General features: G+C 41.1%; 1 protein-coding gene across 6 annotated transcripts; it reads left to right on the forward strand.

The window, feature by feature from the left end:
* Window positions 1-56,182: 56,182 nt before the first annotated feature.
* On the forward strand, window positions 56,183-118,662 carry PCGF5 (polycomb group ring finger 5). 6 transcript variants are annotated; one of them, XM_075108300.1, is made up of 12 exons: window positions 56,263-56,401; window positions 57,226-57,354; window positions 68,838-68,955; window positions 90,247-90,555; window positions 101,399-101,495; window positions 105,940-105,995; window positions 106,118-106,177; window positions 110,022-110,170; window positions 111,575-111,673; window positions 113,262-113,351; window positions 115,280-115,339; window positions 117,640-118,662. In XM_075108300.1, exons 4-12 carry the CDS (start codon window positions 90,444-90,446, stop codon window positions 117,685-117,687), a joined length of 771 nt encoding a protein of 256 aa, XP_074964401.1. In that variant the 5' UTR covers window positions 56,263-56,401; window positions 57,226-57,354; window positions 68,838-68,955; window positions 90,247-90,443; the 3' UTR covers window positions 117,688-118,662. The 6 variants fall into 6 exon arrangements, with proteins under 6 accessions (XP_074964402.1, XP_074964400.1, XP_074964401.1 ...); XM_075108299.1 differs by lacking the exon at window positions 57,226-57,354 and having other exon boundaries at window positions 56,253-56,401; XM_075108303.1 differs by lacking the exon at window positions 115,280-115,339.
* Window positions 118,663-120,104: the final 1,442 nt, after the last annotated feature.

The following is a 120,104-nucleotide window of genomic DNA, read 5'->3' on the forward strand; positions in this document are numbered from 1 at the left end:
CCAACGTATGCCATGAAATGAAATGCTTTGGCAAGACCCAAGTAAACTGCATTAACATGAATGCTCCTCTCAAGCCGACCTTTCATCCTGTGGAAAAAGACTTGTTTAAAAAGATCTGCTTTTCATCCAGTCCCATGGATTGGCATTCACTGCATGTGAGGGGTTCGATTCTTTCTCGATAAAGCTTCGGTTAACCCTTCCCCCTGTTTTCCCAGAACCGAGTCGGGTCAGCCTGCCTGTTGTTCTCTTTCATCATTTTCAGCCAGTTGAACTATCTTGGGAGCTAAGGAAAAATAAAAAGGAGCTTCTCTGCTTTACTGGCACCGAGGCTGGTGTGTGAGATCTTTGGAGGGAACCCAAGTGGATGCTCTACCTCAGGGAGGTTCCTGCATCTTGTGAATAAAAGGGAGCTCAGGGAATCAAGGTGAGAAAGAATCGGATGGATTTTGCTTAAAAAATATGAGAATTTTTTTGAGAACATTGATTTTGTAATCTCTTAGCAAAACGATAGTATGTCACAACGCTAGCATAATACATGCACTCAGGCATAGCAGCCTCTCTCTTTCTCATTTATTGAAACCATATCCTCTGTAATGTTAGAAACAGGTTGAGGATATTTTGAAATACGCTATTACTTGCAAAAAACAACCTTTTATGGTTGGGTTTGTTTTAGTATGTTTTTTTCCTTTTAAAATATTGCAATTAAACTGTAAATACATAAATCTGCTTCACATTAAATTTGCTGAAAAGCTTTTTTCCCCCCCCTTTCGTGAGAGGAGGTTTCGTTGGCACTGAGATACTATTGGATTTGTATCCAAGCTATTTTTAGCAAATATCTCCTTTGATTGCCATAATGCCAGTGAGGGTGGGAAAGCATTGATGCAACTTTGGAATTACATTACATCATATTAGGTTGGTCACCCTCTCGGGGCTAGAGGGTAAGTATTTCCATGACTGCAAACACAGATGGAAAAAACCAATTTTATCTTTTTTTATCAATTTGTTACAGGTATAGGGCATATACTAAAAATGCATTTTGAGTTGAATTTTAGAGAAGAGAGTAATTAAAACAGAAAAAACCCCAACCAACCAACCAAGTAAAAAAAAACCCAAACCCACCTTTTTCTCTAAAGTATCATAATTAGAAGTAAATTTATGTCAGATGATGAACTTGGGCAAAACCTTGTGCTCTTCTGTAACACACAGAAGTTTTACAGGAGTTTGTTACAGCACTTTGGCATGAGATTTCTGTATTCTGTTTTATTTCAAAAGAAAATGTAGGGAATGCATGAAAAAGGAGGAAAGAGGAGTGAATGATCTAAATTGGTTTCTCTGGGCCTGCAAACTGCAATGTATTCATCTGCAGGCACTATTTTTAGTAAGTTGTTATTTCACAAGAGAAAATACCAAAATTCCCCCCCTAGCTATTTTCTCTCAGCAAAGGCATCTTCACACCAGAGCCAGTTGGATGAGGAGACCTTGGGGTAGGCCTTTCCCCCCAAAAAAATCTGTTGTTATCCAAATTCAGGTCACTGGGCTGTGACCAGCCAGTTCTCGCTGCGGCTGTACTAAGCCCATAGTCTGCCCATATCTAACTCCCATACCCTGGAAGGAGTTTTCTATGAGCTTTCCTTTTTCTGGTGGATACAAGAAAAAAATTAAGAAAGTGAGAGCACTGAAGGGCATTCTCATTTATAGATGCCCAACTTTTCAGATGGGCAAGGGTTCCATCAGGTGACCGCAGAAGTGAATACATTCGGTAACGTTCCCGTCTGAATGGAAAGGGGAGGCCACTGCCTTCTCTGGCACGGATTCAGACCACTGTGTTGTCTTTATTTCAAGTGAGTGGTCATTCAATTCTGTTGAGTGACCTTATATTTTTCTATCACGTTGCATGATGAGGAGGGGAAGGGGCTTTGCTTTCCTGCTTAGCATCACGAGTGGGAGAACTGGTCTGGGGGAAATAACAAACCACCCAGATTTTTGCCAAGAAACTGAGGCTTGTGAAACATAGCACACCTTCAGCCAGTTTTTTGGTTTTCTTCATAAAGTCTCTCTTCAATTCTTAGTTTTGGGAGAAATTGGAAGAGAAATATTAAAACATTGCATGTCCATCTAAATTCCACTGGGCTCCTGGCTTTCCTGAAGCGAGGAGGTATAGGACATCTCAGACCGACAACAACTTTGTCTGATTTCCAGCCCAAATAGGTTTAGAAGAACTTTTTTTTCCTTTCCTTTTCAATGTTCTTGAGCCTTGTTTGTCAGAGGTCAAACTCACAGTCACAGTCAAACTTCTACATTTGCACATGCTTGCTCGGCATGCCAGACTGCTGAGTTTGTAGCCAGGTACGGGCGAATTTGTGGTTATCCTTGAAATTTCCCATTGGGGAAATTTTAGTGTTTGATCATAGAAATCAAGATTTTTTTCCCCCTCTTTTCCCCTCTTTTGAGCGGAAAAAAAAGATTCACTTGAAAGTTAGATGATGTTTGTCACCTCCTATCAGCAATCCCTACTACGTAACCTAGAGATCTGCACAGATGGAAGATACAAGAATTGTTGCTTTGATCAAAAGTCAGTCAATCAATCAATCGGCAACAAGAGTAAAAATATATTCTGAAAAGAGCCAAAATAAAGCGCTACCACGTGCTTTGAACATCTACCCAGCAGTAAGAACACTGTTGGTGTATTCTATGGCCTGCAATGATAATTTATTTTTTGAGGGCTACTGCCATGTGCAGCATCTACCCCAGAAGCACAAACACAGGGACTTCAAACACTGAATTTGTGATACTGCCTCTAGTAAAATTTGAAGAAATTAAGCCCAAGAGTATGCATCCATGCTTCCCTCAGCTTAATGCCTCAGATTTCATGGAAAATTGTGTAAGTTAGTGCTGATGAGGTTGGAAATGATGCTGCTTTCACTCTTTCACTAGGGATTTTTAAGGGAGGAAGAGCAGCACATTCTATACCAACCATAAACTGTTGATGAGAGGATGAAAGCATCTTCTCATCGGAAATGAATATTTGGTAGAATGAGCTCTCAAGGCTTTACGATATCATTCACAGGAACACATGTAGCTATGAAGCAGACCTCCAGCCTCTTGAACCACATGAGTTAATTCCAAGGAAAACATTAGAATTGTCAGTGCCACTTGACTGAGAAAGTCAAGCCAACTACCACATGCACCTTGCAGGTGCAGAGGGCTTTCTACTTATGGTTTGCACAACCAGGAACTAGTGGGAGAAAATGGTAGGTTTTTACCTTCAGGTGAAAAAATGTATTGATGAGGCAGTTCCCAGGTATGAAATCGTAACACCATAGTGCCAGATTTGACTTTTACTGTCTGAACAATTTTTTTCAGACATGAGGAATAGTCATGTGAAGGTGATTTTTTTCCAAAGAAAGATTCTCTAGAGGACTGCAGCATTAAAATGCTCAGATTTGGAGAAGTGCTATCCTTTCTGCTCTGAAACAGCATCAAGCACCTACAAATCCTTCTGCAGTCCCAGAGCCACTGAAAATCATGTGTTAGGTTGCCCGCTTTTCCGATGCTGAAAGGGAACAGTCAGAATGCATCTTCCCACGCTAGCTGTAAGTTAACAAAAAAAAGAAGCAACCTTCACATTTCATATAAGATGATGGAAGGATATTCACACTTGTAGCAACTTATGACTTTACTGCCTAATTTTCCAATGACCTTTAAAAGAACTACTTTACCGAGCTGCACAAGCGGTGGCGTGCATGTGTTCGTTATGTTCTAGGGCAAAGAAATGGTTCTAGAAAATAGATGAAAGTAAACCCAATATTGCTTTTCTCTTCCTTATTACAATTTGGTAACTAGCAAGTCAAGGAAAGCCGAGCCTTGCTGCCTGATTATCTCTTTGCCATTTTGCTGCAGCGTGTCACCTAGTCTTTCTAACATTGACACCACCTTCCCACCACCAAGCCCATGTCCCATATCAGAACTCTTGGTGCGTGCATAAAAATAATGAGCACATATTTATTTGGTGGCTGGTTGCAACAGAATGAAGACATTGAAAAAGATGTCTTTATCCCTGGGTGTCAGAAGTTATTCGTAAATAAAACTAGAAAGCAAACATAATACCTTGAGGAAGGGATTAAAATGTAGGTTGTGGGGTTTTTTTAATTACAGCTGTACATTTGAGAATGGCACTTGTTAATCTCTTATCAAAGCATTCTATTTTTCTTTGATCTAACTATTTTTGATTGAAAGCAGTTGCCACAGGCATCTGAAATCCTGCTTTAAATCCCTCTATGCATTCCACTTTGTTCCAGGCTGGCCTTTTTCCACCCAGTGTGGTGAATGTATTCTCCCTTTTGTTTGTGTGTACATCTGCCATTTGTCTGTTGTAGTTACAGGCGTTCACATACAAATGAATAGTCCCTTCAAGTGTACACTTTCTTTCTATTTTGTTTCACATATTCATTAATTAATAGGATTATTTGCCACCGAGGAAGATCTCAGTTGTTTATATTAATGGAGCCTTCAGAATGTGGGGAAAAGATAAACATTTTAGCACTTGTCTAAGAAGAATGGCAGGGGCCTGTGGTAGCAGCTTTCACAAAGTGGTAGTATTTCATTGACATCTATATAACACTTTCATTAAAAAAGAAAAAAAAAGATTAAAAGGGGAAGTTTTGAGCCTCAGACTAAGAGCTGGAAAATGACGTAACCTCTGCCACCTGTAAATGCCAATGCAATCAGAAATCATGAGGGACTTAGGTGTCAGCTTGGAAACAGAATCAGGTCACTTGCAGGTTCTTGCCCTGAGCGCACCTCCGTGTTCATAACAAAGTTACATTTGGGTAGAGTCAGGCCGTGTGGTGTCTACAGATTTTTTTTTTAAAGCGTAAACCAGCAGATATAGGACCGAATAGATGAATATTCAAGCAATTTTATGACTGGGCTAAATTACTGCGCCATGTTAATCTAGTCACGACAGGCATAGCTATCCCTAGGACACTGGCATTAGGCAGACCGATGTGTTGTTTTGGACTGTGACCCCCTCCTTACTTCCCAGGTCCCCACCGTGAATCACCATACAAAGATGTGCACGTCGGCTTCGCTTAAAGCAGCATTGCTTTGCAGTTTTTCTTATTTCACCCTCTCTATGGTAACATAGATTCTTTCCAGAGATACAACATACAGGTGACTGACAAAGTACACACAGTAGGTTTTGAAATCCAGTGAAGTCTCCTCGCTACCCTAGCGACAAGTCAGTGTTTACCCTTCAGAAGTTGTTTAAAACTGTTATCACATCATTGCAAGTGAATTGATAAAAACTTCAAAAAATAGGCGGTGGTGTCCAGATGTTGTAAAAAAGTAGCGTTCAGACTTCTGTTTAATATTTGGCACTTTTATCTCACACGTTTGTTCCTGTTTCTTATTAGTGCTAGAGAGGCGGCTTAGTCTAGACTGGGATATGTGACAACAGGTGACCACCTTATTCGCCTGCTTTTCACTCAGGTGCCTCCTCCATAGAAGGCACTTACATGTGGCTTCCGACCACGTTGGCAGTTTAAGAGCCACAGGAACGGTGGTGTACTTCCAGTCTCGCAGAACGATCGCTGCCTCTTTGCTTTGTGTTGCAGACTGCCTTTTCGGGTTTAAAGGCCAAGTGCCGCTCCACATATTCTGGATTATCAACCTCATCCTGTTCTTTCAGCACAGGCACTTCTCTGAGGAAGAGATCATGACCAGTTGACTTTTCCATACGTATGAAAGGAGGCAATATGGGACATGCCTGACAAGAAAATAGGTTGAGGTAGTGGATATAAGATCTGACCTCAGCAAAATTAATATTTTCTTGAAAAAAAAAAACCAAACAAACACAAAAAAAAACCCCAACAAAACCAATGAATAGCTTAATGACTGCTTTCTCTTAGGCATGCATTTTCTTTAAAGCGCTTACTTCAGTGATCACAGCATTTCTTGACACCAGACTGGGGACTAACACAAGCTTAGAATCATAGAATCACTAAGGTTGGAAAAGACCCTTAAGATCATCGAGTGAAAATATGCACTATTCACCATCAAATAATCACATGTTTACTTCCAGGCTGAACTCAAATCTGGACTCATTTTCTTCAGAATATTGCTAAGGAATAACATCTGTTTTGAGAGATGCTTGGTTTTTTAACAATTCCTGCTGTGGGTTTGTTGTTCTGTCAGATGCCAGTTCCTAATTCTTTTGTAGTCTTCCTTTGCAAGCACGCTTTCAGACATACCGCCCTCTTAGGGTTTATTTACATGCGTTATTTATTGTGCCGGAGGGGTTCTTTTTGGCAAATTTCCCCTGCACCTACACGCGGAGTTCTGCAGTCCCTCCCTTGGTGGGATCAGAGCCGAGTCACGCCCCGGGGTGCCCTGGAGACAGGCTCACTGCCCGTGTGGGTGCAGGGTCCTCCAGCAGTCACCCCACTAGCCACGCACGCTGTGAGATTAAGTCAGGGAGCCTCATGACCGATAACGGCGTGACATGGTCATACAGCCCCGGAGCCATAACACGTTGCAGCAAGTTGTACCCCAGCTCTTCCCTGTGCTTGCTGCACCAGTGGGCAGTGTATCCGTACCCAGAGAGGCTCAAGACCATGTAAGGGAGGATATATGCTCTTGCCGCTAGCTGAGAGACGTAGGTAGGGGAAAACCCCCACTGCACGTAGAAATTGCTTTGTTTCTATGGTTATCATGAGTTTTGTGTTGCAAATCACAAGTCCGTCCTTGTGTAAGAGCCAGTAACAGAGGCAGACCGGTTCCTCTATGGGCTGATGGTTTTGTCCGCCTGCTGACAGACATTTGAAATACAGAACGCTAATCACAGCATAAGGAGCTGCCAATTTCGTCTTGACAGAAATAACCACGGCACCAATTACATAAATTCAATCTAGGTACGGAGTCTATAATATGTAAGTGAATTAATGGGATATAGGTTATTGAAACATAACAAGACCTAATGAACTATTCACTGCTGAGAGAACTGTTATCTCAGGCATAACCTGTGTTTTATTTTGCATTATTATGCGATAGATACTGAATGTCTAATGGCTTTAGACCTATTAGAAGGAGTTATAATTCTGTACTTGTCAGAGTAGTCAAAAACATATTGTTTAAAAGTTACTTCAAACCCAGAATTTACAAACACATTTGACTGGACTTTTCAACTCATTTTAAATGGTTGTACTTCCAGCATTTCATTCAAGCAAATAATTCACAGTTTTTGGAATGAGCTAGTATGTTTTACCCATGGATTTTCTGTATTTCAGGATATTCCCTTTATTTCTCTTTCCAGGTAGTAAGCTTTTCAGTTCATAATTTATATGAGCTGAAGGCTATGGCCTAAAAAGCCATAGTCTCCTAAGATGCCATAGATGAGTTTGAAACTTCCCCTGTAATCAGCTCTTACCTCAAACGGGCTAAAAAACAGCTGGCTGAAGCTAATATGTCCAAAACAGAGATGATGCTAACAGAAGAAGCCCTTGAGCTGTTCCATTGCTACTTAAGAGCACCATCAGTTAAAAGCAGAAATCCCAAAATCATAAATTAGTCTACAGTGCCTTTTGAAAACCCGCTAACCACAAAGTAGGTGCTACCTTCAGCATCCTCACCGAAGGTTGTGCCATAGTTATACTGGCCTTGACCTTGGATGCCCCAGTTCACTTAAGATGACAAACAACCGCTTTACCCTCTCTTTGACCGGCACACAGCAAATTGATCTCACTTATTTCCTGCTGGCTCTGTGTTATCAGCCAGCGAGATGGCTCACGAAGAGCTGTCACACGAATCAGCGCATCCCTATGGAAGGCATTGCTAGATGCAGTAAAATGAGCACAAACATCACCATGTTGCAGTGCACAGCTTGCCTCTGTGTCAAGGCTTTTCACCTCTCTTTCAGGACAATATTTGTCCAAAGTCAACTAAACACAAAATCTGAACCACAAGACTTCCCAGCTGACAGGAACAAGTTATTAATACCAGTTCTGCTCACAGGGGAGAAATGGAAACAGCTGCTCTGAAAAATTCATCAAGTGCTGCTCGTTCTAAGCATGGATGAGTTTCCACAATCATCTTTTCCCAGCTTGCAGGGACAGCTATCTGCGAGATTATCACTAGGCTGAGCTAGTGTAGTGAACTCTCCGAGCTTAGCATACCTCCTACCTCATTAAGATGGCTTGAGCATGAGGGATGAAAGGGAAGAGCTGCTAATAGCATCTTCTAAAAAATGACACGAGGTATTTATTAGTCGCAACAGTCCCAAGTGAGAAAGAGGAGTGAAGTAACTGTTAGAAGCATCAGTCAGAAGTGGACAAACTCAGCTACTGCAAGGAGCTGAACACACTTCCCTGTCAGAGCCGGGGCAACACCGCCTCTGCAGCCTCTGCAGCTGCGTGTTCATGGAGCCTCTAAGTCCAGGGAAAACATGTGGGGTCAAAAGCTTGCAGAGTTTTGGCTGAGGACTAATAACCTCGGCACCTGCTGACTCTCCCTTCTACTCTATACAGGGAATGCAAGCCCTTCACACTAGAAGCTATTCCCAGCCGCAGCTGCTAAGTATTCATAACAAACGGCTAACGGCTAAAATTGTGTGTTGTGGACAGCGTCGTCTTTCATGTCACATGGGGACAACTGTGTATTCCCCACTGCGGTGGGATACTGAGCTCTCGTCCTAGCATCATCTGGAGCTGTACTCCTAGACCAGCGGCTGCTGTTACCGAGCAGTAAGTTCTGACCCTGCTGGTGCCTGCTCTCTACCAAGCTACTGTTTTCTGATGTTGTAGATATACCAGAACTAGGGAGCTGCCACAGGTGTCTCACTGCAAGAGAGGGAGTGTAACTGTAATAGCCCAGTCTATGACTTGCACTTAAACCGGGTTTGATTCCAGGTTACAGCAGGGCAAAGGACAGGCATGTCCTGTTCCAGAGGCCCTGCAAGTCCCTGCTTCCTAAGGCAGCGTGCCTTTTGTGCTGATGTTTGGGATCCTCCAGAGAAAACACGAGGAGGATTTAGTCTGTCAGTGAATGAAGGGAGCTGAGGTGCTGCTGACCAAAGTGAAATTTCTGCCATATTGCACTGAAATGTCTTTCTTCAAGTAATCCTGAATCGGTCTTCTGGGAAGGACATGCCTTTCTACTGATTGACACCCTAGAACTGATCTGAAAAGTATTTCCAGGAACCGACCAATTTTCCAAATCCCAGAATTTGGAAATCTTACAAAAATCTGATTTTTGTTAGAAATAGTTTTGTTAAGATACAGCTAGATGCCACAAACAGCCTGATGAGCTGTAAAGCACACAGAGAAACTACTACCATGTGTAGGGATGCCAGTGCACGCCAGTGCACACCAGTGACCAGAAAGTGCAAGGTGTCCCACGCATCAGACCTCTTAGGGACAACACGCTGCACCAGGTCACTTCAGTCCAAACACGAGTGGGTGGCACAGTTGACCTGATCATGTTTCGTGTTCAGATGCATCCTGGATATGCTGGACTTAGTGAAAATATTTGGAACAACTATGTTATGTGCACAGCAACAACTTGGCTGGGATTTCCTGATGTTCAGCAGCCAAATAATTGGGAGGTTTCCACTTGAAGTGGTAGGCTGCATATCGCCATCCAAAATCAGTAGAATTGGTGCATCTGATAATCGTATATGGTTGTCTGGCTTTCCCCAGCCCTATATATAGATTTGACAGTCGAGTTTTGAACTCAGGGCCACAGGCTCGTACTGAAGAGAGGGAAACACCACTTGCTTTCTCTGCTTTGTAACAGAAAAAAATATTAGACCCCAGTTCTGCTCCTGTGAAAGGACAGGACGTGTTGCATTATAAGCTATAAACCTTTAAAAACTTCTGGGATTATTTTTAAAATGACAAGAACAACCACATGATTTCCTTTTTGTTTACAGGACAAACATTCTCACAAAATAAATCCAGCAACAAAAGGGAGCGGCAGGGAAAGCTGAATAGCATTTGGTTTCACTAACAGTCTAGTCGGGTGAAAATATCCTTCCTGTATCTATCTCAGGGTGTGTTGCTGGTCTAGTGAAGCCAAGTTGCATAATGCTCAGCCACGAGAGCACCGATTTTGGTCCGATGTGTTGATGATGAGATTACTGCGTGTATTTATGTGTATAGAAACAGTATAAAGAGGCACTGCAATGTGTTTTATCAAGTAGGGAAATGGCCTCGTCCTGAAATGCACGGAGATGACTTGCCTGGTGCTGAGCCACCAGACTCCTGTGGGATCTAATCGGACCTGAGAGCTTTTGGTACCTTAGGGTGCACCCCACATGGAGGGTCGTGTACAGGATCCTGCTTCTCCAATGCTGACAAACCCTCCTCCTTCCTTGCAGCTGAAGTCTAGAATCCGGCACTGACAAGTGTACTTTGTGTCCCCCGGTCGTCACACACATGAATTAAGGTGCAGTTGTTATCGACAGGTGAGAGGTAAAAGTCCTTTTTGAGTAATTTTGCCATGAGCTTTTTCTGATGCAAAGCAGAGACATAGTGTCTGTCCCAAGGGAAAACTAAAAGTTAGCACAACTTTGAGTCAGTAACACCTCTTCCCCTGTCTCAGATGCTCTTCTTAGATGTGCATTCTCGCCTCGTGTTCTGATTTAATCCTTCATTTCATAAAGAAGCAATAAATGCAAAGGGTAAGGTTTCTTAACATTTGCAAGAATTTTGTCTCCGAGTTTGACTTGGGTTTTGGTTTGGGTTTCTGTTGTTGAAGATATGATCTAAGAAAGCTACTGAAGCCAATCTATAACCTAATCGATCTGTATTTCTAAATTCCCTTATACATTTTACAGAAGAGTATTAAATTTTTTTATGGTGTGTTTTAGCTCAGACTGACCCTCTGAATTGGATGCCAACAAACAAGCTGTTTACATGAAACGATGCATCTGGGAAGGAAGAAATAGCCCCTATGGTGTAGCAAATTCAGGAACTTGTTCAGAGTTTAAATTTATAGAGCATCCGAGGTTTTGGCCTTTGTGTACATGAGAAGAATCCTTCCTAGTCCCTCTGACAGTGGCATTGTGTCTGCATTTATAAATGTCACAAACAGATCGTACAAAATCCATTCACAGTTACATTCCTTAAATTTACACTCCCGACATGATTCATCACGAATACCCTTATACTAAAAATAAAAGGAATAGTAATTAATTATAATAAAAGCAAACATATACATTGCTCTCTGCTATTCCTCTGCTGTTTCTCTTACACCCTTTCTAAAAGACAGTGAAAGTGAATCTCTAATCCATAACCTCTAATCTCTGATACCATATTCTACCATACTAAAATGTTCCTGAAATAAAACCCTTTAGTTTCTTATGTCATTTGTATTCTCCAGCTCCCACCCACCTATTTGGAAGATTTTGAGGCATAGTATGTGTGTTCATACCACAACACAAAAGACATCTATCCACAGGGCTGCAGAATTGTGTGGTATTAATTTACATAAGAGATGTACTTATAAATCACAAGGTACTTCTCTACGACAGCACAATTTAATGTAATTTATTCACATTCATACCATATCTTCTTAAAGCAATTAGAAACACTGCTCTTTCCATATTACTGTATTTTCATAAAACGGTGTAACAGTTTATTAGAATACTAGGATGGTATGGGTGAAGTCTGAATGCAGCTGTTTTTAACCAGAAAGATAACATTAAAACGCCCATTACAGCTCATGGAGAGCTAGAATTACAACAAACCTTATAAAGAATCATTAACTGTATCCTTTTGTTTTAAATCCCAGCCACCCCTGCACTCCAATAACAAGCTGTGCTGAGCTAGCAGGTGTTTCTACTAAGGACCGCTGGCGAGCTGGCCTCCTGGCAGGTATAATAAGGGAGGAGAGGAGTTCAGGCTAGCCCCATGTGGGAAGGCATGGTGGGGGGTTGGGGGGTAGCAGTCTCCTTTCTAGCCCTGACCTGAAGTAAGTGTTCCTTTTATTTTGGCCTATGGTTGAGGGAGATCTGCTTGCTTTGTTTACAGTAGTATGCTGTAGCCTGTTTACTGTGTTTGTGCTTAACTGTCATATATAACGGTGCCTTGAAGGAGTTGTGCTTTGCGATTGCTGTCTGTGTGATCTCAGCTATTGCGGGGATGTTCAGGTTTTGTTTGGGTGTTTGGTTCTGTTCTTCAACTAACTGCCTTCCCTTAGGGTGACTAACAAAAAAAAAAAAAAGTCAGGTAAAAACTTCACTAACTTCTGTGAGTCTGTAACTCTAAGCCACTTGCTATGCTTTTAAGAGTTCCCTGATGTCAAGGATAGAAGATAATTAAGAAGAGAGGAAGGGTATGACACTAATGTTTCTTGTAGAGCTGCAAGAAAGGGGATAAGATGCTAATAGAAACCTTTGGTTTGTGTGATGGACCGCTCGCTGATCTTTTGCAGCAGTTCTTTCAGTAGGGTGGAGGAAAAAATTAATCCTGTGTTTGCTTTTCTGGTGAACCTGCCTTTCTCTGCTACAACCTTCTAGTTCCTCACTTAAAAAAACCCAACCAAAAAAAAAAAATCAACCAACCCTCAGATGGCCACTTATTTGTCAAAAAAACTCTCACTCCTCTTAAACCTACTATAAATCTGAGTGCCTTATACCCCTAGTTCCTTCCCTGATCCCAGCTCCGTTCCCCCCACCTTGGCTGCAGGAGGGGTATAGGACACTGAACTAGGAAAGGGCCAACGCCTGGGAGCTACCCTGGGACATACTACTTACTGCAGTACCTCTATGAAAAGTACTCCAGGACAGGGTGAAAGAAATGTGTGGGGGGGTGTTCTTGTCTGCTCTAGAAGCTGAAACGTTCCTACAGACTCCTGCTCACGGAGAGGTGCTCGCGTCTGGCTGGGGTGGGCGTGGAGGAGCCCTGCAGCTGGCCGCACGTGGCCTCTCCTCGGAGGCCTTCATCTCCACGGATGGTAAAGGGTTGTTGAGTCCTGGAGGCAGCAGGCTCCTCTGTTGCTACTGGAAAGTCCCTCCTTGACATCAAGCTGTGTTTTGACCGAGAATGTTCCAATATCCACCTTAGTACTTACCTGTAGGTCTCAAGGAGGGTGAAAACACCGTGTTTAGAAGAGTTGCCAAACACAGCAGATGGAAAGAAGCTTGATATTTTTTTTTGTAGGTGTATTTTCCTTTTGCCCTTGTTGGATGGCTCTCCAGGCAGCTTTGTGGTCTCCTGCTCTTTGTAGCCAGCAGCAGGTCCTTGTCAAAAGCCTAATTTCATCATCGACCTCTCTGAATGGCTACAGGTCTACAGACGGAGCAGGATACTGTCCGCTCTGTATCCCTCTTGGGCCCTTGTGACTTACTTCCCCCTCAAATACTTAAAAAATGCTGTGAATGATGTTTTGTACCTCCTATGCCTGAATCCTGCCCCTTCTGTGGCACCTGGAGCAGGTGAGCTGGGTGACTAAATCATACTTGGCTGCAGTTCTCAGCCCGAGCCTCCCTGTGACTACCCAGTATCGCTGCTACCCTGCTACCTCCCTCCACAGCTCCCTGTTACAGGTGCTCTTCTTGCAGACACTAATTGTCCCTCCCCCGTCCCCCAGCAGCAGTGAGGCTGCAGGGGAATAATGCACAGCAAATAATTTGACTCATGCACACCTTTAGCCTCTGTACTTGGCAATAAGACCTGCATTTGCACATCGGCTTATGGAGGAATGATTTCCATAGCAACAGCAAGGATATGTGGGATAGTATGAATACTGCCTCAGAGAGCATATAAAGCACCTTCTTAAGAAATAACTGACTTACACAGGCTCTGAAACAATGCTCACAATTCACTATGCAGAGGAAGTGTTATGTAATGTTTGGTTTTGAGGCAAAAAATATAATATTCATGTTTTGTGTAGACAAGACTGGTTCTTTAATAAATTCCTGGGTGTAGAGAATGGAGGACTTCTGCTTTATGTAAACTGTTAGTGAATGCAGAGAGCATGGAAAGTTCTGCGGTGATTCTTCAGCAGCACTGTGAATTAATACTCTTAGAAGATCTAAAGGCAAGCATCAAGGGGGAGGGGAGGATGGCAGCTCAGGTGGTTGGGGTGGGGGAGAGAAGCAGGATCAGCTGATAGTTTCTTTAAATAACAGGTTTTATGGTTATTACTGGGGGGCAGGCTTTTGGCCATCAGAAGATGGGGAGGCAATGCTCTAGTACTTGGGGATGCAGAGAAACAAGACAGGAAATAAGCACGAAGAAATGAAAAACATTAATTCTTGGTTGCATGCATATGTCTCTCTTCCCTTTGCTGTTGTCCTCCTGTTTCTCCTTCTGTTCTGTTGCGGTGTTCTGCTTTACATAGCTCCACATAGACACAAAACAGTCCAGTATCAGGGCATGCTCGCCAGACCTCTCTGGGTGAGATGGGCAAACAAGTGCGTTGGCTTCTGTAGGCTCAGGTGCGTTACCGCTTCTTGAAGTGGGAGGGTTGGCCCCTTCCTTCTTGGTCCTTTCCTGAGCTCCTGGGATATGCGTCCCTGGGCACACATCCGCAGCGAGCTCTGCAGTGCCAGCAGTGGTTACCTGGATACACATGGCTGCGTCTTTCTGAATGGCATGAGAGTGGGAGGAATTGCTTCAACTCATTATAGGTGGAATGACTAAAAGTAACAATGCTGATTGCTTCACTTCCTTAGTAAGGTGATATCTAATCAACCCTGTGTGCTGCAGTGCAGCACAAGTATCTTAAAAATAAGCAGTTTTTGAAGTGGAAAACTTGATGTTTCAGACATTTGATTTAATCTGTTAAATTTATCCATGTTCAGGACAGCTAAAACCATTGGAAATCTTGAATCCCATATTTGAGCTGGATGCTGCAAAAGAGATCTCTTCACGTGCTATGGAATTCTTGCACCTTCCACACATAATTAAGTCTGAGTTCACACAGCCCATCTTCCTAGACCTTTTCCCCACCTTTTGCTAAATTATCACTGTTCCTGACCAGATTTATTTGTTGACTTGCACAACAGCCAATTTCTTTTTCTTCCTCCACACCCCAGCCTGAAGGTTGCATTCTGTGACTTCCAAGTGTGCATGCAAGCTAGCAGCAAGAGTGAGAGATTTGGAAACATCCAGCAGGGAGGAGTATAAGATGATATGCCCATTTTTGTCTGTTTGGTACCTCAATAGTGAGAAGGCCAGTGTGGGGACAGTGACAACTAGCTGCGGGCTCTGTGTGCAGAGGCCTGCCTGTAAAGCAGCAGCTGGAGGAGTAGCTGGGCCCTTATATTTGCAAATCCCCTCTGGAAATACATGTGCTCTGGCACTTGTACTGCACAGGGATCCTAGACCTGTGGTGTCGGATGGGAGCAAAGAGCTGGGCTGTGGGATTTCTCCAGGCAGTAAATGGGATGGCAAGCCCTGCCTGCAGAGATCAATAATGGTGGGTTATCCCGCAGCGTCTGCTGCTGTGGGGTTTAGATCTCGGGAACAAAGCAAGCCGTTTTCTTCTAACGAGTATCACATAATCCCAGTTTATTCTTTAATAGGATTAAGCAGTCTCAGCATGGCCTTGGCAGGGTTGCGCATACCCCAGGGCAGGAGAGTCTCGACTCACTGTCTGCCCCAGGCATCCTCACCCCCTTGATGCTGGCATGTGAGGAGCATGGCTCTGAGGACACCTTGGCAAGTGTGGTGTGTCTGAATCCAGCCCTAACACAGGCTGCCTTAGTCTGGGATCGGGTTATTGTCCTGTAAGCATGTATTTACCTGTTAACTTGAATTAAAAAAGGCAAAAGATGAGCTGGAATACTGCGTGCACCGATGCAAGCGTTGTACTGAGGGATGCATTACTTTGAAGAGAATTGGGCGGGAACCATTAGGAGTTCAATGCCATCTCCCTCTGTAGGAGTCTTTCCCTCCTTCTGCCATTTTCTGTCTTTCTTCTGTATATGACTCTGTCATATGCAGACATGTAATGTCTAACACAGCGTGACCATCTGAGGGTGTCTTTGCCTGGAGGGTTGCTTATTCCAGGCTGATCTGTTGCAGAGCAAAGGAGGTTGAGAGTTTGAACCAGGGTGGGATGACAGCCAGGGCTAGACTGGTGAAAGAGCAAGCTTCATGCTGGGAGAAGGGGGTCTCATGAAGTGAGATGCTAGTGCTTTCTCTTCGTGCCTCTTTCTCTGCAAAGTACAACTTTTCATTTACCCTGATGTCCCACCAGTTGCACCTGCTTTGCTCACATGCCAGCTCTCCTGGCAGGCCTGAGATATGGGGACGTGGACCCACATTTCAGTGCCTGCCCAGCAAACACTGGAGGAAGAGTGTGTGCAGTTGCAGGGATGGATATCTCCTCTCACTGGTGCCTCTGAAGGCAGCTCTGCAGAAGCAAGTTCCAATTAAAATCAATGACTTCAGAAGACCAGTGCTGGAAGCTGTTTTGTTTTATCCCACACATCCGTTTTCTTCATGGAAATGCAATGTATCTGTGTCAAGGCTATAGAATACCTCTTTTCCAGAAATTAATAAATTGTGAATATGTCAGCATATGTGGCAATGCCATCTGAACAGAGAACAAAAAGGCAACAACAGTTTGTAATAAAATTCCTTTTATTGAAGCAGTAAAGTTCCACATGATCTTCCACCTACCCTTTAAGATTGTAATAAAAGTGACTCAGCTTGGCAGCACTGGTAACAAGTGGTAGATGGCTTTAGAGTTTTTTTGCTAGAGGAAAAACACACAGTAAATACAGCCTTGGACGGATCATGTATTGGCCCCTGAAATAAGTGTGAGGAGGAAGATCTGCCTTTACTGCTCCAAGGCTCATGCTAAATGTGCACTGTGAAAAGAAATCCTCCCCTGCTGCTACCGCTACCTCTCTCTGGCATGTCCCTGGGGAAGCATGTGTAAAGCAGAGCTGAACAAGCAAACAAGAAGGTCAGAGCCTCACCAGGGGCTGAAGGGTGAGGCTGTGGCAGAAAGGGGAAGATGAGGCGCTCTTACTTAACTAAGTGTTCACCTCTCACTTGTTTCTAAGTCAAAATCACTGATTTGAGGTCTTGCAATGAAAAGCTCGGTAGCAGAGTGGGATGTTGAACTCTGTTACAATAAATTATGTCAGGAAATAGATGCGCGCACACACACACCCCCGCCCATTCCATTTTCATTCAGCTACTGCTCTATCACCTTCTCCAAACACTGTGTATCTGTAGAATCCCATGAGAATGATCTAGGGATGTGCTTACCTAAAACAAGCAGGCAAGAAGCCATTTACAGGGCACTGGAGTAGTTGGAGCAAAATGAGCAGCAGCTTGAACTGGAAGCACTTGTGAGATAGGCAAGAGAGTCCTGTGTTTCCATGATGGTGAGGGTGTGTGTCCCCTGAGAGTGCAGTGGGGGGGGAGAAATGAATGTGACAAGCTGCAGAAATAATAATGTAACTGGTTTAGGCCAGGATCCTTGTGAATGATGTAGAGGTAACAAATCTCTGCAGCAGTGTGCTTTCCCTGCCAAGAAGGACAACAAAGGCTTCTCTGGGGGTTCATTTTTTTGTGCAGGCTGGCAGAAATTCATGCCTCGATGTCCTGGGGGAGGGACCATCTATGGTGCAACCATTTGTACATCTTGGAGGCTTGTAGAGGGTGCATTGGTGATCTTACTTCTAAAAAGGGCCAGCTGAAGGCTTATGGGACTGATTCTTGGTGGTGTGTCTTATGTAGGCACTCACCTATCGAGTATGCCTACTGGGCACACACATTTCACAGCTGCATGGTGATGACATTCCTCTTTTTGTTGGCCTACTAGAAACTGAGTTTTTACTTTTTGAACAGTCTCTGAATCCATCCTTCTCTTTTGCCACCAAGTGCACAAGCTGCTGCTTTTGTCTTTGACAGGGCTACACAGCTTCAGGCCATGAAATCCTGCTGGTCCATGCTCAGACCCTTACAGTAGTGCTTGGTAGTTTAATAACCTGCTACTGTAGGTTGTGCCTCCAGATATCAGGAGTTCAGATTCAATCATCTGCGGGAAGATGCCTTAAAGGGTACCTTAGAAGAGCAGTGTTGAGCTGGTGCCCTGTGGTGCCGCTGTGTGAAGCAGAAAGATGGCACAGATGGCTTTGGGAGGGGGGAAACGGTTCAGTTTAACTTGCAAACACTTTGGTAAGTGAAAATTTTGTTATTAGCTCAATGTGAGGAAAAGATGCTGAAAGCTGAGTTGAGGAAAGGGGATTTCAGTGGCTGTGCTGAAAATCCTCTTGTTTCTCAGCATTGGGGAGCAGGTGAGGTCTGCTGGTGTTAGCTTCCCAGGGCAGAAAAAATTGAAGTTCTGCCCCTGCTGGGCTCTGCCGAGCTGCTCAGGAGAGAAGAGACCAGGCAGGAGGGCCCTGCGTCCCAATCAGCAGCGAAAGGGGGAGAGGAACTTCTGTTAACAGCCCACGGGAGAAAACAGTTCAGGTTTTCCCAGAGCAGCGCTAAACTGTAACAGAGCTCGGTTAGCAACCTCTGGGGATGAGAAGTTATTCAGCCTTGTTATCTGGTACAGCAACAACCCTATTAAATGGGCCACTCATTGTGAAAAAATATCTCAATGCGCTGCGTAGCGAGTGAGACCTCTCCAATGCCAGCTCTCTGAGGGTGGGAGCGATCCTCTTCCTGCACCCACACATTACATGGTGATGCTTCGGTAAGCTTCTGCAGACCCTCGTTTTAACATACAAAACTAGTAGTTCCTCCTCTGTGAGTGTTTTGGAAATTGGATGGGGGTTATGTTTTGTGATGGGAACAGATGCTGATACCTTTCATTTGTTCTCAAAGGGTCTGTCTGCTTCATGCAGAGTGGACAGCTAAACCGCCCCCCCCCATGCACGCTCGGCTGTCACGATGCCCTGGACTCACGTGGGGCAGCTCCGTGCAGCAGGACCGTTCCCCTGGACTCCAAAAGCAGCGGAGCTGTTAGGAGGGCGGTGAGCAGTTCACTGGCTGATCTGGGTGCTGCCCGGCATGGATGTTGCTTCTGTTGGGAAGCTCACCCGGCTCTGTGCGGCCGCGCCCTGTCCCACAGCGCTGGAGGCCCCAGCACAGAGGACCTGTGCCCGTAGCACCCTTAGCAGCAGTAATACTGAACAGGGATATCTGTCTTACTCTTTCAATTTACGTATTGCCCACACCTCTACACCGGCATCCTAGTGAGTTGTCGGCCAAGAATCCAGGTCTTCCCACGGTCAGTAAGTGCACTTTCACGTGCGGGTTGGCAAAGGAGATTAATCTTTCCTGGGACAGTCTCCAAGACAGTGAAACACATGCTTCTGCAAGCAACTTTCAACAAAACAAATCCGAAGAACAAGGCACACATCCTCCGACCTGTAACGCAAACATATGGCAGTATGCGTGTTCTCGGGAAAAACTATGAAAACAAGGCACGCTACTGCACATGCCTGGGGGGGAGATGGGAACAAACAGCATGTGACAGACTTTAGCTGTGTTTTCCAATGCCAGGCTGGAAGGTGCTCAGCTGATAAGCTGGATGTAGGAACCTAGACAGAACAGAGCTGAAAAGATTTCCATGGATCAATGTGCTTTTGTTGCCAGGGCATTAAGCAGTCTGCTTCAGTCCTCTTAGAAATTTAATAAAAAAAGAATATAACAGTTGATCCAGCTCTGGAACTGTTCTTGAAGGTTAAATGAGATCTCTCGGGGGTGTCTTGGTCTTGTTAGATGGACATGGAGAGGACCTGGGTCAAGGGTGTCAGCTGTACAAAGCACACCTCCAAGCACTAACTCAGGATGAGCAATGTGGTTTGCTATGTGGTGGTGTTTCCTGAAAGAAACCACTCACCCATGCTTTTCTGAATGAGGTCTGAGTGTGTAACAAAGGAAAAGGTGAACAGGAGAAAACTTACCTGTGAAAACTATGGTGAGCAGGTGTCTAAAATGGGGGTGCGTGGTGGTGGGGTGGAAGAAGGGAGGGGACACAGTAGCTATCAGAGAAGTCAGCTTGCTACTCGTCATGCAAAAATGGTTTTTTAGGTTCCCCCCAACCTGTTTGTAAGACCTACCAATTCATCTTATTAAGGATGAGACATTTGAAATGGTCAACAACAGACTGAAAATATTTACCTTAGTCTTCATCACAGATTTGGCCCGTCACTATTTCTTTAGTCAGAACAACTCATCACCTTGTTCCTTCCGTTCCTTAATCTCATGATATTACAGGGGGTTTGATAACCTGGCATAGACCAGGCGTGATGGGTAGCAGAAATGGGAATGGCGTAGAGGTACTATCTCTATGTGGATGGTAAAGATATGGTTGAACTTGTGCAACTGGCTCACAAAGGATTAGCGGGGAAATGGCAGTTAAAAGATACTTCTTATAGTTTTCTTGAAATTAATTTTAAGCAACTGCTCGGGCTGAAACTTTCCATGCTGGTATCTGTCTTGGGACAAACTCTCCTGGGAACTTTTCTTATTTTCAAGAGACAGACTTAGAGCTTAGAGGATACTGGGATTTGTAATGTGGAAAACATTCTGGTAACTTATTCTAGGAGAAAATGTTTCAAAATTATTTGTCTTGTGTCAGAGACATCCCATAATGAACCAAATTCGTGTTTTTATACTTGCCATATAGTGAGCATAGGAAAAGAGATGGTCATAGTATGATGGAAAATACAAGCATGATGCACAGCTACTCAGGGCTCAGAGCTCACGTCATGATGGTGCAATCCTCCTTGTGCATTGCTTTGGTCTGGATGCCTACGGTCTTTCTGTGGCTGACTGAGAACACAGTAACGGCTTAAGGTTACATATGTCCACGATCCCAGGTTATCTTTTCTCAGCTTAATAGACAATATCCACCCGGACCAATCTCATTGCTTTAGCTTCATCTTTTGCTTTTGCAGCAGGCTGTACTGATGTGACAGCCTGACTCCTTCAATTCAGTGAAGTTTAACCGTTGCTAAGTATATAGCAACCAACATCAGGCTTCAAATGTGCAGTGCTCTGTGGATTATGGACCCCCTTCTTTGACGCCAACAGTTATTGTTGGTGATCTTGTAATAAAGCTCTCTTTCTATTATCATGTGAATAAGCTGTAGTATTACAATTGTGACTCTCATCAGAGTGATGATAAAAACTTTTATACGCTTGTCCCAAGTTGTTGGCCCCTAAGATGGGATAAAACTTTTTGCTGCCAACCCTTGAGGCACTGCAAGACCAATCCCAGTGTTTCCTATTACAGTCAAAGCCAGTCCTGTTCATTTTCAGGTCAAGTGAAAAGTAATTTTTATGGTAATTACACAGAGCTATCAAAATGCCCGATTCAAGGCAGGCAGGAGCTTGGGAACCACCTTTAGTCCAAAGCAAAGAGAGAGAGATCATCTCAGGTGTTAAGATCTTCACAGAGAATGACCTGTAAGGCTGCTCTTATCCTGTTTTGATTATCTTTTTTCTTCAGGACAACTTTATCATTAATGTAAATGTATACATGTTACTCCTTGGCTCTTCCTACTTCCTTTTCTTGTTTATTTCTTTAATATAAAAGAGAAGGTGCTGCAACTTCTCTCCTTCTATTCCAAATAATTTCTCATTTTCTTCTGCTCATTTAAAAATCCTGAGGCTAAGCCTTCCCTGAAGTCTCTAGTTTTCCAATTTCCAATAACTCCAAGTTCACCCGACACAAGCTGATTCTCGTCCTTGTGCCTCTGTTGCTCATGCTTTAGCTTCTGCTGCTGCACATGTGGCAATGTTACTTTGATTGCTCTCCATTTCCCCCTCTGCCTACAGTAAATTCCATATAGCACCCGCCCAGCCATTCATCCATTTTTTGATCCTTGCTCTGCTACAATTCGGAGTCTTAATCTGATAATAGGGGTTATTTTTTCACCCGTTTCTCTCAAGCCTAAATTCAAATCACACAATCTCAAGTAACCTAGGTCTACTACCTAAATAAAAACTAGGTACTTCTACTTCCCTGCAGTCCTTCAGATCCTAAGTATCCACTGGGATGGGTTCTTATAACCTACCTTGTTTTCATGCCATTCTTCTGTTTAGATCTTCCTGAGAAGCTTGCTTTGGGCTTGCTCCTGCCACTGTCTCTAAGCTGGACCCTGAAGCCACTTGGCCACCCTCTCACAGGGGCTTTCTGCAAAGCAGAGACCTCCAGCAGGAGGGGGCTGCACTGGCAGCCTCGGCTGCTGCAGGGTGCCTGGAAAGCAGAGCCTCCCTCTGCACACCCTGGCTCTGAAATCCTTTAGTGTCACTGGGAGAAGAACTGATAAGGATTTCTGTCATATATCGCCTTTCCAGACAAAAATATTGATTCACTAAAACAGACTGATCTCATCTTTTCATGGAAACTTGCTCTTCCTTAAATTCTTGCCACTACCAGAATACAAAAGCAGAGCAGCAAACAGCTACTGGGTAGGGCGTTTCCATGGCCGAGGAAATGGGTTCAAAGCTCCCCTCAGAACTGCACGTGGTAAGGTTGTGAACACGGGTATGTGGTGTCTCGGGTGAGTTTTTGAGTCACCGAATTATTCCGGGATGGAAATTTTATGTCCGTTTATCAGGCAGCTTCCTCTGTTCCTTCACTCTTCGGTGATTTATGTAACAAAACAGAGGAAACTTTTTCCGTAAAACTCTATTAACCTTATACTGAGTCTCTATTTTTGTATTGTATATCTGATTTGTCATGTGTGGAGGTTTGCTTAGGGGGCTCTTGGTCAGCACTTGTTAAATCTGTTTGCAGGTTACTAAATCCAAAATCTAAGAGCACATTCATGTAGCCAGGGGCCACATGGATACTTAGATAAATGCTCACGTGGATAAATTGCTTCTAATAGTCTTGTGTTTCTGTGCAAACAACACTTGTTTTCCTGCCAAGGAAAAGTGTTGCAATAAATGTAAAATATAAAAAATAGGAACAGTTGGAAATACTTCTATCAATTAAAAGTACTTCTAAAGAGGCAAGAAATGTAAAGCATTTCATTTTACTTACATGGGATGTTTGGCGTTCATTCTTTGTTTAAATTTTGAGGTGAGATTAGCAAGTACAGCTGACTGAGGAAGGTAGTTTATTCCCCTGGTGCGTGCTTGGCTATCTGCTGAGGCGGTGCGCTCCAGAGCGATCCCTCCTTAGGGAAGGAACGGAGATGTTCCCAGCCGTGGGTATTCCTTCTAGAAACTAAAATGGCTTTTTTCTGTTTTGAGCCCTGCCTTCCATCAGAACCCTGAATAAATGAGCAGAAGGATAATGGGTGATAAGCAGATGCTCCGCTTAAGGTACTGTACAGACTTGCGGAGATGAACAGGGAAGAATTAAGATGATTACAGTGGAAAATGAAAAGAAAATGGAGGCAACCAGAAATGAAGAGTTTGACACAGTCCTGAAAATGAAATATTTTTCTACATATTCTCCTGCCACAACTGCGCTATGCATCTACCTCATTCTTTATTATAAGTTTTATCGGAAAAGAGGGACCATAAACTGAGAAACCACCTAAATTGCATGCTTTGCCAAAGTAATGAAATCCCATTTGAGTGCTGTGATGACTCCCTGGACGCTGTCCTTTGCTTCCCTGTAAACACTTTTTTCCTGTGTGATCTTGCCATCTTCTGCTGCACCAATCCATTAATGCATCTACAGCCACGTAAAGTCCCAGACTGTTGAATTTACTCTCACTTGAACCTGTTGCACATAATAACCAGTCCCTCAAATAAGGCCTTGGGCACTGCAATAGGAATTCTTGGCTGAAGCTTTCAGGTACTAAAGTAATACAAATAGCTAATTACATTTTATCATGGTGACTTGCATGTTGTTTTAGCAGTCAGCCCTCCCAGTAAAGTCAATATCAAATAAAGCATAAAACTGTAGATGTAAACTTGTTCTAATGGATTTGTGCTGATGATCTCTGTTGCCTACTGTTCTTATGGAGTTGTTTGGCAATGTGCAAAAGGATGAGAGGAAAGGGCTTACTCTTCGTCGAGGGAAGTAATTGTCTTCCAGTGCACAAAGGACAGTCATTGCAATGGTCTCACAATAAATAATCCAGTTGCCTGCAGGCAACAGGGGCTTCCAAGCAAGCAACAGGATTGTATTACCATTATATCCCTGGAATTCTAGTTACTGGGCTGCTGAGAAGGCAGAGTTTACTGTGCCTGCTCTCTGTGATGGTTGTAATATAAAGGCCGCCAGAAAAAACTCTGCTGGTTTGTGCCAAGCGTTCCATGATGGCATGATAAAGCAGCAAAGTGGAGCCATAGGAGTGCTAGCTCACCATGGAATGACCCTAGCTTTGCCTAGCTTCATCTGGACTGGCTGCTCTGGGACTAAGAGTACTTACATGTTTGCAGGATCATGGCTCAGGCTGGCAGTGGAGGTGCAGAGTTTCTCATCCAGTTTAATGTAAAACAAAACCTCCCACATGGCATCTGTAGCTGTTTGAAGGAGACAGTCCTTACGCTAGCAAAAAAAAATTGGTTGCTGCTTTCCCATGCTGTCCGTCCAAAAAAGCTTAGTGTCCTCCAACAGTATTTCCATGTCGCACTCTGTCTTTTCAATCTAAGGCTTTCCCCCTGCACCCGTTGTGACACGTATGCAAACTTCTTATCGAGCGGTGCAGAATAACCAAGTAGGTCTCAAACCTATAAAAAAGTTGCACAAAACGGAGCAGGGGTTTGGGTGCAAGTGGGACAGCACAGGCGGAGAACTGGAACTGAAGCTCACAGCAGTCCCGTACCTTAAATAAAGCAACCGGTACTGGCGGCAGTGGGGAACTTTACTTAATACCCAACAGTGATTCCCTAAAAATAACGTGGCTGTAAACTCTCTAAAGTACATCACAGCATTGCAGGCTTGTGTTGACACCCCCCAAAACTGAAGCGAGAGGGAAGATGCAAAGCAGGCTTCTGTGACCAGTCATTTAACTTCTAAAACTCACCACTATGTAAATTCAGGCCTGCGCTGTTCTTGTTTTTCTGCAGCTATTCTAGAGTCTACACTTAATGTCGGGAATATTTACCAAAACAGTGACTTCTAAAGACCTATTTAAGAATCTGGTTAGAAAACAAGTATTAAAAGTGTAACAATGACCAGATTCATTGGGAAAGATGATGCTTAGTGTTACTTGTTTGTGACAGCTGGGAGTTCATCTGTTGGTAATATACAAAATATAGCTTGTGTTGCCATGTGTCGTCTTTTTTTTTTAATCTCACGTTTGAACCTGAAACAAAAAGTGAAAGGGGAAGAAAAGAGTGATAGTTCAGGTAACTTCTAAAGTCCACTTGCAGCAGTCCAGCTGACATCCCCTTCCTCTTCCCCGCCCCCAAAAACCAAAGCCCAAGGTTGCAGAGGGAAGGGGAATGCATTCAAGCCCTGCCACCTTGAGCAGAAATTGGGAAGGCAGCCACCCCAGAACAGCAGGTTTGCTCTCCCAAGCACCAGCTGATATAGCTCAGGGTACAAGGAAAGAGCTACAGGGCATAAGTGTGCGTGCATTGAATTTCTGAGGTAGGAGGGGGAAGGTTTAGACAGGAAACTTCAGAAGTGGTCACTCTAGTTTCCTTTTAGATCTGAGATTTGCATTCAAAGACAAATTTCTTTCATTTTTCTGCACAGTCCAGCACTAGATGCACAAGTAAAAATATTTTGTAGGAGGTAGAAATAGAAACAGAAGAGTTGAACCATTCCAAGGGTTGGTTTTTATTTGTCTGAGAACTGTCATATAGTCACCGCACTTAGTCGCTGTTGGACCAACAGTCAAAGGTAAACTTCTCTTTATTGGTGCTACTTAGTGTATCTGTTTACTGCTGGCAACAAAAACGTGAAACAGAATTATGGTCAGAAGACACAAGCTGCAGTAAAATTATCAAGTCAACAGGTGTCTCACCTATGTAGGGTTATTGAGTTATTGTCAAATCTTTGCTAACCCTACAAGTTGGAAGGAGAACAGTAGCTGAGTCAGCTCTTAAAAGCATCTTTGTTTTCCAAAGTCAGAATAATTACCACTCACCCTAATTTAATTTGCAGTAAGTCTCAGTGACACGTAACAGTGCCACCACCGCTTCTTCTCAAGGTGGCTGATAAATTTTTCTTGGTCTCCAGACTTCTTTTTAATGTTAGGAAGCTTTTGCTACTCCAAAATTGTTCTTGTAATCTTACATTTGAACAAGTGCATGGTTTTTCCAGGTAGACTTCATTAAGGTAGCAAGGCAAAAAAATCAGACAAACCAATACATTTTGGTGTTATTAAATTAGCGTCTTGATTCTGAAAGGACAGACTTTCAAGGATATGGGACTTCATACAGTTCCGTGATAAGTATTGTTTCTGCCAATAAAATTCGGGTTGTGGAAACAATCAGTTATCCCCTTTTTCACCAATTATTAAAAAAAAAAAAAGGAAAAAATTGCGTGAGAAAGGTGTCAACCCTACTTCAAAAGTTCTTCTATTGTTGACAAATAATTATTCAAACATTTAACCTTCATTTAGCGCTACAAATGTCATTGGCAGTGGAGGAATACCTGGTCTCCTGAAGGCCTGTGCAGCTGAAACTGGTTCTACAACTAAGATAACCTAAAGGATAACTTAAATTTACATTCTTAAATTGCACATGGAGGTGTTTTTCCCTTTAACTGATGCAGTTTCTCCTATAATTAAGCCTATGAAACATCCCCCTTTGAGCATCAACAAACACCTCCTCAGAGCTCTGCTTCTAGAAATAAGAAGGGTGAGTGGGTTGCAATTAGAGCTGCCTAAATAAGCAGGAGCTTCTGGATCAGTGGCTAAGCTGGAATATCCAAGAAAAATGTGTTGACTCAAAGTGACATTCTCTTGGATTTGTTTTCTCAGTAAAATAAGGAGGAGATCTCCTAACCTGCGACTGTTTCACTTGACTTGAAATCAGAAAGTTTACTTGCCTATGTCAAAGTATTTTGATTTTCCCGCTTCTTCCTCTTTGGTCACCATTACATGCTAAATCTGAACTGAATTCACAAAAGCTTTCTCTACCAATTTCCTCTTCCTGAGGGAGGAATTTTTCAACAAAATATTTACTGAAACATATTTATAACTTCAACTTCAGTTGCAGAACTCTAGTCAGAAGTAGGTCTTGTGGCCTTTGAGCATGTTGGGCGTTGAAATCTTTGTCCAAAGGATGATGAATTCAAACAACCTCCAGTGACCTCACTTGGCTAAAGACTTGGATAGCTCTTTCTCTGCGTGTTAAGAGCCTGATCCGTGATAGGCTCTGATTTCCCTTGGATGGGGCTGGGATTACTGCTTCTGGGGCCTGGTTGCACCAGGTGCTGCCCAGGTGCAGAGGGTACGGCTGGTCCCTCTCACAGGGAGGTGGAGTTGCCTCTCCAGGTGTGCAGATGGGTGATGGTGAGGCAGACAAGCAGCCAGAGACCCCAGGATGGCGGGCAGCCACCGCTGCATGGGGGGCAACGGCAGTGACATCCAGGTGCCAAATATCTGTCAGCTTTGTGCTGCTGCTAAAGCAAAAGAGAGGCTTGAAGGAAAGATGCAAAAGGGGATGAGGAGCTCCCTGTAAACAGTGGCAAAACCATCTCTCCTCGAGCCTGGTGGGCAGAGTGGCAGGGGTAGAAATGGCTGTTTTGAAACTTCCAGTGGGTAACAAAGGCTGTCAGTGCTCCTCTGCTAAGGGCAGGACAGGACATCTCCCTGCACCCTTTATGGCCATCAAGCCACCCTGTAGTGTAGGAAAGCTGAACAAGTGCCGCAGGTTAGAGGACAAAAAATAAACACAGATAGTTGCATGCAGCACTGGTGCTGACTGTGGTCCAGAACCAGCTTTCCAGTGTCTGCGGGGCCCTGGAAGATGGGAGAGGTCAGAAATTCAAATCACCTCCCTTCTGCCAGTGTGTTAGGATGTCTGGCCAAAGAGATGATAGTCAAATAAACCAGATTCCTTTGTAGTTTGGAGGTGAATCCACTCTGGATCTGGGGGACAGCAGAATCAAGTATACTGAGCCTATTCTGGATAGTTTTTTCCTGGTTCTGGCTGGAGGTGTGGCCCAGGTACCGGGTTCAGATCAAATGTTGGTTCCCTGAAGGTTTCACGTGCAGGAATCCCAGTTGTCATTTCTGTCAGATTTTATACAGTGGGCAGTACTGTTTGGTATCTCATGGAAGGGGCACAGCCTCAGGCCCCAGCTTGCACGCCTGTGCAACCCTTAAAGCAGTCCTAGCTCACTTGCTATGTGCTTCCTAAAGCACTCTTCTCACAGTTCTAGGACAACAGAGAAGTGTGTGTGTGTGTGTGAGAGAGTTCACACGTGTAGTTTTTAGCGGTGAAAAGGGTTGTTTGCTTAAATAAAATCTAACTTATTTAACAACGAGGCTTTATGCATTTTTTTGGTGTGGCTGCCAAATTTGTAAACTGAGTGATTCAATAATTATTTTTTGTATTCTGATAATTACTGTGAAACCAGATAATGTGAGAAAACTGCAGAATATTTGACTTAATAGATTCCTAAAAATACTTCATTTTTAGCCTTGCCCATTCAGGAGGAAGGTTAAAATCACAACTTGGGCTGACACGGAATTTTAGTCATGAATACTATGAATTATATTATCACATCAGAATATTTTAGCACTTACAAGGAAAGGGTAAAGCAGAAAGGAAAGTTTTGAACAGATTTTCTGTTCTATAAAGCCCAAAAGGAAAATCTTTGCATGAGGGTTTCCTTTTTGTTTAGATTTATAATTTAAAGTTCTAAAATGCACTTGGTACTTTATGAACAGCCCCTCAGCAGAGACTTACCATTGATCTTAAAGGAAGGGTGAATGCTAAGCTGCCATATGGGACTGTTGCAAAGCAACATGGATGAAGTCAAAGAAAATAACTCTTAACTTCATTGTTCTGATAAGTTAAACTCTATGTCATCAGCTCTGTCCTTAGGTTACCTGCTCACAGCTTATCTGGTCGCCTGCCAAGCTGTGGTCTCCTCTGCCTGCTCTGGTCCGCCTGGGAATCTATCCTGCCCCCACAATGTTCCTGACCCACCAGACCCAAAACACAGCTTCTTCCTTCAGCTTCGCCTCTCTCTCCTTTGCTCATTCAGATTGAAAGCACCTGAAATGCAAGTTTATCCAAGCACTCTGCATGGTGCCAAACTGCATAATGTGTTTTAAAATTCAGGTCTCTAAGCCCACAGTTTAGAGTTGTAAACCCACAGTACAAATGTTATCTCTTGCTAGACCAGCCCTTATCTTTACAGTTCTCTAATTTTATGAAATAAGAGTCCCTGGGCTCCTCTTATTAGAGAGTTGCATTATAAATGACTGCCAACCAATCTATTTTCCTTTCTACTTAGCAGTAGGAAACAAAATTAAAGTTGCTTTCCACCTGGTGGGACACAAGGGAGTTCCAAGGCTGACACAAGGTGTGTTCTCTGCTGTAAGCAGCAGAAACAAGATGTATATTTTTAGACTGTTAATAAGTTATGACCTCAAAGAAAAATAAGAGATGCCATGGAAGTATTAACTGTAAGGACAAGGAGAGGGTGGGGTTTTTGTTCCACTGCATATTTAAGGGAAGAAAAACCTGGCAACCAACAACTATAGTGAACTACTTATCTCAGAAAAGGATGCAAGAACTATAGTCAAAGGTCAGTGAGATGTTTATCAACTTCTCTTTGTGACCACAATAGTGTCTGGTGTTATATATCCTTCTTCACAGGCAGGAAAGACAGATGACTCATGAAGATCAGCCTGATACGTCACCAGTGTTTTCCCTCTGGGGAACTACAGAAGAAAGGTCCTTTGGAGACACGTTTGTAACAACATCCTGTAAGTGCACAAGGTCTCCTGGATGCTTGCTGCCCTGCTCAGCAGGGAGGTACTTTGTTTCATGGCCCTGGCTGTGGAAGAAGAGGCAGAAATTGGGAAGCGGCATGCAGAACATGCTCCCCAAACTTAACCATTAATGTGCTTGCGTTAAATGGAAAGACCACGCCAACGTTGCCAACCAACTGCATCGGGTTTTACTTAATTTGTGGCCTGGTTTGGTAATACAATAATAATTAAAATGCACTATCCTTGTTAGAAGAAAGGAAAGGTTTGTTGTATAAAAGACTAATTAGATTACTTATACCCTCAATGTCAAGAGCTTTTGAAATCAAACCAGTAACTATGTATATTTCATGAGAGGCTTGCTTTTATTCCATATGTAATTACTAATCCAGAAAACCTCCATAAAATGAATTGTGATTTTTACCTTTGTGGATCCTGTAGCTCCTCGGCTGTAGGTTAAAGAAATAAATGAGGCCTTATCCGTTAAAAAAACCCAAACCAAAACAAAAAAACCCCTCTGAGGTAGAAAGGATCACAGGGAATCTAGACCATTCTTCCTCCACAAAGCAGGAGAAGACTACATTCTCAGACCCTACCAATGATATGTTTGTTGGTGCTTTCTCCCTCCTCCTGTCCTCTTGGAAACCCCTGGTGATGGATATCCTGTGTGGTGACTAGAGAACCTACTGCAGAGCTTTACTTAGAGCCCCATTGGGCTCTAAGTTGCCTGTTCCTCTGGTGCGTTTTGAGGTGCATAAACCCCTCTCTATCTAGTATGCTCCCAGCATAGCAACAGACACAGCCTTGATGATGTTACCAGCACTCTCTAAACAGTCCACACAGTATGGGTTTATTTGGCTAGAAGAAAAAAAAAAAACAACCACCAAACCTAAATAGAAGAACCATGTCTTTGAGGTACATCTTAAGAAAAAACACCAAAGCTATTACCTTAGCCTGTTTCCTGTTGAGGCTGTGAAAGGTTTTCCTCCTGATTTTAATCGCAAAATTATAAAATTTGACTCAGCTATTGAGTTTTATGGCAGCTCAGTCTGACAAAGTTAATAAAAAGACAGAGCTGGTACATGAGTGCTCAGTGATCACGAAGTAGTAAATCACATGGAGGATGCCTATTCAGTCATGTAGCTCCGTATTAGTTTTTGCCTCCTGGGAATGAAATGGAGTCCTACTGATGCCAAAACTAACTAGTGATACATTATCTGATGACCAAAAGAAGACTGAATAAGCTTTGGGCCAGATCTAATGCAGCTACGATGCTTTAAGGCAATTGATTGATGTCAGTCTACATTAGCAGAGGATTTAATCCTCCATGTTCAGGTGACATCACGTTGGAAAAGCACTTCCAGATGCAAGCGTTTCTCTTCTCCCTCTCCTCCCTACCCACCCTTAAACAGCAAAAAGAAGGAAATGGCAATGGTAGCTGGCTTTTTTTCCTCCCCAGAGTTCAAGGTGCATAAGAAAATGCCTTTTAACTGTCCCTGCGATGCAAAGCTCTGGCACTTGCCTGTGCTTTAGCCTGGCTAGAGAATATGCTCCTGTTGAAACGCTCTGGCCCTCCTGGCCAGCTGTGTAACAAATGCTCATTGGGATTGGGCTGATATGCAGTGTTGCAGCAGGGAGCTGGGGGTTTCAGGGCTCTCTAAGTCAGAGACAAAAATAAGACAATGAAATGTTAATCTTTTCAGATAGGTGCAATATGCTGTACAGCTTCCCAAATCCGACCATCTCTCTGAACACCGGGGGCAAGCCAAGCAGGCGCTGGGTCTATTGCACAGGGAGCATCCTGGAGGGTAACTAGTAGGGTCTTCTCAGGGCTAAGGGAAGAAAAGGGTAGGACAACGCAGATATGTAATCATGCTCATCGTTGCAGTGGAGAAAAGTGATGCCTGAGTGTTATTAGAGATGAAATTACTGAATGGTTAACTGTAAAGTGGCTCTGTTGTTGCCCTGAACTCTTAAAGAGGAAAAAAACTCTCTCCTGTTGATTTCCTCAGTTGTCTGTCCTAGTTATGCAGGCTGTGTGCTAGGGGGTCGGGATTTGAGCCAGTGTTTAGCAACTCCAGAAATCAAAGACTTTGCACTTCAACTCATTTGCAAGTACCATATAATGAGCTTTGAGAATTCCTCTTCAGTCTGTGTTCGCTCTCATAAGGAGTTCTGCAGTCCATGTATATTAGGGCAGCATAAATGACAGATGAGTCAAAGCCTTTTTCAGTCTCGTCTCTTTTGAACCTGAGGAAGAATTGTCTGATTTGACTGTCTATGCTCTCCTGAAATTAATTAGAGCTTTACTTCCACTGCTTCAAGTCTCAGTGAAAACTTGTTTCCTACTCATCACAACAACAGTGAAATGCTTCTTAAACAATATTTATCGGCAGGTTCAGCACTTTCTGGCTCCCAAAAAATATTCAAAGGCGAGCGTTTGGGTTCCTTCCCCCTCATTTCCAGATTCTAGGAAGGTAATGAAAATCCTGAAGCTAGCAGAAAATTCTGTACAGAACTTGGATTCAGCCTTGTTGAGTGAAGAGGGGATATATCCACTAAGCTAAAGACTACAAAACCAAGCCAGATTGTAACTGAAGCATGCTTCAAGGCTCTCTGTGAGAGCCTTCTAACTGCATGGGACAGACATTGGTATGGCTTTGTGCTCATTTGCCTTATTTTGAAAACTTTGGTCATTGCTTGAGTGGGGGTGTTTTATTGTGTGGTTTCTGTTTTGTTTTTAATTTGGAGGTGCATTTCAGACATCAGTTTTGAAAAGCATCTGATACTGGCCTAACTCCCACTGAAGTCAGTGGGAGCTTCAAGTCATGAAGTGACCGTAAACCAAATTCACCAGAGTGACCAGTTGTGATGGAAAAGAAAGGAGAATGGTGCTACCAGGGAATAAGGTGACTTGTTGGTACTCAGAAAGTTGCTTTGGTAGCAGACTTGTGTGGTATCAACACATCCCTTCTGCAGTGCTTCAGTTACCTTTCCTCCATAGAGAGGATATTTCCTTACCCAGTAGGAAATTATCTGAGATACTTGGGAAGTAAATGGCCTTATGAATGCTGACTCCTACAACGGCCTAAGACTACCCTTCTCGCTAGTATTACCGTGACTGCAGGTCTCTGGCATTACCTCGAAATCAGGGCCACGAGTGCCAGACTTGAAATCTTAGTAAGGAGCAGCGGCGTGACTGTGTCTGTGTACTTACAGAGGAGTTCTGGCACTGTAGCTGGATCACACCTCGATACTCCTGCAGATGGCAGTGGTACATGTTCTGGACATGGGACATCTCCAAAAATTATGCTGCTTGTCTTCTGAAAAGTGGTGAAGTTACAGCTCTTGCTGCGGTAAGAAATATTTTCTTGGAGTTCTGCTTTAGACTATGACTGCCTGCCTAACATCAGCCAAAAGAAGTCCTGTCCTGAAGTCCCCTCCAAAAGGAAAATGGGAATTCTGATATAGGCAAGGGCTGTCTGAAAGGTGAGGAGGAGCGAGAACCAAAACTGAGCAAGATATTTGGGTCAATAAAATCTAGCCTGCTTCTTGCTATGTCATTATTCAGGGTTATCTACCCCCGAACAGTGGGGTAAGTCATGCAAACAAGTGCCTCTTCGTGTCCAATTTCTTCAACAGTTGGAACGCTGAAGACAAACACAGGCTATCCGAAGTAATGCTGGTTGTAAAGCTAAATATCAAGAGCTTCCCAGGAGTACTTTGATAAGGACAACTAAATAAGGGCAGGGGGGAATTTGCAAGGCTGTTGTTACTATCTTTTATATGCATATGTTTATATATACACAGACTATTTTTATTTTAATTTTTATATACCCGTATGTAACTGTATATTTATAAGTTCTGGGGCAATGTTTGGGCTTTCAGTTGGATGTACATTTTTAGTTTTGAGGTTTTTAACTGGGTAGATCTTCCCAAACAGAGACAACCCCACTGATAATTTAAGAGCTCATCAGTCCTGCCTGACAGTCTCAGCTTTTCGTGACAGCAGTAGGAATTAATATTGTCATTTTACTTGCTGTGACTCTGGCTTAAAATAAAATAAATGATTGTCATATTAATTACTTACAATTAAAAATTAGGCACTGCTGTCCCAAAATATAGTTGCATACCTGGTCGGTTTTGATGACGTACCCCTGCTAATGATCGCTCAGAATGAAATAGAGGACCCAATGCTTAAATACTTATTATGAGATCTATTCCTGCAGAAATCTTGCTTTGCATGGTTCTGTCTCTCTTGCCTATTATCCTCTTAGCTCCATTACAATTAGCAGTATAAACTATACTTTCTTCCACATGTCTTAAAATGTCTCCTGTTATGAAGGCAGAATCAAGAGGAACACTTGATGTGGATTATACTGTGAGCTCTGCTGCTGTAGAAGGAAGGAGAAAAGTGGGGAAAGGAAGGATTTGAATCCTGATGTCTTATGGCTGAATGGAAACAGAAAGATGTTGTGGGAGAAAATCTTTCTAGAGTGGGATCTTGAGCTAGAAGTAAGCCCTTTGCACTACGACATGTTCAAACTATGAAGTATAAATGAAGAAGCCTCTCCTTTTTAAAAGGTGTGTGGACTTGTATCCTCCCATCTCAGAGGAGACCCAAGTGCCAAATCTGAATGTTCCATTGTAGAATAATGGTAGCAAACTTGAGATATGTGAACTTGAGATAAAATCACAAGAGAGGGCAGGGCCGTGCAGAATGTAGCAAGTCTCTCTAGAGAATATTATCTTCTAGAAAGAAAACAAGATGAGTCCTAGCAGAGATACTTAATATCTCATATTAAGAAAAAATGGGGTAAATTCCACTCCTTGATCATCTGAATCGCCAAAGCTGCACATGACTTAATTTAGATCTCATCAAAGTCTTTTCACTTCTCACCAGGAAAAATGTGATTCTGATCATCAGCAGCCTCTATTAAATTCTGGTTTTGTGCTATCATATTTGTCATTTTACGAGCTGGTGCTCAGTGCAAAAATAGAAATATTAATGTATGCTGCCTGTATTGGATCTAGCATACAAAGGAGCGGTTCAAGAGATAGAGGCATCTGGCAGGCTGCCATTTAGAGATGAGAAAATAATAATTCAAATGTGATAAGAAAGTTACAAATACCCTATGTATGGGAGCAGAAAATTCTTGTCTGCATTAATACCTTGCTATCAGGGAGTCAGAGGAGATTGACTGGCGGAATGGTACGCTACCATCCCTGAGACAGATGCACCGGCCAACCATGGCGCAACAAAGGACCTCTCACCACCAGGCAGAAGGAGGAGACCCAGGAGACGGGGGAGAATGGAAGCAGGTTATTGCTCGGGGCGGCAGGCAAATCACTCTCAGCCTGCCTCACCTTCCCCGGTGCCTGTACGCAACAGGTATGAGTCTAGGCAGCCTATCCCCCGCATCACAGCCACTCACGTTAAGAAAAAAAGAAGGGTAGCTGTCATAGGTAACTCCCTTCTGAGGGGAGCGGGGGGTCCAATATGCTGACCGGACCCGACCCACAGGGAAGTCTGCTGTCTCCCTGGGGCCAGGGTAGGAGATGTCACTAGGAAACTCCCTAGTCTGGCAAGGTCCTCAGACTATTACCCTTCATGTCTCTTCATGGCTCTTCATGTCGGCAGAGAAGAGGTAGCCAAGAGAAGTCCAAAGGCAATCAAAAGGGATTTCAGAGCTTTGGGGCAGTTGATTGAAGGATCAGGTGCTCAGACAGTTTTTTCTTCAATCCTTTCAGTAGCAGGGAAGAATATTGAATGGAACAGACAGACCCAGCTGATCAACACGTGGCTCTAAGGCTGGTGTCATTGGCAGAACCTTGGGGTTTTTTATCATGGGATGGTCTATTTGTCACCAGGTCTACCGACATCTGATGGGATGCACCTTCCTCAGAAGGGGAAACGGGTTTTTGCTCAGGAGCTACCAGGACCGACTGATAGAGCTTTAAACTAGATTGGAAAGGGAAAAGGGACAATACCAGGCTAGCCATTGATGAGCAACAGGATGGCATGCCAACGTGTGAGTACCTGCATGCTAGTGAGATTCCTCAGACTGTCCCACATGGTGACGGGCACAGTGAACCATGCTTCAAGTGTTTCTACACGAATGCACACATCATGAGGAACAAGCAAGAGGCGCTAGTAGCCTTGACCTGGTCCCAGAGATATGACATCATTTGCATAAGTGGAACCTGGTGGGATGAGTCCTGTGACTGGTGTGCCATGATGGGTGGTTACAGGCTTTTCAGGAGGGATAGGCAGGGCGGTGACGTTGTGTGTGGTGGAAGAGCTGGAATGCATGGAGCTTGCAGTTGGTGATAGCACAGTTGAGGGCCTCTGGGTAAGGATTAAGGGACAGACAAATAAAGCAGATGTTGTCATGGGAGTCTACTGTAGGCCAGACAGCCAGGATGATGACACTGATGAGTTATTCTTTAAGGAACTAAGGGATGCCTCTAAGTCATCCATCCTTGTGCTTATTGGGGGCTTCAACTTGCCAGATGTCAAGTGGGAATACCACACAGCTGTGACAAACAGGTCCAGAAGGTTCCTAAACCATCTGGATGACAACTTCTTGGTACAGGTACTAAGGGAACCGACCAGAAAGGGTGTCTTCTTTGATTTTTTGCTTATTAACAGAGAGGGTCTCGTGGCTGAAATGGTGATTGGTGGCTGCCTTGGCCACAGTGACCATGAAACAGTCAAGTTTAAAATCTATGGTAACAGGAGGAAAACTGCCAGCAAGATCTTGACTCTGGATATGAGGAGAGCAGGCTTCAGGTTGCTCAGGGAACTGCTTAGTAAGGTCCCCTGGGGAAAAGCTTTTGAAGGTGCTGGGGTCCATCAGTGCTGGTTGCTTTTTAAGTACCATTTCCTAAGAGCACAAGAACAGGTAATTCCAAAGTGTAGGAAGTCAAGCAGGTGAGGAAAAAGGCCAGCTTGGCTGAGCAGGGGTCTTCTAGAAATAAGGCAAAAAACCGAAAGTATATGGCCAGTGGAAGCAGGGTCAGGTGACATGGGAGGACTATAGGGATGCTGTTTGCCACTCTAGGGAGCAAATTCATGCAGCCAAAGCTCAATTGGAGTTGAAGTTGGCCAGTGCTGTGAGGGACAATAAAAAGGGCTTCTTAAAATATGAAATGGCAAAATGCAGGCCAGAAATAACATTGGCCTGTTACCTGATGAGTGTGGTCACCTCACAAACAGGGACATAGATAAAGAAGAGATGTTTAATGCTTTCTTCACCTCAGTTTTCAACACCGATGGTGGGCTCTGGGCTAGAGAACCATGACTGTGGGAATGATAAGCTCCCAATCAACACTGACCATGTGTGGGATTTGCTGCTCCAGCTGGATCCCTATAATTCGATGGGGCTGATGGGATTCATTCAGGGTACTTAAAGAGCTGGCTGATGTCACAGTGAGACCTCTCTCAATGATTTTTCAATGCTTTTGGGAATCTGGAGAGGCCCCAGTTGACTGGAAGCTGGCAAATGTTACCCCAGTCTTCAAGAAGTGCAACAGGGACGACCCCAGTAACTACAGACCTGTCAGTCTCTTGCAAAAGCCTGGCAAAATTATGGAGAAGATTTTGGGAGTTATTGAAAAACACCTGAAAGACAACAGTCATTGGTCCCAGACAACATGGGTTCATTAAGTCCTGCTTAACAAACCTAATTTTTTTATGACAAGGTCACCCACCTGGTTGACCAAGGGAAGCCAATCGATGTAACCTTTTTGGATTTCAGTAAAGCTTTCGATACTGTCTCTCACTGTCTCCTCCTGGACACAATGTCCAGCACACGGCTGGATAAACACGTAATGCATTGGGTGAGCAGTTGGCTGATGGGTCGGGCTCAAAGGGTGATAGTCAATGGGGTTACATCAGGCTGGTGGCCAGTCACTGGTGGGGCTCTGCAGGGATCTGTCCTGGGGCTGGTACTCTTTAATCTCTTTGTTAATGACTTGGATGCAGGACTGGAAGGAATACTAATTAAGTTTGCTGATGACACAAAGCTGGGAGGAGCTGTTGACACTCGAGGGCAGAGAGGCCCTGCAGAGGGATCTGGGCAGCCTGGAGATCTGGGCAATCACCGACCATATGAAGTTTAACAAAGGCAAGTGCTGGATTTTGCACCTGGGGCACGGCAGCCCTGGAGGTACATACGGAGTGGGGAGCGAGAGGCTGGAGAGCAGCTCTGCAGAGGGACCTGGGGGTTCTGGTTGATGGCAAGTTGAACATGAGCCAACAGTGAGCCCTGGCAGCTGAGAGGGCCAACCGTGCCCTGGGGGGCACCGAGCCCTGCATCGCAGCCGGGCGAGGGAGGGGATTGTCCCGCTCTGCTCTGTCCTGGTGCAGCCTCACCTTGAGCGCTGTGGGCAGTGCTGGGCTCCACAGTACATTAAGGATATAAAGCTACTAGGGAGTGGCCAGAGGAGGGCCACGAAGTTGGTGAAGGGTTTAGAGAATGAGGAGCAGCTGAAGTCACTTGGTTTGGTCAGGCTCGAGAAGAGGAGACTGAGGGGAGATCTCATCATGGTCTGCAGCCTCCTCCCAAGGGGAGGAGGAGAGGCAGGTGAGGATCTCTTCTCTCTGGTGACCAACGCCAGGACCCGAGGGAATGGCAGGGAGATGTGCCAGGGGAGGGTTAGGTTGGGTATTAGGGAAAGGCTCTTCCCCCAGAGGGTGGTGGAGCCCTGGCACAGGCCCCCCAGGGAGGCATCACGGCACCAGCCTGGCGATAATTCCAGAAGCACTTGGACAAGGCCCTCAGAGACACGGTGTGAATTTGGGGTGTGCTGTGCAGGGACAGGAGCTGGGCTCGATGGTCCTTGTGGGGCCCTTCCAGCTTAGGACATTCTAAGATTTCTGGATTACTCCAAGTCCAGTGCGTGTATTTTGAAAAATGTACATGTCCAGTGGAATGAAAATGTTTGGGTTTTAACCATAGTGTAATTGTCAGAGATGAATCAAGCTCCTTGGTGGTGGGGAGGGACTGAAATAATTTCAGCTGCTCAGATTTCAGAATTGTCTGGTTACTTCTAGGCTTCCGTGTAACTGCTGCAAAACATAGATAAATGGGCTGGGCTGGGGGCAAGGAGGGGAAAGGCTATTAGCAGATTGGTTCTGAATGTGCATTTATTTCCACTCTCAGCAATTATAGCAGTCATCGCTGCTTGCTTGGGATTTTGTTTCCCTGGGAAAGGAGGCCATCAGAAAAACAAGCGTACGGCAACTAGTACAGCTTGTCTGCTAAACAGACAAAGCATGATTGGTATGAGAGATTCTTTATAATGAGCGCTTATGTTACTCCTGGAGCTTGGCACTTCACTAGCTCTTCTCTGACCACACAAACTTCACAACCAACTATTTACACGTACTTGGACAGTTGGTGAGAAAAATTGTGCTGTTACCCCCCTGCCCAGGAAAAAACAAGACTCTGAATATGTTTGTCAGAGGAGGTCTGTATTGCTTGTAAGGTAAAGAGTGTTCCATTAGACAGAAAAAATACGGAAGTCTTCGCTTGAATTTAACCAGCGTATATTGCAAGGAGCGAACTTTAAGAGAATTAAAAATTAGTACTGAGACTGCAGCTAATTCAGAAGCAAGGAAAGAATAATGTAATTTGCTCCTTTGAGTGACAACATAAAGCACTTAACCTTTGCTTTTATAGACCCTTCTCCCAGTATCAAATCTAATCTACCTAACAACTTGAGTATTCACAAATGCACTACCTCCTGCTTATTAAGCTGTACTAGTGCTTAGCACAGCCTCCCTAAACTGAGCCCCTCAAGCAGTGCTGCACCCAGGTGAATGCTGCTTGTGCAGCGCAGGCAGTCATGTCAGCAGCTGCAGTGGAAAAAGCTGTAAAAGCTGGCAGGGATGGGTTCTGCAGCTGAAGACCTGTTTGCCTTGAGCATCACCCACCCAAGGTCACTTCAGTGGAAGCCACAGTGAGGTGTTTTCTTCAGTCTATGCAAAACCCTGGCACATATGCAAATGCCAAGGGTCACTCTTTCTGCAGATACACAGCAGCTGAGATCACAGCGCTGCTGTCCAGTGTGGGGATGACAGAGCATCTGCACCAGCTGCTGGGCAGCGTGAACGCCCTCCGCCAGCGTCCGAGCTGTCATTCCGCTCCATGGTGGTGGCTGAGAAGGAGGTGAAGAAAAGCAGGGGGTGGAACCGAGCAAGAACTACAGCTACAAGGAAAGACAAACAAAAGGATGGGAGGTCTGTGTAAAGCTGGGAGAGGACTACAAGCATTGCTGTTATGCCGTAATTAGCATTACAGATCTTAATTTAGGTCAACCGTGCCTTCCTAGTCCCATATAACCCTGTCCTCTATCACCTGTGTAAACGTTCCTAGACCAAGATAAAGTTCTGTTGTGGAAGAGATGCTCATTTAGAGTTTTGATCAGAAATATATATTTGTTTAAAAATACGATCAAACTGTTAGTTCAAAGTAAGCTGCGTCAGTATAATGAGGGTGCTGTCGTTCCTGTGTTGTTCATATGATGAAGCTATCAGGAGAGAACCTCATCTATGACTTGTTTCCGCTTCATTTCACAGCTAATACCCTCCAGGTTCGGTAACTTGTTATGACTAACAACTTGTCGGAAATACTGAAAATAGCTCATGGGGAGGGAAAAGGAAAGGAATCAAAGGAGACAATTTTCCATAGCAGAGCTTCTGCAGAACCAAGGAGGTGTTTTCTGAAAGGTTGCTTTGATCCTGTTTCTAGTGAAGAATATTGTGTAAAAAAAAAAAAAAACTGTGTGGCTTGTAAGATACAAAAAACCCCCCACCTTTAAAGAGTGAAACCTCATTTTCCTACTTATCTGAACAGAACTACCCGTACCTGACTTAGTCCTCTCTGAAAAAAAAAATAATAGGAATTAAGATGGACATTTATTGATGTCTTTTTGCTTCTACAATAAGACATGCCATTCACCAGGTAACATTTCTTTAATGCAATGTGTTGCCTTATTGATATTATGATGATGAAGCATGTCCTTTGGCAGCTCAGTGAAGCTCAGTTGTGTTTACTGTATGAAAAAGTGAAACTATTGTGGTAAATAAGAGCCATTAATATGTTCTTAATCTATGAACAATATTTGCCTCAAGAACTTACTTTCATGCCTGTAGATGTGCTGTGGATAGGAGTAGGAGGTACTTTTTAGCTGTTTTCAGTATATTGTTTAAACAGCTCTTTTCTTTCCCTGTAACTTTGTTTTTGTGGGTCTGGGAATTCTTGGCCTGATTTTATAAGGAAACAAGGCTTATGCAATTGTGTGGTTTGGATGTGGCCATGCATCTGCCTGTCCTGCTGTGGCAGCTTTTTAACCCAATAGCAAATTTTAACCAAATTAGAAAGCAGCAGCAGTCTCCAAGCAATTTATATTCTTATAAATTTATGCAAATCAAAAGCCTGTTACAGAGGGGAGCAGGGGGAAGAGACACTTTAAGAGTGCCCCCTAACAAGGGAAAGCCCCTCTACTGAGGACTCGGCTCTTACAAGACGCAAGAGATTCCACACAAGAGGAGCTATGCTAGGAGTATCCCAAATCCAGGAGAATGTTTACTTAAAATTCACACCTGCTGTGCTACCAGTGAACTCGGTTCCCAGATAAAATCCATAGCAAACCAGGCTCCGTTAGCTCCTCTGCTCACAGAACTATTTGGTTTTTGTGTGTGACCTTTGTCAAGGGGAAGATAGAGCCAAATGCTGCCTGTGCATTACTAATACCCTGTGTATTTAGAAATATCTGGATTAGGCACAAAGAAATAATCATAAAAATGCTACATTTTATGATTCATTAAGCTTTCAGTTGACACTTTGTGACATAACAAATAGAAGCGCACAGAAAGCATTTCTAGGGCCCTTTATTAATTGCTCTGTTTCTGGGAAATCTGTCTGGAAAGTGGCCTGTTAGTGCTTCCTTCCCCCCTCCTTTGCAATGGCATGGAGCTTTTTCACCTCTAATGAAGTTTAATCAGCTCAAAAAAAAGTGGTAGGCATGCCAGGTCACAGGCATTGTGGTGACTCGAACATTTTTAAGTGAGTGCTTTTGACAAACAAGAATGCACTTTGCAAACCTTCCCGTTCTTGGATGAACAAAGGTAGAAATATGGACTTCTTGCTGCACTCTGTGTGTCATTTTTTTCTTGATGGGGATAATTTGTTGCTTCATTTTTGCATAAACAAAAAGGACAAATCATCTTTTTGGCATATTATTGCTGTTTGAATTTTATTCTGTTGTTCAGCACTTCAGTAGTTCTGAAGAAAATTAACCACTGTGATCCACCAGTTATTTTACGTTGAGCTGCTGGATTTTATTTTCCTGAGATGTTAAATGTATTTTCATGACATAAATCAAGTCAATGAAAATATGATATTTCTTATAAAACATTGCCTAATGTCTTACGGTACTATAGAGCTGATAATAGTGAAGTTTTCCTATTATTTTCTACATGCAAAATTAGCGTTTCTCCTATTACTTCCTTGCTGAGGGAAAACTTAGAACATATTCAGTTTTACACTTATTTTATACCTGAAACGAAACTGCTGTTCTCGCCTACCGCGGTACGAAAGCTTGCACACAGAAAACATTTCCCTTTCGTGTTGCTCGCCTCCCAGTTACGGTACTGATGGAACGTTCGGCTAGCAGTCATTTGGGTTCTTCTGGTTTTCTTTAGCAGGCGGTGACTCTTTAAAGATCCATCACCCACCTCTCGCTTCGCTTCAGTCTCTGGGCATGGATGGAAGTTGAGCTGAGGCTGTTTTGTTCTGTGTATAGTTGCTTCGTGTTCGCTAAGGACTAGAGGTACCACAGCTTGGGTCCATCCAGCAACACTGCCGGTGCGCCAGAGGTAAATGGAGGTAAAGCACTGAAGCACGCCACTCTTCAGAGGTGCTGTTACCTTTGCTACCAGCTACAGGTGACAATCAGGACTCACTGACAGGTTACAGTCTGAAGGCATCCTGACTGCATTACAGTAGGATTACTTCAGCAGTCTTGTATTATTTCCACCCCACTTCAAGAGGACAGCTTGCTATTTTTTTTTGCTGTTAGGGAAACCATGCTGCCTGGGGAGATGTCTATATTAAGATGACATGTTATATGCTGTTGGGAAATAGATTTGCATCTGACTGGTTATTCTTAGAAGATTAGAGACTAACCATATACAAAATACAAAAGTATTTCTTCACATGTCATTTTTTGTTTAATGCACAACTTGAAAAGGAAGGCTCTGCTATGAGCTGCCTTCAAAGATGCTTAAAAACTTTCACAGCAATTGAATACAGGCAGGGAATGATGCCTAACCTCCAAATGCTCTTCTAAGTACTATGTGTAAAAGGATGCTCTTGGCTTCTGTAGCTCTTTACCTTCTCTTCTGAGTCTCCTGGCTGGCTCAGAAGAGCCGGCTGCCGATGGGAACACTCGTGCAATAGGAGGGAGAACAACTGGAAAGACCCAGTATGTTCTCCTGCAGTCCCAGGGGTGCTCTTTAAGCAGGGAGCGGGGCCTGCGTTCTGCAGCCTTCTGCATAGTCTGCTGGGAAAGCAGCCATCCTGTGATAGACAAAAAAAAGGCTATGAAGGCCTTTTAAGAGAAATAGATAGGAATGGGTTTGCACTGCCATCTTCAGCCCCAGGAAAAAATGGACCTCTTTGATGTAACAGGCAGAGCACGTGGCTGTATGGGGTATCCCATGGTCTGTTTACAGCAGCCAGGGCAGAAACTCAGGCACGGGGATGCCAAAGATCCTCAGAGGAAAGGTGCTTCTACTCTTCATACCATACCGAACCACATACCAGTCACACGGGAAGAGATGGAGGGATTTCCTCCATGCAGCCGCTATGGCTGCTATGGAAGGAAAATGTATAACCCCTTCAAGGTACCCCAGGACAACAGAAATATAGGAGGAAAGTAACCAACAGTGAAATAAGAGCTGTACTGGGGTGACAGAAACCTGAAAAAAAAAAAAAAGGGAGGGCTGCTTAGAGTCCTAAAAGGGAAAGTGAACAAAGAGCAGAGGGAGAGGCTGGGAAGACAGAAGGCGACTTGGGACAACAGATCTCCAAGTCTGCATTTGAAGTTTGAAAAATTGGTTGTGGTTTTCCCCTCTAATACAAACACCTCTTTCCTTCATGTAGCAACACAGCTTCACTAGTGGTCTGGTAATGAAGTGCTTAAACAGTATTTGAGATTTCTCCATTAGGTAGAAATACATATCCACCAGAGAAATGTATCATTATTACTGATTTAAACTGCTGTGGTTTTTTGCATCTTCAATCTCTTAGTGACTTCTTGGACAACATGGAGCATGAAGTACTCTGAGGCTAGTGGGATATTTGCATTATTAACCCCTCCTGTTGCAATATCTGGAACAAAGTTCGTTCTTAGGAGTTTACAAAGGACTCTACTGGAAATCCAAAAGGGTCTTAAAAATACAGTAATACTGCTTTACATGAAGCCACACATCTGTGGAAATCTAACTGCAGAATGAACCATCACATTACTGTAAAGCTGAATAGCTTTAAATACAAAATGCTGAATTTCCAAAAGCTGCTATCAGTAGCCTTTTTGTTTTATGCACTATTAAACTGGTGTGCAACAGGCTGTCACCGAACATTTGTTCCACGTTTTGCTGAATGAAGAATGAACGTAAGGCAGCTGAGGTACCTTCCCTGCAGAGAGTAAAGATGAACAAATCAGGAGCTGCTGCAGGGATTGAAAAGGAGAGGTGTGGGCTACCAGCAGTGTGTGCTGCAGTGATGCTTATTTGGGGACTGTGGGAGAAGGAAACAAGATGCTGAGACTTAATGAAATTGCCAGAGCTCTTATAGAAGCCATTTGAAAAACCAAAAACAACAACAAAAAACCCCGACTCTAAACTGTTAGCTATGCAGACTGTAGTGCTAATAGTGGGGGGCGGGGGGGAGGCCCTCATTTGGTGTCTGTCTTTCAGCTGGGAAAAGTCTGATAGTGGATGGATGGTCTCGGAGGGCAAATCAGCAGCAATGGCTACCAGGAGTTACTGTTATCCTCGAGAGTCTGGCTAAGCATAAAGCACGTATGAACTGCATCACCTGATCGCACTGGTCATGAAGCCACTCCTTCGGCTGAATATCATGTGGGACTTGCACTAAATCTGTCGGATAAAGGAACCTGACCTTTCTTGCTAACAATCCAGCACCCCCTAGGTCTGCTTACCTAGGAACTCTGTGGTAAAAGCTGTTGAGGAAAGATGGGTGAAATTTTCTAAAAAGAAAGATGGCATTAAAGTAGGCATGCTGTCAGGAGGGATTAAACTTGGGCTGATGAAATGTGCCTAAAATCTCTTCAGGAGACAGAAGTCGTCTATCTACCAGCCAGGCTTAGCATAGCTAATGCCAGTGTAAGCGTATCCCGTCCCATCAGCGTGCCTCTGTCTTCACCTCACTAAGGGAGGCAGCTATGATACCGCAGCAAGGACACACCTAGCTTCAGTTGTCACTTTTAAGTGTCCTTGCAGTCCAACCAACCTCCTGAGTCAAAACGATAAATAGAAGATCAGTACTTGTGTTTTATAAGAAACAGGGTGTATTTTGCATTCAAAGGTCTCCAGGTTATCCTAGTCCATCGGCGAGGTGCAGCAGGGGCCACAGCGGAGGTGTCTGTACGTCCCTGAGGTGCTCCATCTAATGGTTTAAGAACACATGTTCCAAGCGAAAAAATGAGAGATGGGCCTCAGGCCAGCCTCACTCAGGTTTCTGAGGCTTTGGAGATATTGAAACATCAAATTACAAGCGGTCAGATGTTACTAAATACTACTACTGGTCAGGGTGTGCTCAGATTTAGACAGCCATCCTATTTCATTATTTACTTCACCAGATACTGTGACTCATTTTTGAGCCTGGTATTTGAAAACTGGAAGAATTAATCTCAAACAGAAACTAAAATTTCATACAAGATGATCATTTTTGAGTGAGAGTCCAGTTAGGGATGTCTGAGCTTTGAAACCTGAAGTCCAAACTGCTGCAGTCTCAGCAAAATTAGATTTGCTTACCTCCATCTGTAAAAGCAAATCTTAAAATATTAGTGAAAGTATTTGAAACTGAAAATATCAAAATTTGTTTAAATATCAGTATTTGTTTAAAAAATCTGATTTTATTGTGAGTATTTCTGCCTATACATAGAGTTGATGAAGATTTACCTGGATGTCAGTAACTAAACCAGGTCTGACCAGCTTATTTTGTGTGGTGGCAATAACAGGATTATGACAATTATTTAGTTCCAAGTAGGAAATAAAATCAGTCAGGAATGCGATATTTCTGTTCTCATTTCTAATGTATGAGGGCTTTTTAATAGGTTTCAAAGGTTTCTGATAGCTTCCCTTCTATTTTAGGAAAATACATGGAACATAACAGTGTTTTAAAGGAAGAAAGCCTTTTCAAAACTTGGATTTATACTTAACTGGTACCCGTCTTGCCTTTCCAAAATGTCTCCTTGAATTAGAGCATCACAACAGGGGTATAAGACTGAAATGAGGATATCATCCCAGGTAGACAGAACGTGCCTACTTCTCACTGTGCAGTTCACCAGGTGGTTTGTGCATCCATGTTTGTATTTACTCTTCCACCAATGTCTGTATCTGAGCAATTATGAAGGCTTCTCTTTCCCTCTGGTTGGTCTACATGATTCTCTATAATGAACTTAATTAGTATGTTTAAAATTAGTGACTTCTCTCTGTAACTAAGGATATGTGGGGATGGGCAGAATGTAGCAGAGAAAACATAAACTAAACACGGGGAGGAAGAAGGAAATTGCAGTAATTACAGTCATCCAGCCTGGTGAGCTGCCTAGCATCATTGGCAGATTTCATTCACATGATCTTGTGGGCAACCAGACAGAACAAGTGGCATCGATGGGGTTTTTTTTTTATGGTTTTTTTTTGACTTCCCCTTCCAGAGTTTGTGAATGAAATCCTCTAATAGCATGAAAAAGCCTGCTGCTGACACTAACTTCAGCTAGCTCTCCGGTTCTGGTGGGCAGAGGAGCTGCCAGTGCAGCTCAGAACTTAAATTATACAGGCACCTGACATGCATCCTCTTTCTCTCTACTGCTCTTCTTTTTCCAGTCTTTGTTTCTTCACTCTCTGCTGCTCTTTCTCATTTCATCTTTCCAACTATGAATCTGTCTTTATCGAACATGCTGAATGCCAGTGAAGAAGTAACACCTTAAATTCACAATTCAAAGTTACTCCACAGCAGTGCATATGGATCCTGGATTTGGCAGGAATTTAGATGAGATCTTGAAATTTCCATTACATAAAATTTGGGGGTGTAAAGTTTTTCAGTTCCACCAATTCATCTTGTAGATTCTTCCTATTTACAGTTTTGGCTGTGTGAAGATAGATTCAATGTTAAGTTTAAATGTCCACCTGCTTCCACTGATTTGTCACTAAGGATGTCTGTAAATTTGGTTGCTTAAAGCTCTTCCTCAAATCTTTGAATTTCAATTTTAAAAATACATGTTTATCGTAAGGTTACTGAAAATGTAGTCTGAGCTTTTAGCCAGCATTACAGCAAGTGTTTGGTTAATATTAAGAGAGCTTCTGAAGACTGGATTTAACTGTTTAGTTGGGTGTTTGAAGGAAACAAGACCTACAGTCCCACAGTTTGTCCATCTGCTGCCTTCCCTTTTGTAATGATGTTTGAATTTACTGACAAGTTCCAGCTGTATTTGACAGAGAGATTTCGAGAACAGGAAGCACCTGGAAGCTTCATGGAAACCAGCAGCTGGTCAGAAGAGAACAATGCAGATTAATGCCACCTCAGCTAATGGCAGCTAGTCCAGCCAGTCCCTGACATGGGCTTAGCTCCAAGGTGGTGGAGAGCTGTAAGGGATGCAGAGGGGCAGTGGGTGATGTGGCTGGGAGGGGAAACGGGCATCCGGGAGGCTGCTCCACAAGACACCTTGCTGGCATCGAGCCCCAAAAAGCGTAACATTTCCCTGAATTAATTAAATATTTAATTACAGACTATGAGTTCAGCCTATATAGCAATGGCTGTTAAAGAAATGCCTGCTAGAAGGGTTTTCCAAGCTCTTTTCTCTGTAGCAGAGCAGAGCAGTTCTTGCCCTCTGGGATAATGTTTGTGCCTAACTGTGGGGTGGTGATGTTTCCTATGACTTTTTTCTCCCTGTCCCTCTCACCCATTTGGGAGACCACACCACTCCGGCTCCAAATATTAAAAGTAGTAGCATGTGGTTGGATGGTCTCTTTTTGTCTAATTTAACTGGGAAAAGCCAAGTCAAAGGGTGATAAGGGGTAAGTGTTTCTTACTGATAGATAGGCTGCCACAAGTGAGGATCATTCCAAGCACCACAGTCATAGCCACCACAGCTAGGAGGAGTGGGAGAGGAAGGTGTCCCTCTGGGATAGGACTCTGGGGCACTGGAAAAAGAAAAAATAGAGGTGCATTAATCAGAAAACAATCATCAAAACTGCTCTGAAGCATCCCTCTCAAGGTTGCTCCTATTTCAGAAAACAAGAGAGATCATGGATAGACATCTTATAAAAATTACAGCAAATCCCTCTACAGCCCTGGAGGTTGAAAAAATAACTTAAAATAGCTACCATTTAAAAAACATTGTGAAGATAGAAAAATGAAAGATAAATCACAGACTGCCTATCCATTCTTCACTTTTTTTATTAATGGGTAACATCACTGGTCCCAAGTTGGAACTCTTCAGTCTTGATGCTCTGGAGTTGCAAAAGGCTGTGCCAGGAAATTGCAGTGAATACCAGGCATCAGCTGAACAGGCACAGTGGGAAACTGCTGCGGAAGGAAGTAATTTGTGGCATCTGGGAAAAGGGGCAGCACTAGTCTACAGGACAAAAAAGGGTAGGGGAGAGGTGGCCACATTCCTCCTGCTCAGAAGACAACCTGTTGGCTTACAAAGAAAGTAATTTGTACGTAAAAACAGCAGGAAGGGGGGATGTGACAAGAGAAGTACTTCTGTGGCCTCCCTCCCCTGGTCTTTACAGACTAATTACCCAGAGGTGAGGGGTGGTTGTCTGGGCACGCTTCTCTGGCAAGAAACTTCTTTTCATTAATCTGATAGTGTTTTCTGCAATTCTGTGGTCTCTCTCAGACTACCTTACGGGCAGTTGCCTGTATGCAGTTTTCTGAGGAATGTCAGGGTGTCCCACGTTTCCCAGCAGCCATACTTATGCTGGCTTTTCATATGCAAAGTTGAAAATCAATTGGAAGGACAGGATATTTAAGGCTTTCTGTGAAGTATTTGGTATAGCAGTCCAAGGTGTTGACACGTCTGCCTTGAACAAATAAAAGCCACCCGAGCTACCTTTCAGTGCCTACCATGAGGCTGCAGCCCAGCTGCCAAGACAGAGCCAGCTCTGCCTGAGCAGAGTGAAGCCAGGAGAAATAACAATTGGACCTGTGTCTAAAACATTTTCAGTTTGTTATAAACTCATCTGTAAATAGCAGAACTCAAAAATAAAGAGTTCATGCACGTCATTAGATAACATGAGATAAAAATAAATAATGCTTAATATACCATTCTGGAACTATGCATATGGTTTGAATATGACAAATCAAATTATGAAAGCACTGTATTTTTTCTGCATGGGTTTGCAGCTATAGACACTTTGTGTTTTAACGAGTGAAAATTTTTGCATATTGGGAGAATTTTTATGCATTTGATAAACCAAAATATCCTGGTAACCATTCTGATTAGCAGGATAAAGAGCAGTCTGTCAAATCCTCCTTCCTTGTCTCTTGGTTGAAAATCTTTTCTACGTTTGCCAAGAAAATCTACTAGTACACTACAGCCTGATAAGTAAGACTTTCACTGATTCATTTCAATATATATATATTGCTGCTAATAATTTAAGCTCTCAATAGTAACTGGACTGCTCACATGTTTTTATTATAGTTCTAAAAATTCCAGGATTAAAAATTGCTGGATCCCTACTGTCTGATGCGGAGAGGATAAAAAAAATCTATAATATATATTCATGCTATGGGGCAGAAAAAATGCAGTTTTATACTGTGCATTTTAGTATGTCCTAAAAAATATATATATATTTTTAAATATATATACAATACTGTGTGTGCTGTGTCATCCTATGTCTTTGCTAGGGAACAGTTTGAGCCTTAATAATTAGAAAAGCTCCTTCTCGTACAGGAACTTTTCAGTCCATCTGTGCTCTATCCTGTGGGAAGAGTTCTTAGCGGCTGCTTCTTTTTAAAGACACTCAAGGAAGATCTCTGATCTGTGGAATGGATTTGCCACACAAATCTTTCTTTTTCCTTTTCTACTGTTGTATCCCATCATAAAGGAAATCTCCAGTATCCACAGCTTGAGTTATCTACGTGGAGACCTCAGCTGCCCCATCCTAAATATACAAACCCCTTACAACTTTCTTGTTTTCAACAAGGCCCACAGGCTAGACTGAAAATAAATCCTGTGTAAGCGGAACTTTTTTTCTCTCTCTACTTTTAAAAAAATCTTTATTCCTATGTTGTAGCTGACATAAAAATCAAACCTTAAAATATATTTGCCCTTTCAATATTAACATATTCAGATGCCCCAGTGAGGACCGTGCCAAAACATACCAGATGAAACACTTGTGACCTTAAGGATTTTGAATTCTAATTTAGAAATTGGTGTAATACAGGAACTTGACTGGTTGTAATTTACCTTCCTGCTCATGTTGCCAGCAAGACCCACTGCATGTGTTTCAGGAGAAACTCTACAAATTAAAAAAAATTATTTCTAGGGTTCTTTAAAAAAAAAGTCTAGTCCTACTTGCTTTCACTTCAACATTGGCTCAAATCAACATCATCAAAAGAAAAAGACTCAATGTAGGAAATATTTTTCTTTAGGATAATCCAACAAACGTTTACATGTTAGGGTATGCACATGATCCGAATTTAGATATCTAGCTTCTCCTCCTCCTCCTGAGCAGCAGCTTCTCTCAATTCACTTGTGAGCTGTTTTGCACACCACAGGCTACAGAAGGGAAGTGCAAGGAGATCAGTTATGTCCCCATCTGTAAACATACAGAAAAAGCATTCCTGGAGACTTTGCTCTGCCATCCTCCTTTCCTTCATTTATTCCATTCAGCAGCATAAAAGTTACCGTCTAGCACAGTCTCTGGGCTGCTGAAGGATTGACTCCATCGGTAATTATGCTCTGAATCTCTTCGTAAGGGATTGTCTCCTTGCTGACCGGAGGGAGACTTTCTCAGAAACAGCTGCTGTGATTACTGAGCACAGGTATCAGTCCTGTTCTGCCAACCCACTCCAACAGAATGTTAGTAGTTTAGACTACTAAAATCTACTTTCACAGGTCTCTGTGAGCAGAACCTCCCGGTGTGAAACAATACAGCTCATTACTAGGAGACAACCTGCCTATACCCTTCCCCGTTTTGGAGGGAGATTGCCCATAATCACTCACAGGTATTTTATCCCACCTACAAAATAACATATTGTAATAGTCTCACATATAATGTAATAATACCTTACTTCATTGCATAAAATTATTAAATTCAATACACTGCTGGGAAACACCTTTCTCTGACATTAGAACTAAAATGCTTTACAGTAATACTAAGCTATAGAGCATGGTTTAGTTAAAAAAAAAAAAAAAAAGGCAGTGAAATGGAAGGAAGTAGAGAAAGTTTCTGGAACAAGTGTGACTTGCCTCAAAGCACCAGAGCAGGTCCGTAGAGACTCTGCTGCCTTTGCAGGAGTGGGGAATGCCCAGCTGAGGGTCTAGCCCTGATGCTGCTGTAGCTGCGCATATGATCTGCTCCAGCGCTGGAGATGTTTGTCTTCAGTACCAGATGCTGGCTGGTAGTTAGATGATGTTTGTCATTTATTTAAATCTTTACAGTGAACCAATAAATTATATTAAACATACCGTTTACCTGCTGATCTCGACAGCTTTGTCCTGAGGAGAAAGCAAACTCTAGCATTGTGGTAGGCTCAGTACCAACTTTGTAATTAGGCAGCTATGCCAGCTGACAGAAGATAGAGAGATCATCTGGCAGCTCCTCCACCTGCTGGAGCTGAAGCCGGGCTGAGCAGGTTTGTTACACCTCTTCCTTACCCTCTGCAACTGAGTGAAAACTTTCTCAGTCTAGACCAAAGGCAAGAGAGCACTTGTTTTCTGCCGTGTAATTCCCATGTTAGTATGTTTCAGTATTCATACACTAGAGATAAAACAATGCTCATGTTGAAAATATCCAGCAAAAAGCAGAATTCACAATTTAGTCTCACTGTTGCTACGAGATCCTCTGGAATCAGAGTACCACTAAGCTGGGCTCAGTAAAACTAAAACCCAAGGATGCCTATAGCTGACAAGTAAACAACTGAGGACCTTCCTTGGAGAGCCTATTGCATGTGACGCAGCAGTGTACATAACGTATGAAATTGAAATGGCTTAACACAAATAGTTCTAAATAGGGAGTTAGGAGTGGTAACGCTCTCTTTTCAAACGGAGGTAGTCATGGAGTGCCCTAGTAGTCTGCTAAACAAGATAGATAAGTAGTCAAATTCTGGATGAAAAGGAGAGAGGGATTCATCACTCTGGCAAGGAGTCCTAGCTCGTAAGAATGCTGCATAATTAATGTTAGATATCTTAAAACCATGAATTGTAATTCCTATGTAAGCTTTGGAAATGGAAAAATGTACCCTGGCAATATTCCTGAGGATGTAGGGAGGGTACCTGCTGAGACTTACGTGTATTAAGTCAGAAATTGAGAGCCAGGGATCTGAAAGGTAAACGTATACCAAAAAGTTAGGGCTTGTCCTTCAGTGAAAATTGTGTGGGCTTATTTGACAGGCAGAATTTGCTAATGACTTGTAAGTTAACTTACAACCCTAAATGTAGCAACTGCTGAGAACCAAGTTAAACACCTTGATTTTGCTTTAGTTTTAAAAAATATCTCCCAACCACATATTTCACATTTGAGAACCACATTCATGCCAGTTCTCCAACGATGCACCATCGGAAGAGGAGATCCAGATGTGGCTGTTGCTCTAATCATAATTAACTGGCAGCTTATAAAATCCATCATCTTGAGGAAACACCTACATGTTAAAAACCTTGGGATCAAGAAGACAGCCCCAGCGAGTAGTTTAAGGCTCCTCACTCTACTAGAAATAAAACCAGCAGAGGAAGTGAAAGAAATATAATTAGAAAACTTAGCCTTGAACCAGACAAATGCCCTTCTGCTGTATGCAAAGTCTACTGCGAAGCTGTAAAAGCTATTTACACTAAAAATTCAGTATCATCTAAGATATAAAATAAAACTGGAATCTGTAGTTGAGGTTCTTACAGCCACTTAATGGATTTAGACCTTTATGTCTCACATTGCAACAGAGGGAGTGGTGCCAACTCTTGTGCTTTGATTATTAGTCTCCTGCTATTTGGTGTCTCCTAGAAGCCAAGCAAACATGTGAGAAGATAGGCTTTCATCTAAATTTACAATTATATATATATACTTATATTTAAGTTTGTGGCCCTCTTGGCTGTGAAGCAAACCTTGAAAGGGGAAACCCACATCCATCATTTAGGTAGACAGAGAACTTTTGGTGAGATAACTGTCTTAATCGTGTTTATTGGTTTTATCGTATGCCTTCCTTGCTGCCTTAGTAAAGCAAGCTAATCTGCTCTGAGCTCTGACCTGCCATGGCTAGACCGTCACTAGCAGCTACATTCTCTACCTGTAACAACACCTCGAATGTCTTTATCTTCTGGTATGCTTTCTTCCAGGGCTCCAGCGTAGGCATCAGCTGTTCCTCACTGACCGTCCCCTCTCTAGGTGTTACAATTTATGGCTATCATACCTCCCAGAAACAGTGGAGCTCTCAGGAGTTTTAATGCAGGATTCATTTTCCAACAAAATCACTGAGTGCTCAAGTACCTTCATGTACAGGAAGGACTGGGAAGGAGTTTATTTTTCTGCCCCAGTGAGAACCACTGTTTCTCTCTAGAACTGTTCTTTCATGATCCAGAATTTCTCTATTTTCTGCAAATGAAAGCTTATAGTCAGTTTTACTTACCAACCCCCTTCCAAACCTCCCAAAACAAAACCAAACAACCCCCCCACCCCCAAACCTCTAAGGGTAGGACCCAGGTAAAACAATTCAGAGATAATTGGGTTTTCAGTGAGCCTTATGCAATAGCTTAACGTATAGACAGCCTGGTTTATTTTCACTGAAGTTTCTTTTAATTTCTAAAAATATTCTGTGCATTGTGTGACCCCCATTGAGTATAAACTCCAAGGACTTGAATGTGCTACTGATACCACAAATCTGGATGATTATCACAAACCCAATTATAACCAACAGCTGACCTGACAGTCAAGACGAACACTAGTCTGACCAGCAAAGCCTCAGCATATCCACTTACTGACAGTACATGCTGATGTCTAAATAAATGTGATGCTGCGACCCGGTCAGATGATGCTAAAGCATCTTAAACTCACGTATCCTGGTAAGTGCTCCCAGGGAGGCTTGAAGCGGCTGAAACGGAATAAGATGTAACTAGGCAGAAGAGAACTCTTCCCTAGAAAATGTTTTGGGTTTTTTTTTTAATGCAGTGCTACTTTGAAAGCATCATGGAAAGATCAAAGTGAACCTTTCAGAACCACTCTCCTGCTTTCCATCTAAAAATAAAGTTGAACTTGTGAAAGGTGCTAACTTGCAGGTGAATTCTCAGCTGTTATTTAGCATCAGCAGTCCTGACTTCTGGCCAGCTGCTTTACTGACTTCTAGGGAAATGGTTCTAGCAAATGGCTTTATCCCAAACTTCATGCAAGAGGCAACATGAAGCAAGTTACAGGGAATATCGATCCTGTTATCAGCACGAGGAAGTTGAGGGCTTTACTCTTCAATCTCAGGAAAACTCGGATGACAAGCTTACTCATACAAAATTTAGTCAGGGAAATTCCCGTGGCACATACTGAGAGTGCAAATTGGGGATTCCTATGGCAAAGAGCTCTCGTGGCATATGGTTTGGTATCACATTTATTGCCATTGTTGACTGTAGGATGGGAGTAAAAGAAATGGTGGAGTTGCTTACTTAGAATTAATGAATATGCAAGTAATGCCATACAGTCGTGTCATGTTCTCATTAATTCCTTGGTTCAAATTATTTCTTCCACTGGAAATTACCAAGGATAAGATATGAGTCACAATCCGCAAAGCAGAAATAAACTAAGGAGAAAATACCCATCGCTGCAACGGCCTTTTGCCAACACAAGCGGGAATAACATGGTATTTCTGTGCCGCAGTTGTTCACAGAGCGGCAGACCTTGCTGCCTGGGAGATGCAAGCTCCGCAGCCGACACGCTGTGCCCGTGTACCACCCGAGCGCTGACGTTCTCCTGACCCGGTGCCCGAAGAGCGTGAGAAGAAAGGGTCATTTTCCTCATGGACCGGTAACGTTGTGCTCTGGTCACGAAGGGATCCCCCAGGGCGGGGAGGCACCTGCCAGGGGAAGGGCGGGAAAGGGGCAGCGGTGCTCCCCAGCCGCTCCCGCTACGCCCGGGTAGGAGCAGGAGCGAGCAAACCCATCTCCCCGGTGGGGAAAGGCGACCAGGTGAGCAGCGGGGAGAGGGCCCCGAGGCGAGGCCCGCCCTCACCGTTCGTTACCGCCGGCAGCGGCGGGGGCACTGGCGCCTTCTCCCCGCCGAGGCCGCGCACGGCCGCCGCGTCCCCTCAGCGCCGGCAGAAAACACCCGTTACGTAACGCCGCCGGGGGGGTAAGCGCGGGAGAGCGGAGCCGCGGCGGACAACTCCGCCACTCTCCGCTCGGCCACGTCCTTCCCTCCCTCTCCCACCCCGTCAGAGAGGGGGGAAGACAACACTCTTGCGGTCGCTGAGCCAAGCCTCTCGAAGCTAACCCGCCGCTCCCGCGGCGGCCCCGCTGCTAGCCTCCGGTAAGGGCAGAGAGCGGGGAGCGGCTCAGCGCCAGCCTCGTCGCCTCAATGCGCATGAGCGGCGGCGGGGGGGGGGGTGCACATGCTCCATTCGCCCGCCCCCCCCGCCGGAGCGTCGAGCATGCGCAGAGGCGGCGGCCGGGCGGTGTCTGAGGGAGGGCGGTTGGCGGCGGGCGCTGGCGGAGCCGGTGGGGCGGGCGATGTGGCCCGTTCGCCGCCGCGGCGCAGCCCGGGCGGGGGCTCTAGCGGTGGCCGAGCGACGCCGGTGACGGCCGCGGGGCCGGGCTGTCAGCGCCCGAGCCGGGCTGTGCCCCAGTTTGTGTCCAATCAGAGAGTGAAGTGCGTGCACCGAGCGGGGCGGCAATGCGTAAACAAGCCCTGGGAAACTCCTCCGCCCCCCCCCCCCCCCCCCCGCCCCGCTCTCCGCTCCCGCCCGCTCCCCGCGCCGCCCCGCAGCCTCCCCCGCCGCCCGCCAACAACTCCGGCGAGGCGCGCGCTCCCGCCGCCCAACCGCCTCAATCGCCCTCCCCTCCCCCCCGCCGCCCGCCCGCCCAGCCGGCGCCGCCCGCGCTGCCACACGCACCCCACTCCCGCACACGCCCGCGGATGCCCGCGGCCTCCGGAGGGGGAAGGTAAGGGGCCCGGCGGGCGGGGTGTGGGTGCGTGCGGGGTGTGTGCGTGTGTGTGTGCGGGGGGGGGATCATGTGTCATAACAAGTTGTTGAACGTGACATTGCTCTTGAGCCGCGCTGCGGCGGCGGCGGGGAGCGGGGCCGCCCGGGGCAGGGGCCGCCGAGTAACTTTCTCCTCAGAATTGCCGCTGAGGAGGGATCCGGCGGCGGCGCTGGCTGCCGGCGGGGACGTCGGAGCGGGCCCGGGGGGGCCGGTGCCGTTGGCGATGCCGGTGGCTTCCTGAGGGGGACGAGCGCTTCGCCTCGGCGGCTGCGGGAGCCGCTTCCACCCCTGCGAGGATTTTTCTAGCAAGGCGCCCGGGCGGCTAGTTAGCGAGGGGTGGGTTCTGGTCCAGAGCATCCGTTCCCGCGGGTAATTATCCCTGGCTAGTGCTCCGTGGCAGTTTGGCTCGCTCCCGTCGTGAGTGCCTTGGCGTATTATATAAGATGTCACGGGAGGAGGAGAGGCACAAGTCCCCGCGTGGCGGGGGGGACGCGGACGGGGACAGCGGCCCGCCCTGCCTCCCCGCAGCAGGCACGGGAGCGGCCCCGGCCCGCAGCGGCGGCCCGGGCACGGCGGGCAGCTCACCGCCGGCGAACGGCGGCGGCTCGCCGTGCACGTGGGTTGGGTGTGTTTGCCTGTGAGCAGGAACGTAACCTGTCCTGGTTCCTCTCTGCGTTCGATTTCTTCTTCTCTCTCTCTCTCAAAAAAACCCCAAACATTTGAGCATAACAAAGTTTAAGAACTTGATTTTTTTTTTTTGTTTCCTTTATGTGCATGTTTAGTATGTTAACGTGATCTGGAGACGATTGAATGAATCATCAGTTCCATGGAATAAAAGCAAGTGAATCATCTCCCATACGCACGCACACACAACTGCGAGGGAGCGTAGTTGTTACTGTAGATAGTGAAAGGTTAGTGTTGGTTTCTGATACGCAATGGGATGTAAGAATTATAGACAGTGCTCAAAAACCCACCAGGTTTCCTGGGGCGAGCTTGTGAACTGTGAAAGTTTTGCAACACTCAATTGCAGTTTTTCTGGCTCAGTGGTTGAATGGTAACCTCTTTCTGTATCAACTTGCCACCCTTTATTTTAGCCAGATTCTCAAAAGGGGCATGTTAGTGGTAAGATTTAAGTAACTATTATTCAAATTGTATTAATGTAAAATAAAATTTGAACACCAGCCCCACCCACCCCAAATGATATCACACTATGTCCATACCCTGAAGCTAGAAACGGATCCCAGATGCTTTTAATCTGGGATTTGTTTTGCTTAGTTTTGTTAAGCAAAAGTAGTTAGTCTCTGTAAGAGTAAAACTATATTAATACATATTTGGAAAACAAATTAAGCCAGTTTATTTAATAAACACGTTAGAGTTATACCTACATAGTCTTCTGTTCCTGATCCCTTGCCTGTTCCTCTTTTAAATGGGATTGAGGCTGGGTGCTGTATACCGGTCTTCTTTCAACTCCGACTTGGTTCCAAAGTGGAATTTCCATCCTCCATGTGTTCTTGACACATCTACCTCCCTGCACAGAGGCAGAACTATGCATGTTTCAAGATTAATTCCTCTTTTTTTCTCACTGTACCTGCCACTGTCAAGAAATGAAGTCACTGTTGACAGCAGGGGGGTTGTGCTTTACACATACAAGCACTTGGTTTTACAGTATAAAAGGAGGTGAAAATCTTTGCATGTCTTACTGGTAAACCATTCTGTCTCCTTTGGCATCAGGTATCCTTTATCTTGCTGCCTATGTTTTGTACCTCTAGTCATTCTCCAAACAGGAATGGAGGAATAAATCAGTCATAGAAATTTGTTGGGTATTTGTTGCTGTTGGGGAGAAAGGACATGTTACCATTTTTGTTTGTCTAGAACTGATTGCACTGGCACTTCAAAACCAGTTTTATAGCATTAATTACAAGATTGGAGCAGCTAAGTGTGGGAAAACTGTATTCAAGGTTCATTGTGGCTTTTAACACCTCGCTGTCAGAAGATTCTGAAGGTAACCAAGTTAAGACTGTAGGTGACTGAGATTCTCTTAGGTTCAGTATATTGGGTGGTCAAGTTCACAAACAGGAAAAAAAATACTATTTTATTTGTGCATTTAAATCAACAGTCAAATAGCATTCACCCTTTTTTATTTGATTTCCGTACAAAGAGGACAGAAACATGTGGTGTGCATGGCATTCTGTGCGCCCAGACCTCATCTGAAAGAAGTAAAGCAAATAATACTGAAAGTGGACTCGCCACTCTGCTACAGCCGTTTTCCCCTTCTCTAGATGTGCTCTAGACTTCAAAGTAGAAGTGAAAAATTCTAGGTTTTGCTTTTAAGTGTGCAGAATGTACAAAATAAAGTGAGATAAAATGGATTGGTTGAAGGTTGCCTCTGTGCAGCTGCATTTGTAGGATTGATAAGCAGATTACTGTAGGATGCACAGCAGAACTTTGAGAACAGCGGAGGGCAACACAGATAAAAGTGGAGTGTCTGAACTTAGTATCTTGGTTTTTGCTGTGTTGGCATACGTAGGCTTTGTTCTTAGCATGATAAATTCATGAATATCAATCTTACACTGCCTTTTATCAAAAAAAAAAAAGTGAAGTTATAATGTTTGTTTGAAATGAATAGTACTTTGCTGAAAAAATAATTCAAGCTATCAACTGCTTTGCAGATTCTGTGCTCGGAAAGACTGGTGCCAACAGCACCTTCATACGTCCTTCCAGCTGTCTCAACTGGAAATGAATGGTGAACATCCCAGTAGGAAAAAAAAAAAGTAGTCTTTCCTTTTCACAGTTTTTGCTTTAAAGACCTTTTCTAGACAGATGCAGCAGTCCCAAGCAAAGTTTTGAACTATTCCTGTAGGAACACGTACTGCTGGTGTTGAAAAAGAGAATCCTTTCTTCAACTGTTGAAAACTTTGCACCAAGTGCACATTGGCCTGGGAGTCATTTGCTCCCCAAATCCTCGGTTAAAAACATTTGTTGTTGTTGTCTGGGAATAAGTTTAATTTCTATGACTAGTTTCAATATTTAAAATATTAAGAAAATAGAAAAAGTTGCTATCAGGGCGTATCATTTTTTCTCGAGTTGTAGCTAAGAGTCTGTTCTTCAATGTTGGTGGAGAGTGCTTTAGACATTTCCTACTATGAAGCTTATTTCCCTCATTAGTGTGTTTTTCTCTTTATATTGTTCCAGTAAATATTGTGCCATGAAAAGTAACAGCTTGACAGACTGACAGACTGAAGCCATAACGAGCAGGGCAGGTGTAGCACTGGCAGCAAGCTCCACCATGCTATGGCAGGACTGTGTATATCTCGCTGCCTGTGTGCATGTGGGAAATACCAGTGTTGCTGTATCTTAATTATTGCTTATAAAATAAAATTTGTCCACTGCCAAATGTAGGGCACTTCTGGAATGAAAGCTGCGTAGTGTTGCTTGAGCACTATGGTCTCAGCAGCTGTCACTGTTAGTTCTTGTGAAACAAATAACTTTGACTGGTTACCTGAAGATGAAACCATTTATCCCATTATCAGTAGTTGAATTAATGCATCTCTCGGCAGTTTTCCTAACATCTAGCCAAACTGTTCATTTGCTACTGTGCCTTGGTCATTTCTTTCCTGTTATGGAATAATTTTCTTCCTTTGTTCTATATGCGTTTTGAGGTTTGGCTGAAATTAAAAAAATAGCCTGCTAATTTGCCATAATAATCCTACTTTCATAAAAGACCTACCTAGGAAAAGACGAGAAGGCTTACTTTCTCAGAATAGGTTAAAGATGAGTGTAAAAGTTATTGGGAGGATCTTCATTTCCCTAAGACACTGTTGTATTACTGACAGATGCATCACAAAGAGGGGGGCACCTTGAAGCTGTTGCAGTCTGTTTTGGGTCAAGAACTGCTTTCCCACATTGCATCTTCACTGGCAGTTGAGTTTGCGCTAGTTGTTTTAGTGTGTACCACATGGGCGTTGAGCAATGACTGCTGAAGGTATCCACGCTGCAAATGGGGTGCCTTTGGTGACCCCTTGTGCACAGCGTCAGTATTGGCTCTTCCACAAGGAGGAAAACCACTTTGTAATCATACCACTTCTACTCAAAGCAATTTCTTATCAAAAAGAACCCTTCCAACACACTAAATCACTAATGGAGATATACCAAGAAATAGTGTTGGGACCTAAATGGTGAAGCTGTGGTTCTTTCCTGATTCATGGCTATGATTCATTCTATGCATATTATTGATGGCAGCATTACAAAATTGTTTTCTGACAAAGATACATTGTTTCTGGCATCTTTCTGGCAGTTATCTGCTTCCTCAGAAAAATCTGTGGCTCTGTGCTTATGGATAGCCAACAGCTGAATCAGTGAGTACAATCTGATACCAGCAGGGAGGGTCGTAATTTGTAATTGCCACAGAATTGCTTTCATCCAGTCTGTTACTCTCATCTTACAAACTCCACCCTGCACGCTTGTGTAGTTCACCTGTTACAGCTTAGGTATTGTGCAATGAGCTCTTGGGGAACACTTGTCATTCACTCTGTATTTTGTAAAATTTGCAGCACTTTAGTATCCTGGCTGATCTGGCTTCCGGTCTCTATGGAAATAAGTAATAAATAGTAGCTTTCATTTCGGATGTTTTTGTCTGAATCCTTACTGTATTTCCATCCCAGTGCAAACTAAAACCCAAATAATTCTTCCGCAGTTTTAATAGAACATTTGTCCAAAGGCCAACACTATAAGTAAAATATGACTCCAAATAGACAACAGTATGAATGAAGAGGAATAACAAATCTAAATTCGCTTCTTTGTGACTCATGTGAAGCTCCAGTGAGGGAGACCATGAATACCACCAAGAGCAAAATTAAGACCTAAGAAAAATAAGACTTCAATTTTGTTTTAACATAGTTCAGCAGGAAAAAATCTCACAGGAATTCTCAAAGGTAATGAACTTCTGTAAGGGACAGATTGGTTGCCATTTTCATAGCACCTTCTGGTCCTTCTTTAAAAAAATAATTGTGATCATCTTGTGTAGCCAAAACACCCTGTGGTACCCTGAGCAGAGGTTTGTTCAGTTGTGGACTAGGAATCATGTGGGTCTTTTTGTGCCTGAGCTATCCTGGTTCCTTCACAGAGGCGAGGACTTAGAGACCACTTTAACGGATTATAGACAGATGAAATTGCTCCAGTTGGCTTCTTCCATGAGGAACCAAAGGCTGTAGTTGTAACTTAATGACAGAGAGGCAATTTATATTGACCTTGTAATTACAAGGGTGATTTCACATTGGCACTGTATCAGAGTATCGGAAATATATGGATTTTTAATGTAGTGTTACCTGGTACATTTATTAATTTCTCTTTGCAGTGGTCTCCAAAAGTACTAATGTTCGTCGATTACTTTTTCAGGACTAATGTAATTGTTCTGTAGCAGTTTCAGCCAGTACTAATTAATTCCATGTTACCAAAAAAACCCGAGAAAATACCCAACTTAGTTTATAACAACCGTGAACTCATAATTGTATGATCATATAGATGACTTTATGACTTTTTATGAGACAATAACATATATTTCCCAGTGGCTGCAGCTGACAGTCTAATTTATAGAAGTAGAATATCTGAGATTTCTCTTTAGAACATTTCCGTTCTTTCTGTTTTATAACAGAACATTTTAATATGCATTAATGTTTGCATTTTTTAAAAGAGATTCTACCATCATGTAAGAAATCAAAGTATTTTAACATGTATTCTTATAGATGGTGTGGATGTATGAGAACACACTGGTGAATTCATATGTTTTCATCTGCCCACAGACATTTCAATTTTGTTTTCAGTCATTTTTAAATGGGGATAATTTATATAAATAAACTTTAAAAAAAACCCTAATAAGACAAGAACATAGACTCTACATGTAGTCTGCCCTAGTTTTGTAGCTTTCACTCAGCATCCTAACCCATGAAAAAGTTCCTGTTAGAGAAGCGTCTCAATTTCTAGTCTTGGCATTCTCCTAATCGCTGCATTTTTCATAGTCTGTGAATTTGTGATGCAGAAAGGAAGTACCTGCAGGTTGAAATTACTTGTATGGTCATAATTCCTATTTTAGCTTTGTCAGTATAATGATAGCACTTACTGGCCTTGATCAATAGCAGGGCTTGATTCATAAAAGCCGCTCTCCAAGACCTAACACTGAGTCTCCTTAGCAGTTGCTGATGTAAAAATACAATGTAAAACTGATGGCATGACTTATAACAAGATGTTAATTTCTTGAATTGGAAGCTCTACATAGAAGAAAAAACCACTGGCGTTCCCTTCAACAGCAGAAGACTTTGCAGTGTGCCTGCTAGTTCTGCTTCTTCTTTTTAATGATACTGTTAAAATATTATTGCCTTACTAACTTAATTTGGATTGGAAAGTCTTTATTATAGTATTCCAATATGTGTTCAAAGTCCCCAAAAGAGAAATGATCACTTTTCTTCGGGATGTAAAATGTGCCAGGATTATCTGTTTACGTAGATTTCTTAAATAGTGTTTTTCAGATTACTTTTTGCATTGTGTTACATCTAATCTATGTGCACTAACAAAGCACATTAACATAATAGAATCCAAAAATTAAATATTCTGAAGATAGATTTCAGTGCTAGTTACTACTGATAAGATCTGACAGATTAAATTCTCTGCCACAAAAAAAGTAGCTGATCTTGAGATAAAAGTCTTGAGTGATCTTAGAGAAGCATCACCATTAATTAAAGCAAGTGCAATTATATTTATTTCCTCCCTCAAGAAGAAGAATGGAATATGTAAAAAACCAGGCTCTTTATTAACTTCATAATACAGTTCCTTTTTCAGATGGAAGATCAGCACTTAAATAGCCAATGTGTGGATTGAATGAAGTTAAAGATGTTTCTTTCTTTCATGGTTTTATAAAATTGTTATTTACTTTTTTGAGAGAATCATCAGTACTAGCTGCAGAGACAAAAGATCCTTTATATGATATAAATGATATTTTGACTAAGTACTTTTGGTTGATTCTGGCTGTAGAATTTCCCTGCATACAAAGTGATTTTGAAGAGCTGCTTAATCAAACCGATATTTTTCAGCTTTCTGTCTTAACTCTTTTGGTACATAAAGTTTCATGCTTTCATCCCAAGTACGTATTTACTAAAATTTGCAAGCATTTTGTGTGGACAGTGATCACAGAATGCAAGTGGATTTATTTGAAATAATGTACTCAGTGACGGTGCCTCACACAGGCAAGTGTTTAAAATCTACTATCGATGTGTAACGTTTGTGTATTCCTTGCTGAAAATTTAGAACGTAAATTTACCTGGGATTAGCCTACAATTCAAAATCTCCATGAATTGCAGAGGAGCTTTTCCAGTGATTTCAATGTGAAGCTGGATGAAACCAGTGACAAACTTGTAACAGAGGAGCTTTTCTATAACACCTGGCTTCTTGAGGTATAATAGCTCTTATTACATCAGCTAATACAACAGGGAAAGCCACATAAAATCTTGGGCATACAAGCCGTCTTCAGGTCTCAAACAATAGCAGCAGGATGCTGTTTCAGAAGACATTCATAGGCACTGCTATTGAACAAGGGAAGTGCTGGTACTATCCCTTACGCTGGCTGAGCCCTGGCAGTCATTGAACCCCCAAATAAATTAGGTTTAACTAACTTAGCAAGAAATCAAGAACAACAAGTTTTCTGCTGGGGTAGTGCATTAAATGGACTTGCAGATGGATCAACAAGCTCCAGAGTGATGCTTCCCTTTTTTGGTACAACTGGTCCATTAGATCAGCTCTGCTGTTCAGTTAATTGTAGATTTAGGGCAAGCCGAGAGTAGTTGCTTTGAGTTACTTTAATTGTGGCAGATAGTTTATTTGAGGGAAAACTGTAGTTATCACCTGTAAAATGAAGGGGATGTTGTGAGGTAGTGCTCCATCATGGCCAGAAAGAAAAATGGGTCATCAACACCAGAACACTGAAGGATTTAGCTGGAGTGTCATCATGTGCTAGAGGCAGTATTTCCAGTAAGTCTGTCATTTTTCATACCTAGAAGATGTATTAATCCTCATTTCCAGGTTTGACTTGCTGATCAGGACTGAGAAATGAGAGGTGGAACTTCCTGATGAAAAATGTTCATATGGAATTCATTCTGGCACCTAGAGGTCTTGCTAATATGTGTGTAATTACTTTGACAGAAGAATGGTATGAATAGAACAGTATATGTTAAGAAAGCAGTTCTTCAATGTTTATTTAAGGTAATCTCTGGTCTTCTTTTGTTGGATACTTACTAGGCTTCTGGACATCAGTTGCTGGAGCAAGTTTGATGTTCTCTGGTTCTGGACTACTAGGTACAGACTTGTCACCTGACTTCTTTCTTGGCAGTGGAGAACAAGCCCTAATTCCCCCATCTAGCTGTCCTATACCTAGTTTTCTCAAGCACGTCTGATATATAAAGAATATTTGTAAATATCTGCCAAACATTGGGCCTTTGGATTTACAATTTCCATCTTTTGTGGGGGTGGATAATATGATAACATTGACAGGTAGTGTGCTGACTGTAAATAAATTTCCTATATTTCCTACCAGTTATGATAGTTACTTACCGTATCATTTTTACTGTATGTTTCAAAGGAAGTGTCTTGGGTCTCACGAATCCAAGGTAAAATCCATAAAAATACAAATATTTTAGAACTTTAGCCTTAGCTGATGAAAACTGCTGTAACTTAAACTTTGGTTCATCCATTTGACTTCATGCCAATATTGAATATGCCCTTAGATAGAGGAAAGCCTAACCACAAGTACTGCTTGCACTTAACATAGTTATCATAGAACTTGCCTTGAATTGCTTATAAAATTGTAAATTATTAAATAAGTCCGAGAACAAGATTAGGGAAAAGTAATTTTGTCCAGTTAAACAAATTTTTGTAACCTTTTCATTAAGCCAGGCCTTCAAATTTGGCTTAATTGTTGTCCTTGTATTAATGTATTTTTTCCTGTTTTTGGCAAAATAGAACAGTGTTTGATCTAAGTATAAGCTTTTGAAAAAAAAAAATCTAAGTTTATATATGTTCTTAGAAGAGGTTGGTGAGAGTTTGGCAGTGAGATTTTCCAAAGACAGCATCTGCAGCCAAGTAGTTGAGTAGAACTTTCCCTGTTACTGTTCCTCCTTGACTCCCAATGTGCACTCCAACACAAGTATTAAAAAGGAGGAGATTAGCTCTGCTTTCTGTTAGAGGCACAGACATCATAATGGAGAAAGAAGAAGTGACCACTCTGCAGAGGAGCGAGAATTGCAAGCAGCTTTTGTTTGCAAGTATGAGAGGGTAGAATTAGTTAGAAAACCGTTAGGAGGGTCTAGGCACAGGGAAATGTGCAGATGGATGTTGAGTGATCTGGAAGGGTCCCCTGCTCAGGGGAGGGTAGAGGGCCCAAAACCACTAGAGAGCATACTTCCTAAGCCTCTTCTTTCCTCTGCTGTCAGCAAATAGCAGAGAGAGAGAACAAAGGCAAAGAACATCTCATCTCTTCCCTTCAGTGCTTGCTGGTTTGGTATTGATTCTGTTTATTCGTACGCAAGGTCTGTTTGACGGGTGCAGAAGTCAAGCTGCTGACAACTCACACTGCACAGAGTCATACTGACTCTGCAGTAGAATCCCTGTATTTTGGCATGGTTAAGTATAAAAATTACACTGTTCTAATACAGCTATTTTAAGGCTAAAGGAATAAAATGTTAGGATATTTCTTATTTTAGGCTGTTGGTGTGAACATCATTTATACATTGTAGTGCTCTTCAATACTGTTCTTAAAAGGTTTTCTCGCCAGCACCCCCTTATCCACTGCACAGTTGTAAAGTGTTTGGGGGTTTATCAGTAGGATTTGTCTGCAGTACGGTGTAGAATGGGTGCAGAGAAATGCAGGAAGACAAAGAATGGTCTCAGCTTAGGGAAGTTGAATGCTGCCTTAGAGGACTAGTTTCTGCCCATCTTGGATGCTAAATGACTATTTTATGCTGGGTGGGTAATATAGGTCAGGGATTCACAGGTGTCCATTCATGTTTTAACATTTGTGAGATACATGTAGCCAAATTTGCTGATGTTCTGACATCACCAGTACAGCTAAAATCGTGTGAGATTGAGCTGTTTACTGTTAAGAGTCCCAAGCGTCCTGAAAAATTGAACCTTAAAACTTACATCAGGTGTATGGAACTAAAGAGTGCTTGGGACGGTTTGGACCTAGACTTCTATGTCTCCTGTTTCTGTATCTAAATTACAGCTAGCAGTGTTGTTTTGTTGAATAGGTTGTGGAGAAGATTTCTTTTTTTACTATTTGGGGAACACTGAAATACTAGAGGAATGAGTGGGTATGCATGTGTGTGATATCAAACACCTGGGAGTAAAACAATAAAAAAAAAGCATAACTACCTTTTGTACTAGGTTGTTCGGTAGGAAATACACATTCATACTATTAAAACTGATGTTACAGTTTATGTGTGCAAAGGCACAGATTTTTTTTCTTCAACTCTTTTGGAGTCTAATTTTTCCTGAAGTTATACTAATCTCATAAGGCTCCATCTAGATCTGGAGTTCTGTTGAGTTTGGTTTCGTGGAGATGTATGAGGCATTGGTTTTGCCTAAAAGTTGTGTACTTAGACAAAGGAATGTAATAGACAAATTGGGTTCAGGGAGACACACCCCTCATACAGGTATATTTTTCTGTAACGTACTCGGGTGTGCTGCTTGGAGGTACAAAGGTGCTATTTTATTCCTTAAACTAAATATGCATTGGGGCACATCTGTGTGATTTTAAGCAGATGTAAGCACCTGCTGCCTGGGCTTGAAGAAACTGGGAAAATATCTGCCTATGGTTAGTGTAGTATCAAGACAGAGTATATTAGCTGTGGCTCAGTGCCATGGTAACACCAGAATATGGTTTCTAGTCAGCTTACAACACAGTCATATCTGAGTGCTAGTAGACCCAGCTTGCAGCTTTTCTTGTCATTAAAACAAACAAGATTCATTAAAAATACTTTATTAAAACAAACAAACTGGTTTTTAGGAAGCTGTGACAGTGATCTTATGGATGAGTTTTGAATATGGTATTTGCAGGAGACAGGCAGAGTTTAGGAAAGTACTAGTGTGACTGTAGATTAATAGAGAGAAGCCCACAGTACTTAAACCTGGACAATGCAGAACCTTCTCTTCTTTTATACCTCAGTGTGTGCAATGTTACTGATCTTGCTTATTGGCGTGGGTGAGATTTACCTTGTTCACAGCAATAAACCTACGCATTCATTGAAAGTGCCAGTTGACAGTTAAATGCTGATTCCTGTGCTTTTCTACCAGTAAGAAAAGCACAAACGTTGCTGAGCATCCTGTATTGATAGATATCTCAGGAGCTTGTGCTGCAGGAGATCTTTGTAGGTCAGAGTAGATCAGGCAGCTTAGTGTGGTATTGCTCTAAAAGTGAGTGGTAAAACATTGGCATTAATGATTGTGACTATTCAGTCAAATATCTGACAGGAGTGTTACATGAAGTGTTACATTGCATCCCATATGTTCATTTAGCTGCTAAACTATAGTAACTTCTATTTTTAATTGCTCATTTCTATGTATCTTGTGGGCTGTATAGGTTTTTAAATAGTGGCTAAAACCCTGATACTCCATCGTTGCTCATTTTGTCATGTTATCATGAGCAACACTCACTTGGAAATCACCAGCTCTGTATGCATCAGTCCCTGGACCTATACCAAATACAGGGAAGCAGTGATTCCCATATAAGCTATATAGCTAAACAGGGCAGGGAAGTCCAACTGCTGACTGTGCAGTTGCTGCTCTTGTCTCTCCATGTACCAAAATTAATCAGTGTGGTATACCCAGAAACACAGTATAGAGCAGGAGCTTCAGAACTTTTTTGAGTGCTACTGACATAGAAAGAAAACTGTGATAAAACATTTGCTGTAGCAGCTTGTACTTTTTTTTTTTTTTTTTTGGCCATGCACTGATGCAGGAGGTGTTTAGTCTGTATTCCTTCTATAGAGGAAAGGCAGTAGATCAGATCTTTGCAGGATACCAGTTTGAAGTACCTTCATAGTTAGGAGGTCCCTGCAGGAGTGAACTGCATTGCAATTACCTGCACAAGAGACTACTGGGTTTAACAACTAAGTGTCTTCTTCAAAGCTGTTTTCCAGTGAGCAAGTAGGTGCTAAATATTTTCAGTTTGGGGGAGCTGGCGTTGCTGTCTATGTAAACATATGGTTGCAGTCCTCTGGTTTTTAGGTCTTATTCTCGTGCTTTTTTCTGCAACACTTCTGTTTCTGAGTTATCAAGGTTTCATATTCAGGGATTCATTTTTTCATTATCTCTCTTTTTTTTTTTATTTGCATGTTCCTGCTTATCTCACAAGCACAAGGAACTGATCGAAACTCCAAGTACAAGATACATTTCAGACTGAGAAGAAACTTGTGTACACTGAAAAGAAATCACAGAAGGATTGTGGAGGAGAATCTACAGTACAAATTCTGGTATGAAATTCTAAATATTTTCCTTGGAATTAAGGTCACTGTCTGCTCTGGAGGACAAACCTCACGTAGTATAAAGTATAGCAAGTAAAACAGTTCCACTGAACCTGTGCTGGCCGGGCAAAGATTAATTCTTACTAGAAAAACTGTTCAAATGGGTTCAGACTTGCATAGTTCCTACTCTGTTGAACATAGTATCCACTAAGATATTTTTCATGCTTTATCAAAACATTGGAGTGTCTTATATGTAAGAAAACGTGTTTGTATGAAAACTAACCACAAAGTCAGGACACCTTTCTATTGCTAGATTTTTTTGCTAATATTAAAAATGCTTTGAGTATGATTTTTTCCTCCTTAAGCTATCAGAAGGAAAACCATATGTAAATACTCCTGAGATGCATTCTTCCATCTCCACAACATGAAGTCAAAAGGCAGTTAATTTTCTTAATACTGAAGATGGTGAAATCTTCCATGCATTTAAATAACGCTGTATCAGTATTCACATAGAGAATACCTTGGTCTGTTTCTGACTCCATATTTCCATTGAAGGCACTGGCAAGCATTCCTGCTAATTTAAGAGGCCACAATTTGAATCCTTTATACTTACTGTGGAAATTCTGAATTTAGACCCATGAATTTGCGTGAAGCAGGAAAAAAAGAGGTCTTTCCCTTGAAATCAGATTATGTTTAAAACCCAAGAAAACTTATTTAAATTTAGAAAACCTTAATTGCTCTTTTCTTTTCACTTCCATAGCATTACATCTGTATTTTTTGACTAGCAGTTATTTCCAGAGTTTGGCTATGTAAAAGCTCATCAGGCCAAAACCAGGTATACTTGCATTGCAAGTTGGCTGGCTGGAATCAGTAACTTAATCCTAGAGAAATGGCTTGGTGATTTTTAGTCTTATGTAGATGGACTTACTGGTACAATTTCAAAAGCTTTCTCTTTGTAAGCGCAAGACGCAAGACTGGAAGGTTGCCATGTATGTTTTCTAGGCCCATATCCTAGGTGCTGTTGTATAAAAACACCCATTTAGTGCCCACTGAACTGAAATTCAAGTTATGATCTCACTGTTGCCAGGTACCGACTTCAGCTGGTATAAAACGCTGCAGCTAGAAGTTTGTTAGTTCTATGTTCAGGGCACCCAGAAGAAAGGACAGGGAGCAGAGAGACGAGAAACTCTTACAAAAGTAGTTTAACTAGATGACACAAAACCTTGAATAAGGACCAGTGCATCAGCAGAAATGAAATGGACATGTAATCTGGCAATATTCCGAAGGTAATATAATAATGATTTCCCTACAATAGGCATTTGATTCAAATGTTAGACTAGAGTACAGCTTAACTGTGAATCAAAAAAAGCATCACAAAGGAGATGGAAGCCAAGGATGCATATAGAGGGGCTAGGCATTCACATCCTACCCACTCTTTCCTTGCTTGGAACTGCAAGGAAGTATGCATGCAGTATTTAGGTGTTCATAAGGGAAACAGCAGGAAAAAAAACCATGGGAGTAATTCTAAAATGATGTATTCCATAAAAATGTAATTAAGCTCCCTGGCATTAAGATGAGTTCAAATACAAGTCTTATACACTTCCATAGGCATATTCCAGATCTCTCAAAGGTCTGAGATAATGAAGTAGAAGAATAGGATAAATAGCAAAAGAGAAATCACTGTGTAGATACTATTTGTAGGTTCTATTTACAGAGTGCCTTATTCTTCCCTCACAAAGCACAGACTTCTAAAAGAGTTTTGAAGGGTCATGGTATAATCAGCTGCCAGTGTCAAGGGGAGACAAAAGAATGAGGGTAGTCTTGGATGAATGGGCATGGGGAATATCAAGCAGTTGTCAAATTACATTGCTTCTGTGGTTGTTAATGCTGTGATCACTACTCAAATACTGAACTTGCTTCTGGCAATTGCACTTCAAGGAGGATGCAGAAAAATTGAAAAGGGTATATAGAAGAACTAAAAGAATGATACAGGACTTGGGACACATGCTTTATCATGAAAGACTGGAGGCACAGCTTAGCAAAAGTAAAGCTAAGGTGGCACTTCCAGCCAGTAATCGAGTCATCCCTTAATATTATCTTTGGTAAACTACATGGAAACATCTGAGATAAAGTAACTGATATTCAAAACCAGATTGTTCAGTCTTGCAGATTAAAAGAAAATCAAGTGACTGTAGCTTAGCAAATGAGGTAATAAAAACCAGACTAATTCAGATTACAATTAAGGTGTGGGGTTTTTTTGTTTGTTTGTTTGTATTTGTTTTTTGGTTTGGTTTGTGTTTTTTTTTCTAATTGGAACTGCTAATGATTGTGGTAGATGCCTCAGTACTGGTAATCTTGAAAATAAAGGATGATGATTTAGTCAAAGTAGTCTGTTGAACTTCAGGTAGAAATTAATACAAGTAAGTCCTATGGTTTGTGGGTTTTTTAATGCATCTCAGACTAGACGATCACAGTGGTCTTTTTTGACTTAATATATATTACAGTAAAGGTTGTGCAGTGAGTCTTTACTGCAACATTGGGTGTTTAATTATACACAGCCCTGGCAGAGTATGTTCTTCGTGCCATTACCTGAAGTCCTCCAGAATTCAGATTGCTAATTCAATAAAAGCAGAACAGGGGGACATGTGTATCGGAAAGGCAGTAGGATGCTATTAGACAGATGAGATGATTTCAAGAAAAGCATATCTAGTGTGGTTTGTCAGCACCTTATAAAGGCATGACAGGCTCCCTTCTAAAATACCTGGCTATTGAAATTTTAAATGACTGTTTAACTTCCTTTGTGGTGGGCAGCATTCAAAAAGTATATGGAAAGTAAATATACAGCTAACCCTGCAGCTTTGCAAAAGATAGCCCTTGGATACAAGGGAAAGCTATGTACTGTATTTGCATAACATGTTGGACTCAAAGTAAGCTAGATATCTGCTTGGCCATTTGGTTTTCTGTAAAAATATTGCTCCCATACTGGTCTCTATTTGTTCTGTATTAAACCCTTCTCTATTTATATTTTTATGTTCTTTAAAAATAAACGTAGAAAAGATTTGTTGTTTTAACAACTGATAAAAGCAAACTAGCTAAGGTGCAGAATGGTCCAAGATCAGCGTTCCAGAAGAGTTCTTTCTGAAAGAAGAAAGCCAGACTTGAGTGAATGTCTCATATTTATTTTGCAAATAATAAGGTTAGAGAAAATAAATATTGTGTGGAAGAGTATGCCCTAGCTTCCCTAAGGTAACAGAAGGATGTATGTTGTATAAGTAGAACTGACAGATGCTTAGGAATCCTAAGAAGTCAGGATTCCTGTCTTTCAGGCTTCTTCTCATTTTGGGAGGTTTTTGAATACCACTGCTAGAAAATAAATATTTTTTATAATTAATAAACATCCTTGTTAATAAGCGCATTTTTAAAGTCATCTTTGTGCTATATTCCAGTGGTGCGCAAGAAAGAGCTTTGCCTCAGATGCACAGTAATCTTTAAGTCCCTGTAAGAGATACTCAGTTTGCTATAATAAGTAGATTACACTAGCTCTGCAGTACACCTCAGTGTTCATATGTGTGACAGTGATGCAGTCCGAGTCAAAAGCCAGAGGTTCAAATCCCCCTAAAGTCAACAGGGAAAATTGCTTGCGACGACTTCTAACTTACAGCCGGTACATGTTGATTTCTATTTTACCCATAAAATGTCTGTATGAAAATCTACTGCTAAGAGGGTTTTTTTTTTCAAACTAATACAGCGTTTTTGTGCTCAGTGAGAGGACATTAAGAATACAATACAAATAGTGTTTGTATTGTACAATACAAATCGGTAATACAAATGGTGCTTTACTATGAATGCAGTGAAAGTAACAAGTGTCATGGAGATGGCACCCAAAAATGCTATCATTTGTATCTAGTATATTCACATTCTAAAAAAAAAAAAAATCAATATATTGATATAAATATCTAAGATTATGTCATTATTCTGTATGGCATATAAAAGAAACATCTTCCAGCAGTGTATTAAACAAAGTGTCTAACATCTGTCACATGCTTTTAAGACATCCTCGCCCCAAGGAGAGAAGCAAGTGCAGTAAATGGCCATGTTGTGGTAGAGTTTTTGTGTTTCTTTTGGGGCAAGTATGCTGAAAGTGTTTATGTTGACAACACATAATCAGTGTATAGTGTTACACAAAATTATTCTGGTCGAGCTGATCGACCTACAGGCAAACTGCAGGCTGAGCTGGATACTGCCTGGGTAAGTAGTTCATCTGGCACCCAGCCTGCTCCCACATTCTTTCCATCGCTCAGAGGCCTTGATCATGTCATACAATGCACATCTGTATCTGACCATGGAGAAATAGGACAGCATACATCTGGTTTTAACACAAATACAGGCTTAGTCATATCACAAGTGTGCATAAACCCTCAATACCTACTCACACATCACCGGACAACACAACAGAAAGGTTGGATGTTACTAATTTTGTCAATTATGTTATTTTTGTGGGTTAACCCTGGTAGGCAGCTAAGCACCGCAAGCTACTCACTCACTCACTCACTCACTCACTCACTCACTCACTCACTCACTCACTCACTCACCCCCCGATCCCCCGAGGGACAGGGGAAGAGTAAAGGAGGAGTAAAAGCAAGAAAACTTGGGGGTCAAGATAAAAAAAAATATTGTTTAATAAGTAAAGGATAAGTGGAAGATGAGAAAAAGAAAACAAGTGAGGCAAAGGCGATCATGCTCCATCTCTCACAGGCAGACTAATCTCCAGCCAGCTCCCAAGCAAAAGACATCTAACCTCCCTAAACCCCTCTCTTTTCCCTTTTTATGGCAGGGCATGACATTACATGGCATGGAATATGTCTTTGGATAGTTCAGGTCATCTGCATGTCCTTTCCCAACCTGTTGCAAACCCCACAGTCTTCATTGCGGTAGGTAGTGAGAAAGAGAGAAGGCCTTGGTGCTGTGCAAACACTGTTCAGCAGTAGCTAGAACATTAGCATGTTATCAGCATTGTTTTGGTCACAAATCTAAAACACAGCACCTGTGAAGAAAGTTAACTCTATCCTAGCCAGGCAGGCTAGGATATAGGATACAGGCTACAGTTATTTAGCAGAATGACCTAGGAAGTGTTTGAGGCTTAAACTATAAAAAGGTAATAGATAGCATCTGATTAACGTAATATTTATCAGGAAGGAAGAAGACAGTCTTTTATAGGCATCCTTTTATAGGCAAAAGCATTAGTGCTGTTGAACATATCTTGTAGTTCTCGTGGTGGGGGAGATGATGAATATTTCTGACTCAGACTGAGAAGGGAATCCACGCATCAAAGATATTCAAGGTACATATCTAAGCAGTGTGTCCCACTGAAGTTGCTCAAGACTTGAATAAATTGAAAAATAAGAATTTAGGTTTGTCTTGGACACAGATTTGTACTTAGGTCAGTACATGTTCTGTTTCATTCCTTTTACTGCAGAAAACAGACTACTTATACAGTCGTGTGCATTGCGTAATGCTCAACTTTTTCAAACGAGAGTGTTTATTTTCTCGTGGAGGAGTCTTTTGGATGTTTTGCCTAAATGTCTTATGTTTCCACCTACTCCTGTCTAACATAATGCGTTCCTTTTATAGAGAAATGAGATCTGAAAGATCATATTTGACATTAGTCTCTAGTGAAACTGAAATTTTTGCTGGAATCTACTGAGAGTTTTGCAGGTTTACTAGCAGTGCTGTTTTGGGAGTAGAGCAAAAAGGTTGCTGTTATTTTTGTTGACATGGAGTCTGTAGGGATGTAATCAGTCTAGCATTCCTCAGGTGAGCAGTTTTCTTTCCATAACAATGTTTGACTATTGTGTGAAAACCTTATTCTCTCCTCATCTCTGCTCACATGTCATTAGTGAAATGAGTTACTGATTCCACTGTGAAGTAAAGAGGTTGCTCGAATGCTTATAAAGTATGGAAGTACTTTAGGCAGAGTAGAAGGTACTTACAGTGTCCAACCTTCCTGGGTTTGGGAGGTGTGAGGAAGGGACTAGAAAAAAAAAAGAAATTTGGCATTTTCATACAAGCAGTTTCTGCCTGTGCAGTGGTCATCACAACCTAAACCAAAGATAATGAAACATCCGTGGGATTATAATGCAATCTTTGTGGCTTCAAGACTAAGAGGTGTAATAGAGTAGTGGACCAGAGGGCTGTGTCAGTCCCCAGTAGTGCCCACATGCTTCCAGAGCATTTTTTTATTAGATAATGTAGTGCTGGAATTTTCTTACATAGGAATGCTTACAGGAGTTAGAAGGAGTGACACTTTGTTCTCCCAGAGTTATCAATGCACTGTGGACACCAGTGATATCCTTTATTTGACATCCTCCCTTCTAGTTATTGGGAGATTGTGGTACTTGCGCATGTGTGGAATAAGAGTATAAGAGTAGTACACTTCTAACCGTGCTGCAAAGAGTGCACTGATGGAGATCTTTAAACCTTGCTGCAGAGCATAATACATGTGTGCGCTTGAATCTGTAATAACATTCTTTTATTTGCAAACAAAAATACTTTCAGTTAATTACAAATATAAAGTGAGACAGTATTTCTGTTTCGGTGGCTGTTAATATTAACTGCTGCTTTGGAAATGAGCATAACTGTGCATTTTTATTTCCTTTTTAATAATGAATGTGTAGCTGTAAAACACTATCAGTACTAGATGTGTATTAACTAGCAACCTCTTCATCACAGCAGAGGTAAAAGTACATTTAATTACATCATAGAGACATAAAAATAACTTGTTTCAGGAAGTCATGGAGGTATTGTTTGGGATTAGGTTGTGCAAACAGCGATATTCGCATTCATGAGATGTTAGTTAATATGAAAAAGAAAGATGACTTGATGGGTCAGATTCTTTGTCATCTTAAGTGGTCATTTACTCTTGCTTAAAACTGAAGGCAAAAATGCAATTAAAACAGTGTTCTGTTTCACTCCCATTTTGAAAGTCTATCAAATTATGTATCTAAATACACAGACACATAGTATATAAGGTATGAAATTCTGAAGAATCCAGCCTTTTATCTTCAAATATTTTAGCTTGCAAAATATTATACTTGCCTGCATACGCTGAAAATTTGAGATTTACCTTTTAATTCCTTACTAATCCTGTTCTGAAACTAGCTGCAGGTATCTTGATTATTTTCAGGAGCTAGTATCAATAGCAACATGAGGCAGTATGTGGGTTAAGTGTACAATATGGCTATTTTTTTCAAAATAAAATCTCTTACCTCAGAGTTCAGGTGTCTGGTTTAAATGCATGTCAAATATTCAGATGAAGAATAATGGTGTGATTAACACATTGTATTGGAATTTGAGAGTTGGAAGTTTAATTCCTAGGCAGTCATGTCTCTCTCTGTGGCTGACATCAGAAATTTAATAGGAAGCCAGTTAGACATATTTGACTCTGTGTAAAACAGGTTCAGAAATGCATCCTTTTCTTCACGCAGTTTAGATTGGAGACTCTTTAGACCAGATGGACTCTCAAAGGGTATGTTTCCACTGCAGCTGAAGGTGTATTAGCTGAATGGATATATTTGCACTAAGTGTAATCTAGCCAGCTTTGTTTAATAGCAACAAAAATAGTGTCAGGTGTTTCAGTAAATGGGACCCAGCTTGCCCTGGACCATTGTGCAGCTAGGTTATGCTGATATACATTTTATATGTTCGCTTCCATAATTGCTGGATTAAAGAGTAGATCTGCTTTTCCCTTTCAAAAAAAAATGTTTTATTTTGATCAGCTTTTGTTTTACTTCTCTACTAAATTCTGCAGTCAACCTTTAGTTTTTCTTCTGATTCATTCTCCTGTAGAAGCAAGCTTTTTCCATCCTCTGTCTTCCCTTGGCCCTCCCTGCCCAGTAATACACAGATTCTTCCTTTACCCACAGAAGACCAGAAGGCATACTTCTGTGGCTGCTTTGCTCAACAAAGCTGTTTTGCTGGGGAATACTAGTTGACAGTTGCCCCAGAATTCCCAAGAAGTATGGTTTCCTTGGTGCTTTAAGAAAAGCAAGAAATAAACATAATTAAAGCTTGAGTCAATACAGATTTGCACAGATTTCCCTAGGGCTGGACAGGGGTAATACACAGCCCAGACCCTAAATGTAGTTACCTTCATTCTTATCCTGAACCACCTCTAACAGAGAGCCCATTTCCTGCATGAATTACCCACTTCTGAAATTACCTTCTCCTCTATGACAATTGGGCTGTAGGTGTTCAAAAGCCAAGTAGTTCACTGAATATAAAACTTAGTTGATTGAGTAAAGTTCTGTACTATGGAAGAACTTATTCTGCTGTTTGAGAATGTTGAGTTTTCCTCTTCAAGAAGAATTTAGACTCCTCTCACATAAGTAACATGGAGTAACACCTCTACCCCAAAGCTATGATATTTTGAAAACACAGTAATTTTTCTGGAAGCTAACAGGTAAATTTGTTCATCAGATTTTGAGTTAAAATTTGGTGCCTCCACGAAATGTAGCAACCTGTAGAAGGGACAAGAGAAAGGGAAAAACCTGAATGAACGGCAAGAAGAGGGAAGTTGGGGCATGCAAAGCAGCTGCTGTTAACCCAGTTTACCAGGACTCTGTATTTTGCTGTTACGCACTGTTCCAGGAAGCTTACTATAATGGTAAGTCTGTCCTTAAATTTTTTAGCATGCACAGTAGCTTCTTCATAATTTAATGTTTTTAGGCATGTCATGGAGCAAATGGGAATGGACACAGAGCTGCCGTGTAATATAATGGTACTGAAAAATTGCTGAGTATTCTGTCCCATCACCAGGTCATTAATGATGGCGTTAAGCAGTACTGGCCCCACTATCAACCCTTGGGGTACTCCAGTAGTGACTGAAGTCCAGCTGGACTTCATGTTGCTGATCATAACCTTTTGAGACTGACAGTTCAGCCAGTTTTCAGTCCACCTCATTGTCCGTTTGTCTAGTCCAGCTCCTCTGTTCAGAGCAGGGTCAACTAGACAAACGGCCAAGGATGGAGACTCCACAGCCTCGCCAAGCAAACAATTCCAGTGTTTGTCCACCCTTAGAGTAGATTTTTGTTCCTTATGTTTAAATGGGATTTCCCATGTTTCAATTTGTGTCTGCTGCCTCTTGTCCTGTCACTGGACAATATTGCACAGTCTCTTGCTCTGTCTTATTTACTTCCTCCATGAGGTATTTATACACACTGATGAGAACCCCCCTGGGCAATGCTAAACAACCTCGGTTCTCTCAGCCTCTTCTCATATAACTGATGCTCCAATCCCTTAATCATCTTAGTGGCTCTTCAAGCACTTTGTATGATAAAATCGTAAACAGAGGGAGAAAATTATGTGGTAGAGTAGCAGTTACTTTTCATTTTTTATTGTCAATATTTGCATCTTGTCTGATTATTGTTACTGTATTCTGTGCCTTTGAAGAAGAGGCACCAAAGAAGTAGGGATCTTCACCATCTTTTGCCTATGCTAAATAACTAACTTACAGTATTCTTGTAAGTGGTTACAAGTTTATTATTCTTTGGCTACTAAGTATCATTTAAATTGGCTCCTGTTTACATCACTTCCAGTGGTTTGGACAGTAACATCACTGAGAGGTCATGTTCATAATGAGGGTGTTTGCTCTAAAATTAATAATATTGACCTTGTTACTAAGTAAAAATTATGTTTCTAGAGATTTGGACAGGTGGCCCTAGACTCCAGACAAACTACAGAGCTACTTTTTCCTTCAAAAAAGTGACTGTCTGTAATCTTTCTACAGCAAAATAGTATACTTCCATTTCTCTTCTTTATAACAATCCTTGTTATGTGGGTTTGTTAGCACCACATTAACTGTACCAAAAAATTGTAGTTTTCAGGAATATTATTGAGTCTCTCTGTATTAAAATCCATTAGTTTGTCCTTAGTGAATGAGGGACCCTAACATAAAACAGGGTTATTAGGAAGCAGTTTCAATACCTCACCTTAGGGGTTTCCAACTGTTCTTGCATTTTTTCACTATTCACAGATCTTTTTTTAAAAAAACAACAACAAAAAAACCCACGAAAAACCCAAACAGGGCTTGCTTCACTGGTACAAATGTGGAGACCAACACATGCAATGAAGAAATTTGTACAATAGATGTAAAATATATCGTATAAAAGTGTAAATGATTTTGCTAAGTTGCTAATTAGTGGAAGACATAGCCTCGAAATACATATTTTAGTTCCTGACTGATGGAGGACTGATGATGGCACCAATGTTTCTGATAAGTTTAAAAGACACAAGGATAAAACACTAGACAGCATTCCAGATTTCTCAGCAGGAAAATGTAAATCTCCTTAATCTTATTCCTACTGAGCTGTGGCAACTAAGGTCTTGTATTTAAATGTGAATTATTAAAGACAGTGTGATGATGATAGGAGCAGACTGTGTGTTATATGTATCGACAAGTTCTCATAAGCCAAATACCTTGCAAAAATTAACATTCCCATCTATGCATTTGTGATAAAGGGAGATCATTTTAAGAGTATTATGCCTTTTATTCTTAAAAGCCTACCAAGGATATTAGGTTAGGATGTGGGGTGAGATTTGCTATGTAAACTGATAGGTGAAACCTTCTAGCTTTAAGCGTATAGAATCTAAACTTATCACAGTACCGAAGAAAACAGTCACGTCTAAAAAACCTCAGCAAAGTGTATACAGGTTGTAATAATGTAGAAAGGTCAGATATTGTATGGTATCTTTAGCACAGTTTATCATTTACTTTAGAAAAATATTCTTGATATGTATTTAACAGGCAGCTCAGTTCATTACCAGTTGTGAAAAATTTTTAAAGTGAAGAGGTTTTGGGTTTGGTTTGGTTTTGGTTTGTTTTTTTTTTTTTTTTTTAATGTGTTGATACTGTAAAAAAAAAAAAGGCAGCTGGCAACCTAAGGTTGAGGTATTGTATCTGAGATAAATCTCATGCCTTATAATGTCATAGCGTTTGACTGTGACTGTAGGATTTGGAACCCTTGCAATACAGATTAGAAATAGCAGCAAGGTGTGAGACAATAGTAAAGAATGATACATTCTCTCTCTGATTTTATACACCTTTATAAAATCTGAGGAGGTGACACATACACATGTACACTGCTGCACGGACTTGCATACTAAGCCTGACGCAAGTGAATAGTCACCCAATTGAATGAGCTAGACTGTAGACTTGCATGGACTATGGACATGCATAGTGAAGCATGAATGGTAGTATTGATAGAATCAGGACCTAAATATGAAACATAAACATACTTCACTTGCTATTTAAGTACAGATACCCCTGCAGGAGAATCTAGTCAATTTAGCAAGAATGTGATTCTTGCTAAATGACAGCTTTTTGAAGAGGAAATAAAGATCTGTTTTTCTAAATATAAAGCAAGAATCTTAATGGGATGATCCAATTTGTGCATTTGTCAGACCTTTTCAGTAAGTGCCATTAGATATTTAAGGACCAAAACAGACATTACTTTGTTTTATTCAAAAAAGCTGCATCTCTAGGAGGGCTTTGCCTCTACTAGTATGCTTAAGAACAGATTCTTGGACTCAAAAGCATGTAATCTCCTGAATAATTGCCTGCATTTCATACCATCGTTTTCTTCCTACAGAATTTTCTAGCAAAGTAGTCCATGATCCTGTCTAGTTGATGAGACTGGACAAGTTAGTAATGTGAGAATGAACTTCTGCAGACAGTACAGCTTTTTAAAAGCAGGACTCTGTATTCTTTGTATTCTGGGAAGAACTCAGCCCTACTCTGTTCACAGCCTAAAAAAAGAGAGTCCCAACTACCATAGCCTGCTCAGCTAAAAGCCATGTGATCACATTAGCACCGTGCTGAAGCCAGACTTCCAAGCATTACAAAAAGGAAGCTCAAGATGCAAGGAGGGTAAACATAGTCTCACAGGTTTTGGCTGATTTTGTGCTCAATCTGATTAAATGCACATCAACCTCTAGAATATGCTGTTTACATGCAGGCAGAGTCTGGGGGCCATGATTTTGTAATTGAAAAAAAAAAAGTTCAAATTTTTTTTGCATACTTGAGAATCGTTTTATACATCTTTTCTTTAGAAAACTCAGTGATGATAATGTCAGGCACCATTTATGCAAACTTTTCTGATTTACTGCAGTCATGGGATTAAAGTTGGGGAACCAGCACTGTGAACTTCCTAGGCTAATGTGACTGCAGAGCTGGGATATGATGCCAAGTTACGGGCTGAAGAGTGATTGTTCACTTGAGAATAGCTTCTGGCTAGAATCCTGAGCTTGTCTCTCCCTAAAAATGGTGTATTATTCAAATGAAGAATCAATTAAAAGTGTCAGTTTTGCTTAATCTTTTTCCATTTGTATATTGGATAAAAATTATTAATATTTCACGATAATGCTTTCAGTAAAATGTTATTTGGAGTGACTCTCATTCATTAATGTGAACTGTTACAAATGTCCAAAATACATAAAGCACTTCTAATTTTTGCTTATTCTTAGGGAAAGGCAGAGATAATGTCTTTTATCTAACTCAGTAGGCCAAATTCAGCTGTGACTATGATCGTATGATTGAATGGACTGGATCACATGGAACATGCTGCTGCACAGAGTTTGACTCTATGTATATGCTAACTTGCTGTCATAAAAGATCATGTAAGGATGTGAAGTTAAGGTTGGAGTATCTTAATCTGCTCTTATTTTCTCTTAATTCATCCAGGAAAAAAAAATTCTCTATTTATTTTGCAATTTAAAAATGACATTCACAAGTCTCTGTATTAGGTTTCCTCCAGTGAAGCCTACCATTTTAACTGGCAGTCAAAGGGACGGTTCCCATGAACGAGAGCCTTCCCATGCAGTTCAAATGAAATGGAGTCCACCCAACATTGTGTTATTGAGTTAAAGGTTTTATTCTGGAGAGAGCTAGAAACAGAACTCCTGTTGAAAATCAACTGAAGTAGGGTAGTTAACTCCCTAAGACATTGTGAACATCATTAATTTGTCTTGTAAAAGATGAGGCAATTTGATTGCTACTTTTCTATTTCCTTTCAAGCCTCTTTCTTTGCTGGTTCTGCCATCATAAGGAGCATGAGTAGATTTCATGAGGATTGCTTTTGCTGAGCTTATTGGAGTTTTAAATTTGTTTTGACTTAAGATCTAGTAGCAAGTCTTGTTTTTAATTTGCAGTGCAAGTTGATTGCATAATTGTGAAGCTGTTTGACATGTGTGATACGATTTGATTTGCATTCCTGCCAGTTTTCTACTGTAAGAAACAAAATCTGTTAGTAACAATTTTAGCGGGATTCAGTGGCGGGTTCTTAGAGTTTGTTTTCCATTTCCCAGAGATTGAAAGATGACACTCTTATAAAGCTACTTGAACACTTCACATTATTGCTTAGCTGAGCTATATATGTTGATGTAAGTGGCTTTGATATTTTCAGGGGGAAAAAGTGGAAAAAATAATACATAATATATATTTTTATATATTTTATATATATAAAATGCAGTATAGAATGGAAGAAGCAATATAATGCTAACAGAAACAAGGATTAAAAAAAAACAGGTTACTGAGTTATAGCAAATAGCCATTAGGATGTCTTGTGGAAAAGCACAGACATCATTGAGACATGATCAGAAAACTTGAAACCTATGATTATGCTGGTACAGAGGTACTTTTCCCCTGGAAGAATACATACATAGAGTTGGCAAAGCATTTGCCCCATAACCAAGAGATCCTGGAAATCTACGGAGGTCATAGTCTTGCCGATGCAGACAACAGCTATATTCAGGCTGAGCTGTGCATGTTACAGCCCTGGAGTGTTTCTGATAATGTAGCTCTGATTGTCACTGATTGATTTATTTTTTTCTATTGTGCAGTAGCAGGGAGACTTGAAATAGCATTAGTTCCCGAATAGATTTTCTCTGGAAAAGCCACAGAATAACCAGGTGATACTATTGTAGAGAGCAGAGTGAAAGGAAGCGGAACTGGCAGAAGCATATAATCAGATAGCAATACAGGTGAAGTAGTTACGAAGTATTAGAGATTATAGAATAACAGAAATGGCAACACAGGTATGATTTCCATGAGGTCAGAGAAAGCCTAACAAACTGTTCAGTGGAAGTGAAATAACAGGCCAGAGACCAAAAAAGTAATTCTGAAGATGCAGGATCTTTGTGCTGCATGGAGAGCAGCTGATTTAGGACAAGGTGGGTTGTTTCAAATTACACATCTTCTTTAGGCTGTTACCAAAATGTGTGACCGTTACTTGCTCTCTTATACAGAATTGCTATAAATTTATATAAAACATTGGACCGTAAAAGACTACTTCGGACATTCTCTGTGGTTCCCCACAATTGTAGTTGTAGGCAACTGTGAAATAATGCCTACTCCATTTCAGCGTACAGAACATACCACGAACCACAAAACATTTTTTTCAATACCCTGTAAAAACTAAAGGCAATGTAGTACAGGAGACCAAAGTGCATGGAAACTACGGCATGCCATAAGACAAAACCAGGAGAGGCTGAGGATACCACCAGTATTTTAGTTACCTACAGATCCTAACTCCACCACAGGTCATTGTTTTGAAACCAAGCATGCAGGCAAATGGAGGCACAGAAGCCTCTTGATTGCACACCTTGTATACTTCCTGCTGTTATCTCACTACCTGAGAGCACTCTCTGATGGTTCAAAGGCAAACCCCTCTTCACCATGTCCCCAAAAATCAACTGCTTACGAAGAAAGAAAAAAATTGTTGTGGCACAGTGCAAGGCTCTATACCATAGTGAAGAATTTTTGCCTTGAAGCCAATATGATGTCAATTAGGTCATTCTCACATGAAGAATCAGCTTGGGTACATGGCAGCTTATACTGTACCTTTACTGTGCTTAAGAAAAAAAAAAACCAGACCAGAAAGCAGCAGCTGAGCAGCACAAGGAAAAGGCTTTTTAAAAATATGCCCATCGCACTTAAATCCACAGCTGCTTTCAGCTGAATAGTTTGAATTCTGCTGGGATAGATTGGTATTTTTAAATTTGCAATGCCCCTGAAGACTGTAACCAGTTCTTAAATCTGTTATTCACAGGGAGGTACGTCAAGCTGGTCACAAGATCTTCCCTCAGTATGTTTAATGGTCAGCTAGTAATATGTTCAAAACCAGGTACTTTTTCACCTCAACCTCTGTATACAAGTGGCTAAACTTAAATTGTCTCCTTCATGGTAGTGGCAATTTCTAGTCAATTTTATTTCACAGTTATGATTTTTTTTTCCTTGCAGTTCCTCTCCCACTGCTATGGCCATGTTCCATACTTGTTTTCTGTGTTTCTCTGACTGTAAAGAGACAGTGTGTGCTGTAGCTGATCAGTATTTTAGTGTGCCAAGGAAATGTTTAACAATACAGATCTGCTCATCTTTCCCTAGGTATAGAATCATTAAGGTTGGAAGAGACCTCTAAGATCATCAAGTCCAACCATCAACCCAACACCCCCAGGCCTCCTAAACCATGTCCCCAAGTGCCACGTCTACATGTTTTTTGAACACCTCCAGGAATGGTGACTCCCCCACCTCTTTGGGCAGCCTCTTCCAATGTCTGTCGCTCTTCCAGTAAAGACATTTTTCCTATATATCCAGTTTAAACCTCCCCTGATGCAGCTTGAAGCCATTTCCTCTCGTCCTATCACTAGCAACTTGGGAGAAGAGACCAACCCCCACCTCACTACAACCTCCTTTCAAGTAGTTGTAGACAGCGATAAGGTCTCCCCTCAGCCTCCTCTTCTCCAGGCTAAGCCCCCCCAGCTCCCTCAGCTGCTCCTCATCAGACCTGCTCTCCAGACCCTTCCCCAGCTCCGTTGCCCTTCTCTGGACATGCTCCAGCACCTCAAGGTCCTTCTTGTACTGAGGGGCTCAAAACTGAACACAGTACTCGAGGTGGGGCCTCCCTAGGGCCGAGCACAGGGGCCCCATCCCTGCCCGGCTCCTGCTGGCCACACCAGGGCTGACACAAGCCCGGGGGCTGGTGGCTTCCTTGGCCACCTGGGCACTGCTGGCTCATGCCCAGCCAGCTGTCAGCCAGCACCCCCAGGGCCTTCTCTGCCGGGCACTTCCCAGCCCCTCTGCCCCAGGCCTGTAGCGTTGCCTGGGGTTGTTCATGGAGTAGAGTCACTAATTTGATTCCCTCTCCTTTACTAGCAGACAATTATTATAAAACCTGTGGGAACTTACTTTATGATTTCTCTTACTTTTTAAAATTTGCTTGAAATTAGTTCAACAAAGTTTGAACACTTTGTGACACAATTTTACCTTACTCTTGAAATGTATCTTGAATGCATTTGTCTTGTTTACTTATTTGTCAATGGCACAATAATACAGATGTTAGCATTTTGCAACCTCTTTGCTAGTTTACTTTAGATTATAAAAGAAGGGTAAGCATAAAGAAAGAAATGCTATATATATCCCAGAAGTGCTATTATGTGCGAATATACAGCATCTTATATAGAGCTCAGCAGGGATGAAGAAAAGCCCTTACAGTAGAAATGCAAAACTTCATCACTGATCATCTTCACGAATAGGAGATGGGGATAAGAATAGCCTAATTCCTGTCGTTTCCTGTCAAATCAAAGACTCTCTTCACACTGAGCGTAGTAATACTGTTTATATGATAAACAATGTTACTACTCTCCGCTTAAAAAGCAAAAAAATATGATGCATGATCCCAAGATAATTGCAAAGAGAGTGATACTGATGGTAAGAGTTAAGTTTACTTGTTGCTAGTAAATTATTCATGCATATGGGAAGGTACACAAGATGCAGTAAGGAAAATTTGAACTGGACCTAAGGAAAAAATCCACAATGAGGATTGCCAAGGGCTGAGACAGGTTACCCAGGGAGGCTGTAGAATGGCCATCCTTGGGTATATTCAAACTTTGTTTGGATAAAGCCCTGAGCAATCTGATTTAACTTTAACATTAGACCTGCTTTGAGCAGGGGCGTTGCACCAGCTGGTGTCCAAAGGTCCATCCAACCGGATTAGTGTATGGTGCTATTCTAGATATGGTGCTAGCAGATAGGGAGTTTAACACTGGAAATAGAAGATCCAAATTTGGTTATATTTAGTCTATTTTTCATACCAGAGTAAATATGCAGTAATTTCAAGTAAGTTGCCAGGAGTTTGAAGGAGGTGATTGTCCTCTCTATTCAGCACTGATGAGGCAAGATCTGGAGTGCTGTGTCCAGTTCTGAGCTTCTCAGTACAAGAAAGATATGAAGCAAGTCCAGCACAGGGCCACAAAGATGCTTAAGGGACTGGAGCATCATTCATATGAGGAGAGGCTGAGAGAACGGGGACTGCGTAGCCTGGAGAAAAGACGGCTTGGGGGGATCTTATCAGCATGTATAAATACCTGATGGGAGGGAATGAAGATGAAGTAGTCAAGCTATTCTCAGCAGTGCTCACTGGCAGGACAAGAGGTTATGGGCACAAACTGAAACACACAAAATCCTACCTGATCACAAGAAAACACTTTTTTTACTGTGAGGGTGGTCAAACTGAACAGATTGCCCAGAGAGGTGGTGCAGTCCCTGTCTGTGTAGATATTCAAAGCCCAACTGGATGCAGTCCTGGACAACCTGCTGTAGCTGACCCTGCTTGAGCAGAGGGGTTGGACTAGATGATCTCGGGTCTCTTCTAACCTAAGCAATTCTGTAAAGTTCTCCAGATTTTAAAAGTCAAAATGGCATTTCCATCAGATGTCTAGAGACTTGGTATTCAGTAAAGGTGAATGCTGTGGCTTCCCTCTAAATAACATTCAGATTGCTCCACAATGCCTATTCAGGAAAGGAGGGATTTTTTTTTCATTATTTTCCCAGTGCAGATGTGGCCCAGTCATTCTTTCATCTACAAATACAAGTAACTCTTGGGATAACTGGAGGGTAATTGGAGACTTGCCTAGAAACAGACTCCAGTGTAGCTCTACAGGGATGCAAGGTTGTACTTGTGTGGATCCACTTGCAGAATTAGAATTATTCACCCATTTCAAACATTACTGAGAAACTGGCTGTATTGACCAATGTTCATTTTCTCTCTGGAATTTACTTGAGAACTGACATCAAAAATGGTATTTTTCAAAAATGTTGGAGCTGCATTAATGAGTAAAATTAATGAAATTCTTGGAGCTCACAAGTTCTTATGTGTCCTGGCTGTTCCTTTAAAAAGATGCATTTTATTCATATTAAATGTAAATAATTGCTCTGATTCACATTAGGATGATCCAGTAGTTCTTCAAGAATTTCAGCAAACTACTCCTCTACTTTGATAATGCTTAAAAAGCAGTCTTTATTTTCTATGTATTAGATGAGCTCATGTATGTAAAAAAGGACTTAGATTAAAAAAAATGTAAGTACTGTGTTAGAGGACGCTCTGAGAACTGCTGAGTACAGCTTAGTCGATAAGGCAGAAGTTTAAGAAACACAGAAAAACAAGTATTTTCATCACTGAGCTAAGGGCAATGATCACCCTCTCTGTGATACCGTGTTTGCTGTCGCTAACACATGACATGTATTTACTCTGACTAGCTCAGTTTATTTTGTTAATTGTTTCTCTGGTAACATGAAAATGACCACCTTATTTGATTCAAACGCTATTCCTTTGCTACCTTTTAACTGCTATAAGTAGATCAAAATGCTCACATCACTTATATGGCCCTATATTTTTAAATAAACCTGTCATATGCAATGCTAGAAGTTAACTACCTTTGAAATTATAATGAATTCATAAGCACTTATTAACATAATTTGCTTCCTCATGATATAAAGTAGGAGTAAGTATTTAAGGATCTTTGCTACACTAGTTTCCTCTGATAATGAAATGAGAGCCGCTTCTGCACGGCTTCTCATTCATTCTTTCACCGTGTTCAGTGAGAGTTAAGGACACCCAGCGTCTCATAAATACAGCTTGGTACAGCAGGACCGAGCTCCTGCACTGTGGAGAGATGGGGCAAGAATTTTTCATGTACGCTGCCGCTTACCTGGCGTGGGACCCGTAGTCCTTAAAAGAGGGACCCCTGGATGGCTGTGGGAATCCATACCGGTTGTGTGTTCACAAGTATCACAACTGCTGTGCAATTATTCCGGTATTATTTATCATAATAATTATGTAACTCTGTGTTTTTAACGTGCTTGAATAGAACATTGTGTACCCATTATTGTGTAAACATGTGCCTAGCTGATAAATTTGTTTAGAAAAATGTTTGGTTTTTTTTTTTCCCCAGTAGAGACACTTGATAAACCATGCTCTGAAATCTCACTTAGAATCCAGTTTATTTTTAAAACAAATCTTACCAGACACAGTCATTTTGAAACAGCCAGGAGAGCATCAGCAGTTGCTTGATTTAAATGCATGTATCTAAGTTTAATAACGCTGTATCACGCTTAGTCTGCATTCAGGCAGGGCCACTCATGCTCATTCTGAAAAATGTCAGCTTCTGCTTAACTGACAGAACGTGACCACTAATTAAAATATTCCCATGAGATATATATAGCCTGTGTTGTCTACTTTCTCTTCTAGAGCGTAGCGTTCTCTAACTGTTGACTAGGCGGTGTGTGCTTTATGGGTTAATAACGCAAACAACGGTTAACAATAGGCAGCCAAACCCGTCAAAACACAACTTTTTGTTAAGCGTTACCACATGCTGCTTTGAAAGAGTTTTAGCTTTATAAACTTCTGTTCATGTTGTGGAGAAATAGTCCTGTACAAGATGAGCATTTTATCAGGAAAAATTACGCACATTCTGGTGAATTGCTCTATGTCAGGTTTATCATGCAGTCACTGTAACTTGAACTGTAACAGTATTTAGTGCACCTGACTCAGCCTGGCAACTGAGTTGGTGTAAACGGAGGTGTACGGGAGGGTAAATGCGCCAGGAGGTAGGATGGATGGCAGGAGCAGGCCGACGCTATGGAAGCCTTCTGCTCTGGCAGAACATGCCTGAGGGCGAAAGGGAGACTGGGCTGGAGGGCCAATGCAAGATTAGTATCTATTTCAAACGCAGAATGGAAAAGCAAAGACGGTCACAGGTAACGCGGTGGTATTGCAGCTAATCTAGGGAGAGCCTCCTTATATTTCTGTTGTTCTTGTTGAAAGGAGTGTGGAAGAAATTGTCTAGAAATAGTGCAGTTTTAAAATTCCGTTAAGGCAGCTTTTGTTTTATGGATTATTTCCTGGTAATATGGTGTGTTTCTGTGACTAGGGGAGAAAAAAGCAGGTGCGTTGAACCACGGAGACACCTTTCGCTTGTGCTTAATCATTCTCTGGCTAGTTGGAACGAGTTAGAGAGGACATGTGTAACTCTTTATAGGATTTGGGCCTAACTTAGCCCAGTGGTTCGGTGTTTCCTCTTGAGGGGTGTAAAAACGGGTTTGAGCTCTACCTTTCCGCGAGCAGAAGCCGAAGTTATTTTTAAGAACCGGTGCAAGAGCGGAAGCCGGGAGAGCGACGGTGCCGCTGGGAGCGGGCCGGGGGCGCGGGCTGGGCTGGGGCCGCTCCCGCGCTTACCTGCGGCCGGCAGCGCCGCCGCGCCGCCCGCCCTCCACCTCCGCGCCCGGGGCTCCCGCCGCCGCCTCCCGCCCCGGAGCGGCGCTGCGGGCCGCGACGCAGCAGGGCTCGGCCGGGGAGCAGCGCCTGCGCGCCCGTCCCGCCCGCGCGACCCGCCCCGGGACCGGCCCCGCCGCGGCGGCCTGCGGGGAGGGCAGGAGGGAGGGCTCGGAGCGGGGGGAGGCGCACGCCCTTTCCCTTTCTCTTTCGCAGGGCGGGCGCCCGCCCGAGGCCGCCGGGCTGCGCCGGGTACGGCGGGGGGCCGAGGCGGGGCGGGAGGCGCCGCAGGTGCGCCGGGGGAGGGACGGGGGCCGGGAGCGGCGGGCAGAGCCCGGCCGCCGCCGAGCGACCCCGCCCGCCGCCCTCTCCTGCCGGCGGGCCGGGGGGTGGGGGGGGCTCGGCCCGCGGGGGCCCTCCGAGGCCTGCGGGCCGCGGCGGGGCTGTGCGGGGCGCCGGGGACCCCCCAGGGCTGGGCAGCGGCCCCTGCACCTGTCACCGCCGGCGGCCGGAGCTCGGCGGGGGCGGGGGCGCTGGCTCGGACCCGGGCGGCGGCCGAGCGCCGGGCAGGCAGCGGCTGCTGTGTAAACAACAGCCCGGGTACCCCGCCAAGTTCATGGCGATACTTGTCCTCCGGGGCGTGATCGCCGGTGTTGAGCCGCCAGGCTCACGCACCTTTCTCTTTCCACGTGTGTTACAGGTAGGAAAATGACTCGCCTGGCACGGGAGCAGGAGTTACCAGCCATGTCCCTGTGAGACCTCCAGAATTAAGAGCCAATGCCTGGGGAAGTCCAGTTGCACAGAGCAGCGCCGCAGCTCTTGTGAACCGTCGGCACTGACGCCTCTCAGACTTGCTCCTCTGGCCCGAGTACTCTGCCAGCATTTCCTACCCCACGAATGGCTACTCAGAGGAAGCACTTGGTGAAAGATTTCAATCCTCATATCACCTGCTATATCTGCAAAGGCTATCTCATCAAGCCGACTACAGTAACTGAGTGCCTCCATACCTGTAAGTAGTGCTTTGCAAAATATCCCTCCTTCATAAGTGATACTTCCTTAAAGTGTTACGTGTTTATTATGATCCCTGTGCTGGTTTCTGATTGCATCTAAAGTGTTGCATGAAATGCTATGCAGTTTCTTCTAGGGTTTCCTAGACACTGGTCTGCCGTTTGGGTCATCTTGAGGGCATGTTGGCTCTGCTGAACACCTTACAGAATAAAGATACCCCTTTTCTTTCCCCCAAGCTAGTGGTGATTGTGCTGGCTCTAGCACCAAACATGTATCATTGTGGCCTGGCTGATCTCAAGTGAGATCTTCGGGTCGGGTGTGGTATTTTGATGACATAACTAGGCTTTTGAAACTTTAGCCAATGTGTCTGTTGGCAGCATGCACGATAGATACACCAGTTTGGTCAGTACTGGCTCACATCTCTCTGTAATGTGTTCAATGGCACAATGCATAGAAATACTTGAAAGTTGGCAAAGTATTTATTTAGGGAGTAGATCTCTGAATGAAACAGACTCAGGAAAATTTATTCAGGTTGTTTTATGCTCCTTATAAAACATTTGTGTGTATGAATTATATTAAACGTGTGAACAGTCCTGTCAGACTCCGTCGGCTTACTTCCACGAGCGAAGTTACACGCTTCAATTTTTTACATTTATTCCTGAATAGAAGATAGTTTGCTTGGACCTTCGTGAGAATTTGGCATCTTTCCAAATGAAATTTGAATTCTTCTAAAAGAAGAGTAAGGGGAACGCTATGTTTTCTGGTGGATTTCCCATTTTTAAATCTTTAATATATACCATTTAAAAGCCTTGTCTTGGCATTTCCTGTCATTTCTGCGTGGTGTTGTTCTTGCAGCTGTTATTGTCTTCACTGTTAATTTTTACATTATGGTGTTATGTCCCTCGTATGTCGAGCACACAGAGAATTAAAACATATCATTCCTCTATGGTGTTCATAGTATAAGGATAATATTGTTTATCATTATAATACTATTTTTACTTCAGTTTCTGAGAAAAAAATGGTGTTGAACTGACTTCTTCCGAGTCTATTATCAGCTAAGGATTATATTGTGTTTTGTGGTATTATTCTTCAGTTTTGGGTTACTTGGTAAAGGAATTTAAGTTCAGGAGGAGAGAAGTTAAGCAAAGTGACCTTATAAGAACTTGAAATAAAACAGGGAGAGAGGTATATTGGGTATTATTAAGTGATCTTTCCCTTTTAAAGAAATCGGAAAAATTCCAGCATTAGTTAGTTTTTTTATGGTTGAAGTGTAGTGAACAGTAGTAACTTCTAAAAGGTTGGGATGAGGGGAAAAAAGTTGCATCAGAAATCAGCTCAGACTTAGAAAAAAACCTGGTTTTATTATGGCATCTTTCTGTTCAGAAAATTTGTTTATTTACTTTCGCTCCCATCACAAAACAATAATGGCAGAGGAACTTTTTTCTCAGCAGCATCTGTCTCTTCTTCACTTGTGGATTGTGAGCTCTTCACTAAGACAGCTCTCTTACTGCCTAGTCCCAGACCAGTGCACGTGAATTTTACTGAGCTGCTATATAGTTGCACGGGTCTCCTCCTCACAGAAAAGCTGCCACGTGTTTGGGTCATTAAGTAGAATTGCAGGAAAGAAGCAAAGCAAAGTTTAGTTGCCAAAATATGAAGCTTACAGTGATGGAAAGGAAAATGAAAAACTTGAAGTGGTGATATGGAAGTCTCATGTCTGTAGAGGAAAAGGTGATCTGTGTGTGGCAGAACTCAGGAAGATAACTCTGATAAATTATTTTACACTTTGGCTTTTAAAAAATATTTTCTCTTTTTTTTTTTGGTGGGTTTTTTGGTGGGGTTTTTGGGGGGAAGTACAGGTATGGTTCTTTGGTTATATCCAAATAGTTACCAGGAATTACAACAATTTTAACTGTCCTTTGGTATTTGTCTGGTACTACTAATTGCTGTAATTCAAAACAGTGTTGGGCAAATGATCAAAATCTGCAGATATTAGTGGTTTAAGAAGCAGCATAAATTCATTGGATACTGGGAGTACGACATATTACTCTGGACAAGATGAAAACATGTATCGACATAGATGGTCTCCAGTGATCACAGAGGAGCTAATGCGATCAGTAGTAACCAAATCAGTTAGCAGTTAATTCGTGTCTCTGTGTTGCTGAAAAAATGTTAAGTAGTAAAGTTCTGCTCTGAGAAATCTGTGCCTTTTTAATAAGAGACGTTTCTGATGGGGTTTTTGGAAATGTTGGGCAGACAACCCCACCATTTACTGGGAAGAATAAGTGCAACTTGGGCATTAGTGGTACAAACCTAACTGTTGCTGTTGGGAAGGAAGCTCTTCTATTACTGCAAAATATTTAATTATTCTGCAAATTCAGTACTTTGTTTCTTTTTTGCTATTTGCTACAGAATGGTTTTGTGTTATGGACTGAGACCTTTTTTCCTAGTCTGTTACACAATTGTCAAGGATGTCTAGGAACTATTGGTTGAAGCAGGCTAGATGTGAGCTAAAGGGTATGTCCCAACATCTGTGTCTTGAGTCACTCCGTTGTTCAGTACAGTGCACGCTTACAAAACTTGGAAAATAAATTTACCTCAGGAACATTCTTTAGTATCCTAAAAGACACCAGACTATTTACACAATCATAGAAATGTTGGTTGGAAGGGACATCTGGAGGTTGTCTAGGCCAACTTTATGCATGAGGCAGCTTAGTTGCCAACACTATACCAGGTCAAGCCATGGCTCTGTGTAGTTGAGTTGTGAATTTCCAAGCATGGAGTCTCCACACTCTCTCTCAATAAGCTTTTCCAGTGCTACACTATTTACTTAGTGAAGATGTTTTTCTGAATGTCCTACCAAACAGCAGCTTGTGCCCATTGCTCCTTGTGATACTATTTGCCACTACCAAGAGAGCTGGGTTCCATCACGCCTGTAACTGCTCTTCAAATGGTATAGACTGTTACTAAATCACCTACTAGCCTCAGCCATGATTCATTTTTGGTAAATTGATATCACCTATTCCTGATTACATTTTTGTCCCTCACGTAATTGGAAATCGATTCCAAGGGACACGACATGATCTGCCATCTTTCCAAGGAGCTAGGGGAGCCTGTTTAGTCATAGTTACCTGGGTCATCCTTCCCATCCATTTCTCAGCAGGCCCTAACCTGCTGCTCCCTGGCTGCTGGTCATCTTGTCCTTCCCAGATCAGGCTGGTATGCATGGAGTTCTGGGATCAGGTTCTACCTGTGAAGACCAAGGCAAAAAAGCTATTGAGGACTTTTCATATGGACTTTCTATATGATCTATTCCTAAGTTGTTTCCTTCATCCATTAACAGCTGTGTTTTCTCTGAACTTCAGCTACCAGCCTACTTGCAGAATCCCCTTATGTCCCTCGTCGGTTTTACCTATGGCTGAGCTTTGGCCTTCCTAATTTTGTCCCTAAGTGCCAGAGCAATATATCCTTTTGTTTCCCATCTTGTTTCTGCTTCTAATATACCCTGTTTTTGCATATTAGGAATCTTGTGCACCAAGCAGTTATCATGCAGTAAGCAGTTCTGACAAAGTTCCCTGTACAGTGGGCTAGTTCGCTCTTGAGGTCTGAATAAATTTTCTTTAAAAAAACCCAGCCAGCCCTCCTAAGTGCCTTTCTTTCTAATGATAGTCTCCTTGGGAAATCTGACTAGCAGTTGCTTAAACAAGCTGAAGTCCCATCTCCTGAAGTTCTGAATCGTAACTCTGCTGTTTAACTCTGTATCCTTCCTTGAGATCCTGAACTCCATCTTCCTGTGGTCGCTGCAAGGCAAGCTGCCATCTGCGGCTGCACTCATCACCTGGTTTTCCCTGTTTACAAACAGCAGATCAAGTGGTGCATTACTCCTAGTTGGTGTCTCTAACATTTGCCTTAAGAAATTGTCAACCAGTGCAGTCTAGGAACTTTCAGAAATGTACTTCCATGCAGGAAAATGACCAGAGATGTAATTTTCAATATCAAACCAATAATCTTGCAACCAGAGTGGTTTTCAGATTTTGCTAAGAGCTTATGCTCTCACCAGGAGATCCTTAAAGAACTTTACTGCAGCAAAATTTCCCACCCTTGGACAAGCAAGCTGAGCTGCTTTCATACCTCTTCTCCTGCAGAAGCTTCAGTCAATGGCATGTAGCAGGTCATAAAGGTTAGCAGATCTGTCTTATTTTGAAATAGAAGATTTCAACCCAAAAAGTCTTTCTTGCTCACCACATATTGAAATTATCTGTCCCTTTTAACAGGAGGGAATCCAATCTGACTGTCTGGTAACTGTAATTAACAGTGGAGTAGTCTCACATGTATAGTTTCTGAGAAAGGTCCTTAAGTATATTGAAGTTTTCTGTCCTGTTTTTATGCAGACACTTTCCCTAAAAGTAAGTGCTTTTAAAACAGGTTTAAGATAGCTAATTAAATACTTCTTTAAACATACCAAATGACTTGTTACATCTCAGTGCTATCACTGAGATGGGTTTGATGTTCCACTAGCTGTGTGTATCCTGTGCCCCTCCTTTTCTCATTGGATCAAAGAGTGATTAATTTTGAGACAGGAGATCCTTGGAAGCATTCAAAGGATGAGTTCTGACAAAGACTTTGTCCTACAATTAACTAATTAAACTTCCTCGTCGAGAATATTTTGTTTAAAAAATGCTATGTGAATTTTTATTTAGGTATGTGGTTAATCAGCATTTAAAAAATAACCTAGGAAGAGTCTTCTCATTGAACAATATGTGTGTAGATATGCATAAGATATGTACTTTTTTTGTTTGCGTAAGATGACATAGAGCACAGTCCTGACATTTTTCAGCTGATTACAAAGATCTGAAAGAATATGCGAACCAGATATCTCTGTATTGGGAAATGTAGCATTGTGTAGTATGTTATGGTTGCCAGCCAATTAGCATATGTCACACGAGTACTTTTATCAGCTCTAGTAAATCATCTTATGTGAATTTAACTCTTGTTGTGGCTCATCTGAAGTGTCATAGTACAACCATGAAATTCAGGTCCTCGTTTCACTGGCATGTCTAGCACATACCTCAAAATTCTGCAAACTGTGTACATTTTGGTTAAGCTGTTTTCTTTTGCCTGTTTGCTGCCACACCGTGACCTACAGTAAAGCAAGTGAAACCATGTCATTTTGTTAATCTGTACCGGAAACATTGAAGGTTTTTGGTTTGGGTTTGGGTTTTTTTTCTTCTCCTCTAAAGTGGTAGATTAAATATATCTGTAATTTAATTGTGTGTAAAGATTCCCTTTTCCCCTACCCTTTTCACCCAATACTTAGACTTCATCCTGTTCTCTGAAACTTCAAAGTGATAGGCTTTGAAAAATGTTCGGTGTTTTATATTGAGAATAAGAGAGGATGATTATACCTATCATATCTGAAAATACTGGTTGATGATCCTACTCCTACTAGAAGTATCATGTAACAGTTCATTATTCTTGAGTGTAGAGTTTATGTGTATTTTTTTACTTTTACATTGCTATCGGTAAATCACATTTAGTTTTGGCTGGCAAATCCTCATAGCACCATAGTTTTACATGAGGAAAAGCAAAAGTTGTTTTAGATGACCACAGTATTGATTTAGAGTTGCAAGGGGGGGTTCATGGTATAAGATCAGCTCATTATTTGAGCTGGCTGCACAAAGCCTTGATCCAGATCTGTATGTTTATTGGGATAGGGAATGCATCCATATAGGACTGGCTTAAGATTCTTGGTTCCTTATGATGTTTTGTCTGTATATATTCTACTCAAAGAGCTCTCTTACACTGGAGATTAAGCTCTTCCTTAATCATTCCCTTTTTTGAACCATGCATGGCTTCCAAGGGTGCCATCTTTTACCAAAAAAAGTTATAAAAAGAGCACAAAAATATATTCAGACCAATTGGTTTATATTATAAATATTTCTTTAAGCTACATCATTGTGGATTTTAGCAGACTTTATGTTTAGCAGTGTTTAGTGTTTGGGAGGTTTTGTGGAGTCAATCATCTGACTTTAAATAGTGTGTTACTTATCTATCCTGTGGCATAGAGTTCTTCCGAACAGTAATAATTTCAGATTTCTTCTAGGTGTAAATGAAAGTATAGCTCAGATAGGTCCTATTTGTCTTCAGTTTGGGAAATAAGCAAAAAGCCTAGCAAAGCCAAGTTTAAAGTACCTTTACAAGATAAATCAGTGAGTCCTTTTCAAAGCAGTCAGATCAGTGTAATCTCATCACAGACTTCAGGAACTTCTCTGATGTGAATGAAGCAGAGATCCCAAGAGCAAGTGAAGGGAATTAAATTATCTTCGAAGAATATCAGACATAGCTTTCTTAAAACACAAGGAAATGCTTTCTGAAGGAGGCTAGTACTAATTGCTTACCGAAAAAAGAAACGGTTCTGGTATTGATATGAAGCCACTGGTAATCCTCTTAGAGTCTCCATTGCTAAAAATTTCCCAAATAAGAGAAGGTTAGGGGTTAGGCTTACCAGTTCCAAAATTAATATTGATCATTACCTGTTACATTTATAATGTTTTTCCAATTTTTTTTTTTAAATTCTTCATCAATCATTTGAAATTGGCGTCTGGTTAGAAAGACTGACTCCATAGAGACGCTACTGTTTCTCCTGGGCAGGAGGCTTACAAAAAATCCATTCCTTTATTATAGGAGTTAGCAGAAGAGGAACTCCATCTCACTTTCAGCTTTCTACTGAAAGAGTTATCCCTAAGCTCAGTCTCTGTGAAGGCAAGTTAGAAAAGGTCTAGAGTAAACCAAACCCATATGTTACGTACCTCAGTGACTTTCAGCTGAATTTCCATATCACCATTGACAACTGTGTTAGACTTTACAATTTCACATCATACGAGCTTCTCAGCCTTCCCCCACCCCCCTCTTTACACTGAGGTTCTCCAGCTAATGGAATTTCTCAGATAGCAGATGATTCTTAACCTTGCTGTTCTCATCAGTATTGTCATCACCCGCCACTAACCTGTACACTTTCTCCTGACAGTAATAGTGTATCATCTCCACCTTCAGCACAGTGTAGGTACCAGGATTATGATATATCAGGAGCTGCAGTTGGAAGAGCTCAAGTGGCAGCAGTATATTTCACAGAGTCCTTGAGAAGTTTAGGCAGAATATGGTTATTTTCATTCTCATTGAAGTAATCCAAGAAGTGCTTATTCTAGAACTCGCTTCAGACTTTTACTACCTCTGACATGAGTTAATCCTACTTAGTCCTTTGGTTTACTTCACACAGACCTACTATCTCTACATTTAATTGCTCTTGTGCTCTCTACTTCAATAATATAGAAGACTCGTGCCTCAAAAATGTCCTGATTTTTTTTTTTTTTTTAATAAATGGGAAGAAGACATCTCCTCCATTAATGAATGGGGAAATAACATTTTCAACAATGGTAGCTACTTCCATTCATGGCAATATTTCCTTTTCTACACTGTCTTCTTTCTAAAAATCTCTGAGTTGCTTAAATTTAGACACCAGTTAGCCACTATGTCTGCATATGGTCTTCTGTTTGAAATATATTTATTTTACAGTGATTATGTATTACTATCAATTAAAGAGCCTTCTCCATCATGGTTTTGTGCCATATTGTCTTCTGTTTTGATTTTCCCGTCGTGTGTTTAGAGTAGGACCTTTTAATTATTGGCTCATTTTTCACTTCTCAAGAAGAGCAAGATAAATGAATGACATGATACCAGGATGGCCTATTTCAGAAAGAAAAGCACACTTCATCCTAGCTTCCTCATGAACACTGTAACAGAATTTCATATTAATTAGTGTTACTGATTGTTGGTTTCTTTGAATTCAAACGACATGGCACGCTTGTGATTTAGATGGAGGCATTTTTGGGGGGCCATCTTCAGGACTACTGGTAGTATCAAAAAATACAGGTACAGTAATTAGAGTTGGAAGGTAAGCGAGAACATTTTTGGAGAGTATTACATTATATTCTTTGGCCAGCTAATCAAATTCTGTCTGTGCCCTTGAATGGTGTTGGCTGCTGGCAGGTAATTGAGGTCTGGACACCTGTAGGGTTTCTGTTTGTTCCTTAGTACATGTTTTTACAGAGCATTATGTCTTATAGCAATGCCTGTATAACTTTGGGAAAGTGATGCTGCTTATCAAAATTAATTGATGTCTAAAGCAAACAATGCAGTTAAAAATGTCTATAGTAGATGTAGGTGGAGAAATTTTAAAAACCCCGCATCTATTTCATCTTGGCATAGCTAGTTGAAATCAGAAAGCCATAACCCAAATCCAGCTAGTACATTAATTTAAGAAAAGAGAACGGTGATTGATATTCTTGGAGAGGTTATTTTTGTATATATTTTATTGTCTGTGCCTCTTCCCTTTTATATCATAGTGTATATGTGGCTGGGTTTTGATTAGTGTGAAGGAACTGGACTGTGCCTTCAGTTGTTCCCTGTGCTGCTTTGTATTTCAGGTGGGTGACAGAAGGAAAGATAGTTCAGGTAGTTACAGGAGCTGGGGTGGCTAAGGTGCTGGAGCGTGTCCAGAGAAGGGCAACGGAGCTGGGGCAGGATCTGGAGAGCAGGTCTGATGGGGAGCGGCTGCGGGAGCTGGGGGAGTTTAGCCTGGAGAAGAGGAGGCTGAGGGGAGACCACCTCGCTCTCTGCAACTACCTGAAAGGAGGTTGTAGCAAGGCAGGGGTCGGACTCTTCTCCCTAGGAACAAGCGATGGGACGAGAGGAAATGGCCTCAAGCTGTGCTAGGGGAAGTTTAGGTTGGATATTAGGAAAAAATTCTTCACGAAAAGGGCTGTCAGGCATTGGCACAGGCTGCCCAGGGAGGTGGTGGTGTCTCCATCCCTGGAGGGATTTAAAAGAAGGGTAGACGTGGTGCTTGAGGATATGGTTTAGTGGTGGACTTGGCAGTGATAGGTTAGTGGTTGGACTTGATGATCTTAAAGGTCTTTTCCAACCTTAACGATTCTATGATTCTATATTTTAAAAGTTATTTGGACTTGTGCTTTATTTTAAGCATGTTCTTAAATGCTCCGTTGGGCTGGCATGAGGGCTTCTGTTCTGTAAGCGTAGCAGCAAAATGTTTAGTTTTAGGAGTATTAGTTATAAAAAGTGTATAGAAAAGTGAAGAAATGTGGTAGGTACAACATGACCTTTGCTGCTGTGTACTAGGCTTCGTACCTGTGGAAGTGTTAGGGAATGCAAGTGCAAAAATCAATTAAGTCTAGTAATTTAACAAATTATAAAAGATATGTGATATAAGAGGAGTTCTGTGATTACAGGTTCTTGCATCTGTATGCCAGCGCTAAATACCTCACAGCTGGAGAAAAAATTAACTCGTATCCTGAGGGCTGAACAGTGCTCTCATAGCGTCAGTGTTCTTGGCTGTTTTGGAGTCCCCATGCGCAGGGGACAGCACTGCGCCCTGCTTGCTGGCCTTGTTTGGCAGGACTCATGGGCTTTCTGAGCTGATTTTACCAGTTCATCTGAAACCTGCCCCGCATCCAGCACTGCTAGAGCCGTTTGGCTGGGGGAGAGCGCCAAGAGCCAGCCGGAGAGCTCTGAGGTCTGCCCATCAGATTTAAAGGGGAAAGTTCATTGTCGTTTCAGCCAAAGCTATGAAGTTGATGTCCTTAAGTTAGTGTTTTAAAGCAGTTGAAAAAAACACCTGCACAGAGGTTTAATGTATGTATATTACCAGCATCAGCTGATTTGTAGTAACTCTTCTGAGCATACTAAGGCAAAGATAAATGCAGGCTTTGCTTGTTAGGTGACATTTGTTAAAGGAATTTCAAGATTCCTTAAAGATTGTCGTACAGTTAGGATTTACTAGCTCGTTTTAGAAGTACTCCTAATTCTTTAGGTAATTGATGAAAGAAATTACAGTACTTTAGCAGAAAGCATTTGCAATTGCAGCAGTCCATTTATTTTTTCAGTCCATTTACTGATGAATTTGCAGTTCTCATTTCAGTTTAGGTGAAGTAATAATAAACAGAGGATAGAGTTTATCTCTATCCAGAATGTTGTAATGCAGTAATGATAGCAGGCATATTTGTTCTCATCAGGTTAGCTTCCATTTTCTTATTAATGGCAGTAAAACCTGCAGTCTGCAATTAGTCATTTGGAAGCAATAGTAGTGTAGCACCTTATTAATTTAATTTCAGTTTATTGGATTTTAAATTAACACTGTTGTTGTTTTGGGTTTGTTTATACTTTCCATGGTCATGATCCTGATTTTTCATTATAAGCTTCAAGTATTAACTGTCTGCTCTAAGTTCTGTCATTGCTTTTGAAGGTGCTATGTCAAAAGGGAAACATAGCCACTTTGAACCTGTGTACAACTTCTGTGAACTTTTCTCTTACAAGAAGAATTTACAACTGTATCTTCAGTTGCCAGCAGCTCTGTTGGAAAGAAAATAATGTGCATAAGCCATTTTCAAATCATCTGAAGTGATGACTGGCTCTGCTGGGCTAGAGCTCCCCAGCATGCAGTTTCTCAGAACCTGTTCTTTACGTGTGCTACATGGGATGGCTTTTGCATTTTACAATGCTCGGAGAATTATAAGTGGTAAAAATACTGCATACTTTAGAGCAGGACTTGTGTAACCTGTTCTGCTGAACTCAGTGTCAGGGCAGAGCGGAACTAGCTGTGGCTTTGAGGAACAAGAAATGGATAGGGTACCTTGTAATTACTTGCTTAAAATAATACTGTCTTATCTTTGATGTACCAGGTAGTTAGCTGGTATCATTAGGTCATGTTCAAAAAATATTATTTAGATCTTAGTCTAAGATTTTTAAATTTTTTTTCTTTTGTCCCTCAGTTTGTAAGACTTGTATTGTTCAACACTTCGAAGACAGCAATGACTGTCCCAGGTGTGGCAACCAAGTGCATGAGACCAATCCACTAGAAATGTTAAGGTAAGATGACATTGCACAATGTTTGCTGAAATGGAAAAACAAGAAATAAAATCTTAATATCTTTATCCTGAAAAGGAATTAAATTTTTTGCTTATTTGTAAAATACATATACCAGCAGTTGTTGGCCATAGATTCTGTCAATAAAAGGAGGAAAGATAAGGGAAAGGCACAGAAAGGCTGGGTGTATTGTACAAATTAAAATAAATATTTCAGTACCTCTATCTTCACATGAAATTAAAGTCTAGAGTTTCTTTTTTTCAACTGATTTAGGGCATTCCAAACTGCATGCAACTTTTTTCTTCTTAGTGCAATGTAGAAAATGAATGACAGAAATAACAGTGTTTTCCAAGGTGTAGATTTACCAATATGAATTGAAATCTGCTGTCAGATTAATGAAAAGACAATCATGAAAGAAAGTTCTGACACTGAAAGTGCCCTTTCTTGAGAGCTTGCATTTTTTATATCACAATAATACATCTTTGTTTAAACAATTATTTTTCTTGAAATTCTGGATTCTCTTTTAGTGATGTTATGTTGAAACAAAGGTGATAGTTACCTTACAAGTACAGTACAGAGAAATCAAGATACGTCATCATAAGTGGAAGAACTTCATGTTTTCTTGAAATGATGAAGCCACTCTGTGCCCTCTCTCCCAACTCTCCCTCTACCCCACCTTACCTCCCCCGGTATTATTGGTTTGTAATACTGTTGTGAACTTAGGAAGAAATATACTTACATCAGTGTTAAAATAAGTATTTACATCTGGAATCTATTGCTATTACTTCATAACATCATTATGTTTGCTGCAATTCATCATATTTTGCTTCGATTTTTGACTGATATGTATGTGCAGAGCAATTCCCATGCTTCAATTATATACCAAGAGGATAGGTGAGAGAGATTAAATTCAGCAACTCTAAAGGGTGTTGCTAGCTTAAGTCTTTATCATCTGAATGCTTTTTGGAAAGGTAGGGCTAGGAGAGTTTCTGTAGATGTTTACCGTAAGTATTTTTCTGATCTCCTGTCAGTGCCTGAGATGCTGTGTCAGCCATAACAGAAGGTGCTGTACAGGGTGTGTAAAGCTTCTAATAAGCTGAAAACAAAAGCATTTCAGAAATATTTCTTTTATTCTGACAGGACTATCTCATAGGAGCTGAAAAATGCATTTTCTGAAGCATCTAGTAGATGTTTAGTAAAATAATAACATGTTTTAAGCAGGAAATGGTAGAAGGGTGAGAAAAGTTGAGACCACAAGACAGAAATGTGGGAAGAGCTGTTTTCTCTGCAGTTATTTTCTGAAGCTCCTTTTAGAGGCACTGGGTTTATTTGCCAATGAACGGCACATAGCTAGTAGTTTGCTAGTTGTAATTCATGAAACAGTTTTAAACATTTGCTAGACTAATAATCCGAAGAGCACATGAGCAGCGTAATGGAATTCGGATGCCACCTGCATGTCTTATACTCTGACCAGCCTACGCGTTGCTCAAGAGTGCAGTAATTTTCTGAGAAAAGGCATTGAACACTCTATGTAGTATTTTTAAGTGAGATCTTTGAGATAAACTACTTTATAAACTCAATTCTGAATAACTTCATAACTTTGTGAGTTTTTTAGAAGTATCTTTTAGTTGGCAGCACTTAGGCTTATAGTTTCAACAGACCCTAAGTCTGAAATTCAACGTTGAGCTCTAAAATGAAAACCTAGGAAGAGTGTTAAATTCTAGAATTTAATTTCCTGATGTAGCAGAATTCTGCATCCTCAGTATTCAGTAGGGTCTGGGTTGGTTATACCATGAAGGCATGTTGGTAGCATGCTTCTTTGGATGGAAGTTTTCATGAGCGATAGTCTTCGTTTGCTTCAATTCAGATAATTAGCATTTTCAGACAGCTGCTTTGCTCTTAAAAGTCACACAAAGATATAGAATAGATGAAAAAAGAAACTGTATGAAGCTGACATAAATGCTTCATTCTTCTTTCTATGCATTCTGGTTTGGAGGCTGGAAGATGTGGGGTAGAAAGAGGCGTGTCTAAAATATTAATGTTCATGTTTCAGCGTTAACAGGAAGCATCATATTAAATGACTGAGACCAACTTTGGACTTCAGTAGTTTCATTTTGGAATGGGTTTGATGCGAGCCACAGAAATACAAATCTTTTCTTAGACTGCTCACAGGCGTGGATAATAGGAACATTGTAAGATGCATCTGAAATTGAGAATATTTTCTTACTTTCCTATTTTTTTAACCTATAGTTTAAGTTTAGTTCCCTGTACATAAAGATGGGTGTTACTTTTTCCTGCATTTTTTAAAGTATTGATTAGTATTTACAATTCATAAGAATGAAATAATTCTTTTTGTTTAGTTTTTGAAAAAAAAAAAAAAGTAATTGACTAGAGTATGAAGCCAGTTCTTGCTGCTAGCATCGTAAATTTGCTGAGTATACCGGTTTTCTCGCTACATTAGCACTACCAGTGACTTTTGTTTTGGGCCATTGAAGACGATTAGAAAGTGCTAAGTGGGATTTTTCAAAAATAAATGTAGGAAAACCAGCAGGTATTATACCATCCCTAGGAATGGTTAGCGGGATTTTGAATGAAGGTAGTGATGTTCTCTTTTGAGGTCCTTATTTCTTTTCTCTTAATGGGTAAGTTACAAAGATTTGAGCTTCCTTACAAAGTGAAATTAATTCCATTTCCAAGACAGGTTTCCAGTGCTTTGCTGTGGGAACTTCCTAGAAAGCAGTTCCATCTAGTTGCATTAAATGTTGAGAGGAGAGGCTAGAAGAGATAACATACCGTTTGGAAAGGTAGACCTATATTGTCATCTACCAGAAGCTAAGTGCTCAGGCATCGTGTGATTTTGGTTTCCTTCTTATCTGTGAGAAAGTGCTATCTGTGCTGCTTTGTTGGGGGGGGGGGGGGGGGGGGGGGGGTCGGTCTGCTTCACTTGTTGAAGGGTTTGGGTTTTTTTTTTTGTCTTGTAAGAAGCAGCAATTAAAAAAAATGGATCCTGGTTGCAGCTTAAACATGAATATTCTTATGGTATGACTGTCTTCATGGACTGATGGATAGCACAGGGAACCAGTCTCAGAACAAGGTGCATGGGTGATAGGTCTAATTATAAACTTTCAATTACAAATACAAATTCTGTAAAGAGAAGAACCTGGAATGCTTGTATATTTATTATAAGAAGGTAATTGTTATCTGTTAACATGGCTTTTAGGCATTCCTCAACAATAAAATCATACAGCATTCTTCCTACTTTGCTGCTGCCAGTGAACAGAAGATAGAGTCAAATGTTTTATAACAGGCCTATAGTGTATTATTAATAACATGTACGCATACATGTATGTATATATGCAAATGTATATGTATATAGATATACATCATTACTGAGATTAAGAACTAAGGCAATTAAAAATATACTAAAGGCAGTTACTGTGTTGCAGCTTCTGACTGAATGCTAAGGTACTTAATTTCTCTGGCTGTATTGCTTGGTTCTTTGTTTTGTCATAGGTTTTTGTTTAGGCTGTGGACAGTGGGAGTTCCTGTTCACAAGAGAAGATGTAGAAGACAGAGGAGAGAGACGAAAAGGAAACAGAATGAGAGACAGAGGAAACTGGAGAAGTGAGACTGGGAGAGGAAGAGGAGCTAGAAAGCAGATGATAAATTAAATTAATAGGAGAATAGGTTAAATTCAGAGAAAAGGGAAGAAAAATATTTTAGCTTCAGCCACAAAGGTAAATGTCCTGTGTCCTCTGGAAGAGGAAGGTGCCGGCTATTTCTGGCACGAGTATCAGGATGTCAGAGGAGATGCCTGTGCTGCGTACTGTCATCTAGTAGACAAACTCAAGGCAGATCTAAATACTTCAAATTAGTAATGTTGGGTACTGAGAAGTGACTAGGCAGAGCAGCGTGGATGGTCTGCGCTCTTCTTTATCCTGCCAAGAGTGGTTTGTCTGTGTTGTAATGAGTAGGGAATAGTCTGTTCAGTTTTTCATAACAGCCTTATTACCAAAGCACTTGAACACCTAATATGATAATGGATTTTGTCATTTTCATGCTTACTACTCATGACCTGGACCTTAAAATTGGATACCACTTTTCCAGTTTGTCACTTTTAGTAACACAATTGTTTGCATGTAACACAAATAAAACAATGAAAATTTTTGACCATAATATTTTTTCTCTTTTGCTTCATATTTGGTTTTATACATTAAAAAAATAAATACCTTGGTTATTTCTAAACGAAATCCATTCAAGAGGTGGTGGAGATAAGCTTTAATCATGTTGTCTCTCAAGCTACAATCAGTTGGCTTTTGCAGGATGTATCATTTACCAGAAATATGCAATTTATTTTATTATTCAAAAGGTTTTGTTATTTAAGGGCTAAAAATAATTAAAATGCTCGTTTCTGCTTAATATGAAATGTATTTTTTCCCTTTGAAAGGCTGGATAACACCTTAGAGGAAATTATATTTAAGCTGGTGCCTGGACTTCGAGAACGTAAGTTTTTCATTTGGTTTTGGACACCTCTTTGGGTTGATGGAGGGAAAATTGCTCTTTCTAATAATATATCTGTAGGATTGATTTAAAAGCTCACGTTACTGTTCTTTGATGTTAACTAGAGGAACTGCAGCGAGAGATCGAATTCTGGAAGAAAAACAAACCTCAAGAAAATGGACAAGGTGATGATTCCCCCCTCCCCCCCCCATATCTGTGTATTAAGTAACATGGCTCATTAAGCTGTGTTTCTTCAAACGCTTTTGCATGTAGATTGTTTTTACTAATTCAGAGATACTATGGAAACTCATAACAAATCTGTGTAAATGTAATTTGGGCCTTCGTGTAGTGCTGCTTATCTATTAACCAGTTGTTTTAAAAACACTAGCTGTTATACTGTGATTTTTATTTGCATTTCCTTAAACTCCCACTTTCAACACTCATGCAATTTTCCAGTTGGATTCCGAATTTTCTTAATACAGCAAGATCCAGAACCACTTGAGTTTTTTACAGATTATTTTCTGTTACTGAATTTGACCAGCTCTTCAGTAGGAGGTTGTCAAGAATTAGTTATGACAAGTAGTAAAACAGTTTTCCACACATGCTAAATAATTGTTTTATATAGATTCCAAAAACGCCTTTTTCTTTTTTCTTTGTGTTTTTTGGTTTTTTTTAGTTGACTCATGAACTTCAAGAGCTTAGCATTGAGGTCCTAAGTGAGGACTACATCCGTCTGGTTTTATGGCCCTTTAATTTGACTCAAAGTTTTGATACCATAGCCTATTTGATTTGGGCATTTTAAAGAATTTTTGAAAGTCTCTTCTAAGCTAAAGAAATAGCTATTTTTAGTAAAGGCTTACTGTCAAGTAAATGTCTTGCAATGCTCTTCTGCACTCAATTGCTTATAATATCTTCTTTTCAACTTTGTAACATTTCATTTTCTTTCTCACTAGTTTTGTTGATTTGCATTTGACATCCATGATAAGGGATAAGGTTCTTTTCTCTGTTAAATAAATGAAGAACTGCAGGACAGTTTAGATGAATTTATATTAGCTTACTACAACATACTCTGTAGTGTATACCTATTCAGTTTTAAAAATACTTAGAAAATATTTTATGAAATATAGACTGTTTAGAAAACTATTTTCTGCTACGTATATCAAAAAAACCCAACCATATAATTTGCAAATTTGTAGAATGTGACTGACTTTTAACAAATTTATTCTTCTGGTTCTTAACCTTCCTCCCATAATTTAATGGTAAAGCTAATGGAGATCAGTCACTAAGTGTAATGAGTGGTTGGATTGTTTTGTGAATCCAAGGAAGGCTCTAACTCTCAAAATATACTTTTAAGTCAGTACAGATATATGCAGCTCTGTTAGTGCCTGGGTCCTTGGGCTATGGAAATTTGACTCTATAAATCATTTGAAAGTTGTGATAACTCATTGAGGCGAATTACGAGCATTTAAACTATTTTCTGCCACAAACAATCATTAAGAGTCTTGTCTGAGAATAAAATATTTGATGAGAATAATTTCAGTAAGAAGGGACTGTTTCAGTTTTCAGTACTGTCCCCTGCAATCCCATAGTCAGTGTGGTTTAAAAGAGCCCATCGTTACGTATTTGCCACAGGTCACAACACCGTTCCCAACCTTAGTGTCTAAGATCTGTGGAAGAAAAAAAAATCCCAGGACTTAAAATTTTCACATATCAGAAGAAAAAAAACCCAAAGAACAACGCATATCTCAGGCATTGGTAACTCTGCCAGGAGAGTGGTTACCAGAGAGAATTGATGGGTGATTATAGGAAACAAAATCTTTATTGGTCCTTTCCAGTCTGAACTGGAGAAGGCAGAGGGCAAACAGCTTTACATTGACTCATTATCCGGCAATCGGTTTTACACTGAATATCTGAGAAAAGCACAGAAAGTAGACAATTTTCAAGGTTTGCAAGAAAGATGAGAAAAAAAATGAGACACCAAATTGTGCCATAAAGAAAGAGGTGTGGGGGTGGCTGGGAAGTTGGTTTGTTTTTCCTGTCTTCTGTTCTTGGCTTGAGGCTTTTGACTTGGAGAATACTGAGTCCATTTTGGTGAGATTAAAATTTCTTTTTTTCTTTTTTTTTGACCTTTTTTTTTTTTTTAAACTTGTATCATATTGAACTTTAATATCATGCCTCTAATGGACTAATGGACTATCACATTGATTTCTGGAGGCTGCCTGTACAAACATCATTAATTCTAATATCTACAAGGATTTTTTTAGGAAATAGTCTGGTGCCATTTACAGAGGAGTATTTGAATTTCTGTCAGAATATCTTGAAAGATGTGAAATTTTTTGTGTGTGTACCTGATTCTGGAATGATTTTATGATTGCAAATCTGCTAATTTCCCTAGTTCTGTAGTTGGTTTGCCTTTCAGGACTTTTCAAACTGCATGACTAAATCTTTCTCCGTTATTCAGCAGTGGTTACTGCTGAAAGCTGTGTATGTGTTTGCATTCTTTTGCAAAGAATCTGTGAATCATAGGCAGACTCCTTAGACTAATGCTTGTGATGAGTAGACTGTACCTGCTTGATTAGAAGAGTTTGCTTCCTGGACTTTCACTAAAAGACAAAAAAGAAATTGTAGCTTGATACCGTAAATTCTGTTCATAGCAAGATGATAGAAACAATGCATGCCTGATACACTTTCAACTAAATTTGCCAATAGCTAGTAGGGACTTGTGGACAAATCTTTTAAAATTATAAAATACTTCAAAACAGTATGAAAGAAAAGTAATGACTGTAGCTTAAAACTCAAATATGTAAACTAAACTAAGTGAACTAATTACTGTGTCTAGAAACTTAGGCATAGCTTGATATTTGTTAACGTTTTCATTCTATGTTCTCGTCTTAACTCTTCTGGATGACTTAAAGTTTGTGGTATGTGCGTGAGAACAGCAGAATTTGGTCTGAAAGTTTTTTCAGAAAATGCAGAAATAGCTTATTCAAGTTACTTGTGATAATGTTTTATTCCAACAGAGAGCAGTCTTTGTTTTGGTTTAAATCAAAATAAGTTGGGGGTACAGGAAAAAAAAGAAATCTCTAATAGGGTTATTGTATACTGTATTCCAAATTTGTAAAAAATTCTTCATTTTATGCTTCATTGTATGGTTATTATTTACATACATTGTGGCCTTATATAGCTGGACTTGCTAGTCTTAGCATTCGTATTCAACTACGCTAAACCTTTGAAAGCTGTAGGAGATAGTGCCTTTTCCAAAGAGTTAGATTTTTAAGCCAGGAATCAATAGAACATGTAACAGCATCAGTGAAGAGAGGTAACACGGTGTATGTGATTGTATAGGATATATGTGCTCTGCCAAAAAATATGGGTACCATTCCTCTTTTCTTATACTTTTTGGTTTTTAGAGGGGAATAAGTATATGGCTATTTAGTTACAAAAACCCTCTGGAGAGACAAAACCTGGAATTTTACTTAGACCAGGTCAAAAGTAGATGAAAGTTAAGTTTTATCTTGCCTTAGTTCACCTCAGGATAACATTTCAGGAACTTGTCTCCACTGGATTGTTGTGGCAGACAGTTAGTATGAATTGATTACCCAGGTTATGTTGATATACAAGTGTTGGGAATAGTTATTTCACTGTTTATTTCAAAGCAATATTATTTTGGCAGTGAGCTGCCACACCACAGAGAAGGTTTACGTGGTTGAGTGATCCTGATGCATGCACAGTTGCACACTGGACGCAAACAGGTAGACAGCCACAACCATGACTGGTCCATCCACCTAATGATTTCTGTGTGACAGAAAATATGTTGTTTGCATATTACATTAAAATTTCAGTAGTAAAAGTTTATTTTCAGAGATTTGTAAATGGATCAATTTAAGAATGCACTGAATTAAAATTGTTAAAGTTAATTTGAAGAAAAGATATGCTCTTGAAAATTATTACTTTAGATATGTGTTTGTTGCTACTGTGACTTTTAATTATTATTTTACACTTAAATAATGTGATATTCATATTTTACAGATGAAAGCCCAAAAGCTGATAAACCCAAAGTAGATGAGGAGTGTGATGAAAATGAAGAAGATAAAGACTATCACAGGAGTGACCCACAGATTGCTATTTGCCTTGACTGTTTACGCAACAATGGGCAGTCAGGAGATAATGTAGTCAAAGTGAGTAGTAAAGATAATCTGTGCTGTTGTTGTTGTTGGCAGAATAGCATCTTACAGGAACCAAATCATTTTATAACCATTAACAGTAAACTTTAATGTGGTGACCTGTCTCCACTGCCACGCTTATTTAGTCTCTTATTTGAAGCATTTCAGTGTATCTCAGAATTTTGTTAAAAATACAATTCCACACAGAAATCCATCTGTGACTGGATTTTTTTTTTTTAGTGGGTTATAGTTTTGTATTCTTCAGCCCTGATGGTTTATAACTGCATTACACAACAGATTACATCATACCACAGAGGTACTTAAGCAGCTACCTATAGGTGAGCTGTCTCATGCTTCCAGGATTGCTGTCTTACCGTGCCAGCATGCAGCTGCTTTTCAGATGTGTTGTGCACTGAATGACTGGGATCCAGACCTTCTGAGCTGTAAACCTGATTCGGGACTGATGTGTTGTCTGTGGCCCGGGGCAGGTCACTTCCATCTGTAAAACGTGTAGGGTAATACCTGCTAACTGCTGTTTTAAGGATTAGGGATATTTGGTTTCTATTCATGAAGGGAAGATTACCTAATGGTAATGGTATTGAGGCTAGAAGAAAGTGTTTTGAAATGCTCTTAGATTTTAATAATATTTTATTAAATTACAAGGACAAGAATTTTAAAAAGCATTAAAAATTCGTCAAATAAGACCCTACTTATATTTTCTGTGCACTGTGTTACATGTATATTTTTGGAAGTTCTTGCTCAGTAAGAAAGTTTTGGTTCAGCAAGAAGACATGTATGTGTTATCACTGTCTGTTTATGCTGTATACAGTAAGAAATCTGTATCTCCATCACCATGTAGGAGTCTCAGGTTTCCAGCTTTCCTGTTGAATTAAAACTGTTAGGTCTGGATCACAGAATCTGTGATAATAGATCACGTCTCAGGTTTGTAGCTTCCATGTATTTCACCTAGATTATTTGAGGATGTTTTTACTTCCTTTCTCTTAAGGAGTGAAGAAATTCTAAGAAACACGACATCTGTTTGACCCGCAGTGTGACTAACACAGACCCTTAGGTCATTTAAGTTCTTCTGGGGCTTTTGGTGGTGGGTTCATTGTTTGCTTGGTTTTTTTTTTTTTTCTTTTCTGTCCTCCCTTCTGTATCTTTTGGACATTTTGGACATTAGACCCAGGGAAGGGTTAAATGAACTTGTTTGTCTTCCTGTAAATTTTGCCAAAAAAGTGAACAAAAATGAACCTATGGTGCCATTATATATTAGAAGAGAATGCAGTAAAATTGGTTACTGGTTGTAAAGATTATCAATTACAGCTGCTCTCGCACTAAAGGTTGCTTACATGCTCCAAAATTTCTAACACTTTTCCTCTAAAAAAAACATTTTCTGTTTTGTTGCTGTTGCTTCAGGGTTTAATGAAGAAGTTTATCCGGTGTTCTACTCGTGTGACCGTGGGAACTATCAAAAAGTTTCTCAGCTTGAAATTAAAACTTCCAAGTTCTTATGAGGTACATTTGAAAAAATGGTTCTTGTATTTTTATTTCCCTGCAAAGTACTAGTTTTTATGAAATTTAATCAGATTTGAACTTGAGGAATATTTTTTTAGCCCAATCACTAAGTACTGTTCAATGTTTCAAGTGATATTTTCTGCCCTTAAATGAGAAGTGATCATTTTATCATGGTGACTAAAGTTGCTAATTAAGGAACTTGCACAGTTCTAGTAACTTCAGTTTGTTGATCGCCTGTGAAGGAACAGATAAATGAGGTTTTGATATTTTTATGTAAAAATAAATGCTTTCTCTTTCCATGTGGCTAATAAAGTCGCTTCCTACTGTTTTGGGCTAGAACTACTGGGGAAAAGGAGAGATCAAATAGACTTACACCAAATTACTCTGCAGTGTCATTTTCTTTAGATGTAAGAAACTGTGCAGTAATTATGAAGAAGTGAGGAGCAATGCTAGTTGACTCTTTCAAAATGCAGATACTTTTTTTTGCACCTTCGCTGGAGTTAGGTGGAATTTGATGGAGAGAGGGTCTTTGTTCCATGAGTGATTTGGTCTTGGCCAAGACTGTTAACCTGGGGGGACTTGCTAACATGATAGAAGTTGTGATGCAGGGTGGAGTGGGGAAGTGTGAGACTGCTGCCTCTGCTTTCCCTCTTCCCAGGCGTGCAGGAATTTTGACCTCAGCAAAGAACATTTCTTCAGCCAGTTCTCTGATGAACTGCAGGCTGCCCTTAGCGCAAATGGCGGCATCCCGGCTTTGGTCAGAGGGAGCTGACTTAGGTGCACAGGTTATTGCAGGAGTTTGTCACAGTATCGTGACAGGCTGACAAGCCGTTTTGGTGTCATTCGGTTTTGTTAATTACGTTAATCTGTCTCTGGCACCTTAATGGCTTGTGTTACATAGTATCTGCTTACTTCAAAATTTTGACCTTTTTTTCCTCTGAAAAACAGAAAAGCATTATGGCTATAGTAATGAAAGAATTTTCAAACACTTTCAGTGGAGGGTAGAAGTAAGATGCACAGTTTAAACCAGTCATTCTTCACAGTAAGATCATTACTTTTTTTTTTTTGGCCTTCAGTTAACGAAGAATCTCGTTTGTATACTTCAAAGTGCATGTTCCTTGTAATTTATAGTTATTTTTAAAGTATTTTTTTAAAAATTATTATTTTTAAAAAATGAAAATTACCGTACTTCTGGTTTGTATCTTTGGGTTTGAAAGAGCATTGAACAGTAAGAAGGCCTTCAAAATAAGCACAAGGCTTTCTCTTCAAACAGAAGCCGTGTAATATAGATGGATATAGGGACTGTTTGTCTACCAGTGATTACCTACCTAGTTTAGTAGACTTTCTTCTGTCCACACCTTACTGAAAGCACGAAAGGGAAAAAATTAAGCGGAATACTACTATTAAAAATAGCAGTATAGTTTATTGTTAGTATGTAGTATTTATCCAGATTTGATATACATGTCTGATGGAGTTCTAGTAAACTGATAGGAGTTGAGGGATTAACTCTGAGATTCACTTAGGAGTTCATTTAGACATTAAAATTTTGTATCCCTTTGTCTTACTGTTCGTTCTGTTGTATTTTAAGCTGGATGTACTATGCAATGGAGAAATCATGGGGAAGGATCATACTATGGAATTCATCTATATGACGAGATGGAGACTAAGAGGCGAAAACGTAAATGCTGTTACATTTTTAATAAATGCTGTTTTGGTATATTTGTTATAGAGAGTATACATGCTTTTCACAGCTTGGACCAAAATACATTCTGTGACCCTTCAAAAAACCCATATTTAAAAGTGCATTTGAATATTTTCTGGATTTCTTACATTAAACCCTGAGTAAAACACTGTAGCAAGTATATTGTGCTGATTCTGAAACTTTAAAATAGCAGGTGTTCAAAGTTTACATGCAAGTTTTGCTCTGAGTTTTAAGTCAAGTATCTGAAAACCCAAGCACTTGTTCTTTTTCTGCAAATTTGCTTTTAGTGACCTTTTGAGTTACAATAGTTGGGGAACTTGCATTCAGCAGTTCTTTATTAAGAATCTGTTTTATTCAGTAGTAAACTGAAAGTGACACTGAAAAATTATTGGAGAAATCTAATTGTTTTTATTACTGTTTCTGTTAATACTACATCCATTTTTTTAGATATGCTCTATAACACTAACACCCAGATAACACAGATAAATGGGTTTTCCTTGCTGCGTGTGTATATCTTAGAAATGCAATATTGAACTTGCTAAAAGACATTTCTTTCAGGTCTGAGATTCAGTTTGATTTAGTAGCCCTTATATATTGCCTTGTATATTCTTTTAAAAAAGTCATGCCCCCGTTTCTTCTCTTTCCTTTATACGGTCGTTTGTGTATGTTGATTGTTCTCCACTCTTCATTGCTTTGTAGTATATGCAGATTTTTTGTCTACCCCTACCAATGGAGGCTATATTGGAGTGCAGCTAAGGTTAAGCACTTAACATCTGTTAATGTACTGATTTGTAGAAAATTCCAAACTTTCTGTACTTTTTTTTAAAAAAAAACCCTTCCTAGTACTCAGAATAAAAAGCACTGGGGCACGGACAGAGAAGACAGAGGATTAAGCACGCTGTGGAGTTAACAATTCATAAGTTTCTTAAAGTTTTACTTTACTCTGAAGCGGAGGTGGGAAGGACAGATTTTTATAGGAATTAGGGGAGTTAATGTATATAGGCAAGTATTCATTAAATTTGAAAGTAGTATTGCACTGAAATTTGATGATTACTGAAACCCCAATTTTGTACCAATAAAGGAGCTGTAAGTAGTATTTTTTTCCAATGCTGCCTTGAAACCAGTGGGTGTTTGTCTGGTTTGCCGTGTTATATTTTTGTTAGCATTGGCTGTACTTATAGGAAATATTGAGGCAACAACTTTGGTGATAATAGAATTCTTTCATGACATTTAATTCTGCAGCCCCTGCCTACAAATGGACTTTTGGCAGTTGCATTGGTTTGGAAGCAACAGTAACTATAATCTTGACAAAAGGGACATTATTTGTACTGGTTAGAATTTTTCAAAAATCTCAGAACTATAATTTTTAATATTAAGCGAATATAAGAGTTGACAACTCTTGATTAAATCTGTAAATTGTGTTTACATACACATAGTGTAGTCAGGTATGTGTTCACCTTTTCCTCTATGTAGTTTTAAATTGCTTCTCTGAAGTCAGAGATGACAATCTAAAACCTGTAAAAATTGCATTGTGCTGGCAATAAATCCAGTAACATCTGGGCTTCTATGATTTTGTTTTCCCTAACTGTGTTGGGTCTTGTTACGAAACAGAAGTTGTAATGGTAATTCATTAACATTCTCTTCTTTTGGATGAAGATCAAGTAAATCCATTGTTTCCATCTTTGGTACTATTCACCGTGAGCTTTTACTGGCACACCTGTGGACCTTACAAGAGGTAGAGTAGTAAAGGGAAAATATCCATTTATTAATTAGAGGATTCTTTCCTGTTTTAAATAATTAATTTTAAGCTTTACATTTGAACATTTTAAAAAACATTAAATGGTAAATGTATATGTCCAGCTGTGGATGCCTCTTATCTGATCAGAAAATCATCTCCTTCGCAGTTTCGGTGTCAGAACTGCTCATCTTCGCAAGTCTGCTCACAGGATGGCACTTGTTATCAGGTAAGAGGCACTCACGACTGTACATACTACAGTCATTAAGGTCCTGTCAGCGCTTCAGTTGTAATCCAAGTTGTGGAGTTTTTATAATTCCTCACTACAAGGTGCTAAAGGTCTATGAGCAAGGCCTGAGCATTTTTGTTCATTCAGAGAAGGCTTTATTGAATGAATAAATAGAATCTACTCAGAAGGTTTAGGGGTTTCTTTCACTTTATCTTAGCCCCTTTTTTTTTTTTTTTTTTTTTTTTGTTAGGAACCATTCTGTAGGCTGATGTCTGCATCAGTTTGGAAGGATTATCTACCTATTTCTATCTCATCTTTCTAACTGGTAGCATTGGGCAATCACTGAATCAAAAGAGACTACATTTGTTTCATCTCTTTATGGCAATTCATATGTTCCTTGTAGTGGAGTAAAGGAGTGTTAGATTTTTCTAATACTGTGTTCCTTTCACTTCTTTTAAAATTAGAAATGGAATAATGACTTACCTCTAGAATATAACAAACCTGACCTTTCAGAACCTCCAAACTGAAGTTGTTTTCTAAATATCATTGATCAAACTGGTTTATACCTATATGAAAAATATTTCTGTTTCCTCATTGACAATTTTTATTTTAACTGATTTCTAAAAGTTACTTTGGAAGTTTGGAATAATATTTTTGCTTGAGCAAAAGATTAAAGTTAATGATAGAGAGCCACTCCCCACGATGGGTGGGATTGACCTACCACAGTCATGCCTACTTCAATGATTAGAATTGTTCCAGCATAGTGCATTTTATTTATACAGTTGGTTTGTAATTTTGTTTACAAAAAATATTGAGCCTTACTGGCTTACGTGGCAAATTCAGTGAGGTGACTGCTCTGTCTCTGCCTGTGTGCACTTCCAATTAGAGCTGAGTACTTCTAGAGACAATCTATATAATCAAAGTGAAAAACATGTGAAATAGTATTTAAATAATATGGTAGTCATATCCTATGCGAAAAACTCAGAGAGCAAGTAATCTATGATACTACAAATATATGTTTATTTATTGCACATGCAGACTACTCATGGTGCTCCCTGTCTTCTCTCCCAAATGCCTCTGCTACTGTTGAATACCTCTTGGTTTATGTTTTGATCTCTCTGCACTCCAGTTTGTAAATCTCCAACAAGTATGATCACATTTAGTTCTGGTGATTGTTTTACTACCATGGCATGGAAAGTTTATTAACTTCTCTGCAGTGATAGCTTCCTCTTTTTGGTCACTGAAGGTCGTCAATATTGCATTTGAAGGATGCAGTAAAATATTTCTGGTTTTAATGGAAGCTTCTGTAATAATTCTTTGTAATTCCAAATTTGCAATTAAAAAGGCCTTAAACCAATGAGGTTCCTGTGCCCTGTGGCAGAGAGGTAGTTAAGCCCATAGAGTTGCTGCGACAGTAAGATTTTCCTGGGGTTTGTGCTATACAAAGTGTCCAGTATCCTAATGAAGGTGAGAGGAAAACATCAGACTTGAATGAAATGCTGACAGACTGAAAAAATAAGACATGTAGTGAAACAGAACTTCCAGCACCAAGAGCCCAGGCATTCCACGGCACTTTCTGGAAACCCACCCACTCTCGCCTCCTGTTCCACAACAGTTTTGTCCAATTCAGGGATCCAAGCAGTTGATTTGTCTTTTTTTTTTCCCCAGTAAGAACTAATAAAAATATATCACTGGATCTGAAGTATAGGAGTTTGAATCTGGAGGAGAAGTGAGCCCTCATCTCTCGAAAAATAAGCTGACAGCAATTTGACCTGATATTTTTGGGTTTTTTCTTTTTAATACCGGAGTAGCCTGGCTCCCATTAACTCGTGCTGACAACTAGTGTAGCTATGGAACCTCCGTATGTATAAAAATCAAACAAAGCACATAATCTCTAAATGGACTTTATTTTAGAAAGTATAAAATCTCAAGATTGCTTTTCCTCAAACACAGCAACGCGGAAATGAAAGGAGTTGTTTGAGCACTCAAATGTATACGTTGTAAAACATATAACTCAGGAAGCATATAAAAGCAGATACAGGAATCTTACCTTAATGCAAATAACGACAACTAACCGACTTAGAGATTAAATACAGTTTTGAAGTAGAAGTATGGATTTAACTGTTGAAATGCCTAGAACTATTTCTTAAAATAAAACTGCCATATACATGTGTCCTGGGGATAAGCTCTGGCTATTCTTAAGGCAATCTTTAATTGCATTTTCTCTGTATTTTTTATGAATTATGTCTTCATGTTTTCTTGTCTGTCTTTGTTGTTTTCCCTCTTGCTTTTGTTTTCAGTCTTACCCTATGGTACTTCAGTATCGACCTAGAATTGACTTCGGTTAGACCAAAGGGCCAGATCCCACTGAGATGAATCCTGCACTATTTGTTTACCCATCGACAGATTGCACAATGAATGGATGTGCCTGGATTAGGGGGACACAACCAGATTTTCAGCATGCAAATAAGGACATTGTCTTTCTTTAAAATTGTCAGTTGCATCTCTGTTGTTTCTATTAGAGCAAGCCAAGTGCCATTCTGCTACTGAAATGTGCATAAGATATTTGTGTATCTTACGAGTGTGCTGCAAATCATAGCCAAAATCATGAAGTGTACAGTCAAGATTCAAAAACTATGGAATATTTTTGCTTGCGTGTTAGAAAAATTTTCTGGTCCTAATATTGATTACACTAGCAAAATGGCAGAGTGCTCATTCCATGTGGTGTTGCAGTTTCACACACTTACTATTTTCCTGAATATTGTTGTTTAAATCATAGAGTACTGTACAAATAACTAAGGATTATACCTTGAAAATATTTTGTATAGAAAATATATTTAGAAAAGTGGTGATTGGGCCACTACCTTTTTCTTGATAAGCTTCTCATGGGTCCAGGTATAGCTCACTCATGAGTGTGCAACAGTCCTTTTGCGGTGAATGAAGAATATTTTCCTTTAAGAAGAGATCTAGAACATGGTAAATTCAAAACAGTAACTTTAAATCTTCTAAATAGATCCTGCTAATATTGCTTAAAAGCATCGCAGCCTTTGTGATTGCACTTTTCTATGGTTTCCCTAAAGATTGGAATTTGGGATCCTAGCTATTTTTGGAAAATGGCTTCTGGTCAGATTACATTTCTTCTAATAAAGCCTCCATAAAAAAGAAGTTAAAACCAGTGTGTCTATGGAACAAATAAATTTCACTGTAAGATTCCAACCAAGGCAAAATTTTACATTAATTATTGCCTTTCAAAGTAAGCATTTCCTTTTCGGATTGGTTGGAGGTATACAATATGCTAAAATAAAAATAATATATAGCTTTAATTACATTATATATCTCTTGTGACTCTCTGGAGTTTAGAATTCATTATAGCAATTTTCATTCATATTTCCATAAATTTAGAGGTAATGCAATACTGAAGATAAGCAGTCTGACCAAAATAATTCAGGTCGTCTTTTTCCTAAGACCTGGGAGTGCTGGATAAAAAGTGATTGTTGCCTTAGGTATTGCAAGCGTAACGGTTCTAGTATAGAATGTTTCTTGAGGTTTCTGGTAATGTTGCAGGGAGCGTAGGAATGCGTATGTTTTCTGTGGTCTTCTGTTGTCTTTGCTCTGCTTAAAAGTCAGTTGAGTTTTTCACTTCAAATTCTGTGGAGATACTTACCGTTCAGTACATTTATGTAATTTCTGCCTGCTAGTATTGTACATAACTATTTACTTTCTTAGGCCTTTTGCATACAGCAAAAAGGAACCAAATCAACTTTTCGGAAGCTACTGTAGAGTGAACTCATCATACTTAGATAAGGCAAAGTGAAAATTCTATCTTGGGATCAAGTATAATAGATAGATGCAAGGCTATTATTTCTTTGTAGGCTTTTGTTCATGTACGTTAGTATGTTTCTGTAGGAGAAAGAAGCATGTTGTGGATTAAATCTGGCCCCTTTAACGTTAGTAGGAGTTCTAACATGGATGACTTGAGGAATCCATATGTAGTTGGGTTAACTTCTACCATTGCACTCCAAAGCCCGTAGGACATGCAGAAATAAAGACACTGTCGGTAGCAGCCTGTTTAGGAAACCTGCCATTGCAGGTCAAGGTTGCACATATTGTGCAGATGCCGGTGAACCTGGGGAAGCAAACCATTTAGGAAGCTGCTGCTCCTTTCCGCAGGCATAGTGTGCTGACTGGTATAGGCACTGCTTTGCCCACGCTGCAGATGGAAAGGGGTATACATGCTGGCTGCGGGAAGCGATCGGCTTTTTGCCCACCCAGTCTACGATGTGCTACTTGACAGAAACAAGAAGATACTCTGTGTAGGGAGGGCTTTCATTCTCTGCAGAGTCTCTAGGGAAAAACAGATTCTCTTTTCTGTATATAGAGGTCCTCCTCATGGAGCAGCTCGGAAGAGCAGAGCATGCATTCTAATTGCAAATCATTCTTCTCTTTAGTATATACAGTCATTTTGTATGGTAGAAATAGGATATTATTTGTAAATATTTACATGCACATACAAATGACACCTTACAATTTTTATATATTTCACTTGTTTTTATACCAGAATTTTCACTGTAGGTTCACTTGACATAAGACGCCTGTTTCAGCTTATCACAAACCTAACAGTAGTACTCTTAAGCATAATTTCTGCTTGGTCCAGGGGACGATATTTTTCTCAACAATTGCACTTGCTGTTTTTGACAAATTTGAGCAGACTTGTTTTAAAAAGAGAAGAACGTGTTATTTGTAATCCATTTTCAGTTATCTTACA

Source organism: Phalacrocorax aristotelis, chromosome 12 (genome assembly GCF_949628215.1).
Source record: "Phalacrocorax aristotelis chromosome 12, bGulAri2.1, whole genome shotgun sequence".
Classification (NCBI taxonomy): Eukaryota; Metazoa; Chordata; class Aves; order Suliformes; family Phalacrocoracidae; genus Phalacrocorax; species Phalacrocorax aristotelis.

Bases quoted from the DNA above. Each gene is read 5' to 3' on its own strand.
- PCGF5 (XM_075108299.1), top strand. From the start codon at position 90,444: ATGGCTACTCAGAGGAAGCACTTGGTGAAAGATTTCAATCCTCATATC. The intron at 105,996-106,117 runs GTAAGTTTTTCA...GATGTTAACTAG, and splicing joins GGTGCCTGGACTTCGAGAAC to AGGAACTGCAGCGAGAGATC. The intron at 115,340-117,639 runs GTAAGAGGCACT...TTTTGTTTTCAG, and splicing joins AGGATGGCACTTGTTATCAG to TCTTACCCTATGGTACTTCA.